General features: G+C 43.5%; 1 protein-coding gene across 1 annotated transcript; it reads left to right on the plus strand.

Annotated features, from left to right (window-relative positions):
- Positions 1-12,327: 12,327 nt before the first annotated feature.
- Positions 12,328-58,434, plus strand: SEC11A (SEC11 homolog A, signal peptidase complex subunit). Its single transcript, XM_082255538.1, has 6 exons — positions 12,328-12,446; positions 25,218-25,327; positions 42,511-42,660; positions 44,750-44,869; positions 55,602-55,659; positions 57,945-58,434. The coding sequence occupies exons 1-6, from the start codon at positions 12,396-12,398 to the stop codon at positions 57,993-57,995; spliced, it is 540 nt and encodes a 179-aa protein (XP_082111664.1). The 5' UTR covers positions 12,328-12,395; the 3' UTR covers positions 57,996-58,434.
- Positions 58,435-144,179: the final 85,745 nt, after the last annotated feature.

Below are 144,179 nucleotides of genomic sequence, written 5' to 3' on the forward strand. Positions count from 1 at the left end.
TGCTTATTCCTCCTTGCAAAACAGCTCGAGCTCAGTGAGGTTGGATGGAGAGCGTTTGTGAACAGCAGTTTTCAGTTCTTTCCACAGATTCTCGATTGGATTCAGGTCTGGACTTTGACTTGGCCATTCTAACACCTGGATATGTTTATTTGTGAACCATTCCATTGTAGATTTTGCTTTATGTTTTGGATCATTGTCTTGTTGGAAGACAAATCTCCGTCCCAGTCTCAGGTCTTTTGCAGACTCCATCAGTTTTCTTCCAGAATGGTCCTGTATTTGGCTCCATCCATCTTCCCATCAATTTTAACCATCTTCCCTGTCCCTGCTGAAGAAAAGCAGGCCCAAACCATGGATGCTGCCACCACCATGTTTGACAGGGGGGACGGTGTGTTCAGGGTGATGAGCTGTGTTGCTTTTACGCCAAACATAACGTTTTGCATTGTTGCCAAAAAGTTTGATTTTGGTTTCATCTGACGAGAGCACCTTCTTCCACATGTTTGGTGTGTCTCCCAGGTGGCTTGTGGCAAACGACACTTTTTTTGGATATCTTTAAGAAATGGCTTTCTTCTTGCCACTCTTCCATAAAGGCCAGATTTGTGCAGTATACGACTGATTGTTGTCCTACGGACAGAGTCTCCCACCTCAGTTGTAGATCTATGCAGTTCATCCAGAGTGATCATGGGCCTCTTGGCTGCATCTCTGATCAGTCTTTTCCTTGTATGAGCTGAAAGTTTAGAGGGACGGCCAGGTCTTCGTAGATTTGCAGTGGTCTGATACTCCTTCCATTTCAATATTATCGCTTGCACAGTGCTCCTTGGGATGTTTAAAGCTTGGGAAATCTTTTTGTATCCAAATTCGGCTTTAAACTTCTCCACAACAGTATCTTGGACCTGCCTGGTGTGTTCCTTGTTCTTCATGATGCGCTTTAAACGGACCTCTGAGACTATCACAGTGCAGGTGCATTTATACGGAGACTTGATTACACACAGGTGGATTTCTATTTATCATCATTAGTCATTTAGGTCAACATTGGATGATTCAGAGATCCTCACTGAACTTCTGGAGAGGGTTTGCTGCACTGAAAGTAAAGGGGCTGAATAATTTTGCACGCCAATTTTTCAGTTTTTTATTTGTTAACAAAGTTTGATGTATCCAATAAATTTTGTTCCACTTCATGATTGTGTCCCACTTGTTGTTAATTCTTCACAAAAAATTACAGTTTTATATCTTTATGTTTGAAGCCTGAAATGTGGCAAAATGTTGCAAAGTTCAAGGGGGCCGAATACTTTCACAAGGCACTGTAGTGAGTACAGATATGGGTCAGGCGGCCTGACCTGAGAGGGCCATCCCTTCAGCTAGAAGAGTCAGTGGACGGGTGTCAGTCAAGGGGATGCTAGAGAGTGTCCTGAAGATAATGTAGTTGCAAGAAGTCTGCTGCTAGAGAGAGCAAGAAGACTTGACTCCATGGTTAAAGCAGTGTGTCTGCTTCCACGAGTAACCTGGTGAGGCCAAGTGAGAGTTGTCCTTATCAACTGTAAATAGTTCAAGTTGGAGTATCCCACTATTCCCTTCTCCCATCCAAGTTCCACATTAAATGGCAAAAACCAAAACCCCTGGACTGTTTATTGAATAACGAGCCATTGGGAGTAAGGATGGATGTGTGAACTGTCCCCAAGTGACTGTCTGCAGGTAATCAGAGGAGGCCCAAGAAGTCAACACAGAGCAAGCCCTATGGGGACAGTGCTACATTTGGAACATACTTTTGTTGGAAGACAAAAGCAACTACTTCCTCTACTCAGTAATAGGGTGCTCCCACTTGTCAGAAGGGGGGGGGAGGGTAACTGTCAGGCTTTTCAGTCTTCTGGTGCCAAGAAATCTCTGATGTTTGGGTCCAGAGAATAATTTACAGGTTCTATAAACTGGACTCCTCCCTGTTTAATGCGCTCAAATTTTTTTGAACTCTCTCAGATCATATTCCTGCTATTAAGCAGCTCCTCTAGCAAGGGGGTCATTGCCCCGATCCAGAAGAAAAAATGCTTTCAGGGTTTCTACTCAAACCTATTTACAGTTCCAGAATCAAATAGAAGAGTTTGGTCAATTCTGGATCTAAATGCTCTCAATAGATACCCAACAAGTCAAACCTTAAATTTATGTTCACCCGTGAAATGGCGACAAACTTCAGTACCCTATATTTTCTATAGGCGACTCTTTAAAAGCCCCCTATTTGTCATCAGCTTAGCGTTATGGAGGAGGTCTGGTGCTAGAATCCTCTCATTCCAGCATGTACAGTGATATGTAACATGTGCATTGCAAGTGACGCTTTCATGTGTAGGTGCCCCCGATGCATTTGTTTACGTTTGTACGTGCATATATGGGGGGGGGCACCTCAAAAGAATTTGGGGGGATTTATGTGCTTGGGTGTGACTTTAATTTTTTACAATTAAAAAAAAAGTTTAACTTAATTTTTTTCATCACTTGGGAACACAAAGTCCCCTATGTAATGATTTATTTGGTGACAGGTTTTATTTTAGACCCTGGATGTCTCCCCTGAATGTAATTCATTGCAGATCACATTGCATTACATCCTTTCTCCACCATGCTGGCCGGGGAAACTGACAGGGAGACCTGAAAGTGAAGTTAAACTCTTTGCTTCGGGTTCACCAACAAGAAGGGAAGGAGAGCAGATGTGTGTCCACTCAGCTCCCTCCCTCCCATCCGGCGGCACCTTCTAAGCTGGTCCCAGGCCCGCAGATTGGCGAACGAAGCCTGGGATAGATGGCGGGGTGCGCGCGCGGGGGGGGGGCACCTTTCCAAGGGGGTGTGGAAACAATCGGGTGGCAGCACAGCTGCCAAACTGCTTCCATCTGACAGACAGGAGTCTACCTGTCGGAATTACACCATCCTGGCATCTGCAGCCACTAGGAATGTGTGTAAAACTCTGGTACAAACACACACACCCCTGAACCTGATCTTGATCCAGCAATGCACACAAAAACAGTGGCTCTCTCCCTCCACACAGGCCGAGAGACAGCAGTGGCATTGGCTCCTGCTGCTGTCAATTACAGCCAATGAGGAGGGGGGGGGTTTCAAGTTGTGCTCTGTGTATAAATGGAGTATGGAGATAGAGCCACCTTGGGAGTGAGCTTGCTATGGTGGACACTCGTTGCAGAGCATATGTAAAGAAAGAGGAGGATCAGGGCTGCTCTGTGCAGAAGCATCTTACAGAGCAGGTAAGTATGACATGTTTGTTATTTATATATATATATATATATCTTTATATATACACTGTCTCACAAAAGTGAGTACATCCCTCACATTTTTGTAAATATTTTATTATATCTTTTCATGTGACAACACTGAAGAAGTTACACTTTGCTACAATGTAAAGTAGTGAGTGTACAGCATGTATGACAGTGTATAATTTGCTGTCCCCTCAAAATTAACTCAACACACAGCTACTAATGTCTAAACTAACTGGCAACAAAAATGAGTACACCCCTAAGTGAAGATGTTCAAATTGGGCCCAACGTGTCAATATTTTGTGTGGCCATCATTATTTTCAAGCACTGCCTTAACCCTCTTGGGCATGGAGTTCACCAGAGCTTCACAGGTTGCCACTGGAGTCCTCTTCCACTCCTCCATGACGACATCACAGAGCTGGTGGATGTTAGAGACCTTGCGCTCCTCCACCCTCTGTTTGAGGATGCCCCACAGATGCTCAATAGGGTTAAGGTCTGGACACATGCTTGGCCAGTCCATCACTTTTACCTTCAGCTTCTTTAGCAAGGCAGTGGCCATCTTGTAGGTGTGTTTGGGGTTGTTATCATGTTGGAATATTGCCCTACGGCCCAGTCTCTGAAGGGAGGGGATCATGCTCTGTTTCAGTATGTCACAGTACATGTTGGCATTCATGGTTCCCTCAATGAATTGTAGCTCCCCAGTGCAGGCAGCACTCATGCAGCCCCAGACCATAACCCTCCCACCACCATGCTTGACTGTAGGCAAGACACACTTGTCTTTGTACTCCTCACCTGGTTCCCACCACACACGCTTGACACTATCTGAGCCAAATACCTTTATCTTGGTCTCATCAGACCATAGGACATGGTTCCAGTAATCCATGTCCTTAGTTTGCTTGTCTTCAGCAAACTGTTTGCGGGTTTTCTTGTGCATCATCTTTAGGAGAGGCTTCCTTCTCGAATGATAGCCATGCAGACCACTTTGATGCAGTGTCCTGCGTATGGTCTGACCACTGACAGGCTGACCCCCCACCCCTTCAACCTCTGCAGCAATGCTGCCAGCACTCATGTGTCTATTTCCCAAAGACAACCTCTGGATATGACGCTAAGCACGTGTACTCAGCTTCTTTGGTTGACCATGGCAAGGCTTGTTCTCAGTGGAACCTGTCCTGTTAAACCACTGTATGGTCTTGGCCACCGTGCCTTGGCAAACTTCTTACAGCCTAGGCAATCTTTAAGTACAGCAACAATTCTTTTTTTCAAATCCTCAGAGAGTTCTTTGCCATGAGGTGCCACGTTGAACTTCCAGTGACCAGTATAAGAGAGTGAGAGCGATAACACCAAATTTAACACACCTGCTCCCCATTCACACCTGAGACCTTGTAACACTAACGAATCACATGACATCGGGGAGGGAAAATGGCTAATTGGGGCCTGTTTGGACATTTTCACTTAGGGGTGTACTCACTTTTGTTGCCAGCGGTTTAGACATTAATGGCTGTGTGTTAAGTTATTTTGAGAGGACAGCAAATTTACACTGTTATACAAGCTGTACAAAAATAAGAGGGGTGTACTCACGTTTGTGAGAGACTGCATATATAAGAGTTTACACTCGCTCCCTTCTCCCCCATTCCTGATGTTTCTTGGGCATATCTGGCGGATTGGGAAGCCTGAGAACCGATTCTTCTGTGACTGCTAGTAGAGATGAGCGGAGGAGAGATCTCTATGGTCTAGGACAGGGGTGTCAAAGCCAATTTCATTGCAGGCCGCTTCGGCATTATGATGGCTCTCAAAGGGCCAGTTGTGTCTGTAAAATGTTCAGAGCACCCCCCCCCCATTATATCAGATGTTGAGTCTCCCCCACCATCAGAAGTCAGGAGTCTCCCACCCTCCCTTACATCACAGTGCACCCCTCTTACATAGTTGCCAACATTTGAAAAAAAATTCCAGGGACACTTTGCAGCACAGCTATCAATTACTTACCACAGCCCTCAAAATTTCCACTCGCCTGCTCGCATTTGGCGAGAGGAAATTAATTGAAGGCGAGCAGATCCAGTCGGCCAGCTCGGGCGGGTTGTAGGTCTCCAGTCACCTCTACGGAGGGCTCTGTGTGCCGCGCTGCATGCCGGGAAGTGTAGTTTCCAGCGCAGCCCCACGGAACGGATTCTCTTCTCACTGACATGCTGGGCAGGAGGCGGCAATCGAGATGCATGTCCCAGGACAGTGAGGAGAAGGAAGAATTAATTGAAGGCGAGCAGATCCGGTCAGCCAGCTCGGGCGGGTTGTAGGTCTCCTTGGTTCAGACAAGCCGCAAAAGCCACCTCTCCAGTCACCTCTACGGAGGGCTCTGTGTGCCGCGCTGCACGCCGGGAAGTGTAGTTTCCAGCGCAGCCCCACGGAACGGATTCTCTTCTCACTGACATGCTGGGCAGGAGGCAGCAATTGAGATGCATGTCCCAGGACAGTGAGGAGAAGGAAGAAGAGTCCAGCAGTGAGAGCGCGGTCTTCGGGGAATAGCCTACTGGCGAAAAGTGAGACCCGAGAGGTCGGGGAGACCATCAGAGAGAGAGAGGCACCCAGAAGTCAGAGAATGTAAGTTTACAGGGATGGTGGGCGTAGGCTGCCCACTTACTGAATCACACTCCTACCTACCTTTTTCATAAGAGAAGTGGAGCATAGTGCAGCCACCCATAGTACCCTATCAGAACTTAGCTCACTGAGATCACAGCAATGTAAGGCAGGCTCTGATCGATTACCAGGGATACTGCACTGAGTGTTCAGATTCTTGTCTCTATAGTGTGAGGATGTACAGACAGTTGGGCCTAATCTCTCAGTGCAATAGCCATACTAACTGTACTGGCTTCTGATTGGTTGCTGTTAGGCCCCATTAACACCTAGGATTTTATGTGCAAAATGCATAGGGCCCATTAATTTAAATGGGGATACCCTACATAGGGCAAAGTAGCTCATGGAGCTTTTGCCACATTCAGTTTTTTTTTTTTTTTTCGTTTTCTTTACACTACTCGTGCATGTCAGCTTGCAGTGTTTTTGGACGGCATTACCAACGAATGGTGCAACAAATGTGATGTGGTTTTTTTTTTTGCACTTTTTATAAATGTGTGCAGAAATACGCAATTTTGCATGCGTTTACAAAACGTGCAGGTGTGAGTGGAGTCTTGTGGATCAGTTTGGTGCAAACCCAGAAAAAAGGTATTCTGCCCAGTCACCTAGCGTAGTGCACTACTCAAACCTGCACTCCGTACACTCTGTACACAGCGCATATTTACTTAACAAGGCAATAATGATGTGTACAGTGCCTAAAGCAGTCAATTTATATTTTATTCTTGCTTTATTTACCACAGTCAGATCAATGAAATATGCATAAAACATTTAACAGTGTCATTTAATGTGATAATATAGAAGGGCGTGTTTAAAGGCGGAATTAGGGGTTTGGGCAGGGTAGGGATTAAGTGGGGCAACTGGTGGAAAGTAACTCTTAAGGCCCGGCTAGTAGCTCAGGACTTGAAATTTTGAGCCTTGACTTACCACACCCACTTCCATGAAGCTCCGCCCACTCTACCTAATTAATCTCCACCTACTTATCATCAGATTATAGGGTCTACTCAATAAAGAGAGAATTACAGGAAATTGAAAAGGGAATTTCAAACTTAAGGCCAAAGTAGCAGAGTTGGAATAATTCTTCCATTCAGCTGCACTACTTCTGCCTGCAATTCTAAAGTGTCAAATGTGCTCAGGTGTGACCATACAAAAAATGGAATATGTAAATATAAATAAAGTGCAAGGTGTAAATAAGTACGATAAAACCTAATTATACTATCTGGTATAATCAGGTTTTAATGGCGCCAAGAGGCGTCATTACGTAACTGCGCGTGCGCCCGCCCGGCTGAACTTGTACGAGCTTTCCCGAGCCCAGCAGACATCGGAACTGCGCATGCGCAGTTATGATGTCGGCCCGCAACCATTTTTTATGGGCATCGGCTGCCCGTAACGGGCATTTACGGGCAGCTGAATTAACGGGCGCTTGCCGGGACAATGTAAATTACCCGGGACAGGCTCCTATTTGCCGGGACTGTCCCTGCTGTCGGGAAGAAGCTAGGGGTGGAGCTGGGAAGCAGAAAGTGCAGGGTCTGGAAGAGTACCAGACTGACTGGAGTCAGCTGCTGGGGTCTGCTGACTGCTGAGACAAGGTGGGGGGAGAAACAAGGAGAGTGCTGCAGCTGCAAGTGCCACATGAAATGGCCTGGAGGGCCGGATTCGGCCCCTGGGCCTTGTGTTTTAAACCTGTGGTCTAGGAGAACCTGAGTGATGTCATCCTGTCACTTCCAGGTTCGGGCCAATGTAAACAAGGACATTTTTTTTTTTTTACATTTTTAGATCAATGTTTTTTTTTTTTTTTGTTCTAATGCTTTACATTGTAGAGGAGAGATGTGGGGTCTTATTGACCCCAGATCTCTCCATAATGAGGACCTGTCACTGCTTATTTCTATCACAAGGGAATGTTTACATTCCTTGTGATAGGAATTAAAGTGATCAAAAAGAAGTTTTAAAGGTAAAGTGTAAAAAAAAAAAAAAAGTAATAAAAAAATTAAAACTAATTTTTTTTAAAGCGCCTCCGTCCCACTGTGCTCATGAGCACAGGTGAACACATACATAAGTCACATCTACATATGTAAACTCAAAACTAGTAACCTGTAGAAATGTTTAAACATCGCCTATGGAGATTTTTAAGTACCGTAGTTTGCCACCATTCCTCGAGCATGCGCAATTTTAAAGCATGACATGTTGGGTATCTATTTACTCAGCGAAACATAATCTTTAATATCTGACAAAAAAGACATGTATTGTGTTTTGTTTTTATTTATTTTATTTATGTGTATTTTTTCCAAAAAAGTTGCTTTTGAAAAACTGCTGCACAATCACTGTGACCTAAAACTGGTACGGTCACCATTTTATTCTCTAGGGTCTCTGCTAAAAAAAAAAGAAATATATAACATTTGGGGGTTTTTATATGAGAGAAGTGTCAGAATTGGCCTGGTAGGCAAGTGGGTAATAATTTCTTACCCCCCGGTTCACACCAGAGGGACTTGTCATGCGATTTGACAGGTCAAATGACAAGTCGCACCCTATTGTTGGCAATGGCAATGTTCAAAGCGGTGCAAAGCCGACTTTGCAGTGCCGTATCGATTTGAAAAAGTAGTTCCTGCTCTACTTCTGCACAGATGTCTTCCAAGTCTGACATGCTTCTTTAAAATTGTGCAATTTCAGATGAAGTCACACGATTTCAAAGACGCATTTGAGGAAGGAGGGCTTAACCACTTGCCTACAGTGCACTTTCACCCCCTTCCTGCCCAGACCGATTTTCAGCTTTCAGCGCTCTCACACTTTGACTGAGAATTACTCAGTCATGCAACACTGTACCCATACAAAAATTGTGTCCTTTTTTTCACACAAATAGAGCTTTCTTTTGATGGTATTTGATCAATACTGGGTTTTTTATTTTTTGTGCTATAAATAAAAAAAAGACTGAAAATATCGTGAAAAAACGCATTTTTCTTTGTTTCTGTCATAAAATTTTGCAAATTAGTCATTTTTCTTCACAAATTTTTGCCAAAATTTATACTGCTACTTATCTTTGTTAAAAATAACCTAAGTAAGTGTATATTATTTGGTCTTTGTGAAAGTTATAGAGTCCACAAGCTATGGTGCGAATCATTGAAAATTGATCACACTTGCTCACACCTGATGTACTGAAGGCCTATCTCGTTTCTTGAGACACTAAAAAGTCAGGAAAGTACAAATACCCCCCAAATGACCCCTTTTTGGAAAGTAGACATTCCAAGGTATTTAATAAGGGGCATGGAGAGTTTTTTGAAGTTGTCATTTTTTCCCACAACTCTTTGCAAAATGAAGATTTTTTTTTTTTACAAATTGCCATATTAACAGGTTATTTCTCTCACACAGCACATGTATACTTGCAACTACACCCCAAAACACATTCTACTACTCCTCCTGAGTATGGCGATACCACATGTGTGAGACTTTTTCACAGCCTGGCCACATACAGAGGCCTAACATTCAAGTAGCCCCGTCCGGCATTCGAGGAGCACAAATTACACATATAATTTCCTGACAACCTATCGCACTTTTGAAGGCCCTGGAGCACCAGGACAATGGAAACCCCCATAAAATGACCCCATTTTGGAAAGCAAACAGCCCAACGTATAATTTTTGAGGCATAATGAGTCTTTTGAATATGTCATTTTTTTCCACAAGTTTTTGGAAAATGTGGAAAGAAAATGAAAACACATTTTTTTTTACACAAAGCTGTCCATTTATGCAATATTTCTAACACATAGCATGTACATAGCAAAAATTGCACCCCAAAATACATTCTGCTATTCCTCCTGAGTATGGCGATACCACATGTGTAACACCTTTTCACAGCCTGGCCACACACATAGGCCTAACATCCAAGTAGCGCTTTACACAAAGTTGTCCATTTATCCACTTTAAGACTGGGCCTATTTTTGACACTTGGTGTTTACAAGCTAAAATCATTTTTTTTGCTAGAAAATTACTTGGAACCCCCAAACATTATATATTTTTCTTTAGCAGAGACCCTAGAGAATAAAATGGAGATCGTTGCAATATTTTTTATCACACCATATTTGCGCAGCAGTCTTCCAGATGCGATTTTTTTGAAAAAAATTCACTTTTTTGAACTAAAAAATAAGAAAACAGTAAATTTAGCACAATTTTTTTCCATAATGTGAAAGATAATATTACGCAGAGTAATTAGATACCCAACATGTCATGCTTCAAAATTGCGCATGCTCACAGAATGGCGCCAAACATTGGTACTTAAAAATCCCCATAGGCAACAATTTAAAAATTTCTGCAGGTTACTAGCTTAGAGTTACAGAGGAGGTCTAGGGCTCAAATTATTGCTCTCGCTCTAACGATCGCTGCAATACCTCACATGTATGGTTTGAACACCGTTTACATATGTGGGCGGGACTTGCGTATGCGTTTGCTTCTGCGCGCGAGCTAACGGGGACAGGGCGCTTTAATTTCTTTTTTTTTTTTTTTCCTATTTATTTTATTTATTATTTTTTTATTTTTACACAGTTTAAAAAAAATAAATGTTTTGATCATTTTTATTCCTATTACAAGGGATGTAAACATCCCTTGTAATAGAAATAGGCATGACAGGTCCTCTTTATTGTGAGATCTTGGGTCAAAAAGACTTCACACCTCACAACTACACAAAAAAAGAAAAGAAAAAAAAACCGTAGCTCCGGTCCTCCAAGACCATAGAGTTGAGTGAGGGCCATCTTGCCCTCACTCGACTTCCTGTCTCTGAGGATCCGGGACCGGATAGTTTTCCCCGCTGCCGGCGGGTCCGGTAAGCTGGGAAAACGTCTGGGACGCGGCAGGAGGGGGGGGGACACCTCTTCCCCTGCACCGTAATTCCGCGGCGAATCCGCCACTGGGACCACCCTTATCTGAAAGCCGACCGCCCGCCGTTTCAAAAAATACCGGGGTTATGGGGGCTATCTGCTGCCATAACCCCAGTATTTAGCTTTTAAAAGTGATTGCATGCATATGGCAAACAGGTGACGATGACTGATGGGGTGACAGGTGACGATGACTGATGGGGTGACAGGTGACGATGACTGATGGGGTGACAGGTGACAATGACTGATGGGGTGACAGGTGACGATGACTGCCCGCGATCGCTGCGCTCACATGTGAACGTTATGGGTGTCAATTTCTGGGCACTGATGAGGTGACTGTTGGGTGACAGGTGACATTGGGGGGGGGCTGAGGACTGTGTGGGGGGACCTTTATTAGTGTGATTTTACTTTTACAGGTACACAGAGCAGTAACTCACTGTTTCTAGTTCTTCTCCCCTCATACTGGAAACTGTATGAGGGGAGAAGAGCTAATAACACTGAGTTACTGCTCTTTGTTTACATTACATTAATGTAGGCATACATTAACCCCTATCTCTCCAATAAAATTAACCCCTTCCCTGCCAGTGTCATTTTTACAGTAATAGTGCATATTTATAGCACTGATTACTGTAGTAATGTCACGGGTACCCCCAAAAGTGTCAAAAATGTCAGTCAAGGGTCCGATCTGTCCGCCGCAATGTCGCAGTCCCGCAGAAAAAAATCGCAGATCGCCGCCATTACGCGTTAAAAAAAAAAACACCAAAAATGACAGAAATCTTTCCCTTAGTTAGTAAACGCAATAACTTTTGCGCAAACCAATCAAAATACGCGTATTGTGATTTTTTTTTACCAAACATAGGTAGCAGAAAACAAAGTGGCCAAAAATTTAAAAAAAATTTGATTTTTACATTTTTTTGGGGGGAATTTCATATAAAAAAATGTGAAAAATATTGTTATTTTTTCAAAATAAACGCTCTTTTTTTGTTTATAGCGCAAAAAGTAAAAATCGCACAGGTGGTAAAATACCACCAAAAGAAAGCTCTGTTTGTGGGAAAAAAAGAACGTAAATTTAGTTTGGGTACGGCGTAGCACGACTGCGCAATTGTCAGTTAAAGTCGCACAGCGCCGAATCGCAAAAAGTGGCCTGGACGTAAGACAGCAAAATCCTCCGGTGGTAAAGTGGTTAATAATGAAAAGTCACCTCCATTCAGATTCACTCTGCACACAACAAACATCATTTTCTCAGAGCAGAAACAGGTAGCAATCTACTACATTTGTTGAAATCGATGCAATGTACATATATCACACAAAGGGGATTTTGTTTTTTCTCAAAAAAAGTGGAATTACTCTTCAAGCTTTAAAAATGATAGCTAGATGCCAATTAATTGCCATGCACAGCTGCTCCAGTGTTGGTAAATTCCTCTCTGTAGCTCTAACAATAGTATACATTGTCATCCACCCTGATAACAGTTCCATGCAATCTATATACAGTACTCGTGTATAATACACAGGAACAATCCCTAGCATCATCATAGTACTGGCACCGAGGCCAGGAACTGCCAGCGACTAACATGGCGGCTTAGTCCTTTCCGCTCGGAAGCGGAAGTAGTTTATTTTTAGGCCAGTTTCCGGTACCGAGGTGCCTCCGGTTGGCGCCGGTTGAAGGAAGGTGTGGAAGATGTTGTCTGTGGACTTTTTGGACGATGTGCGGCGGATGAACAAAAGACAGGTGAGAGAACCCGGATGTGTGTCACCCCCCCCCGGATATGGCTGGTAGTCCGGGGACACAGTGTGTATATTGTCTGCACAGGAAGTCCTCTGTGTGTGTGTGTGTGTGTGTGTGTGTGTGAGTGTGATGGGTGCCACATCCCATCCTGTATTAAAGAGAACACACCACCTTATCAGGGTTTTAGTAGATCTCAGACTGTTCAGAGGATGTCCATTAATCAGTATGCAGGGGTTAGTACCTCATTTCTTTGTGTGTCCCATTAGTCAACATTTCCCTTCACTTCCTCTCCTGGAGACACCACAGGAAGTGAGAGAAAATCTCCCCAAAGTGGGAGGAGTTCCCCTTTAGAACAGTTGTCACCTGAATGGATGTCCTCACTTGAAAGCAGAGATTAAATTCCATCTCCATGATAACTGGCCCTGTATAAGCCGGGACGCTGGCCGCCATCATAGGTGGGGGAGACATTCCCTGCCTGTATACATGTGGCTGCAGGGCTGGGAATGATTGGCTGATGGCTTTGACATCCCCCCTGGTGGGATTGTATCTGAACATGCCAGAGCTCAGCGCATCTTCCTGGTCCATGGAGTCCAATGGGGACTTCCTTGCAGCCAAAGTTCTCAGTCACTGCACACCTTCCATCTACAAGCTGCTGTTTGGGGAGTCTTCCCGATATGCACCCCTGAACCCTGAGATCCTGCATGTGACACAACATGCACCATCTATGTGACGGATCTCACCGATCGCATGGGATGTGGGGGGAGGGGAGGCACCTGCACCTATGAAAGGCCCGCCTCCTCCAATTACAGAATGCTCTCCGTTGATGGAAGCTATAGTACAGCAGCTATGAATGGAAGAGGGGTGAATGGATGAAAGGGGTTCACCTCTTTTAATCAGGGAAAGCTTTAGTGTATGGAAACTATAGTATAGCAGCTATGAATGGAGGAGGGGCAAATGGATGAAGGGGGTTCACCTCCTCCAATCACAGAATGCTTTTCATTAATGGAAACTATAGTACAGCCTCTATGAATGGAGGAAGGACAGATGAATGAATGGTCCACCTCCAATCACAGAATGCTTTCCATTGATAGAAACTATAGTACAGCACCTATGAATGGAGGAGGGGCAGATGAATGAAAGATCCACCTCCTCCAATTACAGAATGCTTTCCATGGAAACTATAGTACAGCTTCAATGAATGGAGGTCGGGCGGGTGAATGAAAGGCTCTCCTCCTCCAATTAGGGTCCTTTCACATGGACTTTATGCCCGGTGGACTCTGTTTTTGCTCAGAGGTGATTGATCCTCCGATCCCCACTGAGCAGACGGATGACAGCTCCATCTCTGCTCACTGTGCTGAGGCAGCCTCGCTCTCCTCTATGGGAGATCAGATGAAAATGGATTGCCTGCTGGTTTTCATCAGATCTGATTCTCCAGACAGATGGAAAATAGGGTTTCCATCTGTCTGGATTTCACGGACAGGATTGGAGAGCAGTGGTGTCAGCAGACATGTCACCTCTGACATCCGCTGCTCCATAGGGATGCATGGAACATCCGATCCGGTCCACCTGAAAAACTGACAGGCAGACCGGATCGGAAAGCCCGTGTGAAAGGGGCCTAATAGAATGCTTTCCATTGATGGAAGCTATAGTACAGCCTCTATGAATGGAGGAGAGGCAAATTAATAAAAGGCCTGCCTCCTTCAATCACAGAATGCTTTTTTTATTCATGGAACTGTTGTACAACCTCTATGAATGGAGGAGGGCGATGGAAAAGGGTGGTCATAGTCAGCACTTTTTGTGCCTGTTACGGGTGCAGCTATTCATATTGGAGCGGTATTAAGCTTTTCATTTTTAGAAATTTGCTGACTGGCTTTTTATGACTGAAATGACCTTATCAGTCTCTTCTGTCATAAATACTGTCCCCTGACTGTCAGCTGTCATATACAATGATACCCGCTCTGGGTAAGGGAGTGCCTTACTATACTAGACCATGGGACTGTGTGTTTCTGTTGATGCACACAGTGTAGGGAGACGAAACTATTGGCACTTTTCCACTGCAAGTATCTGCTCGGCTCCACTCGGCACTGCTTGGCCCAGCTCGGCTCAGTTTGCTTTTCCACTGCGTGGTACGAGTCGGCACCTTTCAGCACTGTATAGGCTCTACTCGGCTCGGTTTGCTTTCCACTGTTGTAGTACTTAGTACTAAGTGAGTGGGATTACAACGATTCTCTGACAAGTGGCTAGTAGTGACAAATAATCAATGCTGCATACCAAGGATTGTGGGATATGGTATCGGTACAGCCCGCTTGGAACCCCAACCGAGGTTTAAGTGAGCCGTACCAACACCGTACCATGTAGGGGAAAAGTGCCGCTGTACCAAACCGTTCTTACCCGTACCATGCAGTGGAAAAGCGCCAAACCAATCCGTACCATGTAGTGGAAAAGCGCCAAACCGATCCGTACCATGCAGTGGAAAAGCGCCTTATAGTCCCTGCATACAAGGTCAACTTCAAAGGACACTCAGAGAGAAAAAAGCCACCCTCAAAAGAAAATTTGGGGCAGCAGTTGTGGCACCAGCTTAACCTCCCTGGTGATCTGACTATGTCAGTATTTTTGAATGTCAAAGCGGTACATTGTTTTGCATGGAAATCTGTTGTTTAATATTTTAGGCCTGTAATTCTTAGGAATAACTCACTTAAATCTTTCCAAACCAGATTCTAGTAGAAATCCCGGGTATGATAAAGTTTGAAACACAAAATCATAAATTATAATATAATAATACATTTTATTCAATAATGTAATCAAACCAAAAACACTGAAATTTGTCCAAACAAGGGTGCGATATTACTTATCACTGTGATACTAGACACTGCATATTGGTTTAGTAAACATCCCGGGTATGAAAAATTTTGAAACATGGGACTGCACAAAGTCCGAGGTCACAATCGGGACAATAGAACCTTGTTTCCTTTTGGATTTTCCTTCCACTGTCCTCTCGCTTCGAGCAAAAAACCACGCACATCCTTGTAGGTGCTGACTTTTTCTCGGTTGGTGGGATGTTGTCCATGAAGTGATGACCAGGCAGGCGTTCCAGGTTGACAATGCCAACAGCACGACGTCCAGCACTATTCACAGCCATTGATGGTGTTTGGTGGTTCACAAAGATACATTCCGCAACTTTCCAAATGAAGTCAGAATGAATCACAGGCTTGTCACCTTTTTTTTTTTTTAGCAGAATGTAGGCATTCCACAAGCATTGCTCAAGAATATGTCTGAAGATCTTCTTGTAGTACTTATTTTGCTCTTTCCTCATTGCTTGGTCGGCTCTGTCGACACCTCCCATGGTCTTATTGTAGTCTATCACTACTTGTGGCTTTATAATTTCTTTCCCACCTTTCATTCATACCATAACAGTGGAGGTGTTATGCACTGTACTCATTAGGCCAGGGGTCTTCAAACTATGGCCCTCCAGTTGTTCGGGAACTACAATTCCCATCATGCCTAGTCATGTCTGTGAATTTAAAATTTTTACAATGCCTCATGGGATGTGTAGTTGTGCAACAGCTGGAGGGCTGTAGTTTGAGGATCCCTGCATTAGGCACACATCTTTCTTGTCATGCCATTGCAGTGCCATCATTTTGCCTTTCTGCCAGGCAACTATTTCTCCAGTCTTCAGCTTCTTATTGCCAAATGTTGGCGGCATGTCGCGCCGGTTAGCCCTAACGGTTCCATAGGCATCGGTTTTGTTTTGCAGAAGAAACTCATAAAGTTCAGGAGACGTATAAAAGTTGTCGGTTGTTACACAATAGCCCTGATTTAGCAATGGCTCAATAAATGAAAGAACAGAAGATGTTGCCATTCCATTGTTGCTGTATTTTAGATTGAATTTTGTTCCTTTTCCAGTGTATATCACTGAATTCCAAACGTAGCCAGTTGACGATTAGCATGTAGGATTTTACGCCAAATCGTTCCCTCTTTGATGCAATGTATTGTACCCAGCTGAGCCTTCCCTTGTAGGCCATTAGGCTCCATGTACACGGGACGCTGGAAATGGCCGTTTAGGAGCAGTTGGACGTTTTTTTCAGAAGCCCCTGAACCCATCTACATTTTATCTTATCTGTCCATGTACACCAGGTCGTTTACAGTCATTTGCAGGCAGTTGCGTTCAGGGACTGTTTTTAGAACGCAATTATTTGCGTTCGAACGTGTGTTTCCCGGAGTTTCAAACGCGTCCAAACGCGTCTAAACTCGTCCGAACGCGTCTGAACGCGATGACCCGCGTTTAGTGTTCGCGTTTTTCCATTTTAAAGGGGAATAATTTTTTTGACCTCTAGGAACGCTTCTAAACGCAAACGCTGCTAAACACCCGCTAAACGCGGGTACAAACGCGACTGAACGGACGTTTCAAACGTCCTAAAAATTCCAGCATTCAAAGGGACTTTTAACAACGTCCCGTGTACATGGAGCCTTAGACTTTTGATCTATGCTGATATCTCTTTGTGGCACATAGCTCAGTTGGAAATTCTTTAGAATCCTTTGAGATACTTCCCAAATTTTCTTTACTTTGGTGCAGGATGAGTAGTTTCATCAAATTCTTTGTTTGCAGGTGTAAATATTTCATGATCAGGGAAAATCTGTACTCTGACACGACTGTGCCAAAGAATGGAGTGGCAAGTAATCTATAAGTTGTCCAATACCACTTCTGCAGGGGTTTCCCCACCAATCCCTGAAGAATTATTAGGCCCAAAATTTTCCAAATGTCCTCTTTGGTCCAAGGTTCCCACTTTCTGCTTCTTGAAGACTTTAGATGCAGAGTAGCCAATTGTTGCTCTTTGTACCGGTTTGTCTCAGTAACTATTTTTTCAATAACCTCATCGGTCAGAAATAATTGTAGGTATGCCAAGGGGTTGTTGTGTTCAACGTCTACTTTCATAACAGGTGCTCCAGTAAATGGGAATATTGGGGGGGCTGCCTGATCCGTACCGCAGCCAATAGAGCACCAAGTTCGCTCATCACTGAGCTCAGTCGCAGAATCATCGCTGTTGTCACTTTCAGTGTCTGATGATTAATTTTCCCACCAATCACGATCGCTCAATTCTTCAAGTAATTCCAATTCACTATCGCTGTTTTCTAGTTGGTCTAAAACCGCTTTTGACCTAAAGGAACGCTTTTTGAATGCCATGGACGTTCTCAAGTTTCCAGGCAGAAAGAACAGTAAAAGGGCAGGCAGGGCACTGAACAAATCACTAGGGACAAAACAGAGGTGAAATGATTTCACACAGTAATGTAATCATGACAGATTACAATGAATTACAATGTGTATGTGTATTTTTGTTTATCTTTTTGAATTTCCCGTGGGGTTCCGCCCCCTCTCCGACGCGGTGCTTGCAGGGAAAGGAACCCGGAAGATGCCGGCATCGGCCGGAGGACAGCAGGGACAAGGTAAGTATAACTACAGGGTAACCCCGGGTGTGGTTACCCCGAGGTTTTTTATCTTTATGCAATAAGATAAAAAGTCTTCTGAGTGTAGCAGCTCCCCCCCAGAACCCCCTAATACTTACCTGTGCCCCCTCTGTGTCCTGCAATATCTTTGAGTCCCTCGGCCGTCCTGGGACTCTCTCCCCTAATTGGCTGAGATACAGCTGTGGCGCCATTGCCTCCCGCAGCTGTCAGTCAAAGTCAGTGAGCCAATCAGGAGAGATAGGGGTGGGGCCGAATGGCAGCTCTGTGTCTGAATGGACACACGGAGCTGCAGCTCGGGTGCCCCCAAAGCAAGCTGCTTGCTTTGGGGGCACTCAATAGGAGGGAGGAGCCAGGAGCACGCACGAGGGACCTGAGAAGAGGAGGATCCGGGCTGCTCTGTGCAAAACCAACTGCACAGCGAAGGTAAGTATAACATGTTTTGTTTTTGTTTTGTTTTTTTTTTTAACCACTTTACCACCGGAGGATTTTGCTGTCTTCCGTCCAGGCCACTTTTTGCGATTCGGCGCTGTGCTACTTTAACTGACAATTGCGCGGTCGTGCGACGCCGTACCCAAACGAAATTTACGTCCTTTTTTTCCCACAAACAGAGCTTTCTTTCCGTGGTATTTGATCACCTGTGCGATTTTTACTTTTTGCGCTATAAACAAAAAAAGAGCGTTTATTTTGAAAAAATAACAATATTTTTAACATTTTTTTTATATGAAATTCCCCCCAAAAAAATGTAAAAAACAATTTTTTTAAAAATTTTTGGCCAATTTGTTTTCTGCTACCTATGTTTGGTAAAAAAAAATCACAATAAGCGTATTTTGATTGGTTTGCGCAAAAGTTATTGCGTTTACTAACAGAGGGAAAGATTTCTGTCATTTTTGGTGTTTTTTTTTTAACGCGTAATGGCGGCGATCTGCGATTTTTTTTTTTTTTTTTTTTTTTTTTTTTTTTGCGGGACTGCGACATTGCGGCGGACAGATCGGACCCTTGACTGACATTTTTGACACTTTTGGGGGTACCAGTGACATTACTGCAGTAATCAGTGCTATATATATGCACTGTTACTGTAAAAATGACACTGGCAGGGAAGGGGTTAATTTTATTGGAGAGGGAGGGGTTAATGTATGCCTGGTGCTTACTGACGTGTGGGGGGGGAGGGGACTGAGTGAGTCATGGACAGATCGGATGTCCAGCTATGCTGAACAGTCCGATCTGTCACTCCCTGTCACTATGGAGATCCGCCCGCTTGTGTTTACACAGGCGGGCGGATCTCCACACTAGATCCCCGACGATCGGGGGAAGAGCGGCGGCGATCGCCGCTGCTCCACCCCTGGCCCGACTCCCGCTGTGACTGAAAACAGCGGGAGCGAGCCTCCGGCGGCGCGCAAGCGCCGCCCAGAAGGGGGAGTGTCTGACGACGTAGTACTACGTCGTCAGACGATAACGAGCCACTCTGCCGCAGTAATATTACTGTGGGCGGTGGTAAAGTGGTTAAATGAGACTTTACAATCACTTTAAAGAGGAAGTAAACCCTCCTCTGACACTTTTACCTATAGATAAGCCTATGATAAGGCTTAACTATAGGTACTGTAGATATCTCCTAAACATGTACCGTTTAGGAGATATTTACCTTACATGCAGCCAGTGACGTCACTGGCGCAGGCGCTCTGAAGGAACGGCCGCTGGTGCCGTTTCTTCAGAGACCCATGCCGTGACTGTCGGCTCCCACGCGCGTGCGCGGGAGTGACGTCACCGCGGCTCCGGCCAATCAGATGGCCGGATGCCGCGATCCCGGAAGACGGGCGACTGGACATGTCGCCCGTCATAGAGGGGAGCAGGCGGCACAGCGGGGGCTCGTTCTAAGGTAAGTATTTCATAATGAGCTAGTATGCGGTGCATACTAGCTCATTATGTGTTTCTCTTTCAGCTTCTAAAAAAAAAAAATTGAACTGAGTTTACAACCTCTTTAAACCCTTTGCTGTCAGAGCCATTTTTGTGTTGTTTGCACACATATTAAAATGCACATTTTAGACCTGAAGATTAGTTCAAACATTTATATAATTTTTAAAAATAAAATGGTGGGGAGTCACAAGATATTAATGCAGCAGTTTATCAAACCCATATTTGTAGTAAAAAATACACTAAAGTTAAATTTAGGGCTCACAAACACAATATATTACCCAGTTTTTGATAAAAATAAAACAAGATTATGTACCAAGTAAATAAATACCCAATATGTCAAGCGTCATAACACGACAAACTTAGGTTCATAGGTGACGCTTTAAAAGCCTTTACAGGTCATCAATTTATAGTTAACTGCAAATGGTGACCCTAAAATGATTGCTTTCACTCCAGCGTGCGTGGCAATACATAGGGGCTCGCCATATGTGCATTTATTGTATGTTTGTTTCCGCAAGGAGGGGTTGGAAGTTGGGGCGTGCTTTAGGTTTTCTTGGAGGGGTATTAAGTAGAGATTGACTGATTTATCGTGGGGCCGATATTCAACTTTTTTTGAAGTATCGCTCACAAACTTGCTGATATGACCAATATTGCTTCAAGTGGTTTTACTGGAGTGATGCATGCAGCTACAGGCATGACCCCGGTACTGTTTTTTTAGACCCAATGGTCGACTTTCTTGTAATAGCAGCTGATGCAAGCTAAGCAGCTGCTTGGCTGTTATAACAAGCAGCAGGAGGGGGCGTCCCTGTTCCCCTCTCCTGACGGTTTCCGCTGCTCTGCCCGCGTCTACCGTCCCAACGGCCAGAGACAAAGCCATAATCGGCTCTGATCGGGTCTCTGATGTAGTAATCCGGAAGCAATGTCATTACTGGAACCTTAAAGTCGCCAGATTTAAGTGGTTTGTAGTCCTATAGACCCAAGAGCCCTCCAGAAAAAGTACCTGTCACTGCCTGTTACTGTCACAAGGGATGTTTACATTCCTTGTGACAGCAATAAAAGTGTTAAAAAAAATGTAAAGGACTGTGTAAAAATAAAAACTTTAAATGTACAGAATATCAGCTATTGACCGGAAAATCGGCATCAGTCCTGAAAAAACAATATTGGTTAATCCCTAGTATTAAGTGCATTGGTGTAACCTTACTTTTTTCTTTTTACTTTATTGATAAGCCCCTCCCCCCCCATGTGATACTATTTTGCTTTGACCGGTTCTCTTTACTAAGACACTTGGTCTGTCAAGACTGGTACACGTGCCAAATATCATCTGGTTCAACAGAATGGGCCAACGTTCAGCCAATGTGTACAGCAGCCTGTCCGACAGAAGCCAGCCTAATGTCTGACTTTTGTCAAACGGCATGCTGGAAAACCAGCAGCCAATCAGAGCTCTTAGACAATGGCTGTTAGCGCTGTGTGTTTTGGCATGGGGACAATCCCCCTGTTGGAACACAATGGCTCAGCAAGGAGATCGCTATACTAACATCGCATAGGTTGAACGAGGGAAAAAAAAACCTATGTGTACTAGGCTTTAGATTCCTGGTTTCTCCCCTGCACCCCACTGAAGCTAGTGGAGCACAGATCATGCTCCATTAGCTTATTTTATGGCCACAGTGACCGGAGAAAGGGATACCTAAAACTGAAGTGATATCATCCTTGCCGCTTCCAGTTTCTTACTAGCTGGGGGAGATCAGGTAACGAACCCTGTGACACCCACTAAGCTCGTGTCCTGGGCCTTCAGGTGGGACAGTGGAGCCTCTGCAACATGGGGAGGGGGGGGGGTGGTCAGTGGAAGCAATCAGGGGTGTACAGCTACCAGGTCCCTTGCTTCTGAAAGCCAACAGTGACGTTTTATATGCACAACCACCAGTGGTATGTGTAAACCCCCTTCTAAGTACTTTGGTGCTAATGAAAGGCGAGTCCTAAGTGTTTTTAAACTTGGGGCTTGTTTACACTGGCGGCAGACTTTGAAAAGCAATCACAGTTAATCACTTTACAGGGGGCAATACTGGAGTGGCTGATGGGCATTCAGGAGGCGCTACTACCCCCTCCTGAATGGTTGTGGGTTTTTTTTTTTTTTAATCTGCTGAACAGTGTTTTTGAATGGGAATACTTTGCCATAACCACATGCCTAGCGTTTGGCTTTTGGTTGTGACGTTCCTCCATTCATTCAGAGGCTAACCTGTCCCTCTCCCTCCGCATTCCTCTTGCTATTTTCCTGTGGAAAGTGCTCTGAGCTGGTATAAGCTGCCATTATGAAGCAACATCTAGCTGTTGTGGGATTGGATGTGGCAGGAGGAGAAGGGGGGCAGGCTTGACCTCATAACTAGGCTTAGAAAACACCTAGTAGTATATGACAAGGTACTACATGTGCTTCGTCTCATAGGAGATAGACCAGTTAAGGCCTCGTGCACGCTGCTTTTAGGAACGTCAAGCTTTTTTTTTTTTTTTTGCAGCTTAAAAACACCCCTCCATTTTATTCTATAGCCTCATGCACACACAGGCTTGAGCTGTAAGCGGCATAGGCGTTTTTAAGCTGTAAAAAAAAAAAACCCAGGGCCATAGTGTTCTGGAGCAGCAACGTTAAGCTGTAAAAACGCCTGACTCTGCTTAAGGCTGCTAAACACTGCATTCAGCGTTAGGCCACGTCAGATTTTTTTAAGGTGTAGTAGTTGTAGATTTTAGGTTGGAACATAAAGGCTGCTAAACGTGGCTAAAACATGCATTAACACCAATACAAAATGCTAAAATGTAAAGCAAACCATTAACCGAAATGTGCCCTATTGTGGGGGAAAAAAAAAAAATCGTATTTGCTGTGTTGGAAAATGCGTGACCGCATGCCCCAGATGACTTGTGTATTGACATAGTCAATATTCTAGTTTCTCCTTGTACCTTCTGTTTGTAATCCTTTAAATAAACCTGTCGTGGTAGAACTATGGGGACTGTCACTGCTGACCTCCTTGTGAAAATTCTCGTTAGCTACCATAGTTGTTAGTTGATTCACTTGCTTTAATAAAGTACTGTAAGTTCAGGCGATGGTTGGCAAGGCCCTCCATTTGGATTTCGGAGCTGTCTTTATTGCCTGGAGAGGGAGTAGGGCTGATCACACTTTTTAGGTTTGCTCCGAAGCTGGAGTAGGGCAGAAAATAAAATGCAACTGAGTCTAGAACTGGAGCTGGAAATCTTCCACTGCTGTTTTCAGTTTATTCACATGATTGGCAAACATTTAAAATAACATATGTCAGTCTGTAATTGCTTTTGTGGTAGCAAAATCAATGGCCCAATATTTGAAAAAAATATTACTTTCTTGGACCTCTTTTGTCTATGCAATCTAGTGGACCTCTTTTTGATATACTTTCATGTGACTGTTAGGCCCCCTTAGATGGGTGAATCGATTGGGTCAGCCTTTTTCTTATCAGTAAGCCCCTACTAGTCTTCTGGAATATGGCTTATTTTTCTAATGGTTGTTTCCGTCATACCCAGAGAAATACTACTGCATCCTTACATTTCTCATGTTCCATTTTGAGTTTTTATCTTCAAAAAAATGTTATCCAAAAATGGTTGATCATATGTAACTATCATTCCCATTAAAATAAAGTGATTCTAAAGGTAAAAATTTATGCTTGTTATACAATGGTTTTGCTCTGGATTTGTCTCTGGACAATCAGAGCTGGCTGAGCCGGTGTAACGTTAAAAAACCATACCCCGTGAAGAAACCATACCCTCGTCACTTCCTGTGAGAAACAGCTGAGCAGCGACGGAGTGCGCATGCTCAGAGAGCCGGAAACATCATGGAAGAGCGGAGAAGATGACAAGTGCGCATGCTCAGAAGGTATGAAATAATTACGGTAGTGAAAGTAATGTTAAACTTGCGGCGGTTACATAAAACAGCGCGGCTGCACTATGAGACATCTCCGCTCCTATCCTTGTAACTTTCCTGATGTGGGCTAATAAATATGAAAGCGGCGGCGGGTGTATGAGATGTAAATGTCGGCTCCGTGATCCGCTTTTATATTTATTACCCCAGATCAGGGAAGTGACAGGGAGAGGAGCGGAGATCACTCATAGTGCAGAGGAGCTGTTTTAATGTAACGGCGGCAAGTATAACGTTAAACACACTGCCGTGAGAAATCCATACCCTCCGGAAGTGACGAGGGTATGGTTTTCTCACGGGTATGGTTTTTTCACGGAACACCGGGGAATGAAAGAATCCCTGATATGGTGGCTTCGTTCTTCGGCGCTTCGGCTGGGCAAATCCTTCCTACCCTTGTATTGGACAGTGGTCACCACAGATAACAGCCTGTTAGGCTGGGGAGGCGTCCTCTGCAAAATTTCTGCTCTGGGGGTCTGGACACTGGAAGAGTCCAGACTACCGATCAATGTCTTGGTACTCCAAGCAATCAGACTGTGCCTGGAACATTGGACAGGTCATCAGACTGACACATCTGTTAGGTCAGTCACACCAAGGTATCACATGTAAGAGGAAGGGAGTCCCTTATGGTGCTAAAATCAGTTTATTGGGGAACAAAAACCAATAACTAGATCACACCCGTTGCACATAGCACTTTTCGCACTCTGGTTGCACTTTTTTTCACAGTAGCATATATATATGGGTATATTGTAGTACTGTTATGTATGTATATAGGTACATGTGTATATATACTACAAATGAGATTTTTTATTTATAATTTTTATTTATATTTTTATCTTAAATTTCACCATCACCTTGTCTCATAAAGGCCAACTTTACACACTACAATAGAGATTGACCACTACTAGATAACCCACCCTATTTATCTGTCCAACACCCTATATTTGGCGGCGCCAATCACTTCCTTTTTTTACAAAAACCAATAACTACTCCCATAGAACGAAATAACATTATATCTCTGAGATCGTATCCCAAGTGGGCATCATGACATTGCCACTATAGCTCCGCCCTACATGTCTTGCCCAAATGGACGTCACCAATGGGGCAATGAAGATCTGAGTATGTATGCATATATTTGTCCAAGCTGCAGTATGTAACTATGCAAAAAAAAAAAAACTTACTTGGAGTCCAGCTTCAGTTATTTCTGAGCCAGTAAGCCAAAACAGGTAAACATATCAGAAAAGTCACCTTTATTACCTGCATACTCGATCCAGCTCAAGGACTTAAAGCAACGATGCAAGTGGTCAGCATGACAGCCAGATAAACAACAATTTCAGAGATAAGAGGTCCGCAGTGACAGTTGGTTCATCTTAATGCTGATTTCTGTCATTATTTTTATTCAACTTTACTTTACCAAATAGAACTATTTTGAACAGTGACATTATAAGACAGTAAAAAGCATTGTGTCCTTTTCTTTTCAGCTGTACTATCAAGTGTTAAACTTTGGTATGATTGTTTCCTCTGCACTGATGATCTGGAAAGGTCTCATGGTGGTCACTGGCAGCGAGAGTCCTATAGTTGTTGTTCTGAGGTATGTATAAGTATACTTTTTATATACTTGGGGTGTTATTTTGTTACTGTGTGTTTCAGTTTAAGATCTTCGTAAGGATTTTAGAGTGCAACAATGCTAGTCCCCTATATTTGCCACCTTAGAAAAAAAAAAGGATGTTGAGAAACATGTCTAGAGTTGTAAAAAGATAAATTTTCTGTTAAAGTGGTTGTAAACCCTTAGACTCGATTCACACTAGCGCGACTTGTCAGCCTAACAAGTCGCGCTCCCTCGCGGTCCCTTGACTGCTACAGGACCCGGTCTAATAGGAGCGACACAAGTCGCTCCGACTTAGAAAAAGGGTCCTGTACTACTTCGGGGCGACCTCGGAGCGACTTGCATAGACTTCTATTATGTGAAGTCCATGCAAGTCGCTCCGAAGTCGTGGTGCATGGGAATGCACAAGTCGCCCCTGAAGTAGTACAGAGTCGTGCCACCCCAGTGTGAACCGAGCCTTACATATACCCAGTGAATTACCTGGCCTCAGGTGATACACTGAGAATAAACAACTATCGATCTGCAGCCCACTCTTCTCTACATCTGTTCAAAGTGCTGAATTATAAAGCTTGTTTGGGAGTTCAGAAAAAAGGGGGCACAGAGCTAAAGTTACACTCTGCAGAGCTCAGTGAGAAGAGCTCTGAGAGCTGATTGAAGGTAAGGGACTCCCCTCCGTCCACACAGCACATAGAAACAGAGCTGAGGCTGTCAATCAGCTGGAGCTCCCTCCCCTGTCACCTTTTTTCTCTTGGTGTCAGGAACACTTGTCAGAAGTGATTCATGCTGATAGCAGAGGAACGAGGCAGCAGACAGAAATTGCACCAAGTGCTCTGGATTTCCGACAACTACACACTGCGTGGATTTCCAACAACTACACCCTATAAAGCAATATTGTTTGTTCATAGTTCATGCGTGAGGTTCACAACCGCTTTACAGTTTTATTTTTTTTTTTGTGTAGAATTAAATCCGAACACTATTAAAAATAAACTCCAGTCCCCTATGTAAAAATTAAGTCACTTGCTACAAAAACAGTTTTTGCTGACTTTTAATAAACAGCCACTCACCTGTCTCACGGTCCATCTCTGTGCTCGGCCCAGCTGTATTCACCCTGTGTTCTCTCTTCCTGGCGCCAGCATCTTTACTACGGGCACCCGGCTGTGACAGCTTGTGGCTTCACAGCCGGGTGCCCGCTACGCATGTGCGAGTGGCGCTGCACACTGTGAATGGTCCCGCAATCTTCCAGTCACGTGTTCCAGAAGATTGCGAGGGGCAAGAGAACTTCCCCTTTAGATCGCCTTTGGCGATCAAAGCAGTAGTGGAAGTGGGTACCTGTCAAAATCGGGTACAACCCCCCCAAAATCTAAATTTCATAAACAGGAGCAGGGTAGAAGACCTTAAAGCGGAACTTCCACTTTTGGGTGGAGCTCCGCTTTACAAAGATTTTGTCTGCAAAACACATAACCTGAATAAACTGCAAACATTTCATATCTTGGCCAGAATAGTGCATTTCACCCAGAAGTATTTCTTAATTATTTTAATATTCTTCTTCGTCACTGCTGAGTATTGATTCCGTTACCCACTAGTGCTTAGCGCTGATGGGGTCAGTCATACAGGGAGAGTTTGGGTTTTGATTTTGCAGTCTTTTTGAATCTTGCCGATATGTTAAGGAGAAGTAAACTGGTGAAGTCTAGGCTTGTTTTACTACCTTACTTACCTTCTCCTTCTGTGCATAAAAGAAGCCTTTTATTATATACGTACTGTATGTAGACTGCTATTGCTGAACTCTTCCTTTGTTTCCTGACTGTCATCATGCTGATGATATGACTAATACTTTGAGTACTGACACTTCACAGGCATAAAGATAATGAATTTTGACACTTCCCCTGTTCTGAATTGTTAAGTGCCTGCTCTGGTTCAGAGACTGCATCAGTTGTGTTCGTGGATTGTGGAGCATAAACTGTATGTTGGTGTTTTGAATCCAGGGTAGGATACAATGCAGTATTAAGTCACTTTTTCAATATACTGTATGTAGCTCAGTGTGTTGACAAGCAAGTTTTATTTAAAGTACATTTGTCATCTTGTGCGAATCAAAGTGCCACCACAGTTGTGTAGCAGGCTTCCTCTCCAGCATTGTCGTACATTTATTTCCTTTGCCTCCTCTCTGGGCTGTCACAACCCTCCAGGTTATGTTGGTATGAAAAAGGAAGCATTTCTATAGAGCTAGGTCCTCCATACATCACCCAACATAGCTTCATTCTCCACCGTGCGCACACACCCCTGCATGTGATAGTAGCTGTTGTAAATACAGCAGGGAGGCACCGACCACTGTACAGATCACTGCATTATAAACGGGAGGTGAGTGCTGTAGGGCTGCAACTAACGATTATTTTAATAATCGATTAGTTGCCGATTATTTTTTCGATTAATCGATTAATCGGATAAAATAAAAAAAAACTCAATATGCCTTTTTTTTTTCATTTATTTAAAATAATAATGAGCAAACAGAGTGTTAGTGCCGGTTCACACTTGTGCGATGCTGGAAGGCTGCGTATTTCGCAGCCTGTTCCTGCATCGCATCTGCACAAGAGGCAGTTCACACTGCCATATGCGATATGCAGGGGTGTCAATTAAATGTTAACGACACCCCAGTTTGATCGCATATCGCACTGCGATCTGACAGTTCACACAGTATTGGATCGCACAACTGTGAACCACTGTGCGATCCGATCCTGATGCAGCTGAAAAAAGGGTCATGTGCGACTTTTGTGCGGGTGCAGTGCGAATCAGCGCACCCGCAGTAGTGTGAACCAGCACTTAGTGCCGGTTCACACTTGTGCGGTTTGCGAGATCGCATGTAATTCGGAGCGCACTGCTCCTAAATTACATGCGATCTCATGTGCGGATGCGAGTTCAGCCATACACTTTGTATGGCTGAATTCGCAGCGCATCCGCAGCAAACTCACACATGAGGCATTTTTTGAGCCGCATCAGGATCGGATCGCACAGTGGTTCACAGTTGTGTGATCCGATTCTGTGCAAACTGTCAGATCGCACTGCGATATGCGATCAAACTGGGTGTGTCGTTCATTTTTAATTGACACCCCCTGCGTATCGCATATGGCAGTGTGAACTGCCCCTTGTGTGGATGCGATGCGGGAACACGCTGCATATTCGCAGCCTTCTCGCATCGCACAAATGTGAACCGAGCCTTATACCAAAACTTTTTTTTTTTTTCTTAATTAAGCTGCTATATACTGTAAATAATATAATAAATGCTTATCTAGATAAAAGAGTTAATATTCCTTATAAGGTGCAATATTATAATAGAAAAATAAGTGAATAAAAACATCCATGTCAGCCATAGATATGAAATAGGCAGCATAGAAAGACCCCCTTTATGTGCTATATGGACGTTTTTAATCACTTATTTTTCTATTAGAATATTGCACTTTATAAGGAATATTAACTTTTATCTGGAGAAGCTTTTATTATATTTTTTGCATTGAATGGACAGTCACAGGACACTGTAGCTCTAATCTCGGCACTCACGTTAATTTCTGCTGCTTCTGTCCTCTTTTCTGCCTCACCTCGATATGACTCCCTCCCTCACTGACATCAGCAAGAGGGCGGAGAGGAAAGGCAGAGAGGAAAGGAGGGGGGAGGAGGGGGGAAGTCACGGAAGTGCAGAGCTGTGTGAGAGAGAGAGACAGTGAATGCAGCCGTCGGCTTCACAGAGCAGACAGCTCGCTGACAGTCGGGGAAAGTTCAGAATGCAGCACAACTAATCGACGGAGCAACTAATCGATAATGACAATCGTTGACAACGATTGTAATTATCGATTATTATCGATTTAGTCGATTAGTTGTTTCAGCCCTAGAGTGCTGAGAACCTTGCCCCATAGCAGTTAAGCTTTTTTTTGAACTCCCATGGCATAGAGGGATGTTTTGTGCCATACATCTGTGCTGGCACTGAAAAATAGCACATGACCAGTTGCCTTGAAATGTTATATTCTATAGCTCCTCTAAGCCTCGCATGTTGTAAAAGTTCCAAGTACAGATAGGCCTAAGGGAAAAATAATAGTTATCAATGCAGATAAACCCATTTGTTACAGAGTTCTCTCTAGTACACCTATTTAGACATGTTATCTACAGTATCTCAGCACTGTATGTATATAACCTTGATGAAAACCTTTACTAAATAATGGAAACAATCTATGCTTTTCTAAGCTACTGAAGAACCAGTACCTATGTTGAAAACGACTAAACTGAGCCTGTAAATGTCTGTTTTGAAAGTTTATGGCCGGTAATCATGGCTGCTATGGGACTGCAGCTTCTAGCTTCTCCTTAAATCAGAACTTCACCCAAAAGGGGAAATTACGCTCTTCCTCCTCCTCCCCACCCCATTTTTCTTTGGGGGAGGGGGAGCTTGGGAGCTGGTTTTCTCCTCTGCCCACAGACTTCTGGGACTCCTCCCAGGTCCCAGAAGGTTGCGGGACCATTCACAAAGCTCAGCATAGCTCTCGCGTGTGCAGTAGGCAGCCGGCTGTGAAACCTCAGAGTCACTGCTGGCTGCTCAATGGTAAGATGCCGGGACCTGAAGACTGGTGAAGAAACCGGTTCGGGTATGGACAGCTTTGGATCCTGGGACAGGTGAGTATCTTGTTTTTTTAAAGTTAGAAGCTACAGTTTTTGTTATTTTTAAAGAAATGATTTAAGCTCCTTATTAACCTCTTGCTACCCTAGTAATGCATATGTGTGGCAGCAAAGACTGTGGGGTTTAATGCCCACATGCTGCACATATGCATCCATTGGCAGCAGAGTTTCTCCACTGAGAGCGCACTTACCGCGTACTCCTAGCACAGCGACGAGCTGTCAAAGACCACTCCCAGTCTCTATTAATGTTCAGGAGCTAGTGGGACTGGCTGCCAATCATATGACCACTGTGAGAGACAATCTCAGTGTTTATGTGATCAGGCAGACTTTCTCGAACCAGACCTCTGCACTACCTACTACAAGCCTCTGCGCTGCCTGCGCGCTACCTACTACAGGACTCTACGCTGCCTGCACGCTACCTACTACAGACCTCTGCGCTGCCTGCACGCTACCTACTGCATGCAAAGGATTGTGGGATATGGTATAGGTACGGCCCTCTTGGAACCCCATCCGAGATGGTATTGTTTAAGCGAGCTGTACCACGTAATGGAAAAGCGCTGTTGTACCAAACCGTACCGAACCATTCTAACACGTACCATGCAGTGGAAAAGCGCCAAACCGAGCCATACCATGCAGAGGAAAAGCGCCTTTAGTGTCCCTCTTCCTGGATTTCGGAGTCCCGGAATGCCATGCCTCGTCACTTCTGGTGCAGGCGTGCCATCCCACAGCCGGATTCCTTGTCATTGCGCATGCCCAGAAGCTGTTCTCGTGCCTGCACTGGAAGTGACGAGGGACACCGGTACAGGCACATTGACTCCTGAGATTGATGACACTCATCTCCCAGGAGTCAATGCAAAGCAGGAAATGATGTTGGCGGCCACATAAGGAGGAAGTGGCAGGAAGGTAAGTTTAATTATCATTAAAAATAAGGTAAGTGAAAAAAAAAGAATTATCCAATTCGTTTTTAGAATGTTTTAATGTTATTGATGGTGTAAAGCTCAAAATTAGTGTGGAACTCCGCTTTAACTGCTGAGTGATTGTGGCCTTTCCTCCTATTACATATAGAAACTGTAAGCAAACGAGGTCCTTAAACTTGGAGCCTTTGGCATCTCTATGCTCTATCTTACTGTCAAATGCCATAGCTTTAGACTTCGAGCCTAAAGTGAACTGGATCTGAGTTTCAGTTCATGGCCCTATGAGCAGGAAATGGTATAATTAGTGACTGTTCTTCTCTAGGCCTTATAAATGTTAAATCGAGAAAAAATTTGGAGACGTTCTTTTGGCTTTATCTATGTACTTCTCAGTTTAATAGCCCTGCATTTATTATCTTTGCTTCATCAACTGGTAGCTAATCGGAATTATGCAAATTTTACAGATAATATTCATTCTGAGAGATCAGTCCGTTCGGTCCTCAAGCTTTCATTGCTAATCACCTTACCCTTTACTTATCACAATTGGCCATTACTTTCTTTCTATTTCCTGCAGCCCCGGTGCCTAGATCTATTTATTGTGATTGATAGCTTAATAAAGCAAATACTTGCGAAACCTGACATCTCAAATTAGTGAAGATTACCTTTTAAAGGTCAGTTAGACGTGTTGTCTGGTCTTCATATGATGTACCCTTCTGTTTGTGTAAATATCAGGAAGCATGTTTGTGAAGTGGCAGCATGCTCTGTCTATAAGAGCAATCAGGGAAGGTGGTTGTAAAATGCTAACAAAAGGTTTTATGTGTTTTTCCTAAAGCATGGATTGGAAAAGCAAATAGTTCGTTCTTCAAAGATAGGAACCTGCTTGCCTTTTGACACCACAGACAAACCGCAGGTGTTATTTGATGTAAATATACCTCTTATTACATAGAGACTATTGAGGGAATGTGCAGAATACACAGGACTTGGTTGAAAAGTTTTAGGCTCTGATGGAAAAAAAAATGCTCCTCATTCAGCGTGATTTCAAAGCTGCAGATCAGTATGATTTGCACCTCCGATTTCATTGTGACCTGCGACTTAATTTAACAGAAGTCTATGCAAGTATCAATGAAGTCGAAAAAAGTAGTGCAGGAACCTTTTTAAAAGTCCCTGCGACATGAGTCTCACTGATTTAAACGGTTCATTGATGGCAATGGGGTGCGACTTGTCATGCGATTTGAAACTGTCAAATTTCACTGGTGTGACCCAAGGGAACTTGGCAAGTAGGCTGTTCTAAACCTCTAGGAGAACTAACCACAGTTCTTCTGTGGCTTTAGATTGTCTTTTTGTGATTCCAGACAGACTTCATGATGTAAACCTCAGGGCTCTGCAGGGGCTATACTATCTCTTCCAGAACTCCTTGTTCTTTTACTGAAACTTTGTCCTCATGAAGAGGGAGCGATGTTTGCTGTGAAACACTATGGATTTTTAAAGAATTCCAGTTATGGACATTTTATACATAGTTATATTGCTCCAGAATGGATCAATGAAACTTGGCATATAGCATACCTGGAAGATGCCCCTGGAAGCTGGAGCTGAGCGGCTGGCCTGGTGCAATTTGAACATAGGTGGTTGGCTGCTCAGCGTGGCTGCCATTCAGAGAATGATTTGTATCTCCTTAATAAAAGCAAAGCGTTCTCGGATTGGACGAAGTGGGGAGCATGATGACACTGTGTGGCTGTGAGTGTGTGGCTTTCCCTGCTCAATCATTTGAATTCTGCAGAAGACAAAAGGTTGGATAACTCTTCCCAATCAGCGGCTGTAGCTGCTGATCAGTGTATTCTGATGGCAACAGGTGCAGTTGTCATAGTACAATATCCCAGCAGGGGGGATTCCTGCATCCACCTCGTTTGTTTGGGCGGAAGAATCTGTTAGGCCGGCCATACACCACAGGTTGCAGGAAAGAAATTTGCTCAATTCCTCCCGTTACCACAGACCGTGTTAATGCGGGAATCCCTCCTGCCAGGCTATTGTATTCTCCCAAAGGAGGGGGGGTCCTCCCCACTGGGAGAAGACAGTGATTATTTCTAGGTGCTATAGCAGCCACCAGCCGTAACCGCAGGCAGAACCTGGCATGCTGGTTGCACCCAAGTTGATCGATCAACTTGGTACATTCAGTCTGCCCATACTTGGTTCTGATCTCAGCCGGTTCCTGCCTTTGTCTCTGACCAGATTTTGGCTGATATAGCCTGTAGACCTCTTCCAGTTGCAAAGGGAAGTCAGCATGATGTGCCTTTAATCTGCTGCACTAAGATACCTTGAATGACCACTGCATTTTTGGTCCTTTAAAGTAGAAATCTGGCCTAAACCTGCTCCCTCCCCCATTCTAACCCTATACTAACTATCCTGTAAAAGAAAGATATGTATGCTTACCTAATCTAAGGAAGTTCCAGTCTGGTCACATGATCTCCCCAGAGGAGAGGAGCAGTGACAACGGTTGCGGTGCCTGGGTGGTGAGAGACCTTGTTTATACTGTAAGGAAGGATTCACACTGTCACAACCAAAAAAGTCATGCGACTTAGTGTGACTTTGAGGCAACCTAAGGGAATGCCTGACTAATCTTCCTGTAATGTCTGATCCAAATCGCATCAATTTGGATGAGGGATGCCTAGTGTTGCACTGATACCAGTTTTTACCAGTGAGTACAGTGCTAATACCGATACTTTTGTTTGTGGTGCGATTTGAGCCCATGAAAGATAAATGGGATCAAATCGCACTGCAAAGAATCGCATGCGATTTGAACAGGAATGTGGTGCGATTTATGTCCGATTTCCCTCCCTATTCCTGTGTGAACCCAGGCTGAAGTCACTATGTCAAGCTTGGGTTCACACAGGAGCGGTGCGGGAAACCGCATGCCATCCGGACAGGAATCGCGCCACATTCTGGTCAAATCACATGCTATTTTTTGCAGTGCAATTTGAATACATTCATTTTTGTATGGGCTCAAATCACACAGAGGTAACAGTTTTGGCATCAGGGCGATTAGTACTAGAAATTGTGCAAGTACTCAGAATAAGCACAACCCTATGGATGCTCTAACCAGCCTGGCCAGCACCACATACTTTGAGTGTAGGGCAAGGTAATTGGGGAGTAGTAGAGATCATATTTTGGGTGTAATTTTAGTTAATTACAGTAGTAGTCTGTGTACAGAAGTCTATGGTGCTTGGGTACCAGATTTATGCTTGAACCAGGAGCCAAAAGTTTTAGCTGCAGCTCTTTGGACAGCAGCCATGCATGCAGGAAAGCGTAATTTACAGCCTTAACCTGGCCATACACTGCGCCAATTTCAACCGATTCAGACTTTTGGAACTACCCTTGGTCTTTCTCTGTGGCTCGGGTCTTGCCCTTTCTTCAACGGAGGGTTGAACAGAAATTGGCTTTGAGTACCTTCAAGGGCCAGGTTTCCGCCTTGGTGGTCTTCTTTTAACGACCCCTCGCCACGCACCCACTGGTGCGTACCTTTATTCAGGGAGTTCGACATTTGGCTCTACCAGTGCAGTCTCCACTACCGCCTTGGGATCTTTGGTGCTTTCAGTCCTCCAGAAGCCTCCCTTTGAAAATATTCAGGTGATTGCACTGCCCCAGAAGGTGTTTTTTTTGGTGGCTATGCGCACAGGGCGTCGGAATTGGTGCACCCCTTACTTGGTGATCCACAAGGATCTTCGCCCATGTCCGTTGTTCCTTCTAAAAGTTGTCTCTGATTTCCATTTCAATTCGAATGTACCTGGCAGCTACGGAGTCTTTTAGTGAGTCGGACTCACTATTTGTGCTCACGGATGGGCCTCGAAAAAGTCTGTGACCATTTCTAGATGGATCAGACAGAGAAGTAGTCTTTCCTCTGGGAAGAGGTGCTCCAGGAATTGGGTTGATTGCACAGTCAATGGTACGATGTAGAGGTAGGACTTTTGCTTTCTGTTTGCAGAATACATCTGCAAAATGTGAGTATTCATGTGACAAGCTAAGATACCTGAGTTTAGTCTTTCGGGGGGTGATGGATGCAGTTCAATAGACAGGAAGACCCCCCATGGATGTTAATTCTCCATTTGGCTAGTCAAAAGATGGGTTGTGTTGTAGCAACCAGGGATAACCCAAAATCAGACAGGTAGGGAGATTCAATTATAGATATAGTTATCTTCTCCTTGTGCAGGGCACCGATTTGAAAGGTAATGGGTGTTGTCTCGAATTCCGCAATGCCTTTACCCAATGGCTGGCCACAAAGAGTAGTGACCCGCAGGGGTATGCGTTTGGAGACTAATTGAATGTTGTGCTTCTTAGCGAAACCATAATCCATGAATACTCCGGCAGCCCCAGAATCCACAAAGGCCTCACAGTGCACTAGGGCGATATTTCATGGATAATGGCAGGTATTAACTTTGATTTGGAGAAAGAATTTACAAGGTCTAACCCAGCTCCTTGGACACGAGTTAGATCCTTCCCTTTTACTGGACGGGAAGGACAAGAGGATAATATGTTTCCCTTTAAACCACAATATAAACATAGACCCAAGGAACATCTTCTCTGTTTTTCGGCTTCTGACAAATGAAAACGATTGACCTCCATGGTCTCTATAGAAGTGCAGGCTCAACAGAAGTCTCAGGTTTAGGCTCAGATGTTATTTGGAACCCGGGGAGCTAAACAGCACACTGGATGTGGCCCCTTATGACTCCTTTCCTTCTCCTGACTCCTTTAATGAAAGCGAACATCCAAGCTGGAACATAACTCAATAAAACTTTCAAGACCATCTGGGAGATCATTCTAAACCAGTTAATCTTTAATGCGATCTGCAAGTCCTTTGCGGAAGGTTGCACACAGGGCACTGGCATCCCAGTTAATCTCTGCAGCCAAAGTGCGAAACTCTATAGCATACTGTGCCACAGTTCTTGTGCCCTGCTGTAAGTCCAAAAGAGAGCATTCAGCGGCCGAGACCCTGCCCGCTTGATGAAAGACTGTCCGAATTGAGGGCAGGAACTTTTCAGCAGCTTGCAGCAATGGATCATTGTGTTCAAGGTATGGGGTGACCAATTTGATCGGGAAGAAAGTGACCGCACTCCGAGATGAAAATCAAACAGGAGTATATTTATTCCACATCAAAAATAGGCATCAAACTTCAAACTGTGAGACATAGGACAGCAGGTAGACGCGTTTCACGACTAAATGTCGCTTACTCATTACCAATTGAACTTGGTAATGAGTAAGAGACATTCTTAGTCGTGAAACGCGTCTACCTGCTGTCCTATGTCTCACAGTTTGAAGTTTGATGCCTATTTTTGATGTGGAATAAATATACTCCTGTTTGATTTTCATCTCGGAGTGCGGTCACTTTCTTCCCGATCAAATAGTTCTTGGATTACGGATCCAACCAGCACCTGACACCATCTCACCTGGAGCGGTCTCTTTTCAGTTTGGATTCAATATATCTCATGGGGTGACCAATGCCAAGGCCTTGCCCTTTAGTAAGGATATTACAAAGCTCACTTTCGTGGTAGAAGTACTAAATGCCTCAGGGTTGTTACGATAGTGTAACTGACACAGATTTAAAAAACCTCTGCAATCTTCAGTCTCACCCCCAAATTTCTCAGGTAAGGGGATTTTGAGAGGCACAGATGGCACCGCCGGGACAGGTACTGTAGTGGGTGGAGGGCTTGCCTGCAGCAAAGATTTAATCATACAGATGAGCTCGCCCAGATTAGAGTCCAGGGAAGACATATGCGCCTTATGGGTACCAAGCAAATGTCCTTGGCGGGTAATAGCCTTCACTAGCTCAGCAGGGTCCACTGTCATATTGGCCCGTTGATTATGTGATGCGCCTGTAATAGGCTGAGTTCAAAGTGGATCTTAAGCTGAGGATTAGGGGAAGACATGGTCAGGCAGGCCGGCTGAGATCTAGATGGGAGGTACAAAGTCGGGATCCGGGAGAGTAGGAGGGAGACAGGCAGAGGTCAACACACGAACAGGCAGCGAGGTACAAATCGGCAGAAGAATCATCAGGAAACAGGCAAGAGTCACGGTGTAAATCCAGCACATAACACAGAGGCAGCTCAGACAGGAACTAACCCAAATCAACAGGCTCAGAGCACACAAAGTGTCCTGTATTTAAAACCTGAAATAATTGCAGATCTGCAGCTGGTTGGCAGGTAGAGCTAAAGTGTCCATAAGGAGAGTTGCACAGTAAAAAAAAAACAGTAGCAGAACCCAAGACCTTCCAGAAGCTGAATGGCTAGGTCTGTGCACTTCCGCCCCAAAGACCTGGGTTCAAACCCTGAACCAGAGCTGATCCGACGGGTACATGACAGGACGTGGTGGCAGCAGGTGAGTGGATGCTCGCTAAAGCCCGTACACGCACCGCTTGTTGGCTGTAAATTTTCGGCCAACGTCCGATCGCCCGATTGTCGGCTTGTTAGTATGATGCTTCCGACAATCGACTGCGACTTTTCGGCTGAACAAAATCTGGTGTGCATGCTATAAAATTTTTGTTGGCCGTCAGCAGAACGGCCGATTGTTCCTCAGTCAGTACAGATTTCGGCCGACAAAAATGTGATGATCAAGACTGGGCATGCTCAGAGAAGAAAAAACCCCCAAAAGTAAACCAGAACATGACATCACTTCTGCAGTTGGTTGTTGTTGGCTGACAAAATTTGTGTGCAGTCTAGAGCACATTTCAACCAACACAACAACACTGGACAAAAGACGGCCGATCGGTCGGCCAACAATCGGTGCGTGTGTATGAGGCTTAACAGGCGTTGCCATGATGGATCTGAAATGACAGGTGCTCTTTAAATGTAAGGACTCCTCCTTGCTGGTAGTTAGTGTGAAATCGTGTGAATGCATCAATGCTGTGCATGCTATCTCAGCTTGCAGAGCTTAAATTCATTGAATGAGTTTACCAAAAATGTAAATATTGCAGAATATACAGCCTCATTGCTACATAACTGAGCTCCATTGCATGCAGAATAAACAAAATATTATCTTAACTAGAACACTATCTTTAGATAGATTTTTACTCCATAAGCATTTTAATAAAATAAATAATAAAAAAAAAATCTGATTTAAAAAAACGAAATAAAAATTATCAATTTTTGTCCACCCTGGCTTCGATCCCCCTAGGCGATCTGACCGGAAGTTCTCCTCTCCCCCTTCCTCCATGTATTCTTCTGGGACACGTCACGGGTCACAGAAGAGGCTGAAAGCTGTCACAGCCAGGTGCCCACAGTTGTAATGCCAGGGAGACGAGAGGGAGAGAATCGAGGGTTTGGGTGGCCACATCACTGGACTGTGGGACAGGAGAGTGTGTGTTTAACCACTTGCCGACTGCCTAACGCCGATCTACGTCGGCAGTCAGCCCCTCACAGGCAAAGTGACGTAGGGCTACGTCACTAGCTTGTGAGGGTCTAGGGAGCGAGCGCGCGCCCCCGGAGGCGCGCTCCCGCGTGGTCACGGACCCCCCCCCCGCGCGTGTGACCGGCGGACCCGATGTCCGCCGGTCACTCGGCGGGGGAGAGGGAGAATGTCAGGCAGCTTGTGTAAACAAGCCACCTGTCATTCTCCTTGCTGTTAGGATACTGATCACTCGGATCTAGTATGTAGATCCGTTGATCAGTGTCCATACAGCTCAAGCCCCAGCCAATCACAGTAGAAAGCACGCCCCTAGGGATACACACAGCCCCTCCCTCCCAAATAAAGTTAACCCCTTCACTACCAGTGTATTTTTACAGTAACAGTGCATATATATAGCACTGATTACTGTAGAAATGTCACTGGTAACCCCAAAAGTGTCAAAAATGTCAGTCAAGGGTCCGATCTGTCCGCCCCAATGTCGCAGTACCGCAAAAAAAATCGCAGATCGCCGCCATTACACGTTAAAAAAAAAAACAACAAAAATGACAGAAATCTTTCCCTTTGTTAGTAAACGCGATAACTTTTGCGCAAACCAATCAAAATACGCTTTTTGCGATTTTTTTTTTTTTACCAAACATAGGTAGCATAAAACAAATTGGCCGAAAAAGTAAAAAAATTTTGATTTTTAAATTTTTTTTTGGGGAATTTCATATAAAAAAATGTGAAAAATATTGCTATTTTTGCAAAATTGACGCTCTTTTTTTGTTTATAGCGCGTGATCAAAAAATCGCACAGGTGATCAAATACCACCAAAAGAAAGCTCTGTTTGTGGGAAAAAAAGGACGCCAAATTCGTTTAGGTACAGCGTCGCACGACCGCGCAATTGTCCGTTAAAGTCACGCAGTGCCGAATCGCAAAATACCCCCTGGTCGGAATGGGGGTAAAATCTTCCGGGGCTTAAGTGGTTAATGAAAGTCAGCAGCTACACAAAAGACTGGAGCTCCGCATTAAGCATGCCATGCTGTTGAGGGCTGTTGCAGAGATGGGATCCTCATAAAGACTTGTGTGTATTAGGCAGTTATTGTTTTACAATACGTGGCAAAGCGCTGCTTCCTGCTTTGTAGTGCTGCATAATGTACTTTTTGAACTTCCGCTCTATCTGTAAATCTCACAGGCATGTTTGGTGAGATTGTAGATAATATACTCTGCAAACTATGACTGGAAAAGCCCAAAAGACAGAGACCTTAGTCTTGTCTAGACAGTGATCTTTTTATTGTGCTTTAGGCAGCCAGTCATGTATATCAAGAGGTCCTCTTTAATCAGAATAATGACTGGGTAATAATGACATGGGACTCCCTGTTTATTGCACTTTGATAAATAGGCTCTCTATGATAACTAGCACATGTCTGATATCCATGCTACAGAATCAGATCTGCAATTGTTAATAGCCACTTTAAATGTATTTTTTTAATAAACTTACATTACAGTGTAAGACTTTCTTGCTATTGGCAACAAATGCATAGCTAGACTCTTCCATTTAGTGCAGTTTAGCTGGGAAGCTGTAGGACATGGACTCCAAAATAGATGACACAAATAGAGGTGCATTACTGCAAGGCAACTTCTACAAAAGCATATTATATTGTAATAGGTTTTTAGCCTGAAAGATAATTCATACAACCCTTGTAGAGACAAATATATATATAAAAAAAAGAAACAAATAAATATGCAAAAGTATTTCTATTGTACATTAAGAATTAAGCAAATTTTTGTTCGTGGTGTCATAGTTAAGCCCATAGGTTGCTCTGAGATATTATTATTCATGGTGTTTTGTTTATATCCTAAGGGGTGGTGAATTTTTTTTTCCTGTTATGTATCTGTGTTGGATTTATTTGGAAATAATATTTAAAGTAAAATTTAGCTATGGTATTTTAAAAGTGTAAGTTATGCCTAAGCAGTACCTTGAAAATGTTTCTGGCAGGCATCCTTTAAGCACGGAAACATAAGGGAGAAATCTGACATCCAGATGACCTAACAACACTGGCACCTACCACTTGCCTTGTCAGGCTGAACATGTGAATTTGATGTGATACAGTTAAGATTGGTTAGACACACAAGCCTATCGGGGTGAAAGAACTCCCCCAATGGATACTGTACCCATTGGCTTTAGGAGGGGACCGGGTTACCCTATGTAACAGCCCTTTATCCGGATATCTTGGTTCTCTGTTTTTTTGGTGGTTGTATGGGGATCTATATTTTATCTTGTATATATCCTTGAGGGTCGCTGCCCATGCTTTGCATAGTCCCAACGCCTGCCCCGGGACATGATATGGTCTGCCCTTGATTTCATGGGAACAACGGTCTTTAAGGTCTCTCTGGCCCTGAGGAAGCCTTGGTGCGAAACGCATCAGCTTATTAGGGACCTATAGACTGTGCTCAACAGAGACCACTATTTGGTATACTGTATCAGTGTTCCCACAGGGAGCATGTTCTTATATCTTTTATAAATTTAATAAATGTTTTTTTTCTAATAATACTTTGGCTCTATTTATGACCATCCCTCCCACATTGGCCCTTTAAAGTCCCACTGCTCTTTTGGATTGTGGTTTGTTTCAAATTGGGATGTTGGCCAGTTATTCACCGTACATTGTTCATACCTTGAAAATGTTCTGTGAAGCCCTCAGAGGTTTGTTTGAGAACCTTAGTGAATAAACATAATCATGAAGGCTAAGGAACACAGCTGACAGGTCAGGGATAAAGTTGTGGAGAAGTTTAAAGCAGGGTTAGGTTATAAAAAATAAATATTCTAAGCTTTGAACTAGGGATGCACCGATCCGATATTAGGATCGGATATCGGCACTCCCACCGGGAGACCCGGGCATCCTACCTCCACAGCCGAGGAAAAGACCAGATCAAAGCCGCATTCGGCTCTGATCAGATCTCCATGTAAAAAACCCAGAAGTGATGTCATGACATCACTTCCCGGTACTCAGAGCCAAATTAAAAAAAGTGACAGCATTAAAAACAGCCAAACTTGGCGTTTTGAATGCTTTTCAGTGCTGAGGAGGGATTTGGGGTCTTTTAGACCCCCAGATCCCTTCACAAGAAGTACCTTTGGGGAAAAAAAAAATGTTCTTACATGTCCAAAAATATCGGCTGATATCGGCCGATACCGATATCCGATGACCAAAATATCGGTATCGGCATTAAAAAAACGATATCCGTCGATCACTAGTTAGAATGGCCCATTGAAAGTCCAGACCTAAATCCAATTGAAAATCTGTGACAAAACTAGAAAATTGCTGTTCATAGATGCTCTCTATTTAATCTGACAGAGCTTGTGCTATTTTGCAAAGAAGAATGGGCAAAAATTTCTCTAGATGTGCAAAAGCTGGTAGAGGCCTACCCAAAAAGACTTGCAGCTGTAATTGAGCTAAAGGTGGTTCTACAAAGTGTTCATTCAGAGGCACTGCATACAAATGCACACCACACTTTTCAGATATTTATTTGTAAAATATTTTAAAAACCATTTATCATTTTCCTTCCACTTCACAATTAGGCCAACACAAAGTGGCACTTGTCACATAAAATCCCAATAAAATATATTTGCGTTTTTAGTTGTAACATGACAAAATGTGGAAAATGTCAAGGGGTATGAATACTTTTTCAAGGCACTGTATTTGTGCATATACTTGCCTCTGTGTGTACAGAATGTAGGGGCATATATTTTAAGGGGAAAATAATATCAATAGTATTTCATCTTTTGGTGTGTAATAAAGATACACAGGTTCACTTAATTTTTTTAGATAGATATGGCAAATCCTTTAATTATACTTTTCTTTTGGGTCACAGGAATACATTAACTAATGTTTTTCTGTGACCCAGAGCATCCTTTACCATCTTTATTTCATGGTAGTCTCTCAGACAGGTCAATTCTTTATTTTGCTCCTCCTTTTTTAGTTGGGTAGATGCAGGGAAGTGACACGACGACTGTATTCTTATCTCTAATGGATAAAGTGTTGTCACCCTTATTTCCGACTCTGCAGGTTGCAAATTTGGATGTCTAGAATCATTCATATGTTGGCAGGTAAAACTGTTCATAGGTATAAAATTGCTATTTAGTCAGGCATCAGGTTGAATATGCTCTGCTTCATAAATGTTGTACCTCAATCTCCTAATGATTGAAAATCATGTTAACTCTGTACATCTTCTCTGCAGTGGCAGTATGGAACCCGCATTCCACAGAGGAGACTTGCTTTTCTTGACCAATCGTGTGGATGATCCTATTAGAGTGGGGGAAATAGTGGTCTTCAGAATAGAAGGAAGAGAGATACCGATTGTACATCGTGTTCTGAAAATTCATGAAAAGTGAGTACCTAAGTTAATGAAATCCATGAGTAGTCCGATTCTTAAAGTGATCTTGAATTTCTAAGGTATCAATCCTACTTAAGTGCTGGCACTATGTAGTGCCTACTAGTAACTAGGTTGGTCTTTAGGTAGATCCCCGTGGAGCTCCAGTGTGGCCATTTGTGCAATTTAGCCAGTGTTCATTGGCAGCACATGCGACTTAACCTTCCTTCCCTTGTGAAAGCAAAGAATCAGCATACCCAGAGATTTTCTCACAATTTCGGTTAATAGCAATTTGGAATATTAATAGGAATCCCATCACACCAGTCTTCCCATCCCAGAACAATACAGAACCTACAGTGCCTTGAAAAAGTATTCACACCCCTTGAAATGTTCCACATTTTGTCATGTTACAACCAAAAACGTAAATGTATTTTATTGGGATTTTATGTGATGGACCAACACAAAGTGGCACATAATTGTGAAGTGGAAGGAAAATGATAAATGGTTTTCAAAATTTTTACAAATATGTGAAAAGTTTGGCGTGCATTTCTACTCACCCCCTGTACTCTGATACCCCTAACTACAAGCTAGTGGAACCAATTGCCTTCAGAAGTCACTAAATTAGTAAATGGAGTCCACCTGTGTGTAATTTAATCTCAGCATAAATACAGCGGTTTTGTGAAGCCCTCAGAGGTTTGTTAGAGAATCTTAGTGAACAAATAGCATCATGAAAGCCAAGGAACACCCTAGACATGGCAGGGATAAAGTTGTGGAGAAGTTTAAATCAGGGTTATGTTATAAAAAAATATCCCAAGCTTTGAACATCTCACTGAGCACTGTTCAATCCATCATCCAAAAATGGAGAGTGTGGCACAATTGCAAACCTACCAAGACATGGCCATCCACCTAAACTGACAGGCCGGGCAAGGAGAGCATTAATCAGAGAAGCAGCCAAGAGGCCCATGGTAACTCTGGAGGAGCTGCAGAGATCCACAGCTCAGGTGGGAGAATCTGTTTACAGGACAACTATTAGTTGTGGACTCCACAAATCTGCCCTTTATGGAAGAATTGGAAGAAGAAAGCCATTGGTGAAAGAAAGCCATAAGAGGTCCCATTTGCAGTTTGCGAGAAGCCATGTGGGGGAAACAGCAAACATGTGGAAGAAGGTGCTCTGGTCAGATAAGACCAAAATGTATTTTTTTGGCCTAAAAGCAAAACATTATGTGTGGCGGAAAACTAACACTGCGCATCACCCTGAACACCCCATCCCCACCCCGTGAAGCATGGTGGTAGCAGCATCATGTTGTGGGAATGCTTTTCTTCAGCAGAGACAGGGAAGCTGATCAATGTTAATGGGGAGATGGATGGAGCCAAATACAGGGCAATCTTAGAAGAAAACCTGTTAGTCTGCAAAAGACTTGAGACTGGGGCGGAGGTTCACCTTCCAGCAGGACAACGACCCTAAACATACAGCCAGAGCTACAATAGAATGGTTTAGATCAAAGCATATTTATGTGTTAGAATGGCCCAGTCAAAGTCCAGACTTGAATCCAATTGAGAATCTGTGGCAAGGCTTGAAAATTGCTGTTCAAGCTCTCCATCCAATCTGACAGATCTTGAGCTATTTTGCAAAGAAGAATGGGCAAAAATGTCACTCTGTAGATGTACAAAACTGGTAGAGACATCCCCAAAAAGACTTACAGCTGTAATTTCAGGGAAAAGGTGGATCTACAAAGTATTGACTCACCGGGGTGAATACAAATGCACGCCACACTTTTTACATATTTATTTGTAAAATATTTTAAAAACCATTTATAATTTTCCTTGCACTTCACAATCATGTGACTTTGTGTTGGTCTATCACATAAAATCCCATTAAAATACATTTACATTTTTGGTTGTAACATGACAAAATGTGGAAAATTTCAAGGGGTATGAATACTTTTTCAAGGCACTATAACCGAATTGGGCAATGTACAGCAATGCTTTATGTGGTGGATAAACCAGGGCTTTTTATGGGGAAGGACTGTATTTGAAACACTTGTTACATTCTTGTTCTGCATCATATACAGTATTGTATTTAGAATAATAGATATTTCTCATTAAGGGAAAATGGAGACATCAAATTTCTGACAAAGGGAGACAACAATGCTGTGGATGATCGAGGGTTGTACAAGCAGGGACAGAACTGGCTGGAGAAGAAAGACGTGGTGGGAAGGGCAAGAGGGTAAGTCTGTAAATTGTTAACAATGCTTTACAAATATATGCAAGAACAGTTGTGGGATGTATTCCCTGAAATCTATTAGCAAATGGGATAGAAAGAAATCTGCTGTACCATTGTTGTCAATACAGCATACATATTATACGCAATAACGGTATAATTATTTTTTGTGTCCATTTTTATTGTGTATTACTTCTAGTAGTTTTGAAATAGGATTGTTTAGTCTTTAACTGCTTTACGACCATCCGCTGCAGTTATACTGCGGCAGGCAGCCGCTCCCAGGCAAGACGCCGTACATGTACGGCGCTCGCTTTCGGGAGGCTAGGGGGCGAGTGCATGCTGCCGCCAGTGCGCTCCTGCCCTGCTCGTCAGCAGGTAAGCTGATGCAGTGGGCAGGCGGCTCCGATTGCCGCCTGAAACCCGCGCTTGTTCCCCGCTGAGAGAAGAGTTGTAAACACAGCTGACCTTTCCTCTCCCTGGAATGATCATAGAGCCCCTGTGATCCTTCTATATTGGATCACATGTTTGTATGGTTATTTCAGGAGCCACGCCTCCCCCCTTCCCACAGTTAGAATCACTCCCCTAGGCTCACATTTAACCCTTTGATCACCCATAATGTTAACCCCTTTCCTGCCAGTGTAATTACAGTAACCGTGCATATTTTTAGCACTGATTACTGTAGTAATGTCACTGGTCCCCCCCAAAATTGTCAGTCAGTCAGGGGTCCGATCTGTCCGCCGCAATGTTGCAGTGCCGCAAAAAAACGCAGATTGCCGCCATTACTGGTAAAAAAAAAACAATAAATGACCTAAATCTTTCCTGTAGTTAGTAAACGCGATAACTTTTGCACAAACTAATCAAAATATGCTTATTGGGATTTTTTTTTTTTTTTTTACCAAAAATATGTAGCAGAAAACAAATTGGCCTAAAATGTTACATTTTGATTTTTAAATTTTTGAGAATGTCATATAGCAGAATGTGAAAAAATATTATTTCTTTTTTTTCCCAAAATTATCACTTTTTTTTGTTTATAGCGCAAAAAAAAAAAAAAATTGCACAGGTGATCAAATACCACCAAAAGAAAGCTCTATTTGTGGAAAAAAAAGGACATCAATTTTATCTGGGTACAACGTCGCGTGACCTCTCAATTGTCCATTAAAGTAACGCAGAGCTGAATCGCAAAATAGGGCCTGGTCAGGAAGGGGGAAAATCCTTCCGGTCTTAAAGTGGTTAAAGTATAACTACCTCAACTTTTGTTAAGTAGAAAAAAAAGCAATTGTTCTAAAGGCAATCCTATACATTCAAGCAGTGCAGAGTTTGAGGTTTTGTCAATTGACCAATCAAATGAGCACAAAATGACATTTCTGAGGTAACCGGATACTAAGAGTGTTTAGTGTTGCCAACTTCACAAGGTTTCGACATTTATATCATTGGCCCTTTTTAAACCCATAGACTGTAATCCCTTGTACTGTAACGCACACCTTTTATAGTTACCAAACTATTGCCTAAGCATGGAAATGCCCATTCCTCAACTTTGAGGTGGTTAAGTGCGGGTGCAATTTAGAAGACTCTGTATTTCCCTTTCTTCATTGTCTAACACTCCTTTCCTCCTCACCCCTACACCTTTTCTGGATTTTCTCTTTTTCTAGTATGGTATCCAATCTTTGTAGGCACTCTGATGTACTATATTGCAACTACTACTGTAGCCTCTGAGCTAATATTGTATCTATGTCCGCATCTCAATTAAATAATTTTCTCTTTCGTTTACTGACAGACACAGCTTCAGATCTTCATAACCGTTGGGTTTTACTGCCTCCTACAGGTGTAGGACACTAGGCAGAAAAGGTCTGGCTATGCCCATGGGCAATCTCAGGGGGTATACTCCCTCTCTCTGCCTTGTCAGGAGTAAGGACCCAGTTCCTTGCTGGGCTCTTTGGTCCTGGCAATTTTTTATTTTTGGATAGAAATTTTTGTTCTCTTGGGTTTTTCCTGTGAGATCTATAATCAACTGCCAGACTGGGCGACGGGCTGGATAATCTAAATCCAGTGCTCACCCCAGTCTGGCCAGCGAGTGTGCAGACCTCCGCTCTGCACTAGGTCGGCTTGGACATAACTCCACTGGACGGAGGCTGGCCTGCGAGTTAAACGCCTCATGAGGTCACATACGACCGGGTCTCGGCCTGAGCCGCAGTGTTCCTCCTGGCTGACAGCCCCCTCCATTTTGAACGACAGGGGTTCTGTCTGGAGCGGTGCCGCCTGGTTCCTGGTATGGTGAGTAGCTGTCCCCCCCTCTCCCCCTGGAGGGTTTTGGGATGGACGTGGGCCGGACCCCCGGGTTCCCCTCCTTCCCGTCAGGCACCCCCTGTCATCTGTTCCCCATCTTACCCCCCACATATGTTGGGGTTGTTTGGGTGGTCTGGTCCATCTCCTGGGGTGGGGGCAGGGCGCTATGCTGGTGATGGGGGCTAGGAGGGTGCGCCGCCTGCGACCGGACAATTGATCGTGCGGGGGGGTTTGTACCTGGTGGGGGCTCTTGCCAGGGTCTGTCCTTGAGGTCTGGGTTCCCTCCTGGGTCCCTGTAATCCTCCTGGTGCCGCCATTTTGTTGTAGCCTGTGTGTTTCTATACACGGCAGCCATGTTTGTTTAGTCCAGTGGCCATTTTGCGGTGGTTTGCCATTGCAAATAGCAGCGGTCATGACAGTGGAGCCCTGTGGGTGGCGATCTTGGCAGTGGGAGCCCCTCCTCGTTCCCTGGTGCTGACTCCTGGATCCTTTCACTTCCTGATCACCGCACGTGGAGTGAAGATTATCCTGGTAGCTGCTGGTGCCTGTTTCTGCTAATTGGCGAGTTGGGTGGGGTTCTCTCCCTCTGTGCTGAGGCACGCTTGGTTTTCCAGATCTTCGGCCGTGAGCTGTTGGCACCTACTGGTTGTTTAATAGTTTGTGAGTCCCGCATAGGATTTAGCAATTTGTCTTCCGAGTCGCTAATGCGACTCTCTGTGGCTGTCGTGCGTTCTCTGATTTTCTGGAGATCATGTCTAATCAGAGCAACATCTTCGGACATACTCCCCAAATGTGTTTTAAGCTTATCTACTGAGGCAGTGCATTTATTAACTGCTTTCAGAATTTCTCACTGTGTAGACTGTTCCTGCTCATCAGGATTTCTCCCTGTTCCTTCTGCTCTGTATCTTCCTGGTCAGTCAACATGGCCCCCACACCCCTGGGCTGTTCCCCCTCCTCCTTTCCTATCATGTCATTATGTAAAAGAGCATGTCTCTGGGGCCATCTTTACCCTTTAGCTTTGTGTTTGGAGGCTCCAGCTTCCTTCTCCTTCCCCCTGTTAGCACCTCATGGCGTCTTCTGTGGCATGACGGTGGCACCATGTTGGGAGTCTGAGGTTGTACCTTCCTCTTTCCTGGATCTCATCATCCCGGCTGCGTACAGACACGGATGAGGCACCGATCAATTTAGCTGGCTTTAGGAAGTATGTGTGTCGCTCGGGATGCGTCTGAGACAGGTCTGTGAGCCGGGGAGAGGATCAATGTCCGGATCAATCACGGGAGCTCAGAGAAGCAGGTCCTCTCACATGCTGTGCTCGGCTCAGCCCCCAGGAATGTCTTTACTGACTTCTCCAAAAGGATTTTGGACATGATGAAGGATTTAATGCTTTACATCATTAACTGTAGACTATTTGCTTACACTTTTGCAGTACTTGTAGAAAGCTCTGCCCCAGGCCTAAATTCCTGTGTCCCTCAATGAACTTGAAAAATACAAAAAACGTTTTTTTTTTTTTTTTTAAACCACTTTCTGCTCACACTGAAAGATGGCTACAGCACGGGCTTACTTTGCCGGGAGGGCATAAATGTACATCCTCCTGTGATTGGGCGGTGCCCTCTGTAACCCAGGAGTCCTTCGGACTTGGCTGATCACAGATTGGAATAAAGGGCCAATCACAGCAGTCCTTTATGTGATCAGTTCAGCCAATGACAGCTAATCACAGAATGTAAACACAAGCCGGTTATCGGCTTTTCTTTCCAAGCACTGAACGCATGAGGAGAGAAGCAGAAAGCCGATAACTGGTTTATGTTAAAGGGACATCGGTCCCACCAGTGCTGCCTAGCAGAGCTCATCAGTGCCACCTATTGGTGCCGCCTCATCAGTGCCTATCAGTACAGCTTATCAGTGCCCATCAATCAGTGCAGCCTCATCAGGGCACATCAGTGAAAGAAAATTACCTGTTTGCAAAATTTTATTACAAACTATGAAAAATGTTTTTTTTTTTTTTTTGTTTAGCAGAAAGTGAAAATTCAAGTGGTGATTAAATATCACGGAAAGAAAGCTCTATTTGTGTGAAAAAAATTATAAAAATGTCACATGGGTACAGTGTTGCATGACTGCGCAAATGTCAATCAAAGAGTGAAAGCTGAAAATTGGCCTGGGCAGGAAGGGGGTAAAAGTGCTCAGTAGCAGGGCCATCTTACCGAATGGGTACGCCTGCCCAGCGACCCAGCCCCAGCCAAGCATTAGTCTTGATTCCCGCTTGCATCCCGCCACCAAACTTAGCAGGGGGCAAGCGCCTGTCGGCTCTGCGCTGCTGTCAGGGCACTTGGGTCTTGGAGGGGGAGCCCACAACTGCAGGAATGCCCGTCTGCCTCCACGGGAACAGGAACACACAGGACAGTCGAGTCTGACTCCCGTCTGTTTTCACCGGACCCAGCCGCTGAACCTGGAAGCTGTCATTAGCCTGGCATTGCTGTACCAATAATTATCGCCTTATCGATATTTTGCATTTTTATTATTGTGGGTGATTATGTAGGTGGGCCCCAGTGCACTGCATTGCCCAGGGCCCTTTAATGCTCTTAAGATGGCACTGCTCAGTAGGCAAGTGGTTAATCTAGAATACATGTTTGCAATCTAACCAGTGAACAACTACACTACCCCATATCTTGAGTACCTAGAAATTACTTGCACATGTTGGGGGTATAGGGACTGCTATTTAATTATATAAATATCTACACTAAGCCTACAGGGACTAATCAAATTTCGCTGTTCAGTAGTTTCTATCCACCCCACATTTTTAGGTTGTGCAGACATCTGTCAGAAGTATATAAGTGATCCTTTCAAATGGCAACCTGGTTTCATGGAAATGATTGATGAGTATTGTGAGCTGGGTTGCCCTGAAGGATTTTTAAATGAGGAACGAGATTGTATCGGTATGACAGATTCTGTATGATGATAAGCAGCAGAAAGCAGACCTTGTTACACAGCGTCACAAATGCAGTAATATTTATTTTTACATTTGTTAATCATTTTTTAGTGATTCCCCAACTTCCAATATGCTCATTTTGAAGTGATTAGCAGCAATAAATTCATACCCAATTGGATGAAGGTATGCCCAAAGCTTTATAGGTCCTAAACAAGAGTTAATTTTTGTGTACAATGTTTTAATTCTGAACTAATAAAAATGTGTGCCTTTGCAGCCATCCTTGTAGATGGGAATGGTACATCTTTTAACGTGTAGTTCCACTTTTGCTGTCAAATTTGAGAAATCCCTATTATGTATTTTTTGTGTTCCCATTCACGCTGCATACCTAAAAAAAAAAAAAAAAATAATTACTTTTTTTCTAGTTTATTCTTTGGAGCAGGCCTTTGGGCAGACTGACTGCAAGCTAATTTAAAAGTAGAGGGTCAAAGTGGGGACATTTTTAGTTTCTGTGTAGAACCCAAGTCCTGAGATCTTTAACTCTTTGTTGGGACAGACTATGTTCACATCTAGTCTACAAATGATAAAATCTGCAATACTAATAATGGTAAGCGTTAACTCCTCAGCCTCCTCCTTAACATTACATTAAATTTACACGGCAGAGCAAAGCTTACAGTGGAGCTAAAGGCTGAAAAAAAATAGTGAATCTCTTTTTATAGTAAAATATACTTGCCTGCCTGCCTGCCTGCCTGCTCGCAATCATCTGCAAAATGTACTTGGGGCTGCGTGTATGCAGCTGCATTTACATTTCCGGCACACAATAAGTGTGCCAGAATGACTGCACTCCTGCGCATGCACAGGACTGACCCTCACCGGCCAAAAGAAAATGGCCAAAGACCAGCACATGAAAGAAGATGCCAGCGACTGACTTTACAGGCGTTGGACTGTTTGAGAATAGGTGGGTACACCTGACTTTAGTGCCGCTTTAGGTCTTAAGAGTTTTCAGAAAAGACTAAAATGGTAAGCAGAAATTGATAAATATTTTTTTAAGTTATGCTTTTTGAATATGGGGACATCTATGTAGATGTTATCCAAATTTGACTGCCAATGTGTAAATACACTTTGAAACTGAACTCTGAGGATATGAAAAAAATAGTCTAGGCAGGGCTCACGTCTTCTCCCTAATCTCCAGGTAGTGGACGGGTCTTTGACCTCCTTACTTACAATGCAGTAGGAATGGTCTTGCATTGTACATGGAGACTTCCTTGATTTTGTTGACTTCTGTATGTTGCTGAGGCAACACACAGGGTCAAAAACTGCATGGTACCACACCTCTTCAAACAATAACCACTCTACCACTGCCCATTCAATTTAAGAAATCACATAAGAATCCGATCTTAAGTTTATGGTGCAGGGCTTAGACTCTAAATTAGGATGCAGGGTTGATCCAGTGTCGTTTTGTAATCAGAGGTTCTGGTTCAGTCGATTTCGTGCATCTTTTCCAATTGGATTTGAATGATATTTTTTTATGTATTTGAGATGCCAACGGTAAACATTTGTGTTTACTGTATTCAGTCATTGGATACCATGGGCCTTCCTGAAGCTTTTGTAAGATGGCCTCGGGTCCATAAAGCAGCTGCTTCTCAAAGAGAACAGTTTAATCCTAAAACCTAGCTGTTCTTGGAACCCTGGCGCTCTATTAGACATATATAGACCATGCCTTCCTATTGCTGTAGGTGAGTCCTCTCACAGCAGGTAGGTGAGACTCTGAAACCAGTAGGAAGTTTTTGGGGGTGGGGTGGTAGGTGGAAGTGGGCACTTAAGGACCAGAACAGTGTGGTTAATTTCTTACCATAGTGAGTTTGGAGATCTCCGGGTCCTCTGAAGATACACTTTTGAGCAGGCACCTGCTTTGTGAACATTAGGACCCCTTACACATTCACCATTGTGTCTATGCTTGTGTACAATAAAAACTGTCAATCCAGCCTGTTTGTTTATTTTATTATATTAAGCAGTCATTCCCCAAATCCGGAATGTTTATATCCTCTTAACCCCCCACTGTTACTCAGCACAGCATTTCACGTTACACTGTCATGCACTGCTGATGTATACCATTTGTAAAGTTGAATCACAGAATTTATTAACAGTTCAGCACTGATGCATCCATAGGTCACTGTCAGTGACTCGCATCATTAACACACTATGAATAATTCTCACATAATACAAGCGCATCTCTTACTCACATCTGCTGAGCCAAGAGTGCGCTCTTATCCCCAAAGTCCTTCAGACAGCTTAGGATAGGTTGTGCTTGTTCTTTAGTATTCTCTCATTATGCTAGTTTGCCTGTAATATCTATTCTGTACTAGTTTTGCATTGATATTCATTTTTTATGTCAGTGACTGTTATAATTACATTTTAATCAGCTTTGTTGTAATAAACATACTTGCTTGTCCCTAATTGTGGCATATCCTTGATGGAGCAAGGTCAATAAAATCATTACAGTTGTCCAATTGCATTTTAATTTAAAACCCGTAGACAATGTTCCTGTTTTATATTCCTATCCAATAGTCAGTGCATTTTTGGAGGTTTTGGAGTATTTTGTGTCATACATGCTGAAATGCTTGAAACAAAGTCTTAATTTTATTCTTATACATGGCAGGCATTGTAGCCCACATCTCATAGGGTATATTAAAGTGTTACTAAACCCTCTCTTTATCTATCTATTAGAGATCTACCGATTATCGGCAACACCGATATATCGGGGCGCGATATGCACTTCCCCCAAAATATATGGGAATCGGCCCCTGAGGTTACCGATATTTAGGGAAAGTGCATGTCCTGGGGTGGTGCCTGCAGCTAGAGGCTTCACCCCGGTACCGGTGTCCATAGCCGGCGGTCGGCTGACTTGTGATGACAACCGATGCGGCTGAGAAGCCGGTTGGCTGTCATTACAAGGAGCGGGAGGGGACGTCCCCTCTCCCGCCGCCTTCCACGGCTCACCCGGGTCTCCCGTCCCACCAGGAGACCCGGCATCCTACCTCCACCGCCGCCGCCGAAGAAAAGACCCGGTGTAGCATGAAGATATGTTCCCGTGAAAGCCGGTATGGTATCCCTGCCGCAAGTGCGCATGCGCCTGTCTCCATGTAAAAAACCCCGGTACTCGGCGCCGAATTAAACTGACAGCATTCAAAACAGCCAAACTTGGCGTTTTGAATGCTTTTCAGTGCTGAGGATTGTTTTGGGGTCTTTTAGACCCCCGGATCCCTCCACAAGGAGTACCTTTAGAAAAAATAAAAACATTTTTTACATGTCCGAAAATATCGACCGATATCCGATGACCAAAATATCGGTATCGGCATTAACCACTTTAGGTCTGCTCGTAGCAGCAACGTGGCTCATTATCGTCGCTAGACTCCTCCCCCTGTAGGCGGCGCTCACGCGCCGCCGGAGGCACGCTCCCGCTGTTTTCAGTCACACAGCGGGAGTCGGGCCAGGGGAGGAGCGGCGGCGATCGCCGCTGCTCTTCCCCGATCGTCGGGGAATCTAGTTTGGAGATCCGCCCGCCTGTGTAAGCAGAGCGGGCGGATCTCCTAAATGACAGGAAGTGACAGATCGCAGTGTTCAGCATAGCTGAACATCCGATCTGTCCCTGACTCACTCAGTCACCTCCCCCCACACACGTCAGTAAGCACCAGGCATACATTAACCCCTCCCTCTCCAATAAAATTAACCCCTTCCCTGCCAGTGTCATTTTTACAGTAACAGTGCATATATATATAGCACTGATTACTACAGTAATGTCACTGGTACCCCCAAAAGTGTCAAAAATGGCAGTCAAGGGTCCGATCTGTCCGCCGCAATATCGCAGTCCCGCAAAAAAAATTGCAGATCACCGCCATTACTCGTTAAAAAAAAAAAAAACACCAAAAATGACAGAAATCTTTCCCTTAGTAAACGCAATAACTTTTGCGCAAACCAATAAAAATACGCTTATTGTGATTTTTTTTTTTACCAAACATAGGTAGCAGAAAACAAATTGGCCAAAAATTTAAAAAAAGTGATTTTTACATTTTCTGGGGGGAATTTCATATAAAAAAATGTTAAAAATATTGTTATTTTTCCAAAATAAACGCTTTTTTTTTTGTTTATAGCGCAAAAAGTAAAAATCGCACAGGTGATCAAATACTACCAAAAGAAAGCTCTGTTTGTGGGGAAAAAAAGGACGTAAATTTTGTTTGGGTGCAGCGTCGCACGACCGCGCAATTGTCCAGTAAAATTGCACAGCGCCGAATCACAAAAAGTGGCCCAGACCTAAGACAGCAAAATCCTCCAGTGGTAAAGTGGTTAAAAAAACAATATCGGTCGATCACATATATATAAATAACAAACCTGTTGCACAGAGCAGCACCGATCCACCCCTTAGGTCCCTCGCCAGCCCTCCTGGTCCCTTCCTCCTGCCGGGTGACCCCACAGCAAGCAGCTTGCTCCCAAGGGGCACCCAAGCAGGCGCACTCCCAAGACTCTGTGTTTCTATTCACACATGGAGCTGTGATTCGGCCCCACCCCCTCCATCTTCTGATTGACCCACTGTCTGTGATTGAAAGCAGCAGGAACTGCCCAAAGCCAGTTAGGAGTGGGATTTCCCGGGGAGCCAAGGCTCTCGAGGACATCGCTGGACCGCCAGGGGGCTCCGGTAAGTTTTTTTTTTTTTTTTTTTTTTTTGGGTGGTGGGGGCTGCTGCACACAGAAGGTTTTTAACCGTCATGCATAGAGTGCATGAAGGTAGGTAACAAACCTTTTTCCTTTTACAAAAACTTTGTGTTCCCTCACTGCCCAAACCAGAGCTACAGTAAAAACACGTGCCTTAACCACTTCACTACTGCCATACAGCCGCTACTGTGTCTCAGACAATTAGGAGGGAGCGTCCCAGATGGCCAAGAGACTCGTGGGCATCGCTGGACGGAGATAGAGCCCAGGTAAGGGTTCATGACTCAAAAAAGGTTGCAAACCATTTCTGTAGAAGCTGGAAATCGTTGTAGTAGACACCGCTACAATAGTGATTTGCCACTTGCTTTCCAGGTCCTGTGCTCAGTGGCGGTCCTACTGCATTCTGAATACAGAGGAGGCTTGATGCTCAGCGTCGTATTTTATATTATTTAGTAAAATGGCTTTCATATGACTTGAATTTCCATGTTTGTAAAATTACACGCAACAATGTTCTCAGTGCTGCCTCTACACTGGTTATAATTTTTTGCTAAAGTGTGTGTGGTTTTTTTTTTATATATATATATATATATATATATATATATATATATATATATACCTATATCACTATATATACACTAGTCTGGGGGGGAGGGGGTATGTGATGCTAATGGGTGTAAAACTGCATCTACATATGTTTTATATGAACAAATATTTGTGGACTTTACTTACTATGTAGTTCAGTAGGTCACCATGTAGACATGCTATTTTAGTAAACCTTTGTGAATATGAATTAACAATATTTTATTTACTCATTTCCTTATGTCTTAGGTTTGTGCCCTATATAGGAATTGTAACAATTCTGATGAATGACTACCCAAAATTTAAGGTAAGTTGTTTTCCCATCTCAAAATAATTGTTGCCATGTATTTCATTTGAAACCTTGAACCTGTATATTAATCTGTGTTACTGTATTTTTATTCTGTAGGTTTTCTACCTATTTAGGTTATGCTAAAATGTTACGATAGAAACTGGTTTGTACACTGGAGAAGTTTGAGGGGCGTAGGTGAATGTAAAATTTATATCTGTAATTGCAGTTCTTTAGATATGGTATGAGCATGAAGGCTATGCCAGATATCAATAACCATTTGGGCATCATTTTGTTAGATGAAAAGGCAATTAGGTCCTGTAAAAGCATTGTGTCTGTGAAAGTTTCCATTTATCTGGATCATGTTTTAACTAGTAATAGCTAGTTGCATTTAGCTAGATTTGTTTTGTAGTGTTGAAGATGTTTCACCGCTCATATGAATTGCTTCCCTAGCTCAGATGAGTTTCCAGAACAAACCCTACATTCAGATAATGCTTAGAGTGTTTTTTCCTTTAACTTTTTATTGACAAATGTACATTAGATTAACATATTCAACATAATGCTCAACATTAGCACCATAGCATATAAAGCACACTTAAACCAACATGTATCAAGTCATATGAAAATACATATACAGCTTTGCTTAGAATACAAAGGGGAAAAAGAAATATAAAGAAATTCACGGCTATACCCTGGGTACATGAAATGTGCATTAGGAAGACTGGGTTCTGATAATTACTATGCTTTACCCCTAAGTGCCGGTTCACACTCTTGCAAGTGCGGCGATCGCATGTAATATCGGAGCGCACTGCTCCTTCATTACATGCGATCGGCTGTGCGGTGCGAATTCAGCCATACACTTTGTATGGCTAAATTCGCACTGCACCCGCACAAAAGTCGCACATGACCCTTTTTTCAGCCGCATCAGGATCGGATCGCACAGTGGTTCACACTTGTGCGATCTGATCCTGTGCGAACTGTAAAGATCGCACTGCAATATGCGATCAAACTGGGGGTGTCGTTAACATTTCATTGACACCCCCAGTGTATCGCATATGGCAGTGTGAACTGCCAAGGGTGCGTTTTCGATGCGGGAACAGGCTGCAAATTCGCAGCCTTCCCGCATCGCATAAGTGTGACCCGGCACTAAGTCAGTGGGCCCTGTTTTTTCCTTTTTATAGCCCGACTTCTCATGTTTAGCAATGGGAAATTATGATTATACAGGATTTATATAGTGCCATCATTTTACAAGGTGCTTTACAACATAGAGACTGTACAATTACAATACAGTTCAATACAATGTGTGCTTACATTGCTAAAAGAGAGGTGCAAGTAATCCAAAAAGTTATAACTGTGGGATGAGCTGATGGAGAAAGTAAAAAGTACAGTATATTAGGTAGTAATGAAATGGGCTACCCCGAAGAGATGAGCTTTCAAGGAATGCTTAAATGCAGACTAGGAGAGAGTCATAAGGTAGTTTTTGCAGCTGAAATGAAATTTCAGGATAATTTAGTTCCCAAAAATGTATTTTTTTGCATGCAAATTATAAATGACTCACTACTGAAAAGGATTGAAAATTCTAATTGGAAACTTGTTTGTGAACTCTTAGGCTCCATGTACGCGGGACGCTGGAAATGGCCGTTTAGGAGCAGTTGGGCGTTTTTTTTAGAAGCCCCTGAACCCATCTACATTTTATCTTATCTGTCCATGTACACCAGGTCGTTTACAGTCATTTGCAGGCAGTTGCGTTCAGGGACTTTTTTTAGAATGCAATTATTTGCGTTCGAACGTGTGTTTCCCGGCGTTTCAAACGCAAAAACGCGTCCGAACGCGATGACCCGCGTTTAGCGTTCGCGTTTTTCCATTTTAAAGGGGAATCATTTTTTTGACCTCTAGGAACGGTTCTAAACGCAAACGCCCGCTAAACGCCTGCTAAACGCGGGTACAAACGCGACCGAACGGACGTTTCAAACGTCCTAAAAATTCCAGCATTCAAAGGGACTTTTAACAACGTCCCGTGTACATGGAGCCTTATTTGTTGCTTTGGGTTTATTTCTACTTTTCAACCAATTGGAAACACATTACTGGTCTAACTTCAGCAGACTGAATTCTTATTGGTTGCTCTGGGTTACCGCATTTAGAATAAGTGCCTAAAATAAGAATTCTTTGAATAAGTCTGTGTATGTTTACTTTATATTCTACATATGTTTGAACTTACTTACAGCTGCTTTCGGTTTGCAGTTCGTTTTTTAATGATGAAATATATTCCATTACAATAAATTTACCTTTTTTGTGTCTCTTTTCAGTATGCAGTTTTGTTCCTGCTTGGACTGTTTGTCCTTGTACATCGAGAATAACAACCTGGAGGTTGGAAACAATCTATCAGCGCAGATTCAGTCTGTGGTTACCCATCTGTAACTTGTCAGAATGAGAGTTCTATAAGGACAGATCTCATCTAGCAGTGTACAGTTTTACATATAAAACCAGTATTTCTTTTTTTTATACATGTGTATGTGTGCTCACTTCTCATTAAAGCAGAGACCAGAGAGAAATTTAAAACAATTTGGGCCCTATCTCTGCCGCGGATTCTCTACCTCCGTGGCCTCATACGGGTCTTTTATGAATATCTACTGCACTGTTTACATTTTTTTTTTTTTATACTTTGAGTGGTATTTTTTATTATATTTAATACCAAAGTCCCTCATTGTTGAAAATATGATACCTGTCTACATTTTATTCGGAAGTGCCTATCTAAGAGTTGTTGTGGTCTGCAGTAATTTGGCTACAGTCGGAAATAGCCTAATCTAGATAATGTTGGAGTAATATAGGTGAGGTGATTATATCAAGGCATTTTCTGCTAAATTAAGATTTTGCAAGCATAAAGCTCTTGTTTGTTTTCATTATTTGTAAGTCAAGGCATCCGAATAAATGCTTTATGTACTAGAGAAGCTCCTAGTAAATGCATTAAAAACTTTCAGAAATACCATAAAATTGTCTTTTAAAGCCCCGTTTTGCCAGATGCAGCCTAGAATTGGGATTGCTGCAGATTCTCATGTTTGTAACATTTGTGGTCACATGACACTGGGTGATCTGATCAGCAAAGCGGTAGGCAGGACAATCAGTCTCTATGGGCAGAGGGGGGAGGTGGAAAGGGTTTACTTCCAGTGTACATTCTAAGCCATGGTGCAAGCGTCAGGATTACTACCATTTTATTGTGGTCCCACCACTACCACCTATAGGAGCTGAGCTGACTTGCCTAATATGTTAAGAATGCTAGCTGCAAAGCAATAATGTGAAAGGTCAGGCACATTGATTAGGATGTAAGGATCGCTGCTGATGAAAACAAAATTGCCTTGACTTCCAGTTTAAAATGTAGTTTGTTTTTGAAAGTTTGTCTTACTCCCTGGAAGATAGGATAATCACTTTCTTGTCTCTCCTGTCTTCCATCACTCTGTTGTCTACCCTTTCTTCCTGGGAAAAACAAGATCTTTATGGAACGTTTAGATGACATCTAAATAAAGACAAATCCATATATTTTCTGATAACTTTAAAAAAACTGTATTGCATCAGTAAAAAGTAATTTAAATGGAACAGCAATTAACTCCCATGCCCCCCCCCCCCCCCCAAGGACAGTTCATTACAAGTAGTCTTGTTATGATGCTGCTGTATGAAGAATTATTTCAGTGGTGGTTCTTGCCCATTCTAACATCTGAATGGTTGGCTGGAGTACCCTAATAAGGTAAAGATTGCCTTCAAAGGAAATAGTTTTATGACCAGCCCAAATTAAAATGAAAGTAACAAAATGGCCAGATGTTAAACTTATGGGCAACAATCTGCCTAACCTTATGAAAAATTAGGGGCATGTGTCGACAAGCTTTTTATTTGCTTCAAGTGGTTTTTGCATTTCCATACACATCTATCAGAATACAACACTCACTTGAAGGAGGTCAACTGCAGGGCAGATGCACCTATCAGTGGATTCTGAATGATCTCGTAAGTATCTCAAACTGATGCTATCAACATAAGTTGGAAGCCTGTTGACACATGCTGTAAGCAATGAGAGCATGAAATAGGACCTCTTCCATAAATAAGCCAGCTGTAAGTCTCATGCTTTTCAGATATGCAGTTCCTTCGATTTTCTATTAAAAAATTCCATGCAGTTTTTTTTTTATGTTCAGAATAGACTCTTAGAGGTACTTGTGTTCCTTGTGTGTATCAAATGGTTAGATAGCTACACAACTCCCCAAGGTTTAACCAATATTGATTCATAAAAAAACTGATTAGTACAATTCTGGCATTTAAAATAAAGAACATTAGCCTGTTTGTGACTAATCTTCAGGGATGATTGCACTTTTTGGTATCCATTACCATGTCGGAAGAGATGACTCTATCACCATCACTATAGTCTGCAGGTCGAGGCTTCTGTGTAAATACTTCTGTTGTGCTGGGGAAGAAGCATCTCAAAGGAGCTCTGGGCAAGATCATCATCTCGCTTTATTGGCTACCATGGGCAGCTTTTTCTTACATATGGTAAGATATATACAGAAGCTGGGACATGCTGGGATCCATCAGGCATACGCAAACGGTCTCATCTCTGAAAATTGTTTCCAAGTATAGATTTTTGTACAGTCTGCTGGGACAGCTACAGGCTCTGTTCTGAAAGTGGAGTAACCCTGTAATCTACATATACACCTCTGCAGTTTTTTTGTGGTGCATTTGCAGAGCAGTATATTTTACATGCAGTAACTTTCATTTCTTTAGAAACTGTTACTGGAAGTATGTTTTTTTTTTTTTTCTTTATGCTCCACACTACGATGCAGAGGTGTGAATGTAGCCTTAAAATAAAAGCCACCATCAGGAAATTCATAAAGTGTGTCTACGGCACTCTTTAGAATTACATCATGCATCAGCATGACAAATGTTGGTGCGAGTGACCGATTCATGTACCTGTTATAAACCGGTACCTAAACTTGGTGCATTTACTCGTGTCGGAGGTGCACTGAGACTAGTGTCCATACATTGTAGCAGCCAAGAATTTTTAAAGTGGGTGCACAGGGTCTGATGGGATATAAAAATGTGTTTAATTAGAAGGTCTGCTCCCCTTGTGATTGACTGCAGGCAATGGGCATAATCCATAACAAATAGACAGACGGCAATAGACTATGGAATCTGCCTGCTGTCAATCACAAGGTGTCTCCACTTTCCCATCAGCCTCTGCCCACTGTTGGAATTAGGAGGCAGTTGGCTGTGAAGAAGACAGCATCCATAACAGCCAGTGACAGGTGGCAAGGAGGGTGTTTAGCAGTGGCAAACATGTCCTGCTATACAACGTACAGAGACAGGTACTTTGCCTGTCTCTGTACACCATCTTTTGATTAGTCTTCATTATCTCCCAGTTTTGTTTTCTTAGAACTGGAGATAATTATTTTTGAATTTGGTGCAGTTATAGTGCCACTTTGTAAAAGTGGTGCTCCTAAAACTGAATTCCAGGAATTAATTTCCTTTGTAAAAAGGGAAGGTACACTATGAGCTAAAGTTAAGTGATAATAAAGGTTTTGTTTTTTAAATAAAAAACCTATGCATTTACACAGAGTAGTCCCGGTTCTCCTTTTCTCGGGTCCCTCGCTGGCGCTCTTGGCCCCTCCCTTCTCCCAAGTGCCTCCAGAGCAAGCAGCTTGCAATGGGGCACCCAAGAAGTCTTGTACACACACACACAGACACACACACCCCTGGGGCTTGGCCCCATCCCCTCTTTCTCCTCATTAGCTCACTGGCTGTAATTGACTCAGCCAGTGAGGAGGGAGAGTCCCCAGAGAGCCACGGCTCTTGTACACATCGCTGGATCATGATGGAGCTCAGGTAAGTATTGGGGGGGGGGGGGCTGGGGGGACTGCTGCACAGAGGTTTTTTTGCCTTCATGCATTAAAGTAAAAAAAAAAAAAAAGCCTTGATCCTTTGGAACCACTTTAAGTTCAAGGAGCTGCATGGCAGCCATAAACTTGTAAGATATAAATAATAGAGAGAAGTTCAGGAGATTTTTTATGCACTTCCTTGAATTTAACACATAGTGTGCCTGCGCACTTTTTACAAAGTGGCTGAATTCCTGAAATTCAGCTTTAATAACTACCTGAGTCTGCCGCATGTTTTGGTAAAGCGACTGAAGCTGGCAGCAGGGCGTTTTGAACCTGGTGTGGGATTTTCTAAGGAGCCATGCCACCAGAACAGTGGTGCTAATGCTTTATTGAATCCCCTTGTATGAATGTATCATCATGAAGTAACTAGATTGCCATAATGTGAAGAAATTAATATTGAATGTCTTCAAACCAAATAATGGGGAGGATGTGCATGCATTCACAAGATAGATTTATTTTCCTTCTGCAATTGTGTATTCTGTCTATACTTTCATATCTTCACACAGTTTGTGTTTGCAGGCAAGTCTTTCAAAGGGTACTTTGCCTAGAAATGTGTGTGTGTAAATATTCTTGCTGATATGTACAATTGATATCTTAGGTATGGTCCTCAGTTATAAAATAATCTGTTAGAGGAATAATCCTCTTTCTTTATTCTAATTTTAGCTTTGGGTTTTTGATGGCCGCTTGCCAACATGTAGATACCGTATAAAAAAAGTCCATTATATCTGTGCAGCTTTATTAAAGTGCAATCCTTTCTAAGTGGTCAGTTGTGTTTTTGTTTCTGCATTTTTTTTTTTTTTTTGGAGATGCTTTAAAGATACCTTTTTTAGGAACCAGTATACTATACTCCCCATAGTTAACACATAAACTATATTGTCTAAAGTATGTCAAGAGCACAGTTGAGGGACAGTTGTCACCCCATGACATAAAGTCTTTATATCTTATGGCACCTGGAAATAATTTTTACATGTGATAAAACACAAAAAGTGAATCTTAAACTACAATACAAATATACAGTATACACTATGTTACCGAAAGTATTGGGACTCCTGCCTTTACACGCACATGAACTTTAATGGCATCCCAGTCTTAGTCCGTAGGGTTCAATATTGAGTTGGCCCACCCTTTACAGCTATAACAGCTTCAACTCTTCTGGGAAGGCTGTCCACAAGGTTTAGGAGTGTGTCTATGGGAATGTTTGACCATTCTTCCAGAAGCACATTTGTCAGGTCAGGCACTGATGTTTGTTCACTCTAATTCATCCCAAAGGTGATCTATCGGGCTGAGTTCATGACTCTGCGCAGACCAGTGAAGTTCCTCCACCCCAAACTTGCTCATCCATGTCTTTATGGACCTTGCTTGGTGCACTGGTCCAAATCATTTGGTGGAGGGGAGGATTATAGTGTTGGGTTGATTCAGGGGTTGGGCTTGGCCCCTTAGTTCTAGTGAAGGGAACTCTTAAGGCATATAGGCATACCAAGACACTTTGGACAATTTAATGCTCCCAACTTTGTGGGAACAGTTTGGGGATGGCCCCTTCCTGCACCAGTGCACAAAGCAAGGTCCATATATGGACAGAAGTGTGAGTCTCAGCTCTGAAACCTACTGGCTGCAGATGATAACCGCATAAAAATGATGCTGGTTGTAAATAATTGACAGTCTAGAGAGTAAATCTATAATAGGCCCAGGGGGGTGTCAGGGGTCATAAATGCATTTGAAGTCTCTGTGAATGCTAATGGTGGTGAAGCTGCTTCAAAGACGGGTTGGGAACCTGACTGCTGTGAAAACAAAATGCAGGGAAAGAGAGAGAGAGAGAGATGTGCACATCTCCTTCGTCAGCCCCTGCTGATAGAGGCGTGGCCTTGCCTCCAAAATGCATTCCTATTGGCCAGCACTACTCTAGGCTGAGCCAAGCTTTGACAGCTCCTGTTTCCCTCTGTCACTGGGAGATCCTGCCGGCGTCGTCCTGAGTCCCTGCGTTATTGCTGGAGCTGATATGCGGCACGTTTTAAATCTTGCCAATAAAACATTACTGCACTATTGGTGGCTTGGCGCTTCTCTCTCCCCCTTCCTTCCACTGCATTTTGTTTTCACATCCTGATTGAAAAAGACTGCTCTAAACCATTTTCTTAAGCTGTGTTACACAGGGGCCAATTTTTGGTCCCTGTCTGCCTCATGACTGTCTTCTTTCAAATGGGTATACTGGAAAGCCAGCATCCAACTGCCATCTGATCAGCGCTTGCAGCTGATCAATATGTGTTCTGGCTGAGGGGGGTGCCCTGTCAGGGCACAAAGGCACATCCTCCTGGCTTGAACAAAAAATATCTTCTAGTGTGTACCAGGTTTTACAGTTGCATAGGGGATTGTGCAGATTAGAGGATTTTGGTTGGAAGCCAGTAGGTTGTGCTGCATTCATATGGCAGTATAAGACAGTGAGGCATCACTAGGCAAGATGCAAAGAAGCTGTCTTCCAGAGGAGTAACTGCAGACTGCTGTCCCTTGCTCTGGCCCTCTGTAACACAACACACTATGCCCCTTCTTGTCTTGTACATGTTACTGGCTTCCCCTATTCCTTGTATTCTCTTACACAGAGGCATGTGTGTTAATTCCAGGAGCATGGAGTTATGGAGAATATTGTGTTAGATTGCTTCAACACACCTTGGTACTGCCATGGAACTATGGCCAAGCACTCCTCTAAGTGTGACCAAGATCACCTTGCATATTCCTCATGTGTTGATATCATTAAACAATGTCTGCCTCACCAGCCTGGCAGTACAGATACAGATTTTCCACCCTAAGAGAAATCTTCACATTCTGTCACTGAGAACCTGGCATGAAAAAGGAAACATATCCTGTCTCTCTGCAAACAATTACATTTGATTCCATACTGCCATTATTTTGGGTATTTAGAAAAATATTGTGCAGAATTGTGATTACTGCATTAGATCTTGAAATGTACAAACACAAGAAATGTTAAGTATACATGTCCAAGTTTTCATGCCACGAGATTACAGAAAGTGGTCATTAGAGAAGATAACATCAATACTGTAACTGCAATACTTTTGTGGATTCTTGCATTGTCAAAGCTAGTACAGCTGATTCACCTACGCAATCTAGTCTAGTCTCCAAGGAGCTGCATCTGCGACCAAACCATTTAACAGTTTTTCTGCCCTCTTATCTATTACACTACCACAACTGAGTACTCCCTGCTACTACCAACTTCTGCCAGTTCTTTGTCAGCAGCAAGTTAAAAGTGGAATACTTCTTGTGCTGCCACAGAATATTATATATAACAGAGAAGAGACATTTGCTATGAGGTTGAGCCTCCCATACGGCACTTACTTGGACCATGCTTTACACATACAGTAGACCACACATGAAAAAAAAAAATCAGGAGCTGCTAATTTAGAGGGAAGCAGGGAAGGGGGCTATGGGTTTGGTAACTTTTCTATTGATTGATTGTTGACATTAAAGTGTTTGTAACCCTAAAAAAAAAAAATAGATCCTGTCCCTTTAAAGCATGTTATACGGTTTATCATGACTGCTGAGCCCTGGCAACATGGTCCGTTTACATGCCTCCGTCATCTGCAGCTCACCTGTGTCCTGGTCCCCCCTGGCTGTCATCTCTGATCTCCCCCCCCCCCCCCCCAATTCTCCCCTCCTGCTGCTATCATAACCGTGTCATGCCCCTACAATCCACTCTGTTAGGTAACAATATGTGGCCCGATGTCCTTTATTTAAAAAAAAAAAAAAAATGTTTTCTACCGGGAGGCGCTCTGAAATAAGGAAGAAATCTTTTTTTATTACTAAAGGACATACTGTGAGGAACATATTATTACCTCACAGAGTGGATTGTAGGGACATGACAGAAGTGGCTTTACAGCCACTTTATTGGGAATTGTGTTTACGTTTTATGTTTATGAATAAACAAAAAAAAAGCTTTAGAGCCCATTCACACTAGCGCGACTTGTGAGGCAACTTGTGTTGCCCCAGGTCGCTTGACATAACAAAAGCAATGTTAATCAATCAGTGCCGTCTTAATTGGCACTACTGAAGTTGCTCCGACTTTAGAAAAGGGTCCTGTACTACTTTGAGGCGACCTGTGATCCGACTGTCCCATATACTTCAATGGGAGTTGCCTCCTTATCTTAATTGACACGACTTGTTATCAGACTTTCCAGGAAGAAGAAAGAGATTAGCCAGGCATTCCCCACAGACAAAGTCGCCTGTCTCTTCAAAGTAGTGCACAAGTCTCTTCCAAGTCTCTAAACAAGTCTCTTCAAGTCACGGGGCGACTTTCTGGTAGTGGTAGTGTGAACCAGCTCTTAAAATGCTTCAGGTAAAAGCTTGTTCAAAGAGCAAAAAATTGCTTAGATTACATATGGATGCTCTGTAGGGCTCTTTACAGACTTTCAGGCTGGGTTCACACTTAAATGGGATGCGGCTCACAGCAGGGGTCCCATGCATCCCTTTTCTCCATTTCAGGGACGAATCCGGCCTGAAATTCGTGCCTGAAACTGAGCCAAAAGACTCACAGGACCCCTGTGCAATCCGCTCCGCAGCCACCACGGAGATGTGTGAACTGGCTCCATTGAAAGCTTTCAAGGTGCCAGTATGAAATTACATGGGGGGGGGGGAGAAACTCTCTATAGGAGACATGGGGTCAGAGTGTAAAGATTTTTCTTCTTGGTTTTTAATTGTTTTAGATTTCCCATTTGCTACATCTCTCTGATTGTTGTGGACAAGTGTTCTTTTGTTGGGGTAGACTGCTAGAACTCAGGTATACTGTATATGCTTTCATTCAAGAGATGTTTTAGTATGGAATTTTTTTGCATGTTTTTTTTTTTTTGGGGGGGGGGGGGGGGGTAATTGATGTGTTGCTCAGGAGATATGCACACATATTACTTTCAAGATACACGTGTCACACATTGAATCGCGGTCCTTACCATTTTGACAGCCAATATCCCCATAATCTGAAAGTGGGTGGGGTCGTGCCCTTTAGAATGTAATTAAAGGAAGTTGCAAATCTCTCGGCTAAGAAGCCCTGAAAGGATTTGTAGTAAGATAAAGCGTAACTATCATGGCTAGGGACTTTACCTTTGTATATGTCTTGGACAGCTCTGTTGAATTTGTCTGCATTAATGGGAGACAAGACTTTTTCCTCATTTTAAAAGGTTATGCCAGAGGTACACAGCTATGAGTTCATGGTATCTCTTTTGGCTTGAGAAGAGAGATTATTGTGCAGTGATGTGATTATACAGCTTAGTATAGTAGGATCTAGGATGGTAATATCTACAGAGCAAAAAACAACAAAAAAAAATTCCCAGCTTACTTACCACCCAGTGTGCAACAAACTGAATAGTCCTGTCTAACAGTTCACGTTAACACAGGGGTTTCGTCTTTACACATTTGCAAATACACTGCTTTAAAAAAAATAAAGGAACACTTTGAAAACACATAAAAAAACAACATCAGAGCCCTTTGGGTAAAAATATCAAGCTGGATTTCTATACTTATATGGACTCGGTAATGTGTGAGGATTAAAAGGATGTCACATCATTTGATGGAAATGAAAATTATCAACCTACAGAGGGCTGAATTAAAAGACACCCTGAAAATGAAAGTGAAAAAATTATGCAGAAGGCTAGTCCATTTTGCTGAAATGTCATTGCAGCAACTCAAAATGGTACTCGGTAGCTTGTATTGCCCCCATGTGCTTGTATACATGCCTGACAAAGTCGGGGAATGCTCTTAATGGATGGATGGTGTCCTGGGGTATTTCCTCCCAGATCTGGACCTGGGCATCACTGAGCTCCTAAACAGACTGAGGTGCAATCTGGTGGCATCGGATGGACCAAAACCTAATGCCTCAGAAGTGTTCTACTGGATTTAGGTCAGGCGAGTGTGGGGGCCATTCAACAGTATCAATTCCTTCACGCTCCAGTAACTGGCTGCATACTCTCACTAAGTGGGGCCAGACATTGTCGTGCACCAAGAGGAACCCAGGACTCTGCACCAGTGTAGGGTCTGACAATGGGTCAAAGGATGTCATCCCGATACCTAATTGCAGTCAGGGTGCCATTATCTAGCCTGTAGAGGTCTGTGTGTCCCTCCATGGATATGTCTCCCCAGACCATCACTGACCCACCACCAAACCAGTCATGCTAAATGATGTTACAGGCAGCATAATGTTCTCCACATGTTCATCTCATTGTTGCACATCTAGTACACCTGTTGTTAATTTAATTAACACCAAAGCAGCTGAAACTGATTAACAACCCCCTCTGCTACCGAACTGATCAGATCAATATCCTGGGAGTTTAATTGACTTGATGCTATACTCTGATTAGAAAGTGTTCCTTTATTTTATTTTTTTTGAGCAGTGTATATGCATAAGCTGCAGGGCCACTTCACAGTATCCTAGTGCACTTCAGTCATAACTCTCTAAATTTTGAGAGCCTCCAAAGTTGGAGCACATATATAATAATAATAAATATATTAAGGTCAGGTATGCCTGGAGGAAACCCACCCCTTCCTAAAGGTATAGGAATGTACTGGGCACTCAGCAACAGAACAATGGCAGCGAAGTTATCCAGTGTGTCCCCTCACCAATTCACCAACAGTAAAAATAATTGGCAACCACCCCAACCTATAACTGGCCTATGCACCAAGAAGCACGCGGAAGGGCAAGGCATGTCAAAAAACAACAAAGAAAAATTCTCAGCTTCAGCTTACTATCTACAAAGCTGCAAGAAACTTGATTGATTGATTGATTTTTATGTATGAAATATAGCTCATGGCTCTAGTGTGTCTTTGGGCTCTGGTGGGCATATGGTTTATGGCCATATTCATGAAAAAGTCGTTCTCATCTAGGCAGGTATGCCATTGCCTTGTTAGTGAGGATTAGTTTAAGAGCGTCCCTTAAGGTTTTCAGTTGGGTTACTGAGGCTTGAGTAAGGGCCTGTTTATAAGATTTTTAGTTTGAGATAATTTTTGTTAAGCTTGGTAGAAAAATATTTTATTTATGTGTGCCTAATATGATGAGAGTACACAAAGACCAAATTTTGCTTTTCTCATGCCATAAGAGGATCTGCATCTGGTGTCATGTTAACACAAAAGAACAAATCTAGGTCTTGTATAAGATTTGTGTTATATGGAACGGATCATTAATAATCTATTCTTTATTTCCAGTGCCACTGTTGTTTGACTATTTAGACAAATGAGAGCAAACAGTAAGTTGAATCATAATCAGAAATGAAGAAAAAGCCAATAAAGGGGAGATGTGAACCTGGTTAGGTCATGACGGTGAATAAAATGTGATCTATACGAATGTAGAATGAGTGTGATGATGAGAAAAAGGTGTAGTTGACGGAGAGTTCTACATATGTTGGTTGTTTAAAAAGCCTTTTTTGCCCCTCTAAGCCTAGAAAAAGCAAGAGGGGGGAAACCTTTTGACACAGCAAGTATAAAATCAAATTCTAAACTACAGTCTCCCCCAATAATTAAGGGGGGCCTTCTTAATGTGTCTCAATTTTCTTGAGGTATGATTCCATGCTTCTAATGTGGTACTCGTCCAATAAGTAAAGCCCTAAGTCAGCCCGGGAAGTTGGCTATACAAGATGGATAGACATGCTCTTGGATTCAGATTCAGAGGTTGGGGAGTAGTAGACCACTAAAAATTGAAAGCTGCTCAATCTTAAGTTGCAAAGATGGTGGGTGAGGATGTTAAGAAGTGGCCGCATTGCTTTGCTTGTGCTCACAACAAAAAAGATTGCTTCTTTTGCCTTTGACAGGCGGTGCGGGTGAGGTGGTAAAGGCACAGTGTAAATGAGCCCTAAGCAAAGGATTTAAGGAATTGGGTATGGTCACACATTGACTAATTCTAAAATTGAGTGGTAGAGGTTATGTAGAAGGTTCTTCAGCTTATAAGCCTAAGGTGTCTGAGAGCCCGAAACAATAGAGTCATCTGCTGTTGCTTAAAAGGCACACATGTTAAAAGTCCAGCCTGTGTTACAACCATGGCTACCCTCATGGATACAAAGGAGAAATTAGTGTAGACATGAAGGAAGTGTGTTATTCACATGATTACCTGGTGAAAATAAACAGTAAAAAGCCAGAACAAAAGCCAAAAACAGTAAAGAAATGGCAAACTGCAGTTTATATTAGATTTTTATTTTTGGGTTTAGTCAGTAAAAAACAAGAGCAAGGAGAACAGTGGTTGTGATAACCATTTAACATCATGCAAGGAGATATTAAAGTGAAAGGTGAAAATTAGACCACATTGCAAAGGGTCAGGAAGCTAAGAGGAAAGAGCATATTTGGGAACAGAGAAGGTGAGTAGTATCCTGTACAGCAACAAAGAGACCAAAGCATGTCTTTGGGATGGAGTGCTACATTGGCAGGACAGCACGGCATGTGCAGTGTTGGGATGGTACCATGTGTAATTATTCATAGAGAATACACTCAATACCAAGATGGCAGACTTGTCTGCATAGTAGCCATTCTATTAGAGACTGTAGACTGCCTATAGCAGTTTTGGTACAAACAAGGTTGTTGAATAACCACACCAAGAAGACGATTTTGTGTGTTCAAATTCTTTGTACATATTACCAGTATTTAGGAAGCCTTCAAACTGTGCATACATCTGACTTCTTACTACACTCATGGGTTTGCCCATTTTTAGAGAATCCTTGCACAAGTGCAACATTACTTAACACAGCTGGTGTCAGAAGAGCAGAAGTAGGGATTTAGTCATCTTGAAAAGCAGTCACTGTCACTGCCCTTGTCATGCAGTATAAAATAGCCCGCTTTTGTGGTACTTTTGCCATTTGGGCCAGTTAAGACCAGAACGTGGGGTAAGAAACCTAAGTTCAGGGCTGTCTTTTCCACAGGGCAAAAGGGGCAGCTGCCCAGGGCCCTGTCAATCTTTAGGGGCCCAAAGCAGAGCTGCCCCTTAAGCCGCAAATCGGGAGCCCCATTGGCGCTGACCGCTACGTCCAGACAGTCACTTTATGTGACAGAAGCCGGCATCCGGCCGGGCCTGGCATCGACGCCCCCGCACTGCTCTCTAGCAAGGAGCGAGGAGTGGGCGGGTCCGTGAGCTCCACTGATGCTCTGGCCCCACCCCTGTCTGTGAATGGTGTGTAGCGGGAGGCCTCGAGGTAGGAGCCAGGACTACACAGTGGAGCCGATAGCCTGTCCTGTCACGCAGCATCGCAGCCACAGCCACTGATCAGAGCGGAGCTGGCCAGGACGGACCGGACCGGACCAGGTAGGTCTTTCTCCTCCCTAGGCTCCCAGGCTCCCCAATACATGAACTGGAAACTTTTAGAGATTCTCCACCAGACAGATACAAAGTGGAGGGGGGGTTGGGGGGGGGGTTGCTAGTTAATGCACATGACAGCATTTAATCCAGCTGGTAAATCCTGACCATTCCAGGCTCGCCACTGCAGCCTGGAATGGTCAGGATTTACTAACTGGATTAAATGCTGTCATGTGCATTACCCCCCCCCCCCCCCCTGGGAGTGGAGTGGGGGGGGGGTGGGGGTAATGCACATGACAGCAGCCTGGAAGGGGGCACGCTGGTCTTTGCATTGAAAGGGGGTACGCTGGTCTCTGCATTGAAAGGCGGTACGCTGGTCTCTGCATTGAAAGGCGGTACGCTGGTCTCTACATTGAAGGGGGCACGCTGGTCACTGCATTGAAGGGGGCACGCTGGTTTCTGCATTGAAGGGGGCATGCTGGTTTCTGCATTGAAAGGCGGTAAGCTGGTCACAGTGCATTGAAAGGGGGCACGCTGGTCACAGTGCATTGAAAGGGGGCACGCTGGTCACTGTGCATTGAAAGGGGGCACGCTGGTCATTCTGCTGTAACGCTCTGGGGTTTGATTTAGTGAACTGGATTTGCAGCTGCAGAATTTCCACTCTGTAGTCTTGTAGAGATGTGTTGAATCACCTTATCCAACTCTCCTGACTCATCACAGTGGCTCAGCCCGCTTCAATATGCACATACACAAACACTCAGATAAGATGTTGCTGGAGTGATAGATATCTATGCAATAGTATTGAGGTGATATACTGAAGGAAAAGGCTTGAGTAGTGATAGCAATTAATGATAGGCACTCAGGTAGTAATGTTGCAGGAGCGATAGCAGATGGTGATAGATAGTATGCAGGGAGGGTTAGCAATCATGTACAAGTAGCAGGTGGTAGGGGATAGCAGATGAAGTGTACAGGAGATGCTAAGTTAATGCAAGGATATAAGTTACAGGTGGTAGTAGGCTCAAGAGCTAGCAATCTAGGTAACGATGCAGGTGATAGATATTGTAGTGCATATATCCTAGAGTTTAGCAACAGTTCTTAATATGCAAGAATAGATAGCATGTGACTTGATAGGAAGGGATCCCCTGCGGGGTACTTATCACTAGCTGGTAAACGAGGTAAAGGATCAGGTAGCGAGGCTCCGGTCAATCCAGGTATAGGAAGATAGCTGGAGGATTCGGCAGCGTCAGACAGGGTTGTATAACAAGCGGTTGCACGAACACCTTGTGAGTGCACAGCGTCGGTTGAAATAGCCGCTCAGAGCGGCGCCTAGTGATGACGTCATCAGATGTTAAAGAGACATGCAGCTATATGCGTTCCACCTACCTGAATGGTGGAACGCAATGCGGAAGTAAGAGGCTAGAAAGGTACTGAAAGTACCAGGATCTTACATCTGCATTGAAAGGGGGCACGCTGGTTTCTCTGAATTGAAAGGGGGCACGCTGGTCATTCTGCATTGAATGGGGGCACGCTAGTCACTGTGCATTGAAAGGGGGGCACGCTGGTCATTCTGCATTGAAAGGGGGCACGCTGTGGTCTCTCTGCATTGAAAGGGGGCACGCTGTGGTCTCTCTGCATTGAAAGGGGGGCACACTATACCTTAATTACTGAAGGCCCCTTTCACACTTTTGTGACCTCAAAGTCATGCAATTTTTTTTACAGCGTTTTTTGCCGCAAAGCAATGCCTATTACATTTTTCTGTTTGCGCCCCCCCCCCCCAAAAAAAAAATTTTGAGCACCAGCCGCCACTGCCAGGCTGTGTCCAGAAGGATTTATTTATTAGAGAGCACGCTGCATGACTCTGGGCCACCACCAGACCAGACACTGCTTGATGGGCCTACTTTAGGCCTGATTCACATGTATGCAGGTTGGGGGCCCACATTTTCAAAGGCACAGCATCATATTCATTTGAATGAGCTGCTTTCCCGCAGAAAAAAGGTGCATGCAATATTTTAAAATTTCAGTGGCATCATGCACCATGCGACTTACCTGCAGTTCCTTCACTGGTAAGTTTGCTGTATTTTTAGGTATATGGGCCATGCATTTAAAAACACAGTGCATTTGCATTAACTGTGTCATGCAAACGCACTGTGTTTTTAAATGCATGGCCCACATACCTAAAAACGCAGAAAGCTTGCCAGTGCAGGAACTGCAAGTAAGTCAGATGGTGCAAAAGTAGGATGGATTTCAAGGCCACTGAAATTTTAAAATGCTGCATGTACCTTTTTTCTACAGGAAACGCAGGCATAGCAGCCCATTCAAATGAATAGGATGCTGTGCCCTTCTAAAATGTGGGCCGCCAATCCACATACATGTAAATCAGGCCTAAAGCCGTAGTAAAGCAGTTTACAAATAAAAAAACTGCTCCCCCTGCAGGTTTAAGTCATACTGCACTAGTATACACACTGACGTGAAAATGGCTGCAATGTAATGGGGTGTTGTAATATGATAAGGGGTACCGTGATGTGTAAAGGGGCACTATGACGTGAAAATGGCTGCAATATAATGGGGCGCTGTGATTTGATAAGGGGTACTGCGATGTGTAAAGGGGACTATGACTTGAAAATGGCTGCAATATAATGGGGCGCTGTGATGTGATAAGGTGTACTGTAATTTTTAAAGGGGCACTATGATGTGAAAATGGCTGCAATGTTATGAGGTGTTGTGATTTGATAAGGGGTGCTGCGATGTGTAAAGGGGCACTACGATGTGAAAATGGCTGCAATGTAATGGGGCGCTGTGATGTGATAAGGGATACTGTAATTTGTAAAGGGGCACTGTGACATGAAAATGGCTGCAATGTAATAGGGCGCTGTGATGTGATAACGGATACTGTAATTTGTAAAGGAGCACTGTGACATGAAAATGGCTGCAATGTAATGGGGTGTTGTGATTTGTAAAGGGGCACTATGCATGAAAATTGCTGCAATGTAATGGGGCGCTATGATGTGATTAGGGGTACTGTGATTTGTGTATGAAGGAATGCTGTAGGGGGACCCCAGAAGAGGAGGATCGGGGCTGCTCTGTGCAAAACTTTTCCACAGAGAATGAGATGTTAGGGTGGAGAGCTAAATTGCATGGGGGGGCCCAAGAAAATGTTTTCCCAGGGTCCAATCCATATTAAAGAAGGCCCTGCCTAAGTTCCCAGCCTCTTTCCTATACTGCGCTCAGAAATCTCTGCACTTGCAATTTGCAGTGGGTGTCCGTGTTACCTTAACAGGTTGAAAGCGCAGTTCGTTTACCTGCATCGGATTTCATGGTACTGTAGTACCATGCAATCCGGTTGCTGTGTGTTTTGTAAAGTAGTGCAAGCACTACATTTGGTGCAGTCCAGCTCGATTTCAGCAAATTCCTGTGCAATTCATGGTGTGAACCGGCTCTTAGTCCAAAACGAAATAAAGTTTTTTGCAAACTCTAATCAAAGAACATAACATACATTTATTTTTCTTTTTTATAATAAAGTTCGCATCTCTCTTCAAAGCAGGAAAACATGTTTAAGTATAATAAATTATGTATGTTAATTATGCACAAAAGATTACACCCAAACCCTTTAGGAAAAGTACATTTTAATGTCACAAGCATCAACGGCTTATTTTCTTACACATTCATATTAAAAAAAAAATTTGTGCATCTTCATGATTGCATAAATAGAATATCAGTTTATTTCTGCATTTGCTTTACATTTTATTTCTGTTTTTTTCTCTTCGATTTGCAATTCATAAAGACATCTGTTACCAGGAAAAGTGAAGAAGGATGTTTTGCTTGATGATAGATTTCATTAGTAGTTAATACGATGGCTCATTCATTCATTCTACGCAAATCCAACGCACCTCTTACACGTATTTACTGTAATCTAGACAAAGCACAAACTAGTACATATTACCTTTTTCCGGTATAATTTCTAAAAACAACACAGCTCTTAACGCCCTAAACTAGTTTATAATTAAGGGAAAATTTAATAGCTTTTTAGTTAATTTTGTGTTAAGACTTTTTTCTTATGGAAGCATATGTGTGTTTTTACTGTCTTTTACATCTGTTATATTGGAGTGATCCTAAACTGGTCTTTCCAATGGTGAAGTGCAGGCACCTTGTGCTCGCATATTGCTCTGAGATTGTACCTCACTTAGTTCAACCGGCTGTGCAAGGCGGCTCACAGCAGGGGTCCTGTGCGTCCCCGTTCTCCGTTTCAGGGACGAACCAGGCTTGGAACTTTTGGCTGGATTTGGACTTGAAACGGACCAGAAGATGCACAGAACTCTTCTGCAAACCGCTCCGCAGCCGTCCTGTAATTGTATGAGCCGGTCACAGTCTCCTGATATACGAATAGGATATAGGGAAACCCGCATCCAATTCGTGAACTCAGCCTTAAACAAATTAAAGTGAACATATGGCCAGGTTAGGAGCATTCAGGTATTTACATATTCTTTTAATAAACTGGCCTGTGTGTACAGATATGTTTAAGTGGGCAGTGATATGTATGGCAGGAGGCCAGATCAAAATTCTCTTTTATCCATAGATTAAAGTGTAGCAGTCCTGAGCCGATAGATTTCTCTGCTGCAGTATTGACTTATAGGCTGTCCCAGACCAACCACACATCCCAGAGATATACTTTATCTGATTAAGACCTGCACACAGGATGTTTTTTTTCCTCCCCCGGATGCCTTTGCTCCAGGGTAGGAAAACGCAGCATAAAAAACATGTCTAAACAGTGTTTCCCATGCGTGTTGAAGGCACACTCGTGTTTTTTGTTAATGCATTCTATTGGCCACATTATTAATTTATTCTGACCATTCAAATGCATTAAAGCCTAAACGTGCCTAAACACTTCTAGCAATAATGCGCGTTTATGTTTGTTTGTCATTTATTTCCCCAAACTCTCCTCTTCTGAATATGCAAGGGATGTGTTTTTTTCCTGCATCTAAACACTCTTGCCTCTAAAAACGTAAATGCCTATGGTGTCCGTTCACGAAACCGAGATGAGCAGCGATCCTGATGATCGTAAATATTTACAGTCTTTGCTCAATACTGTGTTGATGCACCTTTGGCACCAATTACAGCCTCAAGTCTTTTTGAGTATGATGCTACAAGCTTGGCACACCTATTTTTGGCCAGTTTCTCCCATTCTTCTTTGCAAGACCTCTCAAGCTCCATCAGTTTCGATGGGGAGCATTGGTGCACAGCCATTTTCAGATCTCTCCAGAGATATTCAATTGGGTTATAGTCTGGGCTCTGGCTGGGACATTCAAGGACCTTCACAGAGTTGTCCCGTAGCCACTCCTTTGTTATCTTGTCTGTGTGCTTAGGGTCCTTGTTCTATTGGAAGATGAACCTTCGCCCCAGTATGAGGTCCAGAGCGCTCTGAAGCAGGTATGCATTAAGGATGTCTCTATATATTGCTGAATTTATCTTTCCCTCGATCCTGACTAGTCTCCCAGTTCCTGCTGGTGAAAAACATCCCCACAGCACGATGCTGCCACCACCATGCTTCACTGTAAGGATAGTATTGGCCAGGTGATGAGTGATACCTGGTTTCCTCCAGATATGACGCTTGCCATTCAGGCCAAAGAGATCAATCTTTTTTTCATTAGACCAGATAATTTTGTTTCTTATTGTCTTTGAGTCCTTCAGGTGCCTTTTTGGCAAACTCCAGGTGGGTTGTCATGTGCCTTTTACTGAGGAGTAGCTTCCATCTGGCAACTCTACCATACATGCCTGATTGGTGGAGTGCTGCAGAGATGGTTGTTCTTCTGGAAGGTTCTCTTCTCTCCACTAAGAAACACTGGAGCTCTGTCAGAGTGACCATCAGGTTCTTGGCAACCTCCCAGACTAAGGCCCTTCTCCCCAGAACGCTCAGTTTGTCCGGGCAGCCTGCTCTTGGAGGAGTCCTGGTGGTTTCAAACTTCTTCCATTCATGGATGATGGAGGCCACTGTGCTCATTTGGACCTTGAATGCTGCAGACATTTTTCTGTTCCCTTCCCCAGATCTGTGCCTTGATACAATCCTGTCTCTGAGGTCTACTGACAATTCCTTGGGCTTCCTGGCTTGTTTTGTTCTCTGACATGCACTGTCAACTGTGAAACCTTATAAAGACAGGTGTGTGCCTTTCAAAATCATGTCCAATCAACTGAATTTACCACAAGTGGACTCCAATCAAGTTGTAGAAACATCTCAAGGATGATCAGTGGAAACAGGATGCACCTGAGTTTAATTTTGAGTGTCATGTCAAAAGCTGTGACTACTTATGTAAATGTAATTTTTTCATTTTTTATTTTTAATAAATTTGCAAAGATTTCAAACAAACTTCTTTCACGTTGTCATTATGGGGTATTGTTTGTAGAATTTTGAAGAAAATAATGAATTAAATCCATTTTGAAATAAGGCTGTAACATAATGTAGAAAAAGTGAAGCGCTGTGAATACTTTCCGGATGCACTTTATATATATATATATATATATATATATATATATATATATATATATATATATATATATATATACATATATATATATATAAATACTAATACTAATTATTTTATTAACATGAGGTGGGGTCTCCTCTGAGAATGCCCGTAAAAATTTACCACTGCTTAATAAACGGGCAGCCCATCCCTTTGACATGAATCTTTGCCGTTTTCAGAGGAAACATTTCTCCTCTGTTCTCCCTCTGAGAACTGAAGTTCTCCGCTTCATAAATAGGGTACCAGGGGAGGATAATTTTCTTCTGAGAACTGCCGAGAAGTCAACTGAGAAAAAAAAAATCTCAGTTTAATAAATGTACACCTATGTGTGTATGGACACATTGAAGTTGAATTGCTAAAACTGGAGAGTGCAAAATCTGGTGCAGCTGTGCATGGTAGCCAATCACCTTCTAATTTCAGCTTGTTCAAGTAAGCTTTGACAAAAAAAACTGGAAGCTGATTGGTTTATGTGCAGAGCTGCACCAGATTTTGCATTCTCCAGTTTTAGTAAATCAACCCCATAGGCTAACATAAAGGGGCATTTAGAGGCAGAAAAACAAAACTAAAAGGCCCTATTGTTGAACTTTAGCTACAATTAATTATTGTTAATTTGTTGGAATGTTGCATACCTGTTATACATTATGGCTTGTTTTAATAGTTGTGTCCCTGTCCTCCACCGCAGTCATAAAAAAGTAAATGTTTTTTTCTTTTTTTTTCGCAAGAGACTTCTCATTCCTGTGAAAAGGACCAGTCACTGTGCTGACATCTTCCTATGAGCAGAGTAACTTTTTTCCTTACAGGCCCCCTGCTCTTTAGTTCAGACTGTGCTGAGGTCTTTCCCTACCCGATTCTTCTCTACCCACAGGCTTCTCTGCTCACAGCCAGGCAAGCATAGTAATGAGGTTAGAAGCAGCCATGACGGTAGCAGAGAAAAATCCCACCACCACCCAACTGGCACTCTTCTTCTCTCCACATCCTCTTATCCCTGTCCTATAGGGGCTATAATTTACTTTCTTTAGTTTTCTATCGGTTTTCCAACTTGACACTTTATACTCCTCTTGCTGAGCTTGTGCAGCTAAAGACTCTCACCAAGATTTAATACAAAATCTTAATGTCTTGCATAACTGGGTGTTGGTAACATTACAGAGGAGAAAAACTCAAGTGACTTTAAAAGGCAAGCCCAGATCACCTGCTTCTTGCCTTATTGTCAATACCTATCAGTTGAATATTTATCTATGTAGCACTGCCCTCTAGAGGACTGCTGGTGATTGACACTTTTGCATTCCCCTGGGTTACCCGTAGCAACTGCATGCAGAATTCTTAGCACTTTACATTCTTAGCTCAGTCAATGATCAGTCTAGGGGTAGATGTTTTTGTTGTTTTTTTTAATTTTATAATGGGATGGGAGAAGGGATGAGTGGGATACTTCAACCTTGAGCTATTCACAAATTCTGAGGACTTCTAACTTGAGGATGCGGCCAGGCCACTACATCATCCTGCCACTTGAATGAAGCTGTGGTAAATGTTCCTATTTGTATTTCTCTTCAGGGTACTCCCCTAGTAGCCTCCTTTCTCTATACGGGCTGACACCAGTCCACTGACTACACCCTCCGGAGTGGTCCCCTTCCTGGGCAGACCCCTGGACAAGATCCTCTGTACTCACAATACTGCTTTCCAGATTCTCACAGTGCCCCAACTCCTCAGTCAGCTCTCCTGGACCTCTGGGTTCAGCTCCACACTGTAGGTTCACCGGGCAGATTGCCTGTGACCATCACCAACTGCTGCAGAAGAGGAGGCAGTCGCCACCCTCCTTCTGGGAGTTTGCTTCCAGTCAAAGACCTTTTACCTCATGTGCCCCTGGCTTTTTATACTCTGCCCCACAATGCACCGAGACAAATAGTTTGTGCCAATCCCTGGAGCTGTATCAAAAGCCTGTGTGTCATTGGCCAGGTTTCCTCCACTGTCCAATGTGCCTCTCCATTGGACACAGTGGGGACACTCCCTCAGACCAGATACATCACACACTGGGCACACTGAGCCGACCTAACTTACAGATCCTGCTCTCTGTTAAGCAGGGTGCAATATAGAATTTACCTGCTGCTCCTCTGATAGGCAGACAGAGCCAATACTATACTCACTATCTAGCACCTATCTAGGAGGGTGCTACATCTACAAGGATTGTTGTATGTTCATTTTGTATTAGTCCTAATTTATTTTCAGAAAACTTTTTTCAAATGCTGTTTAATGTTGCCACCATTTGGTGCCAGTTCATGTTTCCCCTTCAAGTCAATTTTGTTTAAATGGCTGTACGTTCTACGCATTACTGTACCAATATTCATACTAGCTCCTTTTTTTGTTAAATAGTAAAAAAAAAAATTAAAAAAGTATGCTGTTATAAGCATAAAGATAGGACATAAGATCATATGCCATTTTGTATTGTTTTCCATTCTTTGAACAATAAACATATTCTCCAATAGAAAGAATGTAGCTGGGTGTTATCAAATCCATTTTATAGTAGGTTACACTAGCCTCTTGGGAACAAACAAGTGGAGTCAGGCATTGAACTGTTTTCTTTTCATGAAGCTGACCACAGACAAAGCACATTTCCCCAAAGAGTATTGTACGTATTTATTCAACTTTTATCTTGAACATCTCGCTTTTAGCCCTGGGAATGCAGAGTGGTTAAAACCAATGTACAAAGATGAATCAAGCATTTTCACAATGAAAGGCTTTGATTGCCATATATTCCGAATGCTACCTGCAGCTTAAGTGACTTGTAGAAATGTTCTCAAAGCATTTTCCTCATGACCCTATAATAAATACATAAAATCAACTTTAAAGTATTCCTATTGTGAAATATAGTTTAACTTAACCTCAGTAGGAAATGTACTGTGCATAAGATCTGTTAATGATGCAAATAAGATGGATTTTTTCTTAAAGCAAAATACAGTAAACCCCCCTCCATTGCGGGGGTTACGTTCCGGACCCAGCCGCGAAAAGTGAAAATCCGCGAAATAGAAAAACCCTATTAAAATGCATTGTAGGCATGTTTTTTTTACTGTCACTGTACATGTAAAAGCATTTTAAGGTCTTTAAACACACTTTAAAACAATAGAAACTCATTTAAACACATAAAAGATACTGAGAGACATAGCAAGAGCTATGGAAAACACAAAAATATTTCATTTTTAATGATTTATATAGTAAAATAACATTACAAAAAAAAAAAACGCAATATACCGGGACCGCAAAAACGGAACCGCGATGGACCGGGGGTTTACTGTACTTGTCTCAAACTCCTCTGACAGCCTGTCTAGTAGTTCCAGAGCATGGAAGCAGAGACTATTTTGCTTTATTGTGTCTTGAAACTAGCGTTTGGTTTGCTTGGTCACTACAACATTTGTCTTGAAAGCATGAAAACCCTTCGTAATCATCATGAACTGGAGTTTGGTCCTTATGGTCAACAATGTTTTTCCCAAAAAATTAGACCCCTACAACGTTCTTATCTACATATCACAACTAGTGTTGAGTGAACACGGACTGTATTATTCGTGTTCGTACCGAATAATTGTATTTTTTTACCCGAACACGGACACGAACACTTTACTGTATATTCGGGTAAAAATCCGTGTTCGGTCGTTTTATTTCCGGGTTTTGCATGCTTTGGCGCGCTTTTCATGGCGGGCTTTCAACAGCCAATCAACAAGCGTTTAACTGGTGTGCCTAAGCCATCCCAGCCATGCCTGCAAATGTATCAGTAGCTGTGATTGGCCGTCTGAAGCATGTGACCAAGTCTTTATAAGTTCGAGGCAGCGCCGCTGCAGCGTCATTCTGCTGTTTAGATCAGGGAGAGAGCACACATCAACGTGCTGGCTGCTGATTAGGGACAGATAGGCAGGCAAAACTCATTTGTGTCCGCATAGAATTGAGGGACAGGTCGGAGTGTGTTAGGCAGGGCGAGTTGTAGGCATTTTAGGGAGAGAGTCTGCTGATTTTAGGGACAGTGCGTTCTACAAACTACAATCGACATTGCTGTGTGGGGTGGGGTTTGCAGTCACCCGATCTACGATTTTATAAATCCTGTTAGGGAGAGAGTCTGCTGATTTTTAGGGAAAGTGTGTTCTACAAACTACAATCGATATTGCTGTGTGGGGTGGGGTTTGCAGTCACCCGATCTACGATCTTATCAATCCTGTTAGGGATAGAGTCTGCTGATTTTTAGGGAAAGTGTGTTCTACAAACTACAATCGATATTGCTGTGTGGTGTGGGATAGGAGATAGGCAGGTGTCAGTGGTCCACATCCATTTTGCTGTGTGTGGGCTGCAGTGAACACAATCTTTTTGGGGTGCAGTGAACACAATCTTTTTGGGGTGCAGTGAACGCAATCTTTTTGGGGTACAGTGATCACAATCTTTTTGGGGTGCAGTGAACACAATCTTTTTTGCCCACTGAGGAGGAGGGAGAAAAGTATTTTTCTATCAGGCACTGTGTGCAGTCTTTTTCCTTCAGCTGTGCTGTGCTGAGTGACTGATCATACACTGCTGTGTTCAGTTCACATGTGCTAATATTGAGTGGTTTCAAAAATCATACACTTTTTTTCTATTCCACTATTCAATATACAGCCTTGGGTTAAAAAAAAATTAAGTTGTGGCCTGCAGCAGAGCTGAATGATATTTGGGGTTTTTGGGGTTCATCTCATACTTCTGAAGATTTGAGGGTGCTGCCTGTTCCATACTCCCCCTACTCCTCACCCAGCCTTTTAGGGGTACAAACAATAGTAATTGGGGCCTAGTGTGGTTGTGTACGTGTGATATACATACACTTTTTTTGATCATATTTTCTATTTCGCTATTTAATCAAAAACCTTTGGGGATCAGTTAAATTGGGGGATAGTCTGTGTTGGTACGTGTGAGAGAGATCCACCTTTCCAAGTTTTTGGGGTTCATCTCATACTTCTGAAGATTTGAGGGTGCTGCCTGTTCCATACTCCCCCTACTCCTCATCCAGCCTTTTAGGGGTACAAACAATAGTAATTGGGGCCTAGTGTGGTTGTGTACGTGTGATATACATACACTTTTTTTGATCATATTTTCTATTCCGCTATTTAATCAAAAACCTTTGGGGATCAGTTAAATTGGGGGATAGTCTGTGTTGGTACGTGTGAGAGAGATTCACCTTTCCAAGTTTTTGGGGTTCATCTCATACTTCTGAAGATTTGAGGGTGCTGCCTGTTCCATACTCCTCCTACTCCTCATCCTGCCTTTAGGGGTACAAACAATAGTAATTGGGGCCTAGTGTGATTGTGTACGTGTGAGATACATACACTTTTTTTATCATATTTCCTATTCCGCTATTCAATAAAAACCTTTGGGGATCAATTAAATTGCGGGATAGTCTGTGTTGGTACGTGTGAGATCCACCTTTCCAAGTTTTTGGGGTTCATCTCATACTTCTGAAGATTAGAGGGTGCTGCCTGTTCCATACTCCTCCTACTCCTCATCCTGCCTTTAGGGGTACAAACAATAGTAATTGGGGCCTAGTGTGGTTGTGTACGTGTGAGATACATACACTTTTTTTGATCATATTTCCTATTCCGCTATTCAATAAAAACCTTTGGGGATCAATTAAATTGCGGGATAGTCTGTGTTGGTACGTGTGAGATCCACCTTTGCAAGTTTTTGGGGTTCATCTCATACTTCTGAAGATTTGAGGGTGCTGCCTGTTCCAAACTCCTCCTACTCCTCATCCTGCCTTTAGGGGTACAAACAATAGTAATTGGGGCCTAGTGTGGTTGTGTACGTGTGAGATACATACACTTTTTTTGATCATATTTCCTATTCCGCTATTCAATAAAAACCTTTGGGGATCAATTAAATTGCGGGATAGTCTGTGTTGGTACGTGTGAGATCCACCTTTGCAAGTTTTTGGGGTTCATCTCATACTTCTGAAGATTTGAGGGTGCTGCCTGTTCCAAACTCCTCCTACTCCTCATCCTGCCTTTAGGGGTACAAACAATAGTAATTGGGGCCTAGTGTGGTTGTGTACGTGTGATATACATACACTTTTTTTTGGATCATATTTTCTATTCCGCTATTTAATCAAAACCTTTGGGTATAAACAATTAAATTGCGTGATAGTCTGTGTCGGTACGTGTGAGATACACCTTTCCAATTTTTGGGGCGCATCTCATACTGCCGAGGATTTGAGGGTGCTTCAGTCTGCCTCCTGCCTGTTCCGAACTCCTCCTACTCCTCATCCTGCCTTTAGGGTACAAAAAATTGTAATCGGGGCCTTGTTGGTGTTTGTACGTGTGAGATACACCGTTTTGTAAAATTTGTCCTATTCCGCTATTCAATATACACCCTGTTTGAGTGTAAAAAATTAAATTGCGGGATAGTCTGTACCGGTACATGTGAGATACACCTTTTTAAATTGGTTTGGCACATCTCCTTCTACCGCGGAGGATTGCAGGGCGCTTCAGTTTGCCTCCTGTTCCCAACTCCTCCTACTCCCTTTCCTCATCCTGCCTTTAGGGTACAAAAAATTGTAATCGGGGCCTAGTTGGTGTTTGTACGTGTGAGATACACCGTTTTGTAAAATTTGTCCTATTCCGCTATTCAATATACACCCTGTTTGAGTGTAAAAAATTAAATTGCGGGATAGTCTGTACCGGTACATGTGAGATACACCTTTTTAAATTGGTTTGGCGCATCTCCTTCTACCGCGGAGGATTGCAGGGCGCTTCAGTTTGCCTCCTGTTCCCAACTCCTCCTACTCCCTTTCCTCATCCTGCCTTTAGGGTACAAAAAATTGTAATCGGGGCCTAGTTGGTGTTTGTACGTGTGAGATACACCGTTTTGTAAAATTTGTCCTATTCCGCTATTCAATATACACCCTGTTTGAGTGTAAAAAATTAAATTGCGGGATAGTCTGTATCGGTACATGTGAGATACACCTTTTTAAATTGGTTTGGCGCATCTCCTTCTACCGCCGAGGATTGCAGGGCGCTTCAGTTTGCCTCCTGTTCCCAACTCCTCCTACTCCTCTTCCTCATCCTGCCTTTAGAGTACAAAAAATTGTAATCGGGGCCTAGTCTGTGTTTGTACGTGTGAGATACACCGTATTATAACATTTTTTCTATTACGCTATTCAATATACACCCTTTTGGAGTGTAAGAAAATTAAATTACGGCATAGTCTGTATCGGTACGTGTGAGATACACCTTTTAAATTTGTTTGGCGCATCTCCTTCCACCGCCAAGGATTGCAGGGCGCTTCAGTTTGCCTCCTGTTCCCAACTCCTCCTACTCCTCTTCCTCATCCTCCCTTTAGGGTACAAAAAATTTGAATCGGGGCCTAGTCTGTGTTTCTACGTGTGAGATACACCGTTTTTTTATCCTTTTTCCTATTCCGCTAGTCAATATACACCCTTTTGGGGTAAAAAACATTAAATTGCGGCATAGTTTGCATATTTGACTGTGAGATACACCCGTGCGATACTGTTGTTGTTTTGTTCCGCTATTCAATAAACACCTTTCTAGGGCAAGATCATAAATTACAGAAATATGAGGAGACCGTCAAATAGGGGCCGTGGCCTGGGTCGTGGTGCTGCTGGTAGAGCTCCTGTTGCAAGGAGAGGACGTGGTCGATCTGTGCCAGCTACACGCACAAGTGAAACACCTTCCACAAGTGTGAGTAGGCGACAGAACCTGCATCAGTATTTGGTAGGGCATAATGCGCCTCTAGACGTGATGAGGCCTGAAGAAGTACAGGCGATAGTAGATTGGGTTGCTGACAGTGCCTCCAGTTCCTTCACATTGTCTCCCACCCAGTCTACTGCAGAAAGGTCAGAGTTGGCACCTGCAGCCAATGTCCAACCGTCTTTCACCACACCCCCTTGGAAATCAGGCAAGCAGTCTGAGCCCCAATCCATACAGCAGTCTCTTCTTCTTTTTGAGGACTCTGTCAGCAGGGTTTCCCAGGGCCATCCACCTAGCCCTGCCCCAGAAGTTGAAGAGATTGAGTGCAGCGATGCCCAACCACTTATTTCTCAAGATGAGTACATGCAAGGACCATCGCAGCACGTCTCCGATGATGACGAAACGCAGGTGCCAACTGCTGTGGCGTTCAGCATTGTGGAGACCGACAAGGAGGGCAGGGGTGAAGACTGGGTGGAAGATGATGTGGAGGACGATGAGGTCCTCGACCCCACATGGAATGAACGTCATGCAGGTGACCTGAGTAGTTTGGAGGAAGAGGCGGTGGTCGCACAGAGCCACCAGCACAGCAGAAGAGGGAGCAGGGTGCAGAAGCGGAGCGGCCCTGCCCTAGACACTACGCCCGCTACTGCCCAATGCAGCAAGGGAACGAGCGCACCAAAGTCAGCTCAAAGGAGTTCTCTAGCGTAGAAGTTCTTTAGAAAATGTGCTGATGACAGGTGCAATCAGAGCCTGAAGCGAGGCATAAACCTTCTCAACCTGAGCACAACCTGCATGATCAGGCATCTAAGTGCAAAGCACGAGCTGCAGTGGAGTACACACCTTCAAAACCAAGAAACGTCTCTGGCTCATCCTGCTTCCTCTTCTGCTGCAGTCTCGGCCGCTCCAGCCACATCTGTAGTGATACCGGCACCTGCCACCCCGCAAACAGAGTATCTGTCAGCAACACCACCACCTGGGTCACCAACCATCTCCACAATGTCCCGTGGAAGCGTTCAGCTTTCCATCTCCCAAACACTTGAGAGGAAGAGGAAGTACCCCCCTACCCACCCGCGATCCCTGGCCCTGAATGCCAGCATTTCAAAATTCTTGGCCTTTGAAATGCTGTCATTCCGTCTGGTGGAGACGCACAGTTTTAAAAACCTTATGTCGGTGGCTGTCCCACAGTATGTCGTGCCTAGCCGCCACTACTTTTCCAGGCAAGCCATCCCTTCCCTGCACAACCAAGTGGGGGAAAAAATCAGGTGTGCACTGCGCAACGCCATCTGTGCCAAGGTCCAACTAACTACCGATACGTGGACCAGTAAGCACGGTCAGGGGCGTTATATCTCCCTAACGGCACACTGGGTAAATGCAGTGGCGGATGGGCCTGAGGCAGATAGCAATTTGGCGCATGTCCTTCCACCACCGAGGATTGCAGGGCGCTTCAGTTTGCCTCCTGTTCCTAACTCCTCCTACTCCGCTTCCTCATCCTCTACCGCCTCCTCATCCGGACAGCGTAACACCTTCACCACCAACTTCAGCACGGCCAGGGGTAAACGACAGCAGGCAGTTTTACAACTTGCCTGTTTGGGGGACAAACCACACACCGCGCAGGAGTTGTGGAGGAGCATGGAACAGCAGACAAATGAGTGGTTGCTGCCAGCGAGCCTCAAGCCCGGCCTGGTGGTGTGCGATAACGGGCGAAATCTCATAGCAGCTCTGGGCCTAGCCGGTTTGACGCACATCCCTTGCCTGGCGCATGTGCTGAATTTGGTGGTGCAGAGGTTCCTTAAAAACTACCCCGATATGTCAGAGCTGCTGCAGAAAGTGCGGGCCGTCTGTGCGCACTTTCGGCATTCTCACCCTGCTGCTGCTCGCCTGTCAGCGCTGCAGCGTAACTTCGGCCTTCCCGCTCATCGCCTCATATGTGACGTGCCCACAAGGTGGAATTCCACCTTGCACATGCTGCAAAGACTGTGCGAGCAGCAGCAGGCCATAGTGGAGTTTCAGCTGCAGCACGCACGCGTGAGTCGCTCTGCGGAACAGCACCACTTCGCCACCAATAACTGGGCCTCCATGCAAGACCTGTGTGCCTTGTTGCGCTGTTTTGAGTACTCCACCAACATGGCCAGTGCCGATGATGCCGTTCTCAGCTTAACTATTCCACTTCTATGCCTCCTTGAAAAAACAATTCGGGCGATGATGGAAGAGGATGTGGCACAGGATGAGGAGGAGGAGGAGGATGAGGAGGTAACATTTCCAAGGCTTTCAGGGCAGTCATTCGCAAGGGGCTCCGAGGGTGGGTTCCTGCACACACAAACGCCAGGGACACAATTGTCCAGCAGGGGCACAGTTCTGGAGGATGAGGAGGATGAGGAGGAGGAGCTGGAGGAGGAGATGGAACCATGTTCACAGCAGGGTGGCACCCAGGCCAGCTCATGGCCATCACTGGTGCGTGGCTGGGGGGATACAGAGGACACGGACGATACACCTCCCACAGAGGACAGCCTTTCGTTGCCTCTGGGCAGCCTGGCACACATGAGCGATTACATGCTGCAGTGTCTCCACAACGACCGCCGAGTTGCCCACATTCTAACTTGTGCTGATTACTGGGTGGCCACGCTGCTGGATCCCCGTTACAAGGACAACGTACCGTCCCTAATTCACTCACTGGAGCGCGATCGCAAGATGCGCGAGTACAAGCGCATGCTGGTAGACGCCATGCTGCTGGCATTCCCACCTGACAGCGGGGCCACAGTGGAAGCACAAGGCAGAGGAGGAGGAAGAGGTCGCCAACGCAACCAGGGCACCGTCAGCACCTCAGAAGGCAGGGTTAGCATGGCCGAAATGTGGAAAAGCTTTGTCAGCACGCCACAACAAACAGCAGCACCAGCAGCTCAGATGGAACGTCTTAGCAGGAGGCAGCATTTTACCAACATGGTGGAGCAGTATGTGTGCACACGCCTACATGTAGTGAATGACGGGTCTGCCCCCTTCAACTTCTGGGTCTCCAAATTGGGCACATGGCCTGAGCTTGCCCTTTACGCCATGGAGGTGCTGGCTTGCCCTGCAGCCAGTGTATTATCTGAACGGGTATTTAGCACGGCTGGGGGCGTTATAACAGACAAGCGCAGCCGCCTGTCCAGAGACAATGTGGACAAGCTCACGTTCATTAAAATGAACCAGGCATGGATCCCACGGGACTTTTCCGTACCTTGTGCAGAATAGCGATGGATACCGACCTTACCCAGCCATTGTTCCATTTTTGCTCTTTCTCACTCTTTTGGAATTCTCAATTTAAAATTTGTGAAAAGAAGCAGTGTTGGCTACCTCGTCCTCCTCAGGGCCAGATTAACGTGGGGGCTATTAGAGCTGCAGCTCCAGGCCCCTACCTTTTATATAGGCCCCGGGTTGGCCATATTCACTGTTACCGCTCTTCTGTCACTTGTAAACACAGAAGTCTGGCTTCTATGCTCGCTTCCCCAGGCAGCTCCCTCAGAACCTCCCCACACAGCACGAAGGCCGGACAAGGAGGGACAGTTGCCGATGCATGGATGTGTTTATGGGCTTCAGAGACAGCATTCCATGTTGAATTAGGCATGCATGGCTGCACCCTTCCTCCTCTGGGTGCATGCCAAGGCACGGCTCTTAAGGCCCTTCAAAATCCTCAGCACCAAGCCCATGATGCTCTTAATCCGGCCCTGGTCCTCCTCCACCGCCGCTTCCACCTACACCGCCCATAGGTGTGCGCAGCCTATTGCATTAGGGTGTGCACCCCAAAGTTTAAATACACATGCATGTGTTTGCCTACATGTACATGGCCCCGATACATTACTCTCCCTGCTGGCAAAGTGAAATAGAGCAGAGCAGGTCCGAGGGAGATCTTTCCCATCTCCTCACTGACAAACAGAGCGATAATGCTAATGTGCCCTAGGTGATTAGGGTGTGCCCAGGTACACCCGGCACACCCTGTGTGCACGCCTATGACACCGCCACATCCACCACCACCTCAACCTCCCTCCTACTCCATATGGGCCTCGTCCTTCAGAGATGAATAACATTGTTTTATTTTTCTGTTTTTTTTTTTGTTGTTTTAAGTTATTTACCTATCCACATTTGTTTGCAGAGCACTTGCCATGCTCTTAACTACGTTTTGCTGCCATTTGCAGCACTCTAGCCCTTTCCTTTGGTGTTTTAGAGCCATTTTAGTGCCTGAAAGTTCGGTCCCCATTGACTTCAATGGGGTTCGGTGTCCGGGAAAAGTTTGGCAAAAGTCCGGGACACGGACCCGGACTTTTTTTTAAAGTTCGGCCGAACCCGCCGAACACGGATATCCAGGTGTCCGCTCAACTCTAATCACAACCAAGGGAATTATTTTATTTATTCTTAAATATCCAACAAAAAGTAAGTGCAGTTACAAAAAGAACTGAAAGAAAAACAGGTAAATACAAAATAATCTAAAATTCTAGACTTCTGTTAATTGTGTGGTTATAAGAATGAGTCTAGCTGATTCTGTCCATTTGTACAGTACTTATATAGCACCTTTAATTTGTGTAGCGCTTTACATATATATTGTACATTCACATCAGTCCCTGCCCTCAAGGAGTTTACAATCTAAGGTCCCTAACTCACATTCATACACTAGGGTCAAAGTAGACAGGAGCCAATTAGCCACTCTTGCATGTCCTTGGAGAGTAGGAGGAAACCGGAGTACCTGGAGGAAACCCCCGTAGGCAGTGGGAGAACATGCAAACTCCAGGCAGGTAATATCATGATTGGGATTCCAGCAAGACATCCTAGTGCTGCTAGGTGGAATTGCTAACCACTTAGCCACTGTTATATCCAGTGAGGAGGGCCTCATATAGGCTTGTCATGAGGGAAATAAAGAAAATATGGGGGAAGGATGACATTGCTGAATGTAATATTATGTATATGGATAAGCTTCTTAGCAGTGTTAAAATATACATCAGGGCAAGAAAAAATAATTAAAACATTTGTAGTACACTTTTGTAATACATGAACATTTCTCAGTGTTTTATACTACCTTGAAAGACCCTGGAAACAGAAAAGTATTGATCCTCAAAAATACACTCAGATCCTAAGTCCAGTAGTGGGCTGACAGCACACAGCATTTTTGTGGACTGAATGGTTTCAGTCCTGCCTATTTATTTATTTTTGGCAAACTACCTAATCCCTTACTTTATTCCCGCCTTCACAGTTTTTTCTGTGGTCTAAGATAAGATCTAGGAGAGCTAACTAGAGTCCTTGAGCTAACACAGGACACAGGAATTTCTAAAATCGAACAATCTGTCCTGCACTTGCTCCTCATATGCCATGGTTTAAATTCAGTGTACAAGGTGACATTTCAGGGACACTCTAGTCCAGTTAATCAAGATAACAGACAGAATAACCATCTACAGAGACAGCATATAAATACAAAGCCAACTATTTACCTGATGAAGTTCACCTGGGCCTGTGCTCTTCCTTTGTATGCCTACCACTGGGTGCACAAAATACAGTGATATAGAAAAAAAGAATATCCATAAATCATATCCTCCTTGCACCAAGTCTAAAAACACAATGAAGTTGAAAGTGTTGAGACATTTCAACCAGTGTGCCTTCCAGAAACCCAGCTGTAGCATGCTGCATCTGCAATCTATTGAACAGAAGTGTTGCACTGCCAGGGCCAGGACAAGGGAGTGGGAGAGCAGAAGAGGTACATTCTCTGGCACCTCAGTGACTGCAGTGTCACTCCTGTCAAAAGGAGCACTGGGTCTTCTGCTCTCTGCTTCCTCCAATAGCAGCCTACTATGGGCAGAAGAGCAGGTGAGAACACCTTTTCATCTCAGCATGGTACTGCTGGGGAGTAAGGGCAGACTGCTCTTCTTCCTGTCTCCCCTTGTCAGGTGATATATCACATAACCCAAAATCGAAAGGATAATCTGCCTTTATTCCTAGTGGGCGTTGTGCTGAGAAGAAGGTCTAAACTGATGTCCAGCAGGATAGGCTGCTCTGTGCGTCCATCGGGGGGCGCGCACAGCGACGATCGGTGGTGTGGCGTGTCACTCTGACACACCGCATCTCCGATCCCGGTAAAGAGCCTATGATGTAGGCTCTTTACCATGTGATCAGCTGTGTTCATTCACAGCTGGGCACATAGTAAATAGGAAGTGCCGTTGATCGACTTTCTTCAGTTCGCGCCTGACAGGCGTGGGTACAGGAGAGCCGATTGGCGGCTCTCCTGACAGGGAGGGGTTCTGTGCCGGTAACCAGAGCATTGATTACCAGTGCAGACCCTTGGGGGATGCCACTAGAGCCACCAGGGATTGCCCACCGATGGCCACCAGGGATGCCCACTAATGCCACCAGGGATGCCAATCAGTGCTCAGGGAGCCTGTCAGTGCCCTCCTCATCAGTGCTGCCCATCACTGCCATCTATCAATGCCCATCATTGCCACTAGTGCCCATCATTGCCATCTATCAGTGCCGCCCACCAGTGCCCATCATTGCAGCCTATCAGAGCCCATCAGTGCCACCTATCAATGCCCATCAGTGCTGCCTATCAGTGCCCATCAGTACTGCCTATCACTGCCCATCAATGCTGCATATCAGTGCTACCTATCAGTGCCCATCAATGCTGCATATCAGTGCTATCTATCAGTGCCACATATCAGTGCCCATCAGTGCTGCATATTAGTGCCTCATCATCAGTGCCACCCCATCAGTGCCTCCTCATCAGTGCTTGTCAGTGCAGGAAAAAACGTATTTATTTACAAAATCTTATAACATAAACAAAAAACTTTTTTTTTTTCAAACTTTTCAGTCTTTTTTTATTTGTTTAGCAAAAAAGAAAAACCTTGCAGTGATCAAATACCACCAAAATAAAGCTCTGTTTGTGGGAAAAAATGACATCAATTTGGTTTAGGTACAGTGTTGCATGATCGCACCATTGTCATTTAAAATGCAACATCGCTAAAAGCTGAAAATTGGCCTGGGCAAGAAGGGGATGAAAGTGCCCTGTATTGAAGTGGTTAAACTCCATTATCTTCCCCATAACCTCCTTCAAATACCCTATTGGGTTCTTATTGGGGCAGTATATATTTGCTAATGTACAGTCCATTTTGTACAGTCTCCCCTTTAGGAACAGAAATGCCCCTTCTGGGTCCACCATCCTTTCCTCTAGGGAGAACTGTACCCCTCTTTCCAGCCCAATGGCCACCCCTTTAGCCCTTCTTGTTGTAGAGTCCCCATAATACCATGTTGGATGATCTTTTGAATATTGCCTTACATTTGTTACATGGGATAAATGTGTCTCTTGGAGAAATACTACCCCTGCGGCAAGATGTTTAAGCTCTTAATATTTTGTGTCTCATCTCCGGTGTATTTAGCCCTCAGATATAACATGTTAAGAAATGTAATACTGGTCCCACTTTGGGTAATGTTAGAATCCATGGATTGTGATCCATTGCCTCTGGCTAACCTTTTATGGTTGCGCCCGTCAGATTGCAAAAAACCCACTAACCCATTTACCAAGCATCTTCTTGCTCTTTGGGACAAATTCAAATTAACGTACGGCTTACAATCACCACATATCCCACTTCAATCATTTATTAAAAAAAAAAAAATTTTTATCTTGCCTGGATCTCCCCTAAATCCTTTTGAGCATGGTCTGCTTCTAATCTAACTAGATTCTGCGAATTGACGTCTTCCACCTCAATCAAATCATTCCCCACTTTATGCAAAAATTATGGACATCCGAAATCAGAACTCTATGGATACCTTTAAATAAAAAATGTTTTCATACCATATATTCAAGACGGAGTATAATCTATCCTGTTTTGAAAACATATGTAAACATGATCCCCACACAAAAGGTTTTGACTCTCTATGCCCAACTTTTTGCCAAACTGGGTGCTGAATCCCCTACCTATATAGCTAAATGGGAGTCTGACTTAGGGCTTATTTTAGAAACAACTGATTGGAATGAGATATGGGATGCGACTTAATCATCCTTGCAAAATACAGTTGCATTAGAAGCAAATTATAAAGTACTCACACAATGGTATTTGGTCCCTGTCAGGATTGCAAAATTTACCCCCCAGTTACCCTGTATCTTGCTTCTGAAGTTGTACTGCCTTTGGGTCACATTCACATATTTGGTGGGATTGCCCGGTAGTTAAAAAATTTTGGAAGGAAATATTCCTTATGCTTTCTATATTGTTTGAAGAGCATATCCCTCCTGACCCCTCTGTAACACTTCTAAATTTAAGACCGGCTAACTTCACCCGAACCCACTTTAACCACTTAACCCCCGGAAGATTTTACCCCCTTCCTGACCAGGGGGTATTTTGCGATTCGGCACTGCGTGATTTTAATGGACAATTGCGCGGTCATGCGACGCTGTACCCAAATTAAATTGATGTCCTTTTTTTCCCACAAACAGAGCTTTCTTTTGGTGGTATTTGATCACCTGTACGATTTTTTGATCATGCGCTATAAACAAAAAAATAGTGACAATTTTGTAAAAATAACAATATTTTTCCCATTTTTTTATATGAAATTCCCCCCAAAAAAATGTAAAAATCAAAATTTTTTTACATTTTTGGCCAATTTGTTTTCTGCTACCTATGTTTGGTAACAAAAATTACAATAAGCGTATTTTGATTGGTTTGCGCAAAAGGTATTGCGTTTACTAACTAAGGGAAAGATTTTTGTCATTTTTGTTGTTTTTTTTTAACGAGTAATGGCGGCGATCTGCGATTCTTTTGCGGTACTGCGACATTGCGGCGGACAGATCGGACCCTTGACTGACATTTTTGACACTTTTGGGGGTACCAGTGACATTACTACAGTAATCAGTGCTATACATATGCACTGTTGCTGTAAAAATGACACTGGGAGGGAAGGGGTTAACTTTATTGGAGAGGGAGGGGTTAAGTGTGTCCCTAGGGGCGTGTTTCTTACTGTCATTGGATGTGGGTTGATGTGTAGCAGCACAGATCAACGGTCCTACATAGCAGGACCGAGTGATCTGTGCTTTTACACAGGGGAGAATGACAGGTGGCTTTGTTTACATTAGCCGCCTGCCTTTCTCCCTCTCTACCCGACGATCGCTCTTCTCAATTTTTCCCAGATTTGTTTTTATCTTCATAATGGGGAAATCTCACTATTACATCTCTTGGGATTTCCCCTGCCATATTTTAAGGTTTCCTAATCCAGTGTACTCTTTAGATCTTTAAGTCTCTGTTCTTGCTCTACCAAGTAGAGGGTTAAACGCTTTTTCCATTATATTTTTTAACTTCTCCTCTTGCGTTGTTTCTGGTAGACCTCGAATTCTCAATTATTTTCTTATGTTTCGGTTTTCCTGGTCTTCTATTTTATATAACATATTTATTTGTTCAATTTGTAAACTTCTCATGTGTTCTTTAAGCGCTTTAATTTCTTGGGTGTGATTGTTCAATCTTCCTTCCTTATTTTCCAACCTCAGTATTTGACCCACAGGGCCGGCCTTAGGTGTTCAGGCGCCCTATGCGAGCTAATCCTGTGGCGCCCGCTCCGCCCCCCCCGCGCGCATTTTCTTGCACCTTTTTTGCACTTTATTTGACTTTTCTTTTTTATGATCACTAATAACTTAGCCCCCCTTACATCAAAGACCCCCACACAAAGTCCCCCTTAATTTAGAGCCCCCCTACATCAGAGAGCCCCCCTCACATCAGAGACCCCCACACATCAGAGACCCCCCACACAAAGCCCCCCTCACATCAGAGACCCACCTCACATCAGAGACCCCCACACAAAGCCCCCCTCACATCAGAGACCCCCAAACAGAGCCCCCCTCACAGAGACCCCCCACATCAGTGACCCCACACACAGAGCCCCCTTACATCAGAGACCCCCCCACACAAAGCCCCCCTCACATCAGAGACCCCCACATCAGAGACCCCACACACAGAGCCCCCTTTCATCAGAGACCCCCCACACAAAGCCCCCCTTACATCAGAGACCCCCCCCACACAAAGCCCCCCTAACATCAGAGATCCCCCCACACAAAGCCCCCCTATCAGAGACCCCCTACACACACACAAAGCCCCCCTTACATCAGAGACCCCCCACACAAATCCCCCCACACATCAGAGACCCCCCCCACACAAAGCCCCTCTCACATCAGAGACCCCCACACAAAACCCCCCTCACATCAGAGACCCCACACACAGAGCCCCCTTTCATCAGAGACCCCCCACACAAAGCCCCCCTTACATCAGAGACCCCCCCCACACACATCAGAGACCCCCCACACAAAGCCCCCCTAACATCAGAGATCCCCCCACACATCAGAGACCCCCCACACAAAGCCCCCCTATCAGAGATCCCCTACACACACACAAAGCCCCCCTTACATCAGAGACCCCCCACACAAAGCCCCCCTTACATCAGAGACCCCCCTTATATCAGAGAGCCCCACACAAAGCCCCCTTACATCAGAGCCCCCCACATCAGAGAGCCCCCCTTACATCACAGACCCCCCCACAAAAAGCCCCCTTACATCAGAGCCCGCCCCCCACATCAGAGAGCCCCTCTTACATCACAGACCCCCACCCCACAAAAAGCCCCCTTACATCAGAGCCCCCCCACATCAGAGAGCCCCCCTTACATCACAGACCCCCACCCCACAAAAAGCCCCCTTACATCAGAGCCCCCACATCAGAGACAGCCTCCCACATCAGACAGCCCCCCCACATCAGAGACCTCACTTACCTCACGCTGTCTGCACTCTGCAGCTTTTTTTTTTCTTTTCTTTAAACTTCCCGCCCACACATCCCCGGGGAGTGGGGGTGGGGTAGGAGGAGGAGAAGGGCGGGGCGAGGAGGAGCTCACGATCCCTGCAGGGAGGAGGGAATCTCTCACGGTGGTGGATCGGAGGCTGAGCTGTGTGTAATACACAGCTCGCCTCAGGCTCAGACTGTCAGCACTGCAGTAGGTGAGGTGACCGAGGCACAGCGGGAGGTAAGCGGCAGCCGCGGCCTGTGTTAACCCTGTCCAGGCCGCGGTCGCCGCTTGCCTCCCACTGTGCCTGATCTTCTGCGAGCTGTGATGGCCGCATGGCGCCCTTGTTGCCCATGGCGCTCTGTGCGGCCGCACGGCTCGCACACCCCTAAGGCCGGCCCTGTTGACCCAGGTCCCCATGTAATGTTGCCATATCTATTTGAAGGGATAGCTCCAGTTTTGCGAACATATCAGCAATTTCTGTTTTAGTGTGCAATTGAGCTTTTATTTTTTGTTCTTATATGCACCCTATTTCAGAGTCACTTTCAGTCTGTTTCTTCTTTTGATTGGCTCTTATTTTCTTTTTACTTTCTTCTCCTGTTTCTTATTTAGTGCTTCCCCGATCTCCCCCTTTTTTTCCCCACACACACAGTTCCTCCAGTTATTAACTCTTATAATTGTTATTAATTAATTTTCAGATATAGCATATACTTGAGATCAGGGAGAGTAGCAAACTGTCAAACAGGAGGGGGACTCACCACTTTGATGACTGGGGTAGCTTTCTGGTCCGGGGGTCTCTCCTCTTTGTCCAGTATTAGGTATTTTAAAGAATGGAATCCGCAGATTCCCGATTTCAGTGTATGGCCATTGCTAGCTCTCTCTGGTCCCTCCAGTCTCTTTGGATCACCATTTCAAAAGCCAAACTTCCCCGCTCAGCCGAGCCTCTAAGTCGAACCGTCAGACCTGGCATCGTCTTCCAATGGGGCCGATGAAGCCAAGCTGCCAAGTGCCCGAGTCTCCCGAGCCACTCCGAGCCGAAACCCTGAGCACACGTGTCTTCTCTGCATCTCCTTCCTTCACTCTACCTTGTCACCCTGAGCCCTCCAGGGGACCCAGGTTTGGCCTCACCCCACCACAGGGCCACTAGGTCACCAGGTATGTGGGCGGTAGACAATAGACTGGGGTGGACAGCAGACAATCCCTGCACTTGTTTCTACTTCACATCCCAAATTGGGACTCCCGGTACAGCAGCTCCTTGCCGGCGCCATGTTCAGACCCCTCCCTCCCCTTCTGGGTCCACCATCCTTTCCTCTAGGGAGAACTGTACCCCTCTTTCCAGCCCAATGGCCACCCCTTTAGCCCTTCTTGTTGTAGAGTCCCCATAATACCATGTTGGATGATCTTTTGAATATTGCCTTACATTTGTTACATGGGATAAATGTGTCTCTTGGAGAAATACTACCCCTGCGGCAAGATGTTTAAGCTCTTAATATTTTGTGTCTCATCTCCGGTGTATTTAGCCCTCAGATATAACATGTTAAGAAATGTAATACTGGTCCCACTTTGGGTAATGTTAGAATCCATGGATTGTGATCCATTGCCTCTGGCTAACCTTTTATGGTTGCGCCCGTCAGATTGCAAAAAACCCACTAACCCATTTACCAAGCATCTTCTTGCTCTTTGGGACAAATTCAAATTAACGTACGGCTTACAATCACCACATATCCCACTTCAATCATTTATTAAAAAAAAAAAAATTTTTATCTTGCCTGGATCTCCCCTAAATCCTTTTGAGCATGGTCTGCTTCTAATCTAACTAGATTCTGCGAATTGACGTCTTCCACCTCAATCAAATCATTCCCCACTTTATGCAAAAATTATGGACATCCGAAATCAGAACTCTATGGATACCTTTAAATAAAAAATGTTTTCATACCATATATTCAAGACGGAGTATAATCTATCCTGTTTTGAAAACATATGTAAACATGATCCCCACACAAAAGGTTTTGACTCTCTATGCCCAACTTTTTGCCAAACTGGGTGCTGAATCCCCTACCTATATAGCTAAATGGGAGTCTGACTTAGGGCTTATTTTAGAAACAACTGATTGGAATGAGATATGGGATGCGACTTAATCATCCTTGCAAAATACAGTTGCATTAGAAGCAAATTATAAAGTACTCACACAATGGTATTTGGTCCCTGTCAGGATTGCAAAATTTACCCCCCAGTTACCCTGTATCTTGCTTCTGAAGTTGTACTGCCTTTGGGTCACATTCACATATTTGGTGGGATTGCCCGGTAGTTAAAAAATTTTGGAAGGAAATATTCCTTATGCTTTCTATATTGTTTGAAGAGCATATCCCTCCTGACCCCTCTGTAACACTTCTAAATTTAAGACCGGCTAACTTCACCCGAACCCACTTTAACCACTTAACCCCCGGAAGATTTTACCCCCTTCCTGACCAGGGGGTATTTTGCGATTCGGCACTGCGTGATTTTAATGGACAATTGCGCGGTCATGCGACGCTGTACCCAAATTAAATTGATGTCCTTTTTTTCCCACAAACAGAGCTTTCTTTTGGTGGTATTTGATCACCTGTACGATTTTTTGATCATGCGCTATAAACAAAAAAATAGTGACAATTTTGTAAAAATAACAATATTTTTCCCATTTTTTTATATGAAATTCCCCCCAAAAAAATGTAAAAATCAAAATTTTTTTACATTTTTGGCCAATTTGTTTTCTGCTACCTATGTTTGGTAACAAAAATTACAATAAGCGTATTTTGATTGGTTTGCGCAAAAGGTATTGCGTTTACTAACTAAGGGAAAGATTTTTGTCATTTTTGTTGTTTTTTTTTAACGAGTAATGGCGGCGATCTGCGATTCTTTTGCGGTACTGCGACATTGCGGCGGACAGATCGGACCCTTGACTGACATTTTTGACACTTTTGGGGGTACCAGTGACATTACTACAGTAATCAGTGCTATACATATGCACTGTTGCTGTAAAAATGACACTGGGAGGGAAGGGGTTAACTTTATTGGAGAGGGAGGGGTTAAGTGTGTCCCTAGGGGCGTGTTTCTTACTGTCATTGGATGTGGGTTGATGTGTAGCAGCACAGATCAACGGTCCTACATAGCAGGACCGAGTGATCTGTGCTTTTACACAGGGGAGAATGACAGGTGGCTTTGTTTACATTAGCCGCCTGCCTTTCTCCCTCTCTACCCGACGATCGCTCTTCTCAATTTTTCCCAGATTTGTTTTTATCTTCATAATGGGGAAATCTCACTATTACATCTCTTGGGATTTCCCCTGCCATATTTTAAGGTTTCCTAATCCAGTGTACTCTTTAGATCTTTAAGTCTCTGTTCTTGCTCTACCAAGTAGAGGGTTAAACGCTTTTTCCATTATATTTTTTAACTTCTCCTCTTGCGTTGTTTCTGGTAGACCTCGAATTCTCAATTATTTTCTTATGTTTCGGTTTTCCTGGTCTTCTATTTTATATAACATATTTATTTGTTCAATTTGTAAACTTCTCATGTGTTCTTTAAGCGCTTTAATTTCTTGGGTGTGATTGTTCAATCTTCCTTCCTTATTTTCCAACCTCAGTATTTGACCCACAGGGCCGGCCTTAGGTGTTCAGGCGCCCTATGCGAGCTAATCCTGTGGCGCCCGCTCCGCCCCCCCCGCGCGCATTTTCTTGCACCTTTTTTGCACTTTATTTGACTTTTCTTTTTTATGATCACTAATAACTTAGCCCCCCTTACATCAAAGACCCCCACACAAAGTCCCCCTTAATTTAGAGCCCCCCTACATCAGAGAGCCCCCCTCACATCAGAGACCCCCACACATCAGAGACCCCCCACACAAAGCCCCCCTCACATCAGAGACCCACCTCACATCAGAGACCCCCACACAAAGCCCCCCTCACATCAGAGACCCCCAAACAGAGCCCCCCTCACAGAGACCCCCCACATCAGTGACCCCACACACAGAGCCCCCTTACATCAGAGACCCCCCCACACAAAGCCCCCCTCACATCAGAGACCCCCACATCAGAGACCCCACACACAGAGCCCCCTTTCATCAGAGACCCCCCACACAAAGCCCCCCTTACATCAGAGACCCCCCCCCACACAAAGCCCCCCTAACATCAGAGATCCCCCCACACAAAGCCCCCCTATCAGAGACCCCCTACACACACACAAAGCCCCCCTTACATCAGAGACCCCCCACACAAATCCCCCCACACATCAGAGACCCCCCCCACACAAAGCCCCTCTCACATCAGAGACCCCCACACAAAACCCCCCTCACATCAGAGACCCCACACACAGAGCCCCCTTTCATCAGAGACCCCCCACACAAAGCCCCCCTTACATCAGAGACCCCCCCCACACACATCAGAGACCCCCCACACAAAGCCCCCCTAACATCAGAGATCCCCCCACACATCAGAGACCCCCCACACAAAGCCCCCCTATCAGAGATCCCCTACACACACACAAAGCCCCCCTTACATCAGAGACCCCCCACACAAAGCCCCCCTTACATCAGAGACCCCCCTTATATCAGAGAGCCCCACACAAAGCCCCCTTACATCAGAGCCCCCCACATCAGAGAGCCCCCCTTACATCACAGACCCCCCCACAAAAAGCCCCCTTACATCAGAGCCCGCCCCCCACATCAGAGAGCCCCTCTTACATCACAGACCCCCACCCCACAAAAAGCCCCCTTACATCAGAGCCCCCCCACATCAGAGAGCCCCCCTTACATCACAGACCCCCACCCCACAAAAAGCCCCCTTACATCAGAGCCCCCACATCAGAGACAGCCTCCCACATCAGACAGCCCCCCCACATCAGAGACCTCACTTACCTCACGCTGTCTGCACTCTGCAGCTTTTTTTTTTCTTTTCTTTAAACTTCCCGCCCACACATCCCCGGGGAGTGGGGGTGGGGTAGGAGGAGGAGAAGGGCGGGGCGAGGAGGAGCTCACGATCCCTGCAGGGAGGAGGGAATCTCTCACGGTGGTGGATCGGAGGCTGAGCTGTGTGTAATACACAGCTCGCCTCAGGCTCAGACTGTCAGCACTGCAGTAGGTGAGGTGACCGAGGCACAGCGGGAGGTAAGCGGCAGCCGCGGCCTGTGTTAACCCTGTCCAGGCCGCGGTCGCCGCTTGCCTCCCACTGTGCCTGATCTTCTGCGAGCTGTGATGGCCGCATGGCGCCCTTGTTGCCCATGGCGCTCTGTGCGGCCGCACGGCTCGCACACCCCTAAGGCCGGCCCTGTTGACCCAGGTCCCCATGTAATGTTGCCATATCTATTTGAAGGGATAGCTCCAGTTTTGCGAACATATCAGCAATTTCTGTTTTAGTGTGCAATTGAGCTTTTATTTTTTGTTCTTATATGCACCCTATTTCAGAGTCACTTTCAGTCTGTTTCTTCTTTTGATTGGCTCTTATTTTCTTTTTACTTTCTTCTCCTGTTTCTTATTTAGTGCTTCCCCGATCTCCCCCTTTTTTTCCCCACACACACAGTTCCTCCAGTTATTAACTCTTATAATTGTTATTAATTAATTTTCAGATATAGCATATACTTGAGATCAGGGAGAGTAGCAAACTGTCAAACAGGAGGGGGACTCACCACTTTGATGACTGGGGTAGCTTTCTGGTCCGGGGGTCTCTCCTCTTTGTCCAGTATTAGGTATTTTAAAGAATGGAATCCGCAGATTCCCGATTTCAGTGTATGGCCATTGCTAGCTCTCTCTGGTCCCTCCAGTCTCTTTGGATCACCATTTCAAAAGCCAAACTTCCCCGCTCAGCCGAGCCTCTAAGTCGAACCGTCAGACCTGGCATCGTCTTCCAATGGGGCCGATGAAGCCAAGCTGCCAAGTGCCCGAGTCTCCCGAGCCACTCCGAGCCGAAACCCTGAGCACACGTGTCTTCTCTGCATCTCCTTCCTTCACTCTACCTTGTCACCCTGAGCCCTCCAGGGGACCCAGGTTTGGCCTCACCCCACCACAGGGCCACTAGGTCACCAGGTATGTGGGCGGTAGACAATAGACTGGGGTGGACAGCAGACAATCCCTGCACTTGTTTCTACTTCACATCCCAAATTGGGACTCCCGGTACAGCAGCTCCTTGCCGGCGCCATGTTCAGACCCCTCCCTCCTTTACTTCCTGATTCTTCCCCACTCTGTCATACACTCCACTTCCATACTAAAAAAAAAAAAAACAAGGTCATTACCAACATATCGCATCTGCTAATATGTGGGCAATACATACTGATTCCAGCCTACCTGGCTTTCCTAACCCTCCTGCTTAACGGCTCACAAGAAAAAAAAAAAGAAAATGTTTCTACTCATTTTATGTTTTGCATATTCTTTTCTCTCCTATATGCAAATAACTCCCCAATTCCATATTCCAATAAATCTGTATAAGAACATCCTAGGTGATAATGAGCTTCTACTCATTGCTCCCGAAAAAAAAAAAGAAGGAAAATAATAATTACACGATTATTACATTATAGGCCCAATTCCTCACTGCTCAAAATTCCCTGTCTTCCTTTTGTGCATCTCATACTTTTAAACCAGTCCCCATATACCTTCCATCTGTATCGCATACTCCCCTTTTATTTACCCCTGTCCATATGTGCACTTCGCCAAACCTGTGTTCATTGTATTTACTTCCCACTTCCCCAGCTTTTAACAAAACAAACAAAAAAACAAAAAAAAAACTCCTGTGCCTAAAACTCAAAATTCACTAAGCCCTCACCAGTATTTGACCTATTTCCTCTCTGGGTTTCAATTCTTCGCCTTCCATTTATGTGATTCACTTAAAAAATGTCCCTAACAAACCCCCCCCCCCCCCCAACATAGCATGTGTATTCCATTTGTTTAACCCATGTGTGTACTTTGCTGTGTCACTTGTTGAATCTTGTGTACATTATGTATATTTCCTTCCCCCGATCTATTATCCTCAATCCACCTTAATCATTGCATACACTAAATCAAATATAAAACAAAATTTAAAAAGAAAAAATGGAAGGGAGATTTCAATCCACAATCTTACTAAACCTTGACTCATTTTACAATCTCCTTCCAAGTATAAAGAGAGAAAAAAAAAAAATATTCCAATCCACACGTATACAAAACAAATGAAAAATGTATAAAATCCCTTGTAAGTCCATTATTAATTTCTCAACAGTGTCCTTGTCTGATTATTTCTCCTTCCTGCTGGCCATTTTTAACCATTTACTTATTTGATATATGCGGCAATGTCCTTATCCATTCTTGAGCTTGCTCAGGGGTATTAAAAAACATAACTTTCCCTCCTTCCGTCACCCTTAGCCGAGCTGGGTATGCCATAGAGTATTTAACCTCTTCCTCTATTAATTTCTGTTTTAACTCATTAAAGGATGCTCATTGTTTTTGCAACTCCAATGAAAAATCTGGAAGTATTGACACTTTGCTGTTTTCATGTTGTATTGTCCCTTTCTGTCTCGCTTTCCACAGGATTGGATCTCTATCTCTACAGTTCAGTAACCGTGCCAACAGTAGTCTATTGGGTGCGCCAGGTTTTGGTGGTGCAGCAGGTATCCTATGTGCTCTCTCTACTGCAAAAGCCATTGAAAACTCTGCATCAGGGAATATATTTTTCAGCCATTTTATAACAAAATCTCTTAAGTTTTGTCCCTCTACCCTCTCTGGTAAATCCACAATCCTGATATTATTGTGGCGCATACGGTTCTCCAAATCATCTGCTTTCTGTTGCCACAGAGAGAATTGTTTTCCCACCACTGACACTTTGTTAACCATAGGTGATACCATGTTCTCAAGGGTGGATATCCTACCCTCAAAGTCTCCCATTCAGTTTCTAACAGTCTTCATATCTTGTCTAATTAGACCAATGTCCACTTTTATCTCATCCATTTTACCTGTCATCGCCATGCTGCAGGATTGGATAGCTGCCAGCAGCTGTGAGTTCACATGTTCCAGTGCCAGCTTGGTCTGTTTTTCCTGCGTCTCATTCTGTGGAGTATTTGTTTTCTGCATCTCTGTTATTAGCTGTCCACCACTCTGCGTGTGTGGAGGGCTAAGCGTGCCTGTCCCTGCAAACTCCTTGAGCCTCTCTGCTGCTGAATGTTGCAGGTCTTTGCTCATCTCCTTGCCGGGTCTACAACTTTCCTTGTCGATCGGATTTTCGGGTACCGCCAATACCGCTAATACTACTCAGGATACTGCCAGGGGTCCAAGCTGGTCTCAGAGCTCCCACTACTCACATCCGTCTGTGTCAGCCCACAATGTGTTTTCTAAGACTTGCAGGTCTCAAAGACACAACCTGTCTGTTCCCCCAGGCTCTGAGCCCCATGTAGTGTACTTAAGAGAATGTTTAATTTTTATTGTTTCACTGTAGGCATCATTAAAATAACTGCTCCTTTAAAAATTATCTTTTTTAAAGTTTTTTTGCATTGATATATGTCCCAAGGGCAGTACCTGGGCCCCCATACCCCTTTAATGGCCAATAACTTGCATATAAGCCTTCAAAATGGGGACTTTTGATTTTTCATGTTCGAGTCCCATAGACTTTATTAGAGATTCCAGCTCGGGTCCAAACTTCTTCTCTGTTCGGGAGTTTTGGTGCAAACCGAACCCAGGGTGTTCAGCCCATCATTAATCTGCATATTTTAAATTCAATATTTTTATAGCTCCAAATTTTTCAATATAATGCTACATGGTATAAAAATAACCAGCCCTTATTTTTCCTGTGCTCAGTGTCCAGTCAAACCTCAGGAGCATGTTTCAATGGATAGAGATATATTTTATTTAAAGCGTATCTGCGATCAAATTTTAAAAATCTATATTTATTATTGTAGTTCAATTATTTTTAGCCTACTATTATTCTGAGACAAGTATTCACTATGCTCTGTGAGTGTCATACACTTCACAGAGCCTGCCTTCAGAACTAGAGAGATACTGAGAGGAGCAGTTTCAGGAGGCAGAGTCCTGTTTTGCTTGCCGGCAGCAAGGTACCATGGGATATATAGTCCTTAGAAATTGAAAGTAAACCAAAGATATGAACAGAGGGGAAGCTGCAAAGCATGCAGGGAATCCAAGAAGTTGGAAAGGGACAGCCAGCAGACAGGCAGCACCCACAACATTTTTTTCAAGTAAGCTTATATTGGATTGTCAAAAATAACAATTGTTTGTATTGTTATTACAATGCTGATGTTTTAAAATGAAAGTGTATTCTTTGACTATAGATCCCATTTAAGACATTTATTGTAGTTCATTCTTTCTAATTGCAGAACTGATATGTTTATATAGGCTTTATTGTTTAATTAACTGTAACAGCGGTTAATACACCTTTGTCTATATATCTTCTAACACCTTCATTTGGAATCCATCTGATTTTGTTCATGAGCATTTTATTAGGCTGCTTAACACATTGTTAAGCATAGGCAGTATTACAGATCTTAGTGTAGGAGGTTTCTCAACTTGTCATCCTTTCTATCTGTTCTGACTCATCGGATATGCAAATTCTTCAACAGGATCACACATTTTTAAATTAACACTGAAGTGCTGATGGCTGGTGTAGAAAGATAATAATACAGACCCTGAAAAATGTTGTGTTGCTGTGCCTGGTGGGATGACTCTGTTGACCCGTTTATAGTTTACATGGTTACATACAGACTTTTTATTGTATCTGCTCTAATTTTTAATACACAGAACTTGCAAAACGAGGGTTTATTGAGACTAAACAGAACAACCTTGAAGCTTGTTAAATGGATTTTGCGCAAAAGGAAGTTCCCCCAAGGATTATGTGTTACAATAACTGCACAGTGCCAGCTTCTCCAATATCCTGTTCATTTTTCACCACATAATTATTGTTCATCTTTCTGTTGCTCAGGAAAGGAATGCAGTATTATTTTTAGGTAGCTTGTTATCACTGGGTAAAAATGTGCAGTTACTAAAACTTACAGTTTTATTTGTATCTGAAACCACTTCAGGCCATTTTGCCTAAAGTTGTATTTAACCCATAGCATTTTTTAGCTTAAAATGGAACTACAGTCAAAACTTTATTTTTGGATAGACTAGCCTCATGTACACTGCTGCTTCTAAACGTGAGTTTAGGAACTTTTGGTGTTTTTTTTGCAAAAGCCTATGTGTCCATGTACACATAGGCTTTTTTTTTAGAGTTTAGGAGCAGCAGAGTTTAGGGGCAGTTAAATGTCCCTCTACTGATTGCAGAAGAATCGCGTTCAGAAGAGAAACATTTGGGCAAAAAAAACGCAAATGCGGCAAAATCGTGGTACCACTTTTGTTTGCCGCGTTTAGTGTTTTTCTGTTACCAGGAGAATTACATTTAGGGGTAGCCAGTGTACATGTAGCCTAAGACAGGATTATAACCTCTGTCAGTGGGTTTTACCATCTGTGTCCCACTGGGGAGACTTCTGTTCACTTCCTGTCCAACAGGCAGTGAGAGAAAATCTCTCTAAAATGAGGGAATCCCTGGTTGTCACCAGGGTCACCAGATCTAGTGTCCCCATTGGAAGATTTTCCCTCTATTACTGTTTTGGGACATCCCAAAATTTGAATTTTTTCCTCGGACAAATATAGGGTCAATCCCTCTATTGAAGGCACAGACAGCAAAAAAACCTTCACTCTGTCCAAAACTAAAACAAAATGTTGCTTTTAGTTATATTTTAACACATTAAGCACAATAGAATAAACATTTCCCACTTAACTATTGGTTAAAATTCTTAACACAGCACTTGCAGTTTACAGATTTCAGTACTGCTGTCTCTAGCTCTCTAATTGCTACTTCTGTGATTTTCTGGTGTTCACAGGAGACACATAAGAGTGGACAGTGCAGTCTCCAGTCAGTCTGTTATCTAGGAGAGAGGAAGAGGGAGGAACAAGGGAGTGTCCATCCTAGGCTACAGAGCTGTGTTTTTCTATTGGTGCACACAGTGTAGGTAGACACTGTTGTGGAATTTTTCCTCAGGTACAAAATACCTGTTACCTGTTAGTCAGTGATACCAAATCAGACAATATATAGCTATATATATAATGAGATCAGACAAGACTCAAGATGGCTGAATCATAGTGACCTGATTTATTACAGCGTTTCTGGAGTTTATATATACTCAAAAATGGGTTTGTCATTACAATCTGACGTACAAGAAATGGGTTGTTATTAACATCTTTTATCCAATCAAAGTTAACAACTAATTATAGTAAGCATTATGTCAATCTAGATCGTGATTCTCTGTCATAAAGGGAAATTTCTTGGTGACGCTCAATAAAAGTTCCAAAGGGGTTTTTAGAAGATATTATTGGCTTTGTGGTCAGCTGTCCAACAGAGTTGATATTCTGAGAGATAGGGAATTTCCACTGTTTCGGTCATCTGATATATTCTTAGCCTTTGCAAGCTCAGTGACACATGTAAAGAAATCAAAGTAAAATGAGATTAACTCAAAAGACATTTTGTTTAAGATAACCATTCTATATGCCAGTCAAGGCATCCTGCATATCCAGCAAGGTATCTTGTAAAGGCCAATAAGGTATCCAGAAAATGCGAGATAGGTATGCCACGACAACACAAGAGAGAAAGGAGCTGCATACTCAGTAAGTGATTAAATCAGCTGCTGAAACTGCTTGCAAAAACTGTGGGTTTAGTATTACTACAATATTAAAGTGCACCTGTGCTCAGGCTATGGACATGGACATGAACATTTTTACATACTGTCAGTAAAAGCTCCACCATAGTGCAGATGCAGTTTCTAGGTGCAGACATATGCACGTGTCGGCCGAGGATGGGCCAAACAGATGTTCACAGACGTGCGCATGCGCGTTTGTGAACGCGCATTGGCGAGCCTGCAACTGTCACATACTGGCACCAAATGGCCTATTTAAACAGAGTGTCTGCACTGGCTAATTGCTGTTTGGTCTACAGCATTCTGTGAGTGTGTTCCTGATTTTCGTGTTTGACCTCTGATCTTGACCCGGCTTGCTCCCGACTAATCCTGTCTGCTGCTAAAAGAGTTTTTTGGCGCAAGGCACCAGTTCCCTGCGCTCAGAGAGGTGTAGTTGCTAGTCCTCCTTTTTAGTCCTCCTTTTTAGGGTCTTTCCACTGTTTCTAGAGCTGTGGACTCGACAACCCAGGATGAATGCTGCAACCTTGCTGCCCTTTATACGACCAGGGAAGTCTGGAAATACTGCAAACAACAAACAAACACAGGGGCGCACGGGCCTAGTGCATTATCCTTTGATTGGTTTATTAAAAGAAAAAAGATTAAAAATACTCACAAACGAGTTCTTGGTTAAAAGCATATCACATAAGGAGCGCAGTCCTCAGTTGTGTGATCTGAGGGTATGTTGTCCCTTGAATTCGTAATGGCTAACGCGTTTCGAGGCTTAGCTCTTTTAATAAACCAATCAAAGGATAATGCACTAGGCCCGTGCGCCTCTGTGTTTGTTTGTTGTTTGCAGTAATCCTGTCTGCTATCTGCCCTGACTGCTGCCTTGACCCCAGATTCTGCCTCTGCCTACTGCTACTGTTGATCCTTCATCCATTGCCGACAATGCTTGGGACCTGACTATTCTGCCGTCTGTCATCTATGCCTGATCTGCCCGCCCGTTACCGACCCTGCTCATCTGACCCTGCATCCAGCTCTTCCAGCCTTCTACAGCTCCTTCAACCCAGATCGTCATCTTCGGGGTTCCCAGTTTAGATTAGATTAGATTAGATTCAACTTTTTTGTCATTACACATGTACCAGTACAAGGCAATGAAATGCAGTTTAGGTCTAACCAGGGTGCAATAACAGCAGATGCAGGATATACAGTTTTTACATGTTTACATAATTAAATAGAATAATAATATAGATTATAAGCAGTAGTTTAAAATGTATATACTATAATACAATAATAAATAAATCACTAATAAGCAGCAATAGTCAGTCCATTAAAAAGATAACGAAATATAAGGAAATATTTTAGTGTATCATTAAGTGACAGAGTTCACTAAAGAGACAGCTCCAGGAAAAAAGCTGTTCCTTAGTCGGCTGGTTCTGGTCCGAAGACAACTAAAACGCCTACCAGACGGTAAAAGAGTAAGCAGACTATAGGCCGGATGAGAGGAATCCCTAAGAATGCTGGGAGCTTGTCGCAGACAGCATTTCCTTTGAATATCCTCCATGGCTGGCAGTGAAGTCCCTATAATGCGCTCGGCAGTTTTCACTACCCGCTGCAATGCGTTACGCTCTGCAACAGAACAGTTCCCATACCACACTGTAACACAGCTGGTCAGGATGCTTTCTATTGCACAGCGATAGAAGTTCACCAGGATATCCGAGGAAAGCTGATTTTTTCTTTAATATCCTCAGGAAAAAAAGGCGCTGGTGAGCCTTCTTAACTAGGCTAGAGGTGTTAATAGCCCAGGACAGGTCCGCTGAGATGTGGATCCCCAGTAACTTGAAACTGGAGACACACTCAACAACCATCCCATTAATATGGGTGGAGTCATGTGTGTCCCCTCCTGAAGTCCACAATAAGCTCCTTTGTCTTGAAGGTGTTGTGGAGCAGATTATTGTTATTACACCATGTAGCTAAGTGCTGAATCTCCTCCCTATAAGCAGTCTCATCATTATCAGTAATGAGACCGATCACGGTAGTATCATCTGCAAACTTGATGATGGAATTAAATCCTTTCACAGGCCTGCAATCAGAAGTGAAAAGGGAATAAAGGAAGGGGCTCAGCACACAGCCCTGTGGTACACCAGTGTTAAGTATAATGGTATTAGAGCAGATGGAGCCAGATCAAACCTGCTGGGGTCTGTTGGTCAAAAAATCCATGATCCAGTTGCAGGTGGAGATGTTAATACCCAATTCTACAAGTTTGATTATTAGCTTAGATGGTATAATAGTATTGAATGCTGAACCGAAGTCAACAAACAACATACGTGCATAAGTGTTCTTCTTATCTAAGTGTGTGAGCACAGAGTGCAGTGCCATGGAAACTGCATCTTCCGTGCTCCTATTGCAACGATAGGCAAACTGGTAAGGGTCTAATGTGGATGGCAAAAAATCCTTCAGATGAGCCAGGACCAGCCGCTCCAAACAATTCATGACAATGGGTGTCAATGCTACAGGACGATAGTCATTCAGGCATGTTGGTCTCGAGTGTTTTGGCACTGGCACAATGGAGGTGCGTTTAAAGCAAGTGGGAATAGCTGCTTGGGCAAGAGACAGGTTGAAAATGTCAGTAAACACCCCAGCAAGCTGCCCAGCACAAGCCCTAAGTACACGTCCAGGGATGTTATCTGGTCCAGCGGCTTTATGTGTGCTGATCCGGCTTAATGCATTGCAAACATCTGTGAAGGAGAGTGTAAATGGAGTATGATCAACCGAATGTTTGAGCTTTATGGCAATTTCTTTATTGCCTCTCTCAAAGCGAGCATAAAATTCATTAAGCTCATTCAAGAAAGAAACATCAGTAGCAGCAGAGATGGAATGGGAAAATTTATAATCACTGATGGCCTGAATGCCTTGCCACATGCGTTGAGGATCAAGGTTGGAAAAATGTTCCTCTATCTTTTGCTTGTAGCAATGCTAGGCCTTTTTGATGCCCCTCTTCAGATTAGCCCTGGATGTACTATAGGCTTGAGCGTCGCCTGACCTGAAGGCAATATTACGTGCCCTCAGCAGGAGGCGCACCTCCCTGTTCATCCATGGCTTCTGATTTGGGTATGTAATAATCTGTTTCTGAGTAGTAACACTGTCTATGGTTGAACTGATATAATCCAGTACAGAAGAGGTGTAGCAGTTGATATCTATGTGAGAATCACTGGTGGCTTGAGAAGCAAATGTACTCCAATCTGTGTGTAAAAACTTATCCTGAAGTATAAATCTGCCTCTACAGGCCACACCTTAATAGTTCTCACTGATGGCTTCACCCGATTAATAAGGGGTGCATATTTGGGGGTAAGAAACAAAGAAAGGTGATCTGACTGTCCCAAATGGGGGAGGGGAGTCGCCATATAGGCTCCAGCCAAGTTTGTGTATACATGATCCAAAGTTCTAGCTGTGTATCCAGGGCCAGATTAACGTAGGGGCTATTGGAGCTGCAGCTCCAGGCCCCTACCTTTATATAGGCCCCGGGTTGGCCATATTTACTGTTACCGCTCTTCTGTCACTTGTAAACACAGAAGTCTGGCTTCTATGCTCGCTTCCCCAGGCAGCTCCCTCAGAACCTCCCCACACAGCACGAAGGCCGGACAAGGAGGGACAGTTGCCGATGCATGGATGTGTTTATGGGCTTCAGAGACAGCATCCCATGTTGAATTAGGCATGCATGGCTGCACCCTTCCTCCTCTGGGTGCATGCCAAGGCACGGCCCTTAAGGCCCTTCAAAATCTTCAGTACCAAGCCCATGATGCTCTTAATCCGGCCCTGTGTGTATCCACAATCTGTCACCATCCAAGCTTCGAGCCAGTCTGCCTGCATCCTGCCATCCTGCTGTCACATCTGCCTGTTGTCAGATATTCCTGTCTTCCCTTCGGTGACTTATCGGCTACTACCAGCACAGACTACTGGACTGATAATAGACACTTTTACCTCGCTGTGCTCTAGAGGTTACTGTTTCACCATAAGTGGTCCTCGAGCCGGAGCTGTACGAGAGGCTTTCCTCTGCACGTCAGGCTCACCGACCAGGTATGTGACATACTTTTAAATCTGCAGTAAAGTCAACATAGAAATGTGTCTTTATTTACCAGCATATTATAATTTTTTTTGTATCCAAATCCTTCCAAGCATTTCTGTTTTTGAGAAATTGATGGTATATTTGCATGTGATGTTACTGGTGCATGCACATTTTATTGCACTTTCTTGGCATCCAGGTTGTTTAAGAAATGAAGACTGTCTAAGCCATAATTATAGATTGGATTTGTTGATAACTTCTCTGGAGGCTGGAATGAGGCATAGGGGAAATAAACGTCAAGATACAAATAAGATGTCACTAGTTTCGACAACAGCAGGGGTAGAGCAACCTACACCAGAAAATAAAGTAAGGGCTCAAATATAGTTCTTTGGTTAATTAAAGAAATAGGATTTGGAGTTTTTTTCTGGTGGACAGTAGACTTTACATTGGCTTTATCTGTAGCTGCACAGAATTAATCATAGATATTTGAAACGTATTTATGCAATATTTCTGGCTTATTTTCTGACATAATTCACTGTCATTTTTATTTTACAATAAAACTTGTCTTGTCTCTACCTCTTTAATTGCTGCAAGTAACAAAGCTTACATGGTGTTCAACGTTGTAATATTTCTGGATCTTGTTTCTGACATAAAACACTAACTTTTATTTTACAAAAAATCTGCCTCATCTGCCCGCTTACATTGTGGCCTAGTAAACAAAGGCTTACATTATATTTTTGGCTTTTGTCTCTGACGTATTGCCCTGTAATTTTCATCCCTTGCTAAAAATTTCCTTGTCTCTCCCTCTTCAAATGCAGCCTTATAAAAACAATAACATGATATTCAGCATGTCTGTGCAATATTTTTGACTGCTGTCTCTGACACAATACTCTTATATTTTGTTAAAACTGCCTTATCTCTCCCTCTTTAATTTTGACCTAGTAAAACTGCTAGCATGATGTGTATCAAATGCATGCTATAATACAGGCTTCTGTCTGCGACATAATACACTGTCATTTTTATTTCATAATAAAACTTGGTTTCTCTCTCTCTCTCTCTCACATCTCACAACCTAGTAAAAGCTGTTGCATGATGTGAAGCTTGTCTGTGCAATATGTCTGGCTCTTGTCTCTGACATAATATCCTGTAATTTTTTATTTCACAATAAAACCTGCCTTGTTTCCCCTCTTAGATTGCAACCTTGTAAAACTACTTACATTAGGTGCAGCATGTCTATGCTATATTTCTGCATCTTGTCTCTGACATAATTTACTTCATTTTTTATTTTTTTTTTGCTTAAAACTTACCTATCTCTCCCAGTTAAAATGCAGCCTAGCTTAACTGCTTACGTGATGTACACCATATCTGTGCTATATTTATGGCTGTTGTCTGACATAATACACTATAATTTTTTTATGATAAAACCCGCCTTTTGTCTCGTCCATAATACACTGTAAATTTTATTGCTTGATAAAAATGGCCTTGTCTTTCCCTCTTCAATTGCGACCTAGTAAAACCACTTACATGACATGTAGCATGTCTCTGCAATATTTCTAGCTCTTGTCATAATACACTGTCATTTTTATTTCAGAATAAAACCTGCCTGGTCTTTTCCTGTTATAGTGCAGCATAGTAGAACTGCTTCCCTAATGAGCAGAGAGACTGTACTATATTTCTGGCTCCTGTCTCTGAAATAAATACATACACGCTTTCCAGTCACTATGCTATATTTGCCTATTAGCCTAGAAAATGGCCAAAATTAATTTTCAAGAGCCCGCTTCCTCTGTTGCCTTCAGTGGGTTCAGATTAAAGTTTGCAATTTGAAGATTTTACAATGATTTCCACAAACCTATCCATATTAATTCATTACTATGTATAAGTAAGCTTTTATTGATGGCAGATTTTTTTAAACTGAGCTGGTCGTTAAATATACACTGCCCCAAAAAAATTAAAAGAACACTTTGAAGACACATCAGATCTCAAAGGGGAAAAATATCATGCTGGATATCTATACTGATATCCACTGGGTAATGTATTAGGAACGAAAAGATGCCACATCCTTTGATGGAAATGAAAATTATCAACCTATAAAGAGTTGAATTCAAAGACACCCAAAACATCTAAGTGAAAAAATGATACAGCAGGCTAGTCCATATTGCTGAAATATCATTGCAGCAACTCAAAATGATACTCAGTAGTTTGTATGGCCCACACGTGCTAATGAGATGGTGGATGGAGTCCTGCTGTATTTACTCCAAGATCTGGACCAGGACATCACTGAGCTCCTGAACAGACTGAGGTGCAAACTGTCAGCTTTGGATGGACCAAAACATTATGTCCCAGAGGTGTTCTATTGGATTTAATTTAGGGGGGCCATTCAATGGTATCAGCTCCTTCATCCTGCAGGTACTGGCTGCATACTCTCTCTACATGAGGCCAGGCATTGTTCTGTACCAGGAGGAACCCAGGACCCACTGCACCAGCGTAGGGTCTGACAATGGGATTAAGGATTTCACCCCAATACCTAATGGCAGTCAGGGTGTCATTGTCTAGCCTGTAGAGGTCTGTGCGTCCCTCCATGGATATGCATCCCCAGACCATCACTGACCCACTACCAAACTGGTCATGCTAAACGATGTTACAGGCAGCGTAACCTTCTCCACGGCTTCTCCAGACCCTTTTATGTCTGTCATATGTGCTTAGGGTGAACCTGCTTTCATCTGTAAAAAGCACTGGGTGCCAGTGGCAGAACTGCCAATTATGGTGTTCAATGGCAAATGCCAATCAAGCTCTACGGTGCTGGACAGTGAGCACAGGGCTCACTAGAGCACGTTGGGCCTTCAGACCACCCTCATGAAGTCTGTTTCTGATTGTTTGGTCAGAAAAATTTACACCAGTGGCTTGCTGAAGGTCATTTTGTAGGGCACTGGCTCTGCTCATTTTGTTCCTCCTTGCACAAAGGAGAAAATACCGGTCCGCTGATGGGTTAAGGACCCTCTTCCGCCCAGTCTAGCTTTCCTAGAGAAACTGCCTGTCTCCTGGAATCTCCTCTATGCCCTTGAGACTGTGCTGGGAGAGACAGCAAACCTTCTGGCAATGGCATGTATTTATGTGCCATCTTGGAGGAGTTGGACTGCCTGTGCAACCTCTATAAGATCCAGGTATCGCCTCATGCTACCTGTAGTGACACTGATCCTAGACAAATGCAAAATTAGTGAAAAACAGTCAGAAAAGATGAGTAGGGAAGAAAAATGTCAGTGGCCTCCACCTGTAAAACCATTCCTGTTTTTGAGGTTGTCTCATTGTTGCCCATCTAATGCACCTGTTGTTAATTTAATTAAATGATGCAGCAGTCTAGTCCATTTTGCTGAAATTTCATTGCAGCAACTCAAAATGGAACTCATTCGTTTGTATGGCCCCCACGTGCTTGTATGCATGCCTAACAACATCAGGGCATGCTCCTAATGAGACAACAGATGGTGTCCAGGAGTATTTCCTCCCAGATCTGGACCAGGGCATCACTGAGCTCCTGAACAGACTGAGGTGCAACCTGGCGGTGTCGGATGGACCGAAACATAATGTCCCAGAGGTGTTCTATTGGATTTAGGTCAGGCAAGCGTGGGGGCCATTCAGTCGTAAAAATTCCTTCCCTCGCTACATGAAGTCGGGCATTGTCTTGCACCAGGAAGAACCCAGGACCCACTGCATCAGCGTTGGGTCTGACAATGGGTCCAAGGATTTCATCCCGATACCTGGCAGTCAGGGTGCCATTGTCTAGCCTGCAGAGGTCTGTGCGTCCCTCCGTGGATATGCCTCCCCAGACCATCACTGACCCACCACCAAGCCGGTCATGCTAAATGATGTTACAGGCAGCATAACGTTCTCCAAGGCTTCTCCAGACCCTTTCACCTCTGTCACATGTGCTCAGGGTGAACCGGCTCTCATCAGTGAAAAGCACAGGGCACCAGCCAATTCTAGCATTCAATGGCAAATGCCAATTGGGCTCCATGATGACCCGCAGTGAGCACAGGGCCAACTAGAGGACATCGGGCCCTCAGGCCACCCTCATGAAGTCTTTTTCTGATTGGTCAGAGACATTCACACCAATGGCCTGCTGGAGGTCATTTTGTAGGGCTCTGGCAGTGTCCATCCTGTTCCTCCTTGCACAAAGAAGCAGATATCGGTCCTGCTGGACCTTCTTCAGCCCTGTCCAGCTCTCCCAAAGTACTGCCTGTCTTCTGGAATCTCCTCCATGCTCTTGAGACTGTGCTTGGAGACACAGCAAACCTTCTGACAATGGAGAAGCTGGACTGCCTGTGCAACCTACATAGGGTCCAGGTATCATCTCATGCCACCGGTTGTGACACTGACCCTAGCCAAATGCAAAACTGGTGAAAAACAGTCAAAAAAGATGAGTAGGGAAAAACATGTCAGTGGCCTCCACCTGTAAAACCATTCCTGATTTGGAGGTTGTCTCATTGTTGCCCATCTAGTGCACCTGTTGTTAATTTTATTAACACCAAAGCAGCTGAAACTGATTAACAACCCCCTCTGCTACTTAACTGACCAGATCAATATCCCAGGAGTTTAATTGACTTGATGCTATACTCTGATTAAAAAGTGTTCCTTTATTATTATTTTTTAGAGCAGTGTATTTTGAGGGTATGAATAAAGTGGAACTCCAACTAATTTCCTGTCATACAAGTATTATAAATAATTGCTATGCCATTCCAAAATGCTGCAATATTGTCCAATGCCCCAGTCGGTAGCTTATAAATATTAGCATCGTGAAAATTGAAGAAATATCAAACAATTTAATTTCTAACCTACTAATAATATGCTAATAAAATGACATTTTCTTAATGAAATTAGATATATTCCAGACAAGTGATAAAGGTGAGGTACTAGTACTAAAAAGTGCAAAAATCTATCAGCGCAATAATATAGTGAAATATAGTGACACAGTAACCACAAGCTGTCCGGCTGCTAACACTAGTTGTGTTCCCTCTTCACAATAACAAATCAATAAATAACCAAAAAGTGTAGCGCCAGAATCAATATGTGCAATAAATCAAGAATTCAGAGGAAATAATTCCAAACACACTACAAATAGGTACAATAATATCACCAAAAGCCAGGCTTATTAATACAAAAAAAATATATTATAAATGTGTACCAAATCATATCCGTGCTGAATTATATATGTACATATAAAATCAAAGAGCTCTAGGTATCCAAATAGTGTGAATAGTGAAAGCACAAACAAAGTCCTATTAAAGCGGAGTTCCACCCAAAAGTGGAACTTCCGCTTTAGGGAGTCCTGACCCCCTGACATGCCACATTTGGCATGTCATTTTTTTGGGGGGGGGAGCGGGTACCTAGTTTTGACAAGTACCCGCGCCCACTTCCGCTCGGAGCGCCGCGGCGCCCTGAACGGAAGTTCTCCTCTCCCCCTCCCTCCCTGCAATCTTCTGGGACACGTCAGAGGTCCCAGAAGATTGCCGGCCAATCAAGACGCGCAGCGCGACTCGCGCATGCGCAGTGGGTACCCGGCTGTGAAGCCGTAAACTATCACAGCCGGGTGCCCACAGCAGTGATGCAGGCGCTGAGGGAGAGGATCGAGGCTTCGGGCGGCCGCATCGCTGGACCGTTGGACAGGTGAGTGAATGGCTGGAACTCCGCTTTAATCCCAGAACAGTCCAACATTGCACCTCCGTGAATGTGCTCCAGTGAACCACCACCAAAAGATGCCAAGCCTCTCTCCTTAACTTTTGACCCAAGAGTCAACCCGGGTCAAATACAGCTATGCCCCATTGGGGTCAATAGATGGTAGGAGGGATTGTATAAGGGCTCTAACAGGTTTCCTTGGACCAGATAACACTTATCCACATGGAAGGATCCCAGGCATGGGGCCTGCCTTTTGGACGTCACATCCTCTCGAGCCTAGTACGGAACTGGGATTTTACATGCACTATCGAGTGCTATGTTTGTAAGTGCACTGATTTTATTAAATGGTTTATTAGCATCTAGCAGAGACTCTTAGATCTCTTTTTGTTCCTTCCATGCCTGGGATCCTTCCATGTGGATAAGGACGGCACAGACAGACCTACAAGGCCAGGGAGAGCAGATTGTGCCGGCAGTGTGACCAGGGGGTCCTAGTGCCATCTTAAGAGTATTATAGGCCCCCGGGCAATGCAGTGCACTGGGGCCCTGCCTACACAATCACCCACAAGAATAAAAATGCAAATTATTGATAAGGCGATATTTATTGGTACCGCCAACAAAAGCAGTGTTTAAACATTAACACAACGTTTGGAAAATATAAGGATGTACAGGACTGATATAGGATAGCACACAGAGGATGTACATGGCAGGTATGGGATGGCACAGAGGATGTACAGGACAGATATAGGATGGCACACAGAGGATGGCACACAGAGGATGTACAGGAAAGATATAGGATGGCACATAGATGATGGCATACAGAGGATGTACATGGCAGGTAAAGGAGGGCACAGACAGAGGATGTACATGGCAAGTATAGGATGGCACACAGAGGATGTACATGGCAAGTATAGGATGGCACACAGAGGATGTACATGGCAGGTAAACGATGGCACAGACAGAGGATGTACATGACAAGTATAGGATGGCACACAGAGGATGTACATGGCAAGTATAGGATGGCACACAGAGGATGTACATGGCAGGTAAAGGATGGCACAGCAGAGGATGTACATGGCAGGTATAGGATGGCACAGACAGAGGATGTACATGGCAAGTATAGGATGGCACACAGAGGGTGGCACACAGAGGATGTACATATAGTAGATGAGGTTGAATAAAGACAATAGTCCATCCAGTTCAACCTGTGCAGGTAAAGGATGGCACAGACAGAGGATGTACATGGCAGGTATAGGATGGCAGACAGAGGATGTACATGGCACACAGAGGATGTACATGGCACACAGAGGATGGCTCACATAGGATGTACATGGCACACAGAGGGTGGCACAAAGAGGATGGCACACAGAGTATGTACATGGCACACAGAGGATGTACATGGCACACAGAGGATGTCACACATAGGATGTACATGGGATACAGAGGGTGGCACCCAGAGGATGGCACACAGAGGATGTACATGACACACAGATGATGGTACACATAGGATGGCACACAGAGGATGTACATGGCACACAGAGGATGTACATGACACTCAGAGGATGTACATGGCACACAGAAAATGTCACACATAGGATGAACATGGCACACAGAGGGTGGCACACAGGGGATGTGCATGGCACACAGAGGATGTACATGGCACACAGAGGATGTACATGGCACACAGAGGATGGCACACAGAGGATGGCACACAGAGGATGTACATGGCACACAGAGGATGTACATGGCACACAGAGGATGTACATGGCACACAGAGGATGTCACACATAGGATGTACATGGCACACAGAGGATGGCACACAGAGGATGTACATGGCACACAGAGGGTGGCACACAGAGGATGTACATGGCACACAGAGGATGTACATGGCACACAGAGGATGTACATGGAAAACAGAGGGTGGCACACAGAGGATGTACATGGCACACAGAGGATGTACATGGCACACAGAGGATGGCACACAGAGGATGTAATATGGCACACAGAGGATGGCACACAGAGGATGTACATGGCACACAGAGGATGTACATGGCACACAGAGGATGGCACACAGAAGATGTACATGGCACACAGAGGATGTACATGGCACACAGAGGATGTACATGGCACACAGAGGATGGCACATGGAAGATGTACATGGCACACAGAGGATGGCACACAGAGGATGTACATGGCACACAGAGGATGGAACACAGAGGATGGCACACAGAAGATGTACATGGCACACAGAGGATGGCACACATAGGATGTACATGGCACACAGAGGATGGCACACAGAGGATGTACATGGCACACAGAGGATGGCACACATAGGATGTACATGGTACACAGAGGATGGCACACATAGGATGTACATGGCACACAGAGGATGGCACACAGAGGATGTATATGGCACACAGAGGATGGCACACAGAGGATGTACATGGCACACAGAGAATGTACATGGCACACAGAGGGTGGCACACAGAGGATGTACATGGCACACAGAGGATGTACATGGCACACAGAGGATGGCACACAGAGGATGTACATGGCACACAGAGGATGGCACATAGAGGATGTTCATGGCACACAGAGGATGGCACACAGAGGATGTACATGGCACACAGAGGATGTACATGGCACACAGAGGATGGCACACAGAGGATGTACATGGCAAACAGAGGATGGCACACAGAGGATGGCACAGAGAGGATGTACATGGCACACAGAGGATGTACATGGTACACAGAGGATGGCACATAGAGGATGTACATGGCACACAGAGGATGTACATGGCACACAGAGGATGGCACACAGAGGATGTACATGGCACACAGAGAATGGCACACATAGGTTGGCACACAGAGGGTGGCACATAGAGGATGTTCATGGCACACAGAGGATGGCACATAGAGGATGTTCATGGCACACAGAGGATGGCACACAGAGGATGTACATGGCACACAGAGTATGGCACACATAGGATGTACATGGCACACAGAGGATGGCACACAGAGGATGTACATGGCACACAGAGGGTGGCACACAGAGGATGTATATGGCAACCAGAGGATGGCACACAGAGGATGTACATGGCACACAGATGATGTACATGGCACACAGAGGATGAACATGGCACACAGAGGATGGCACACAGAGGATGGCAAACAGAGGATGTACATGGCACACAGAGGATGTACATTGCACACAGAGGATGGCACATAGAAGATGTACATGGCACACAGAGGATGGCACACAGAGGATGTACATGGCACACAGAGGATGTACATGGCACACAGAGGATGGCACACATAGGATGTACACGGCACACAGAGGATGTACATAGCACACAGAGGATGGCACGCATAGGATGTAAATGACACACAGAGGATGTCACACAGAGGATGTCACACAGAGGATGTACATGGCACACAGAGGATGGCACACAGAGGATGTACATGGCACACAGAGGATGGCACACATAGGATGTACATGGCACACAGAGGATGGCACACAGAGGATGTACATGGCACACAGAAGATGGCACACAGAGGATGTACATGGCACACAGAGGATGGCACACAGAGGATGTACATGGCTCACAGAAGATGGCATACATAGGATGTACATGGCACACAGAGGATGGCACACAGAGGATGTACATGGCACACAGAGGATGGCACACAGAGGATGGAGAGAGAGAGGGAGAGAGAAAAATCAAGCAGCCTGCAGCAGTCTGATTACCTTCCACAGCGGCACAGCACATGAAGGGAGGAGGTGGGTGGAGCCATTCTAGGGGCGGAGGAGGACTAGCTGAGGAGGATCCTCTTCCGCTGTGCATTCTGGGTCCCCTCTCCTCCGAACGTTACTGGTCGCTAGGAAGGCCAGTCGGCTGGCCTTCCTAGCAACCAGTACAGCGGAGACTCAGAGCCACAGCAAAGCAGCCGACACCCGTTCCCGACAAACTGGTCGGGGGGCTTAGACCACCAGGTAAACTAATCTGGCCTGGGGGGGACAGATCATTTCCACCCTGTGTGTGGGGCCCCTTGGCAAGTTGGGCACCCGCCGGATGTGCCCATTCGGAAAGACGGCCCTGGGGGGTCCTGGAGGATAAGGACCACTTCCTGCTACAGTGCCCTAAATACTCATCAGTGAGGGACACTCACTTCCAGAGACTCTCCACCTCATGCCAGACTCCATAGAAGAGAAGAGGAAACTCCAAATACTGCTGGGAGAAGAGGAGCCAATGGTGAAAATAGCTGCACAATATGTGACAGCGTGTCACAGACTGAGAGGGACATGAAAAACTGAGGAGTAGGACTTAAAAATCCTTCACATGGACTCACTCCCCATTCCCCTTTATATTACCCTTAACCCCCCTCCCCCTTTCACAAACTCAACTGCTTTGACAATGCTAAAATGTATTTGGTCCTGCCAATAAAGCTTATTTTAATTTGAATTGAGAGAGAGGGGGTGACAGAGACAGAAAGGGGGTGAGAGAGAGAGAGAGAGAGAGAGGGAGAGAGGGCGTGACAGAGAGAGAGAGGGTGTGACATAGAGAGAGATGGGGTGACAGTGAGAGAGAGAGGGGGGGGGGGGTGACAGAAAGAGGGGGGGATGACACAGAAAGAGGGGGTGACAGAGAGGGGGTTGAGAGAAAGAGGCTGACCTGGAGGCTCAAAAATCACTAACACTGCCAACTTTTTTGCACCCCCCTCGGCCTGCACCCCTGGCGGGTGCTAGTCTCGCCAACCCCTTGGTATGCCCTTGCAGGAGTGTACTTTCAGGTGTTCTTTATCTCCTTCTTCTTTGTGTCACTAAACATATTCAATGTATCACTAATTCAAATTACTGAGAAGAAAGTCTGTGCTACTATCTAACATCTTACATGTTATACATGTCCTGGCTACAAGAGTATTTACTTTCGGGAAAACAGTGACTTTTTGATGAAACTTTAGGCCCCTTTCACATTTTGCTACCTATAGGTCAGCCTATTCATTTTAATGGAGCTGCCCTATACCTGACAAATGCAGCAAAGTAGCACATGCACAATTTTTAGGTGTCGAGCTTCTCATGTTTCTAACCATGTGCTTTTTTAGGTGACAAACGTACTTCTGCTTGCCATGTCAACAATGAATAAATAGCATAGCAAATGCAAGACAAATTTTTTTTGACTGTTTTGAAATTGTATAGCATTTTGCGAACACATGCACAAAATTGCATGATTTTCCAAGTGTTCACAAAATGATATAATGTCTTAAAAGCTACATTGCAACATTCATACTGAGTATATGTAATTTAAATTTTTCATATTAGTTTACACTCAGCGCCATTTTTTTTCCTGCTATTTCCTGCCTCTAAAAGATTCTTGAGGTTTGGTTTGTCATGTTTTTGTAAAAAGGTTCATATGACTGAGGGTGTGGTTGCCATCATCCCGGGTAATATCTACATATTTGATTCCTCTATGGTGGAATTGTGATGGGCAACTCAAATATACAACTAAAGCATTACAAAAGTTTGATTTTGTTTAAAAGGTTCACGTTTTATTTTAATCCATATAATAAAAAAAAGCCCCAATCTGGGGTAAAGGACAAAAAAATATTTATTGACATTACAAGTAGAGTCACAATAGAGAAAGATACCATTTACAGAATACAATTGTACATATATATAGCAGTTGGCGCATAGCGGTAATTCCAGCTCCTCACTGTTATAGTTCATCATAATTGCACCTCTAAGTACACTAGATCAGGGCTTCCCAAACTTTTTTGGGCCGAGACCCACGTATGAATACAGATTTTTTTCGGGACCCACTTGCTTGTAATTGAATTGTAAAGCGCTACAGAATTAAGGTATAGCGTGCCCCCTTTCAATGCAGAGAGACCAGTGTGCCCCCTTTCAATGCAGAGAGACCAGCGTGCCCCCTTCAATGCAGAGATACCAGCATGCCCCCTTTCAATGCAGAGATGCCAGCATGCCCCCTTTCAATGCAGAGATGCCAGCATGCCCCCTTTCAATGCAGAGATGCCAGCATGCCCTCTTTCAATGCAGAGATGCCAGCATTCCCCCTTTCAATGCAGAGATACCAGAATGCCCCCTTTCAATGCAGAGATGCCAGCATGCCCCCTTTCAATGCAGAGATGCCAGCATGCCCCCTTTCAATGCAGAGATGCCAGCAAGCCCCCTTTCAATTCAGAGATGCCAGCATGCCCCCTTTCAATGCAGAGATGCCAGCATGCCCCCTTTCAATGCAGAGATGCCAGCATTCCCCCTTTCAATGCAGAGATGCCAGCATGCCCCCTTTCAATGCAGAGATGCCAGCATGCCCCCTTTCAATGCAGAGATGCCAGCATGCCCCCTTTCAATGCAGAGATACCAGCATGCCCCCTTTCAATGCAGAGATACCAGCATCATCATCCTCAAAATCAACCCCAAAGACCATCAGCTCATCTTGTATAAAGGGAGGGATTGGTATAGGCATGGCACAGTAGGTATAGGCATGGCACAGGTGATGGTATAGGCATGGCACAGGTGATGGTATAGGCATAGCACAGTGGGTACAGGCATGGCACAGTATGTAGAGGCATGGCACAGTAGGTATAGGAATGCCACAGTATGTACAGGCATGGCATAGATATTAGTAGGTACAGGCATGGCACAGTATGTATATGCATGGCACAGTAGGTATAGGCATGGCACAGTATGTACAGGCATGGCATAGTAGTAGGTACAGGCATGGCACAGGTGATGGTATAGGCATGGCATGGTGGTGACGAGGGGGATGGGATCAGTGGTAGCGGTGGTGGTGGTGAGGGGGTGGGATCAGTGGCAGCGGTGGTGGTGGTGAGGGGGGTGGGATCAGTGGCAGCGGTGGTGGTGGTGAGGGGGATGGGATCGGTGCCAGCGGTGGTGGTGGTGAGGGGGGTGGGATCGGTGCCAGCGGTGGTGGTGATGAGGGGGGTGGGATCAGTGGCAGCGGTGGTGGTGGTGAGGGGGGTGGGATCAGTGGCAGCGCTGGTGGTGGTGAGGGGGTGGGATCGGTGGCAGCGGTGGTGAGGGGGGGTGGGATTGGTGGCAGCGGTGGTGGTGGTGAGGGGGGTGGGATCGGTGGCGGTGGTGGTGGTGGTGAGGGGGGTGGGATCGGTGACAGCGGTGGTGGTGATGAGGGGGGTGGGATCGGTGGCAGCGGTGGTGGTGAGGTGGGTGGGATCGGTGGCAGCGGTGGTGGTGAGGGGGATGGGATTGGTGGCAGCGGTGGTGGTGATGAGGGGGGTGGGATCAGTGGCAGCGGTGGTGGTGGTGAGGGGGGTGGAATTGGTGGCAGCGTTGGTGGTGATGAGGGGGGTGGGATCAGTGGCAGCGGTGGTGGTGATGAGGGGGGTGGGATCAGTGGCAGCGGTGGTGGTGGTGAGGGGGGTGGGATCGGTGGCAGCGGTGGTGGTGAGGGGGGTGGGATCGGTGGCAGCGGTGGTGGTGAGGGGGGTGGGATCAGTGGCAGCGGTGGTGGTGGTGAGGGGGGTGGGATCGGTGGCAGCGGTGGTGGTGAGGGGGGTGGGATCGGTGGCAGCGGTGGTGGTGAGGGGGGTGGGATCGGTGGCAGCGGTGGTGGTGGCTGGGAGGTGGGCAGTGGAGAGCCGTATAGGGAGACAGTATGGGGGGTAGCATGATGGGATGGGGACAATGGAGGACAGTATGGGGCAGGGGGAGCAGAGTGACAGTCAGTTGGACGCCTGGAACACTATACTTGCTGGGCAGTGTATTTCTCTGCTGTGGCAGAGATTGTGTTTGTATCTACTTGAGCAGCCTCGAGGCAGGGAGCATTTCTCCTACCTGACCAGCGGCAGGGACAGCTTTGAAACAAGAAGCAGGAGTTGAAGCCGGAGTCGGGGGGCGGAGCTGGGAGGCGGTCCTAGGAATAGATGACTACTTGTCAACATCTCCTATATGTCGCCACTCCTGCCCGCCTATACACCCTCGTGCTAGCTGTATCCACAGTGTGGACAAGTGACAAGCAGTTATCCGTACCTAGGACCGCCCCCCAGCTCCGCCCAAGGCAAGCTATGTCCAAACTTGACAGAGGACCTGTGCGGGCCCCCTGCAGGCTGCTATAATTACGCCACTGTGTCGTACACAATGAGGGGAGGAGGGAGAAGAAGACTTTGACGCTCCTCCCCTCTGTCTTAGCTCACGGCGCACCGTCCCGCTGTTCTGTGCACCCGGCCACCGCGCCCCTAGTGAGCGTATTAAATGGTAATTTTTTTCTGACTGCTCCGCTGTCGTGACCCACAGTTTGGGAAGTCCTGCACTGGATGCTTATAAGAGCTGAAAAAATTGCAACTTGTTTCAAACAGTCAACTTTTTCTTCGGGGACTATTTACCACTCAGTAAACATAAACAGCCATTACTAAATATGCATTTGTTTGCAATTGTCAAATTGATTAAAGCTAGTATATATCAGAAAACTTACATCATAAATTTATTTGGCCAAGACACTAGCCCACAGACAATACCTGGACAGAATACCTCGGTCCTCTTCCTAGCACACAAGGACCATAGGAGCACTTTCCAGTCACCTAGTTACCTAAATTCATATCCAGTATGAGCATAGGGCCCTATGGGTAAGAGTGCTGGAAATAAATGAAAAAAGGCAAATTATATGCATTAAACCATAACTAAGGGGAGAGAATTCCCATCAAGAGAACCCCTAAGGAGAAACAATTCCTCTATACTTAGAAATTGCCAGTGCTGCAAATAGTATCCCTCAAGTGGGGGAGAACTTCCTCTGTTTGAATTCCCTGAGAACAGGGTCCTTCAACAGACAACAGATCCCCCTCCTCTCTCTTCCCAGCAAGGGGGGAGATAGGATGGTGTCTCCTTGAGGTTCCCGGTCTCTCACTTTTACCGCGCATGCGCGACTACATCATTGCCTGTCTCTGGGTCCTCCCCAGGTCATGGCACATAGCGTCACTGCGTCACAGCCTATCTTGGACCTGCTTTCCGAAGACTAGGTCACAACAAAATAGAGGTACCACTACTCAGGAAGTGGCACATATTTGGATTGCCGATCGGAGCAGAAAGATGCAAGATGTGTATATGCAGCCTTCCTTTAAGTGTAGAGTAAGGGCCCCAGTAACAAGACTGGGCCTTCCTGTGCCGGGTGTTGCTATGGTGATAGGGACTGTGCCTACTACCACTTAACCTGTCTGTGGTGTAATCCTCCAGGCCTCACAATATACAAATAGATAACAATGTCACTGTGTAGTCAAATTAAACAACAGGTGCAAAAAGTACTATTAAAAAAAAAAAAAAAAATAAAAAAAGAGATTTATTTACAACCCAGCAGGATATATATTTATATTTTGATTTAAGCCCTAAGAATAAATCCCACTGGGGAAATTATAGAGGGAATTCCTATATCTACATTTGCCAACTAACAGACCCATAGACTCAAGGAAAAGGGATCATATTTGTGTCTTAGCTGTATCAATGATAAAGTTTAGTCTGTCTTCCCAGAGGAAAAACCCTCTAGGAAGGGCCTAAAACTTTCAGCCTCCTTTAGTCCTGGGGGGTTGTGGCATTCAGACATCTGATCCAGTTCATTTTGGAGTATCATTTTGGAGTAGCACCTTTTTCCAGTCCCCGCCTCGCAGTGGAATATGAAGTCTGTCCAGTGCCATAAAACTAACTCTGGGCATCTTATATTTGTGTGTCTTAGCTATGTGTCTCCCTAGCGGTAAATCTAGTTTGCTTATCCTCATGTTATGCATAGGCTTGCCTACCCGTTTCCCAAACTCCTGTCGTGTTTTGTCCACATTGAAAGAGCCGCATTCGCATTGCATTAAATACACTATACCTCTAGTTTTACAATTGGCACATATTTTTCTCCATTTGGCAAAATGCATTGTTTGCATTTCCTGATGACAGAACAGTGGGAACATCCCCCACAGGGGAAGGTACCCATGTCCAGACATGTCTTTTCTTAGTTCCCCTTTGTACTCACTCTGTAGCAAGGATTCCTGTATGGATCCTGCTTTCATGTAGGTAATGGAGGGGGCAGGTGTTACAAAGTTCCATATAAAAGGGTCTTCTGTTAAGATTGACCAGTGTCGTTTTAGGATTTTTTAAATTTCTACATGTTCGATTGAGAATTTTAATATTACCCTGGTAGAATAATCTATGTTATTGGTCTTGGGTTGTTTATTTTTGAACAGGTCCTGTCTCTCCATGACCCTGACTCGATTAAATACCTTCTTTAAGGAGGATTTTGTATAGCCACTCAGCAACAGTCTTTGCGTAAGTTCGTCTGCTTCCTTCTGGAAGTCTTCATTGGTTGTACAGTTGCGTCTAATGCGCAAAAATTGGATAAATGGAATAGGCTTTTTTAGAGGCTGAGGATGGAAGTTGCTGGCATGCAACAATGTGTTGCCAGCCATTTTTTTTTTGAAACAATTTACTACTTAGTCGCCCCCCATGTCTTTGTCATGGTGAAAAAATAATTCTGATCATTTTGGTTTTATGTTTTGGAAACACTCTTTTAACGGAATTTCGGGTCCGTTCCAGACAAACAGTATATCATCTATGTACTTTTGCCACATGGTAATGTGGCAAGTATACATAGACAAGTGATCATCCGATAAAAAGTTTTGCCCCACACCCCCAGGTATAGGTTGGCATAGGATGCGGCACAACATGCCCCCATCGCTACGCCACACACCTGGAGGTAGTGGGAGTCCTGAAAAAGAAAAATGTTGTGGTATAAAATATACGCTAACATCTGCAATATAAACTCTTTAAATCTCCATTCATCCATACCATGCTGCCGCAGGACATACCTGACAGCAGCAAGTCGGTTGTCATGCGAGATGCAATTATAGAGCGACTCAACGTCAATGGTGACTAAGAAGGCTGTCTCTGGGATTTCCATGTAATCTAACATTTGCAAAAGATGTATGGTGTCTTTGGTATAACATGTGGTCTTAGGTGTGCATATATCACCTGGCTTTTCCCCTCAGAGATGCAGCCAATAGGCCTCCCCGAAGAGTTGACCATATCTTTATGCACTTTGGGGAGTGTATTAAACGTGGGTATACAGGGATGTTATTTCCATATGCATTCCCACATTTCCAGTGAGATTTTCCCCTCTTTTACTGCACTATTCACCAAATCATAAAATTCTTGATTGTACTTGTCAGTCATGGCTGCAAGGATTTTACGATAACATTTGTCATTTTTTAGGGATTTTCAAACTCATATTCACATACATTTCATTATCCATTAGGACTATGTTACTCCCCTTATCGGATGGTTTAATAGTTATTTTTGTATTGTCCTTCAGAGATTTGGAAGCTAGACGTTCTTTAGGATTTAGATGGTCGGCCCTAGAATTGCTTTGTAGTGACTCTATTTCTCTTTTTTGTTTGACAAATTATGCTATATTTGGATTTTGACTAAGAGATGGAAAGTTTCTCTCCTTTTCACTATCCTCAAAATTTTCTACATCCCATGTATTAGTTGAATAATTGATACCGCTTTCCTGTAGCAGCAAATTTAGGTCCCGAATTGCTGTAAATTCGGCCACTGTAAGATTCTGTTCAATTTTATCCTCCTCATTCATTTGTTTAGTATACATGATTTTGAGTAACTATTCCCTAGCGAAGAGATTTATATCTTTTATTTTCTCAGACTTGTCAATGCCTTTCCTCAGGCAAAAGGATAATCCAAAAGATAACACCTGTTTTTCATCCTCCGTGAGTTGGTGGGAAGAGAGATTAATGATGGTCAATCCCCCTTTGCTGCCGTTCTTACTACATATGGTTCTATCCCCTTGTATGCTTTCTTTGATTGCTTTGTGTTTTGTTTCCCTAAAAACCTTTATGATATTGTGATGTGGAATCTGTTTCTTTAATTTTGGTTTGCTTTGTTTGCATTTGTGTGGAAACCCAGTAGTAAGCTGCCCAGAATGTGGGGTGTTTGATATAAATGTATCTGGTCCCAGTTTCTTATGTGAGGCTTTACATGTTTGTGCATAATCTTGCCTCTCTGCAGTATGGGATGTAGGGGGGCATAGTTTAATGGGGAAAAATATCAATGGCATTTTATCTTTTGATAGGTAATAAAGATCTGAAAAAAGGACATAGGTTCACATTATTTTTTTAAAGAGAAATATGGCAAATCCTTTTTTAGCTTTATTTTTTTGGGGTCACAGCAATACATTTACTTATGTTTTCCTGGGACCCAGAGTCACCTGATAGTGGGCTGTTGCCCATCATCAGCTGATGGGGCAGAGCCACACATGTTCAAGAAGGATTTCTTCAGCTATATCTTTCATGGTGCAGCTGCGAGTTGGAGCCAGCTGTGCCCACCCCCTACAAGCCTGATTCTCCAGCGAGTGCTGGAAGCTTTGTCTGATCACTGTTCTCCACTGCCAGCGGACCTGCAGCTCACTGATCAGTAGTCATGTGATTGCTCCATCCTTAGAGCCGGCATAGTACAGCTACAGTGTTGCCTGGATTTTGTCCTTTAATCCGGCTCTGATTTTCATGGAGCGAGTATTTGATTTACTAAAGGAACAGAAGCTTGTTACTTAGCAATGTATAAATACCATAACATTCTGCCAAGTTTGAATAGCCAGAATTTTTGATTTCACATGATTAAGCAGTTAAATTCAGTACAGATTTACTCTATTCATTAAACTAAGTAAAACTTTACTTTGTTGTGTTAACAGACTGTACTCCTTTAGTAGCTCAACCCCACTGACTCCAAAAAGTACTTCCATAACAGCTATTCATGTTGCATATTTATTTATTTTTTTTACTGAAATTTGTTTTGTCTGGCATTCACATGTACTCTATAAGATATTTGACTGATACCAGGAAAACTGGGTATTAAAAGTGTAACTAGGGTCATCAGTGGAAAGATCAGTGGGGTTGATTTACTAAATCTGGAGAGTGCAAAATCTGGTGAAGCTCTGCAGAGAAACCAATCAGCTTCCAGGTTTTTTTGTAGATTCTTAACTGAACAAGCTAGAAGCCGATTGGCTACCATGAACAGCTGCACTAGATTTTGCACTCTCCAGTTTTAGTAAATCAACCACAGTGTTTTTGGTGAGGGACATTGCAGCTGTTACAGTTTTACAAGCATGAAGGCTCAGATCGAAATTTGATGTTCTTGTATAAAAAATATTTGTCTAGAATTATAAATATAAAAATATTAAAGATTACATTATTTTATATCTATTCCATTAAAACTCTTCATCACACATAAACTTATATCTCTGAAACCTTTTCCTAAAGGCAATAGACCCACTTATATTACATCTCTGTTCTATGGGCTATTGAGAGGAGGCCGACTTTTGTGTCTGTATGAGAGCCTCTTCTAGACCAATCATTTTTTACTGATGAGTGGAAAAAAGGTTTTGACTTTTAATGTCCTTCTACTATTGAGAGAAGCTGTAGGGCTGTCACTCTATGGTACGGAACTCCTGCAAACCTAAAATGTATTTTTCTTATATGGGAATTATGTGTTGGAGTTGCAAAAAAGTAATAGGAGACTATCTATTCATGTGTTGAACTTTACTGCTTACAATTCCACGGGTATTTTCTTAAAACATGCCTAATACACTAGTGACATCTTAAAGCAAGAGTAGTCATCTCAAAACACTGGAAATCAAGCATGCTTTCCTTTGTTGGATGAATGGGCCTCAATCCTCTTTATTATTTTGGTCATGGAGACCCTAGCTGCATCAGACCAGAGCAGGCTATCTTAGACTAGGTGTCCTGATCATGAAGGAGAATGTTTTGAGAATATGACATATTCAAACAGCTAATCTAGGAAGACAGCATGTAATGCAATCCTATATATCACAATTTACAGTCTTTAACAGATTTAGACTGAAAGAAAAGTTGCCAAGGAGGGCTTACTAATGTAGTATTAACATGTATGTTTCTCCAGATTGACCCCTCTGGGACTGAGGACAGCCTCCTTTACCATTGTACTCTGGGAAATGATCCCACAGAAATGCTGGCCTAAAAGAACCCCCCACGATAATGATCTGCCACACTCTAACAGAGTAGATATGTTAGACAATTCTTGGGCTAAGTTCAATCCAAAATATATTTATGCCTTGGTAATTAACCTTCCAGATGGAAGCTATGTGCCCTAACCATATATTTATTTTTTATTCCCTATGATCCCATTATGTTATTCAATTTTTGCTCTCTTTAACCTCTGTCTCACATAAATGTAAGTATAATGATATGACAAAGTGACTTAAAAAACCTAGATAAAAACCATTTGACCAAAAAAAAATTGAAATTATTCTGTATTTTTCTCCATCAGATCATATAGATTATACTATACGCTCCATAGGAAACTATGTTAGTAAATGAATTGTTATCGTGTTAGTGAGCCTATATATTTTTTAGTAAAGCAGACCGTCAGTCATTTTATTATCTTTTCATCTATTAAATCTTCTGCCCTTGTTGATTTAACTTTGGAAAGTAAAACATTTTTTTTCTGCCAGGAAAATACCTTATACAGCCCACTTCCTCTTTCTTGTCTGGTAATTAGGCTAATGACATCATGCACAGCTCTCTCTCTAACTCTCCTGAGAGTATGCCAGCAAGGAGGAGGGGTGAGTAATAAGTGGGCCAATGAGAACTGCAGAGCTGGAGGGGGCTGGATGACAGGCGAAAATAACAGGAGACTGCAGAGATCCATGAGTATTCATCAAGAGAGGAGAAATGGGCAGGCAAGCAGTGGTGAGAGTGTATCTGGCTATCTGTATATATGTGTGTCTGTGTGCCTTTGTGTGTCTGTGTAAATCCAGGAAGAGAACAGGCAGCAGCTTCAGACGCCCACAGTTAAAATGGCTGCAGCCAGACTTAGTGGAGGATAATTTCTGCTTCATATTTGGCAAGTACAGAATCACAGTATATATAAAATAATATGTGGTTGGAGGGAAGCTTCAGAATGGAAAATATGTTTTATTACAAATTTTGTGAGCAGACTGCAGTTCCTTTTTATTACTAAATCCTTTTTCTGTTTTACTGAAATGATACTTATACTTAGTTTAACCATAGATTCCTCTTCTTTCTTTTCCTTATGATCCCATCACATTACTTACTTTAATTTCTGTCTGCCACAAATGTACATACTATGATGAGACAATGTTACTTATAAAATCATTATTAAAACCGTTTGACCCCAAACATATTACATTATTCTGTATGTTTCTCCATGAGACTGTTTAGACCAGGGCTTGACAAATTTGCCTGCTTTGGTGGCACCTATGTAAGACTGGCCCAATCTATACCATATAGCCATCTCCCTTCAGGACCCTAGGGCCCGTCCGGGATTGTTTGGCTTGGAGCCATGAGGCAGGCTCACGGGAGACGCAATCTGAGGTCCAAATTAACTATGTATCTGTCATAGCACTTGTTAAGTTTGGTTTGAATGTAGTCTTGGCTCTGTAAAAGGGGTGAATCTCAAATGCTATAGTTCCTGATGAACCTGGAGTATTCCTGCGAAATGCATAGAACAAAGCAATCACCCATCTGACTACTACTACCATGATATGTGAACTATGTTGTATTTATTTCAATATTTTCTATGTCTCATATGTCGACTTTTCATATCTCATGAATAAATATTGTTAATTTTATCCTCTGTCTTCTTTCTGCTTACCTACATACTATTGACAAACAGTCCGTTATAGTCCCAACCCCCTTTCCTATAATCAGTGGATTTTGGGACCACTGATGTGGAATATTTTTTCAATCCATATGTATATATATATATATATATATATATATATATATATATATATATATTTTTTTTTTTTTTTTAATAATAAGAATTGAAAAAAAAAAAGAAACATTTTTTTTTTTTTTAATAATTAAAAAAAAAAGAAAAATTTATTATTAATTTATTTTTAAATTTAAAAAATAAATTATTAATAATAACCCCACTCCCTGTCCACTTACCTTTAAGCAAAGGTAACTGGACAGAGAGATGAAGCCTGCAAAAACTTCCCTCTCCTCTCCTGTTTGGAAGGAGATGGAAAGGCATTGAGAACAGGCATTACTCCCGGCCACCACAAGAGGGCGCCAGTTCCCCAGCCTCTCTCATCTCACAGAAGAAGGCCGAAAAGCGGGGGCCTCAATTTTTGGACGGCACGGAAGTCCGTGCACTCGGGAAGGAGGTGGGGGCGCAAAAGGGACAGGACACCTCCTGCAGGGCACCCCAGACGCCAGGTCGCTAATTCTAGTCGCAAATGCGACCTGGCGCCCGGGGGTTTGTCGAGCTCTGGTTTAGACCATATACTGTATATGCTACATACATTGTGATAAGCTATATTAGTAGATGTTTTGTTGTTGTTATGTTAGTGTGCCTGTATATTCCTAATACCAAATCCTCTTTTGTTTTACTGAAGTTATACTTATACTTAGTTTACATATTTGCAGCTAGCAAAGAAATTAGGCCTTTTATGGTACACATTGTACATTAAGATGTACATGAGCAGTTGCAGTACTTCATTCCCTCCAGATAGCCTGACACCCACTCTGATACAAGCGGGTTGTTTTGAATCAAAGTCGTTTTTCTGTCTTTGATGCTTTTAATGTTTTTTGTGAACAAAGAATGAGTAACTTTTCAGCTTCCAATGTAACATAGCCTAATGGAGAGTGAGAGCTGATAGAGGAAGACAAGACTCTAAGGACATTGATTCTTGTTCTCAGAAGAAATTCCCCAAGCTGTACTGCTAGCGCAGTCGCGCTTGATTGACATATCCTTATTACATTTTTCTGCCTATAGAATTGCATTAGTTGCTTAAGAGGTCACTGTTTTATGTTTCTCTAAACTCTACAGTACCATTATTTTCTGTTATTGCTCTTTTGGGTTTACTTTTATTTTCTTCAGGAACCTATTATGTCTGTTTCATAGGGCAAATGATCCAATGTAATCTTTTCATTTCTAAATTGTTTTGGATAAACAATTTTGCTGTTGTTACTAACAGCAAAGGCATCATTAATTTCCCCAGTTTTAATAAATCAGGTCCTAGTCATGTCTATATCCATTCAATTGCAACAGAAAGAAATAAACAGCATAAGATAAAGTGGTGCCCATTAAGAGGGTTAATGCCAGGGATAACACATAACAAAGAGAAGTTTGAGTGTGTGCAGAAACTGACACTTCCTCAAAGTTTCCTCTTTGTGAATGCCAACTTCTGTCAACATTTGACATAAATAATAAACTTATTGGGTAGAATAACAACACCTAAACTAGATGTTCCAATTTGAGCAAAACTTACTTTTTTAAGCAATGTATGATAAACATTTTTCAAAGTCAGTTGGGACCTTTCATCATTTTACATTAGACATGGTGAATCCTAGAAGTACGATGTCCGCAATGCAATTTGGATATTTAAACAGATTTATTTAGTGACGAATGTGTACATTGGTCTGCAGGCTGTTTTTTATATCACATTACATTTACTCCACTCAAGAGAGGTCAAAGGGAATCAAGGAGCCAGCTAACCAGGAGAGTACAGTAAAGGGGGTGCCAAGTACTAAAGCTCTGAAGTTTGGGGATTAAAGGGGGTGCCAGGAAGGGCCCTGAAGTGTTCATGCGATACAGATTGCACTACAAGTCAGCTACCCTAGGAAGGAGTACCTCAGGGGGCTCAAAGGACTTTCCCACAGTCAGAGGTGAAGTCATAGTAAGCGGCCTAGCCATGACCAGCGTCAGACAGCGCTAATCAGTGTCAGCAAGCGCTAACCAGCATTAAGAAGCATTTTTGTAGAGTCTCTGCCTATTTGTGCATAGTTCAGTTGTTGGAGTATCCCACTCATCCCTTCTCCTATCCAAGTTCTTAAATAAACCTAAAAACCCAAAGAACCTGGACTGGTTCTTGTCTGAGGTAGTCACCCTTGGGAAACATGCCTAAAGGTACTACTGTTGCTAGCGGTAACCCAGGGGGACCCACACTCAACAGCTCCCTTGGGAGTAGTGCTACATTTATACAATGTATTCTGCTGCATTCATATTAGATAACCCTAAATAACTTCCCTTATGTTATCCCTTTTGATCTGTTAAATACACTATTGAAAGGATTTTGTTATACCTAACTAATGCAGCCACCATATCTAATGACTGATATGCTGCAATATAATACATTTTGTTTGTGTGTTCGGATACATTCTAACTTGCATTAAATATATCTGAATGCTTTATATTCTATTTTGGTACATTTAGCCCACGTTTTACACAGTGGTAGTGTTTTTTTAGTTTTGGTTGGAGAAGGGAAGGCTTAAAACCTCTGTCAGGTTATTTTTTGGTGTCTGTGTACCATTGGAGAACTTTCTCTTTGATTCCTGTCCTATTGACACATCAGGAAGTTAAAGGAAATCTCCAAAGTAAGAGGCTTCCCCCACTTTGACAGCTATCATGAACACTTTTAAAATTTTGGATTTCCCCTCATTCTCCTTCTTGGTAATAATGATCATCAAATAGAAGTAATTGAAATAGAGGTGTGAATCTCCCCAGTAGGCAAAATTAAAGCAATAAAACTTGATATAGGATCTAACCCTTCTCCACTCTATCCAAAATTAAAAATGCGAGCCAAGAGGCATGGACTGGAAAGGGGGGGGGGGGGGCAGAAAGATTTTTCTTGGTACTATCAGAAACATAACAGCCAAATAAAATCAACATACTTTATTGCATATTTTATAAAACATATACAAAAAGAAAACCAATGGTTTTAAATAAAACCATTACAATGGCTTAACTGTACATAAAATGCTATGCCCAAATAGATGAATACAGCGACATATGGGGTTGGTGTGTACTGTTAGCCAGCACTCGACATGTTTCGTAGTCAACCTGCTTCTTCCAGAGTTCAAATGGGAGAGAAATCAATCCTACAACAACAAAATATTAAATCAAATCATATAGTCTATATTATCAAGGTGTATATACAGTAAAACTTTGGATTGAGTGTAACGTGGTTTGAGAGCGTTTTGCAAGACAAACAAATTTTTTTTTATAAATTTTGATTGGATAAACGAGTGACTTCTTGATATACAATAAAAGAGAGGAGAGGTAAGCATAAGTATAGCAATATGCTTACATTTAGGGAAGGTACAACATTTAGCAACTCATATGGTTGATGATAAAAACAGGCACATCTAAGTATGCAGGCATCCGAGGTAAAGCTGTCCACAAAGACCATCCTCCGCACCGCCATCGACATCATCCCTTCCACTCTGCGCTTCACGAGCGCTTCAAGCCTCGCATTCAGATCGCTCTACTGCAGGGTAGTTTTCCCAGTCACGATTGCAGACTGACAGCGGTGCGGAGGATAGTTTATGTGGACAGCTTTACCCCAGATGCCTGCATACTTAGATGTGCCTGTTTTAATTATCAACCATGTTAATTGCTAAAAGTTGTACCTTTAATAAATGTAACTATATTGCTACACTGGCGTCTCTCTTCTCTTTTATACACTGTAGCTCCTGCTGGATTTTGCTACTAACCCCCTTGTGGAGCCTGTCATTTGTGGATGGACATTTTATGGTTACACAACACTGCTATAATCTTTTTATATGGACTATAAACTGAAGGGCTTATGAATAAATGGTTGTAGAATGAATCATCTGCATTTCCATTATTTCTTATGGGGAATATCTCTTTGATATAAGAGTGCTTTAGACTACAAGCACATTTCAGGAACGAATTATGCTCGCAATCCAAGGTTTTACTGTGTATATGGCTACATCCTTTGAAGAAGTCTTATCAGACGAAACGCATCAGTGCCATACAATCTGTCATCCGCCATCATTTCCTATTGTGTCTACTGACTACGCCTTTACATATGGACGTCTGTAAGTAGTTTTATCCTTTTAATTAAGCAATTTATTAAGCAGTATCACGCTATGTTCGTGTCATCATCTTTTATATATGGAAAATGGATTCCCTGGATGTTTGAGTCATCTACTCCCAGAGATCTATCGTTATAGTGTGATCGATTCTAACCAGGACTACCATACATTGTGGGAGCCGTGGATTAATACTAAGGGAGTTAGACCCATTTGCTGTAAGGCACCTGGGTCCACAGTATCTGGTGAGCATTTATCATCTATATCCCCCTTTCGCTGGTGTGGGCTCTTCACTTGATTTCCACAATTTTGGAAGATCCACATCTCACTGTTTGGAACTATCTATGGAATACCATCACTTTATTTAATCATCCTTTACCTAAAGACTTTATTGCATTATTTATTATTTATTTATTTATTTATTTATTTAAGTTTTCACTTTTGATTCATTGGTGTCAGTGTATCCATCATGATTTAGCGCTGCACTTTATATTATATTAATATATATATATATATATATATATATATATATATATATATATATATACACATACAATTTTACAGACATCTGGGATGAGTGTCTTTGGGAATGACCACAGCCAATTCAAAACGTATATATATATATATATGTATATATACATCTTGTTAACAAAGACTATATGATTTGATTTATTATTTTGTAGTTGTAGGATTAATTTCTCTCCCATTTGAACTCCTAAAGAAGCGGGTTATCCACGAAACATGTTGAGTACACACCAACCCCATATATTGCTGTATTTATATATTTGGGTATAGCATTTTTTGAACAGTTAAACCATTGGTTTAAAAATCTTTTTGTATATGTTTCATATATGTAATAAAGTATTTTAAATTTTTTTGGCTGTTATGCTTCTGATGGTGCCAAGAAAAATCCTTCTCCCCCCTTTCCCTGTCTTTGCCTCTTGGCTCACAATATTACAACACAAATGATTAATCTCCTGGTGTGGCTATTGCATTTCAAATGTCCGAACACCAGCTGCATCTGATTGGATGCAGCCACTGTTTGTCTGACAATTTTCCACCCAGCTTCTTTGATTTTTCAGTTTAAGGCTGTCAGGCAGGAAGGGGCCAATAGGGCCACCCACTATGTGTTTTTGATTTGGTTCATAAGGAACTGATCAAAATTTGTACAGAGTATGGCAAGATTTAGCTATCCGCCACTCAGAAAGTTCATGTCTGTAATGTGTTGACCAACTTATAGATCAAATGTAAGAAAAAGTAGTAAAGCACAATTACTGTGTAGTACCATAATATATTGATAAGATTATTTCCTTCAAGCTAATCTATTTCTTATGTGTATCTTAAAAATTTAAAAAAAACTATACATCCCCTTTAATATAACAGTACTAAAGAGGACAGAGCTGGTGGTTTAACAATTTATTACATGCTGATGAGGATAAATTGGTTGGGTCAGCTCTGGCCTTCTCCAGACTCCAAGCTCTTAGTATCAAGGTTTGTCTTAAAGCTCTTTTCTCTAAGGCTTTTCACTTTGTATGCAAGTTATGACAGCTAAATCTCTTAGGAAAGGTTGTCACTGCTTTCATCAGCTCCTGTCTCCTCTGACCACTCATTTGGGATCAAGGATTGCTATATTTATAGTTAGCTGATAAAACTGAATGCATCAAGACATTAAATACTCACTATACTAACCTACAGTCTCACAACTCTTAAGATCAAGCTCCACAACCTTTTGATTAAAAATGAATCTAATAATTTCATAACAATAGATTATAGTTGTTGTTTTACTTCTTATATCTTCATAAAACATAAAAAACCTGTTTTATGGTAAAGACTGGTTTGCTAATGAAACTGTTTGGAGTTTATAATAAATGAGCCCACGCTTTTGCTCAAAAGTGACAGATCGATGCACTAATTGGCTCTGAAACCTAAAATGCACATCATTTAATCCTTGTATTTATATAACTGCTTTAACGTGATAAAAATGCACAAAGCAAAAATATCCAGGGCACCTTAAGCTAAATGAATAATGCAAGGGTTTTACCTATTTATTTAAATGTAGTTTCAAACTTTTTGCATTTCTTTGTATTTATTAGGTGGAAATACTGTAAACTAGAAACAAGTCTGTTTTTCTATACCGTGTTGCTTAACTGTTGACTTGATGCCATATCCCATGCAGCAATGTTTTTAGCAATGAATAAGCAACATACACAATGCTTAGGATTGGTTTTATTTGGTCATTAAAATACAGTATATTTGTTTTTATAATAAAAAGTCACAGCTAAACATAAATCTATTCCATTAAAGTATTCATCAAAGACTCCAATATATTTAATTACTGCTGCCCAATATTTTTCAGGCATTTCAATTTAATTACTAGCACTCTAATACACATAGCCCAAAGGGTTCCAAATCCACTTCTTCTTGTAACACAAATGGACTAATATTTTGTGAAAAAAAAAAAACTACCTTAAATACTTGTGTGTTAAATACTTAAATTATAAATTGTGAAGACCTATGCTCTAATAGTCTGAAGTGTACAGCCCTGAAGATAATATGATCAGACACAATAACCTTTCTAGCAAGTGCCATTGTGTTCAGATAAAAAAAGTAGTGATTTCTGTAAAAATGTGAGATTTGTGAATTGTAAAATAGCAGCACACCTGAAACTAGGGTTTACACACTAGATGCAAAATGTGTTTAGATCTAATAACACTAAAGGATTGATTACATTTAAAGAACAGAAAACCTATTTTATATTAGCATAGCTGTTTGAATCTCTAAATATAGCCTGCTAACAATTTTGTTTCAGTTTCTGGTATAACTGCCAGAGTGCTAGTATGCAAAACAGTTCATCTACTAATCCAGACACCCGGAATAATTTGTCGGCTGTGTCTTTTGTGCTATAAGATCACTTGGAGTCAGCGGGAGGTATGCCTGTTCTTTCCACTTACAGCTATCACATGCTGAGATGGAGAAGTTTTAAAACAAAATTGACAGCTCCATTAATAATAGAATATTTTTGTGGACTATTGCTCTTTGAACATATTTCCCCTGCTGTCACGGTTTAGGGACAAGGTGAAATTGTGGTCTAAACTACTGCTGTCAGTGGCAGGTAGAGCTAATTTAGCAAAAATGGTCTTAATGCCCCAGCTGCTCTATTTCCTCCACAACACACCTGTGGTTATACCCCTTAACATATTTTCGCTCGCTACTATGGAAATCGGGTTCCGCTAGAGTCAGGCTGGAGCAACTCCAGAGGTCTAGGGATACTGGGGGCCTAGCTTTCCTGAACCCCTGGCAGTGGCTGTACTATCTGGAAGCCCAGCTGCAGCAGCTGCTAAACAGCATGAATGATGTATCGCCCGACGGGTAAACACACACTGATTTTACATTAGCTATGGCATTACACTGTGTAGAAGCTCAGACTCTCTCGGAAGCCCTTGAGGCCCAGCTCCAAGTCCAACAAAAGACACCCCACGTATAGGCTACTACATAAGATTCGGTTTAAAGCAAAACAACTACAAAGAATCTCAGGATTTACTAGTTACCAGTCCCATCGGGAAAAACAATACTTACCCGGAACTGGCAAAGCTGCAGTGTGCAGCCCGGTGGCTAACATATGGTGTTACTCACCTTCGTCACATTTTAAGCAATTGCAGGTTGCTCCTAATTGCCCAGACGCAAGCCAGATATGGATTGTCAAACAAAATGTACTCCCCCTACCTTCAATTGCAGCATGCCATTAAAGCGCAAGAATTCTTAGAGCAGGCGGTGTTATCTCCTATGCCTCTTTTCAATATGACGCAGCAATCCACATCCACTAAAGGGTTCATCTCCAGGTACTATGTGATGCTGCTGCCAGAGTACCTGGAGAGTTTTTCCAACACGGCTATGGAAAAATGGGTGGAGGATGTGGGTGATATAGATGGGGATCAGTGGTCGGATGCCCTGGAATCTGTCCACGGTTGTTCTTTAAATATAACCCAAAGACTGTCCCAACTATCTATACTATTGTGGGTTCATCATATCCCACCTAAATTGTTTGCTCATGGACTCCGCCCAGACCCATTGTGTATGAGATGCAAGGGAGCTAGGGGGGACCTGATACACCTCCTTTGGCGGTGCCCAAAGTTGCACCGCTTTTGGACTGGCATAGTAAACACCATTAACAATACTTTTCAAGTAACCGTCTCTCTTGACCCTAAACCTTGCTTTTTGGGTATACTGGATGAGGTTATAAAGGACATATATTTCAGAGAGACAGTGTCCAGAACACTGTTCCAAGCTTGGAAGATGATCTTGCAACACTGGATCTCTCAAACCTCTCCAACTTTAGAGATGTGGTTAGCCAACATGGGATTAACTCTGAGATATGAGCGCTTGATATATCAGCATAGAGGCACCCTGACCCGGTTCAATAAGATCTGGGGATGCTGGCTAGCCACCCCTGGCTTGGCTCCATTGAACCTAATTCTTGACAGGCTTTTAACCTAAAGTGGGAACTCAACCGCTCTGTGTATCCCCTTGGATTGAGTTTAATTTCAAATACTGGGAAGAGATATGATGAGAATGTCTTCCTAAACCATACCTAGGAATGCATACACTGTGAGATTTAACGACTAATGACATCTCAGGTTCAATTGGTTTTATAAACCTGCTTTGTCTTTGTATAAGAACATTATTCTACTTTGTATTCTGCAAAAGTATTCTATAATGTAATACTTCGAAATGTGCATTGTTTATTGTACTGTTAAAAGTTGTTAATAAACTTTATTCTGATTAAAAAAAAATATATTTTTACAGAAAGTGTTAGTTTTCTGAAGTTGCATTGAGTTAAAGTATGTGGTCAATTTGGATGCCAATACAGATTACTTAAAGCAGTTGATTAACTAAAGGAATACGTTTTTTTTTTTTTACATTAGGAAGTGAATGCAATTTTGCAAGTGAAACTGTGTTAATTTAGTATCTAATCATGTGCAAGAAATAGAAATTCTCTTTTTTTGCAAATGATACTGTAGAGTACATAGCATGGCTACAGAATACAGAATACTTTTTTTATTCTCAAAGGGAAGTTAGGAAGTTGTTGACTATAGCTTCATCTTATTTATTAAGCTAAGTGGCCATTGACTTTACAATACGAACATCCCGTTTTCCTTTAGTAATCAACCCAATTACCCAAAAATATGAAGTATTTTATTTATTTATATATATATATATATATATATATAAATATTTTTATTTAAATTGCTGTTCTCATTTTTTTAGGGTGCTAAGAACATAGAGTGTTTTGTAAACTGTGTCTTCAAATATTTTTCTGCAAAAATAAATATGACTTTGTTACCTATTTGATTCAAGTTTTCAGATCAACTTTTGTATTTATGTGTTACGTCCATGCAAGGTTTAAAGGAGATGAAGGTTCTAACATCTGGAGAATCACACTTTTACTTACTATTGGGGTTGGGTGCATACCTGATGGTCTACCTGTATTTCCCCTAAATGCTGTTGCAGGTCTAAATTAGTATTGAAGCTCATTTAAATCGAATTAAAGTGGATAAGTGAGGAAACCACACTTATAAACATAACACAAGTGGCAGGTAGCTGGAAGCTGAATTGGGGAGCACATCATAGTGGCTGAGCTGACATCACAGTGTCTTTGCTGCACAGAAATCCCAATGAGCATCGTCAGCCCTGCCTGCTGAAATACAGAACTCTGCCTATTCCCCACTCCTTTCTCTCTTTCTCCAGATGCACACATAGATTTCGCTCCCAGCCAAACAATTCTACTGCACTGATCCCTAATGGTCTATTCACTTTTGTGTGTGTAGGAAAATAGCTTTTGAGAGATGTAGTTCTGGGAGAACGTACTCCCATCAGTAGGAACTGAGCTGCCAGCAGCTGCTCCTGCAAGAATTGTACATCCTGGTGGTGATGTCACAGTTAGTATTCAATGCTTTTTATCAGTAAAGGACAGAGTTAAAGAATAAATAGATGGTGGCAGAAACTATAGGGGGGGAAGAGATGGGTTTGGGGGTAAACTTGGGTAATGCCTAAACATAATATAATAAAGTGAAAGTGTAAATCAACTAGCCGCGCATACACAAAAATCAATACAGTGAATTCAAATAAATAAATCAATATAAATAAATAAATAAATATGACAAGAGGTGACAGTAAATGAACAGTGGTCGTTTCAAAGTGCACAAAAGCAAATCCACATTCAATCCACTGCAGTTCATAAAGTGATAATTAGAGTCCCATGCTGTAAATTGGGTCACCACAAAATCCAAGACCTTCATGATACCGCTCCCATCAGCTGGCAATTCACCCCATAGTATTGCCTCCCATTCTGATGGTTAGGGCTCATGTGCATTAGAGACAACCGTGGCAATCAGGGGAATCGTCCTTGGATTATACAATTTAAACAACTCCTCTCTCATGTGCATAGAAAAAGAAAGAGAGCCCCACTAGTGCAATACAGTGTTTTAACACTTATTAATCAACTTATAAAACCCATCACAAAATGCACTCACAAGATGTAATATATATTAGCGCATGTTACCATCAAAGGGGGGTCTGGGGTGTTCCCACAGTCCTTACCACCTCCACCCTGGTGAAACGGACCCTCAGGAACCACTTTCGATCCTTCAATCTCTTCTGCGGCGTGCTGTGTAGCCACGCCCTGGTTACACGGCACACCGAATAAGTGATTGGAGGATCGGAGGTGGTTCCCAAGGGTCCGTTTCGCCAGCCTAGAGGTAGTGAGGACTGTGGGAACACCCCAGACCCCCCCCCCCTTTGTTTGTAACATGCGCTAATATATTTTACATCTTGTAAATGCATTTTGTGATGGGTTTTATAAGTTGATTAATAAACGTTAAAGGACTGTATTGCATAGTGGGGCTCTCTTTCTTTTTCTATGCACGAGAGAGGAGGAGTTGTTTAAGTTAGATAATCCAAGGACAATTCCCCTGATTACCACGGTTGTCTCTAATGCGCATGAGCCCTAACCATGAGAATGGGGGGCAATCCTATGGGGTGAGTTGCCAGCTGATGGGAGCGGTATCATGAAGGTGGTGGATTTTGTGATGACCAAATTTACAGCACGGGACTCTAATTGCCTGATCACTAGTCACTT

Source organism: Pelophylax lessonae (assembly GCF_965119305.1).
Source record: "Pelophylax lessonae genome assembly, chromosome: 4".
Lineage (NCBI taxonomy): Eukaryota > Metazoa > Chordata > Amphibia > Anura > Ranidae > Pelophylax > Pelophylax lessonae.

What these genes read in the sequence shown, in the direction of transcription:
- SEC11A (XM_082255538.1), top strand. Translation starts at nt 12,396, where the DNA reads ATGTTGTCTGTGGACTTTTTGGACGATGTGCGGCGGATGAACAAAAGA. An exon ending in GTGGTGGGAAGGGCAAGAGG is followed by an intron (nt 44,870 to 55,601) that starts GTAAGTCTGTAA and finishes CTTATGTCTTAG; the next exon opens with GTTTGTGCCCTATATAGGAA. An exon ending in ATGACTACCCAAAATTTAAG is followed by an intron (nt 55,660 to 57,944) that starts GTAAGTTGTTTT and finishes GTCTCTTTTCAG; the next exon opens with TATGCAGTTTTGTTCCTGCT.